The sequence below is a fragment of the Pteropus medius genome, unplaced genomic scaffold, assembly GCF_902729225.1.
Source record: "Pteropus medius unplaced genomic scaffold, Ma_sr-lr_union100, whole genome shotgun sequence".
In the NCBI taxonomy this organism is placed as follows: Eukaryota; Metazoa; Chordata; class Mammalia; order Chiroptera; family Pteropodidae; genus Pteropus; species Pteropus medius.
Window position 1 is genome coordinate 2,856,887 of NW_024348533.1, and position 142,429 is coordinate 2,999,315.

Below are 142,429 nucleotides of genomic sequence, written 5' to 3' on the forward strand. Positions count from 1 at the left end.
AGGCCCGAGCCTATGCAGTACCCGCACTCGGGCAAACGGCCCCGCCGCCCGCCGCGCGCGGCCGCCCCGCCCAGCCGCCCGGACCCTGAGGCGGCGCCGCCGGGCCAGAGGGGGCGCTGTGGTCGCCGCTACCTTCGCTCTCTGCGCCGGGCTAGGCGAGCCAGGTGCCTGCGTGGAGGCCCGGAGATGCCAGGCTGACCAGGGCCTCCTCCGGGATGACGATGTCCCAACCCCACGCTCTATCTCCCCGGTCTCGAACAGCCCTCCGCTTCCCTCCTTTTGTCACTGTGCCCCGACACCGAGCACCCGCCTCCTAGGCCGTACTACGGCGAGCGCCAAGGGCCAATTTCCGCGCCGCTAGCCCTTTGCTTCCCATTGCTCCCCAGCTCCGACAGGCAGCGCCGGAGGTTAGAGGGCTGCGGCTGGGACCGGGCGATGGTGGAGAACCGGGGAACCCGAGGCGCACGGAGCCGCCCTCTGTCGTTCCACGGGACCATCGCGCCGCAGAGGCCTCCCCACGCCTGAACCGTGCCGCACTCGTCGTGCCCGCCGCGCGCGCCTCCCGGGGCCGTTCCACTGCTCTCCTGCACTTACCTGACCTCGGCGGCCTGCGTCCAGCAGCCCTGGCCCGTGACCCCCAGCGAAGCCTTGATAGCCCCGGACCTGCTACACGCAGTCCCGCCCCCGCTTAAGGCTGCTAATCCCGCCGCGGGAGAAATAGGCCCCGGCGCGCCGCCCCCAAGTGGGTGCGGCCTGGGCGGGAACGGGGAGGGGCGGTCTAGCCCCGGAGGACCCTCCTGTCCTTTTAAACCGCGCCCGCGTAGGCGGGGACGCCGGCCGGGATGCTGCGGCCGGCCGGTGATGTCTTTGATTCTGGCTCCCTTCGCCCTAAGTCTCCTCTCCGACCGAGGCTCGGGGGAGGTGCGGGAGGGACGTTAGGCTGTTGCTCGGGGGAGGTGAGCACCCGATGGACTTGTTGGAGGTAGTCCAGCACGGGGAGAGGCCACCCCTGACCTGAACTAGGCAGGCAGAATGAGGTTTTCTTCCACGCTCCCTTCTTGTGGTCCCTCTCAGCTCGGGAAAGGGGGAGGAGGCAAGGAAGATCGTAGAGAAATGGCTGGAGATAGACCCTGTAAGCCAAGGAAAGACCCAGTGTTCTGTCTGGAGGTGACCCATTCGGTCATTTTTTTCTGCAGCTGCATCATCCTGAGGCTGGACCTCAAGAGTCCAGTTTTCCGTCTGCTTCTGCAGATGCCTTGAGCTAGGCCAGAACAAAGCTGAGATGGAGGGCAAATGGAACAGAATGCCCCGTTACTCAGGTGTGATGGCGTGGGCTGGTCCAAGAGGCCCTGGAAGGAAAAAAGTACGGGTGTCTACAGCACTCCGGGAACCGGCAAGGAAAATGTCTTGCGCAAGACTCGCAAGAACCCAATGGTACCCATAGGTGGTAAGCAGGTACTGTAAGGAACTGTAGACCGAGAGGAAGTGATGACACGTAGAATGAAATAGAGTAGGAACGGGGACGCCAGGGGGACCTGAATGACACTGAACTGAAGATGTGGCGAGGGGCCCGGGCGATGAGTGAACCTTATTGGAGCAGAAGGGATGAGATTAAGGGCCTGAACCTTATTGGAGCAGAAGGGATGAGATGCAGCTTTAAACTCTCGAACCCTGCCTCAACCTACACCTCGGCCTCAAACCAACATCGCCAGCTATTGTTAAAGTCTTAACCATGGGAAAGGAAGGCCCACAGTGGAGTGGGCCTCCGGGTGACCGACCTGCCTTGTTCTCTCCTCAAGCTGCCTGAGCACGGCTCCCGCCCCTACCTACGGCCTCTACTGCTTTGACCAGGGTCAGAGCCAGCGTTCCCAGCTCATGATGAGCACCTTTCGTTGCCCAGGGCTTCACGATTGCAGCTACCTTGCTGCGTCCTGCTGCACCCTCTCTGTAAGTCTCCACCATAAGCCTGCACAGCCTGGCCTTGAAAGCTTCGCAGCGTCATTCCCAGCCCCAGGAGTAACAACTGGTCCTGCCACAGGACGTTTTCCCTCATATCCCCTAACAAGCCACCCCTCCCACCCTCCAAACAGTGGAGATGGAAGTGGCCACTTGACTAAGCAACAGATGTTTTTCAAGAATCTCAGATTCAGTTCAGTTGGAGTGTTGCATATATCTATTTGTGCCACGCCTTAGCCACTCCCTACTCAGTAAACTCTGATTCACTTGTAGTTTGAATTCATTGTCTTATCCCCAAGGCTCTTGGTTTTTGGAGAAATAAGCTAAAGATTAAAGGGACTATTAGCAATCATATTGTCTCATGATTGCCCAACTTTCCTGCAACTGGGGCACCTGTAAAAGTGGAGATTCTCTGGAGTGATACTATTTTGGGGGGGGGAAAGATCTTTCCAACAATTTCCAATTTTCAGTAGGAAAACCTTCCTTTAGATGGCGCCTGCAAAGGTCCTGTCAGCAGAAGTTTCTGCCTTCTATTGTACTCTGTTCACCCTCATTCCCATCTGAGAGCACTTAAAACTCCACTGAACTAGACCATCTCCACTTGGTACTCGGTGCATTTTACAGACAGGAAACAGGCTCAGAGCAGTCTGGTATCACGGAAGGAGCATAATCCCAAAGCTTGTCAGTGATTTGTGTAAGGGAAAAAGGAGGCCTGGGACCTTAGCAAACTGGAAGAGAGGCAACTACTGACTTTTGCATTCATACAGACTAGGAATTCCTAGTCTGTAATCAGCTCTAAAGTGTTGGTTCAGACCCAGACTCCTTCCATCTGTGTCTGTCAATTTCAACACCAGCTACAAGCTGCCAAAAAAAATGAAGACACACCCATTTCTTGAGCCCCCTGACAGTTTGGAGTTTTAAACAGAGGGCTGTATGACCAGACTCAGCTAAATTTCTTGCCCCCACCATGGTCTCTCAGCTGTAAAGCAAAGACTGAACACAGAACAGTACATTGTGGTGACCTTGGCCTCAAGATTCAAAGAACAGCTATGAAGTGGTAAGGACTATGGCACTTCTAAAGACAGTCACTGCTTTTTAACTGTAGGCATTTGTGTCCCCACAAAAAAAAAATAGGTTGAAATCCTAACCCAGTACCTCAGATGCGACCTTATTTGCATCTTTACAGAGGTACTCAAGTTAAAATGAGATCATTAAGGTGAACCCTAAACCAATATGACTGGTGTCCTTATTAAAAGGGGAAATTTTGTCAGAGACAGATACGCATAAAGGTGATATGAAGATGAACTCAGGATGTTCATCTACAAGCCAAAGAACCCCGAAGGCTGCCAGAAGCTCGAAGACTGCAACAGATCCCTCCCAAGTGCCTTCAGAGGGACCATGCCCTGCTGACACCCTGAATTCAGACTTCTAACCTCCGAAACGGTGAGACAATAAATTTCTGTTCTAACCCAGACACTGTGGTACTTTGTTACAACAGCCCTAGGAAACTAATATGGTTGGCAATTACTCAGATCTTTTTAAGCACTATGCAGGTCACAATATTTTGAATGTAGCCAGTTTGCAACCTTGGCCAGAAGGGGAAGAGGTGTGGTCACTGGACATTTATCCCCAATCCACAGAGGGGCACAGCTGAATGAGGGACCACAGTGGGCGCACCACACCGAGGGACCCGGCCGATCCCAAGGAAGGGGGTCTGACACAGGCTACCTTCACCAGCCTCTCTCCAGGCTTAGACAGAGCCTCCACTGAGAACCGCTGGTCTTGCCTCTTCCCTCCCACTTACCCTCTGGGAGCCTTGGTGTCTGAGGCTGTGTGACAGAATCCCTATCTCACAGGCTTGTTCAAGGATCAAGAAGGATCAAGGTTGCAAAAACATTCTGTGAGAGGTTGTCTTTCCTCCTTGGGGGTGCAGGCAGCGGACACAGAGGGCTTGGGACACCCAGTTCCAGCTGGGAGTCCCTGGGTTTACAGGGGAATAGCCTCGCCTTGTCTCAAGGCCAAAGCTGGGAGAGATCTAAGCACAAACTGAGCCCTGACTCCAGCTGGGGCTTCCAGAGAAATGAGAATGATGATAAATAAGTGTAAAAGAGTTAACAACACACCCTTTAAGCCAAGGACAAAAATACATCAGAAAAACAGTCACAATTTTGTAGACTGAGGTGTGAGGTGCTGGGCCGTAGGGCCAGGAGGGAACGGAGGTGAGATGGGTGCAGGTCCCACTCCCAGCCCTGGGAGACAGGGTCAAGTGGACCAGGCTGTGTGGAGAAGGAGCAGCTGCTGGAGGCATTTCCCTCCTGCCCAAAGCAGGTGCTCTACCTCTCTGAGGGAGGGAACGGAGGTGAGATGGGTGCAGGTCCCACTCCCAGCCCTGGGAGACAGGGTCAAATGGACCAGGCTGTGTGGAGAAGGAGCAGCTGCTGGAGGCATTACCTCCTTCCCAAAGCAGGTGCCCGACCCACTCTGTGGCCATGCTTGTGGTAGGCACCTAGCGGGACAGCGGCGTCTGCTTCAGGGACATGAGCACCGAACGCAGGCGGGACACGTCTTTGCACTGCTTGCTGCTCTTGGGGTTGAAGTCGCACAGCTGGGCCACCTTCTCCCACTCTGTGCCCGGGGTGTCCTCCTTGGATTCTTTCACAAAAGCCTCCTCGGATGCCCTGCAGGTGGAGATAGGCAGAGATCTCAGATCTGTCTTCCCCTGCGTCAATGACCCTCTGCCCCCACTGAGCCAGGCGGCTTTACCCAGCCTTCTCTGGGCTGCTTGGTCCAGCGGTCACCTCCCCAGCCCTGTTTCCTCTGACCTCAGGCCCCCAGGAACAGCCTTGGCATCAGAGGAAGCCTGGTTTGGTCCTGCCTCAGGGCCTCTGCACTTGTCGTCACCTCTTCCTGGAATGCTCTTCCCCAGACCTACTCATGTCTTGCTGCTTTTTGTCATTCAGGACTGAGCGCAGACCTTACCCCTTCACAGAAGTCTTCCCTTGCCTCCCAAGTTAGAGTAGCCCTCCCATCTCCCAGCCTAGGCACTCTCTGGTCATTACCTCCATGGAGATTTCCGGCCTGGGCTCCTGACACCTAGAGGCCCATGGGGGAACTAACATGGCACCTCAGCTATTTTCAGTGTTTCCAAAAACTTGGCAGAGACAGGGCTTGACTAACCACCTAACTCACTCGAGTGCCTGGCTCATCATTGCCTCAGTGTTCTGTGCACCCTATAAGTGTCCCCAGAAAAGAGTTGTGGTCAAATATGTAAAGAAAACAGTTAAGGAAGATCTTTAAAGGCAGACTTTCAAAGCCCTCCATGTGCTAATTTGCATCGGTGGAGCAGCGATGGGGACAGACTCCACCATAGCCTAAGCACGTTTGCCGGCACTGCAGTTTTTAGCCCAGAGTGACTGTTCTCTGTGGATCCACAGCCTCTGGACTGCTTGCTCCATTCAAGTCTTTGCTTTTGGTTATAATCAAACCAACCAAATCAGTTTGCACTGACTCCATGGAACCAGCTGTAAGGACTGGATACGGGATGAAGTCAGTCTGCCACACCCTCCTGGTCCTCTGCAGAGAGGTGCTGATGAAAATCTCACCCTTCTGGCCTGTCCGAAGGGCCTATGCTGTCAGCCACAGCACAAGCCTTCCCCGAACAACTGCATGGGGCCGGGGTCCGAGGACAACCAGGCAAGGTCCCCACACTTGCCTAGTTGAAGACGTCAAGCAGATTAAAAGGCAGTTATGACTGTGATAACTATTGCTACAGAAGTCTGGGGCACAGGCACTACAGGACACTTACAAAGCCTGAGGGACGGGGGACAGTGGTAGGAAAGGCTTCCAAAAATTAGCAACTTAACTGGGTAACGAAATAAGGAAAGGGGCCAGCCTAGTCAAAGGCCTGAATTTGGGATGCTGCTGTGAAGGACCAAAATTATGAGGCCAAATAACAAAGGCCCGCAGTTCTTTTGCAGACTAGACCCAAAAGGCTGTGCTCGCCATGCTTAGTGGCCAGTCACTGCTGGAGTCTAGGCTGGGTCTGATACGGGAGGGGCTTCTGGGACTCTCCCAGCCTGTTGTGATGATGTGGGATAGATGGACTCCTTCAGGAGCCAACGGGGAGGACAACATGTGAAAGCCTAGTATTAGCTGTTGTAAAGACCTGACCTCAAAACCCCCATTAACATCTCTCAAGCCTGTTTCCTTACCTGTAAGATGATGATAAAACCACATACCCTATAGGGTTTTATGCAAAACGATCCATGTGAAAACACTACACCCTCCTTTTCAAGAGCAGTGATGAAAGAACTTTACGTGCTTCCAGGAGAAATCTTAGGAATAAGATTTCTGTATTATTAATAGCTGAGGACAAAGTCTCAAATGCCAAGTGACCACCCTACACCCTGCTTGTGATCCTGCTATGGAACAGTCATCACCTCCTCCTTACAGGCCTGGCCCCAGAGAATGGCCATGCAATGTGTAGCCCAGGGCTTGACACACATTAGGGTGGTATTCAGCAATCCACCAGTCTGAGAAAGCAGGTTTGGGGCCCTCGGGTTCCCTTCAGGCCAAGGCCAACACCTGAAGATCATCAAGCAACCTGAAGATGAGCATTGAGGGCAGGTAGAACGCAGACCAGGAGCCAGCTGCTCAACCTCTATCAGTTAAGCCACAGCCAGCCTCAGGCTAGGGTGTGGAGAACCAGTCCAACAACCCCCAGCCTAGGAGTGGGGCTAGTAATGGCAAGGCAGGCCCCCTCCAAGAAGCCCAGGGTTCCTGGCAGATTTCTGTAGAAGGATTAATGGGACTACTGTGTGGGAAACCAAGGCAGGGCCAGGGAACCAGGAAAGGGGAAGGGGGAAGAGGCTATGCCTAGGAGGGCACATGAATGTGGCACATGATGTGCCTCCCTGCCCTGGCTGAGTAGGTTCTTATAGGGGTGGCTGCAGTGCTTAGCTGGGAGGGGCAAACACAAAACCATCAGAGAAGTAAAAGAGCCTTATTTTATTCTGTACAGAGTATATTCAAACAAACCATCAACTGTGAAAACAGCAGGTTCTGGCTTTTCCCGGAGCCTCCAGAAGAAATTGGAGTCTCTGGGAGGCAGTTCCTTCCCCAGAGATGGGAGTGAGAAAGAAGAAAACCTTTTGATTCCACGGGGTTTGGCTAGCCTCATTTGTAGCCACACACCCTTCTTTGCCTTAAACCCTGGTTCCAGCTTCTCAGGTCCAGAAGGAAGCCTCAGCCTCGGCAGATGTAAACCAGTCATTCAACCTCCATCTTATTTTTCTGCAAAGAATCAACAAAGGCTTGCCATTCCGCTGGGTAAAAACGCTTATAGACGTTGATCTTATTCCGAATCTGTTTCGGGGTGTCTTGATAGTAATTCTTCTCATCCCGGGCCATTGCCTAAGAAGAGAGAAGGGCCACTTGAGGACTGGACAAGCGAATGTTCAAATCCTAGCTCTGCCAGTGGTAGGCAAGCCACTTCTTATCCCAGAGGCTCAGATTCCTCACTTCAAAAGCCACTGTATATTTGGAGAAATGGGTGCAGATGGCCTCAGGGACTAGGCAGGAGCTGAGGCCAGCGGAGCAGCTCATGCTCCATCCATAGCCGACTACTGCCATCTGGGCACGGTCATCAAGTATACCCAGATCTTTTGATTTTTAAGAGAAGCAAAAAATATGGACTTTTATTTGAAACCGCCCATGATTAAAATGGCAACTTGTTCAAGTTCTTTAAAAATACCATGCAAGGGAAACAACATATCCATCAGATAGCCACCCAGTCTATCCCATCTATAAGCATTCTGTCAGTGGGATCCATTTCCTAGAGTCTTTCTTCCCACTGTTTCCACTCAGTTTCAGGAAATAGGCCCTAGGCGAGGAGATCAGATCACGAACAGTCCAGGGTGCCTTTGCAGTGGGCCCAGTGTTTCTTCCTGGCAAGCCAGAGCCACTCACCTTGTAGTCCTCCCCATGGTTCTCCACCATGTAGCGTACATAGTCTATGAGGTCCCGAGACAGCGTATTTCCTTTCTTTTCTGGGAGGCTGGCTTCTGCCTCCAGGTCTAAGGTGAGAGAAACCAAAGACAAGGAATGAGGTGTTGCTTCCTACACTATTTGAGCTGCCTAGTCACCTCTTCACCAAATCCCGAACCACAAGAGATGCTACACCAGCCATCTAATGGGCTCTGTCTCTCCATCCCCATATTCAGTAATAGAACCTTCTTCTCCAGACCCTTGGATCCCAGGCTCTGCCTATGCACAATCTTCTATCAGTATGGCAACTACCTGAAAGGCACGTCACCTCTTTGAGCCTCAGATGAGTTAAAAAGTAAAGCACCAAACTAATAATCTTTACTTAGTGCCAGGTCCTGGGGACAGAGATGAAGAAATGTTGCCTGCCCACAGGACAGGGCTCCCTTCCAGCTCTAAAACTCTCAGAACCTCTTTTCTTGAAGTATTACAACAATACAAGATATGGAAATAAATGAGAGCTATAGCAACTAGGGCCTAAGGCCGAGCCCAGGGCCCTCTATGCTCCATGTGAGGGAAAAAGTCAAGATATGAAGCCAATAATGGCTTCGCTTTTAAAATAGCTAGGCAAAAACTCCCTATTTCTCATCTACGAAGAAAACTAGTTCACGGAAACAAGGTGGTCAAATCTTCTCCAGGAGTTAAGTGCTAAAATTGCTTATAGTCAAAATTATCTTTGCCTTGGTTGCCAGGGTTTAAGAGGGGGAAATGGAAAGCTGTTGTTTAATGTGGATAGTTTAGGTTCTGAAGATGCCAGAGTTCTAGAGATCTGCTGCATGACAATGTGAATATGCTGAACACTACCAAACTATAGATTTAAAAATGATTAGGGTAGTAAATTTTATGTAATCTGTTTTTTACCACAATAAAAATTTTTCCCCCTCTTTAATTCCCTCTCCTCCCTCACTTCCACCTCTGACCCATGGATGTTGCCATTTCCCTTTTTAAGAACTGGATCTCTGAAGGCCTCCCCCTCCCAAGTGCTTATGGCGCGCACCTGGGGTATGGTCCGCGGCTCCACCTGGGGCACGAACCCAGAACCTTCTGCATGTAAAACAGATGTACTAACCACTACACTATGGAGCCACCCCCTAAAAATTTTTAAAAGAATTAAAACTTTTTAAAATTAGCTTTGCCTATAATAAGTACATGGTTTCGTGTACACAACCCAATATAGTAATTCTTATAAGAATCACTGATACATGAAAGACAAGAACTCAAGGGATTCTATATCAAATGTCCAGCCATTCAAATCATTTTTGCCTTCAGGAGGTAAAAATCTCAGACAGGGAAGCATTTGAGATCTTGCTTCCCAACAATGTTGTCAGTTTGGCTCCAATAAACTCATAAAAATTAAAAAAAAAAAAAAAAAATCTCAGGTCAGAAAAAAGATGTGTGGAGAATTCTAGAGCATTCCTGCTTCCCTAAAGAATTTACTCTTCTGCTTTAATAGTCACTATAGCTTTAATGCCTGAGACTTAACTGTTTCTTTTCCATCCTCTAGGGACTTGAACACCTCTGACCTCACTAAACTTGAGTGTAGTCATTAGACTGAAACTGTCCCAACTGGGGACACAGTCCTAACTGTGAACCCTGGACCTGCTCACTTCTTCCCTCTCAACCTTGCATTCTCCAAGTATAAAATGAAGACCTGTGAGGACTCTTTCCAGCCCTAACAGTGTAGGATGGTGACCTAGCGGAAATGTGGCCAGCACCCACCATTTAGCACATAGGGTTTCCGCACAAGTTCCTGAGGCCTCTCCACTGCGTCCACCTCCATGGCCTTGACCTGCAGCAAACAGAGCCAATGAGACCAGTAGGCAAAGGAAGGATCCTGGATGAGGAAAAATTCTAGAAGCTCCTGCCCATCCCAACACAACTGCATTACCCATAAGGATCCTGATAGGAGGTCAGGCAGGAATAGATGATAAGAAGATCCAATGCCCTGGAGGCTTCGTGGTTCCCAAGAGACTCAAACAAGCAATTTCTCTTTCTGTGCCTATCTATGAAATTGCCATAATGCCCCTTGCCTGCCTCGCCTCTTGGGTGATAATCGAATGAAACAACTCACATGAAAGCGCTCCATAATTGACAATGAGGGGAAGACTTCGGTTATCTTTTCTATGAAGAGGCATAACCTGACAGAGTTTGGCCGCAGCTTTATATCTGTTCTAGAAACAGTACTACCATTTCCCTCTGGCATAAAGGGATAAAAAGAAACTTGCCTAAAATCAAGTGTGAATTTAAGGACAAGTTCAATCAACAAGCTCACTCAGTAGGTTAACTATTTACTGAACACTAGTCACAGTCACATCCCAAGTACAAGAGATTTAGTACTGAACAAAACATAAAGTCGTTGTCCCCAAGGGGATTGTTTAGGGAATGAGGCACAAACAACAGATGAACAAATAAATATATAAATTACCAGCAAGTATTTACAAGTGCTATGAATGAAAACAAAACTAGAAGAATTTACTGAGTGAGAAAGGGTGCTATTTTTGAAAGAGTGGTCCAGAAAATGACTTATTCCAGGGAAACTAGCACCAAGGAAGCCTCAAGATTGGATGCCTGAGGTGACTGGATGACTGGGGGGAAGTATAAAGAATATTAAGCAAAGATCTCAAACTCTGGGGAGTCCTTCTTAGGAAAGCTACAGGCAGAAAAAAATAAATTCTGAAAAATACTATTGAGTTACTAAAGGACCTAAACAGGTTAATTTCAGAGGGAAAAAAAGAGTTGAGAAGGAAAAGGGAACCCCAGTCCAATGTGTGCTAGGGAGAGAATATGAGGTAGTTCTAAAAGGGACCCTCAACCATAGTGAGTGCAGACTGGCCGAGTGGGCTGTGGGGAGATCGCAAACCCATGAGGGAGGTAATGGGCAGGATCAAGTTCTGAAACCCAGCTCAATACTGCGGGGGCAAGGACCGGGACTCTGTCATATCAATACCTTTCTCTTACGGAGGGGCACCGCCTTGTTGGGGTCCATTGCCAACCCCATCTCAGCCAGGTTCTGCCGCACTGATTTGGCGTGGTCCCAGGCATGTCGAATGTGGGAGCTACGGGCAAAGAGGGAGATCACGGAACTGTCATCTGGCCGGCCAACCCGGCCCGGGCCCCCAGCCTCCTGAACTCCGGTCCCCCTCACCATTCGATTCGCGGCGCTGCCTTCCGTCTAGCATTACGGTTAAGACGCTTTCGGTTAACATTGTAACCGAACTTCTGCCTCCGGGTCTTTCCCTTGGCCTTGGGCATCGCGCTGATCACCACACGGGTAACTCAGAGTCCGTGCTCTCACTCCCACGACCTCGTGTAGCAAACTCCTTCCGGCGAGAATGCGCATGGCTTTTGACAGGCTTTCTGGAAAATGTAGTCGTCCCCATAGATTTACACTGCTGATTACTACGACTCCCAGAATGCAATGAGCTGTGGCGCCTGCGTACAATGCTTAGCAAATTCGTTTTCTCCGCCCCCTTTCGTGACGTAATCAGAAGGCGTAGTTTAAGGTCCCCATTTTCCCTTACTTCTGGTAGCGGAGACATGACGACTCCTGGCCCTGTGACTCCGGGGACACCCTTTGAACCATCACAACCCCCCGTCGTTGAGGGCATTAGCCCCAGTGTCTACAGCACTACGGAAAGTTTCAAGGAAAAGTTCCTTCGCAAGACCCGCGAGAACCCAATGGTACCTCTAGGTAAGCGGGTACTGAAGGAACTGTAGGCCGAAAGGACAGAGATGTCGGGAGGAATGAAATAGGGAAGGACGGAGACGCCAGGAGGGACCGAAATGAGACTGGACCAGAAATATGCCGAAGAGGGGCCGGGGCGATGTGGCTTGAACTTGATTAAAGCAGGAGCAGGGTGGGATTCAGTGACCAGGACTATGTAAGTCCGAGTCCCCTCCCGGGACCATCTTACCCCACCTCGTTCCCTCCATCCCCTGCTGCCGTTCAGAGATTTTGACCGAGGAGGGAAGCCTTAAGCGGGGAGAGACGTCTCAGGGGCTGGACATGCCACTCCCCACCTGCTTTGTCCCCTCCTCAGGCTGCCTGAGCACGGCGGCCGCCCTTACCTACGGCCTCTATTGCTTCCACCGGGGTCAGAGCCAGCGTTCCCAGCTCATGATGCGCACCCGGATCGCCGCCCAGGGCTTCACGATCGTAGCCATCTTGGTGGGTCTGGCTGCGTCCGCTCTGAAGTCTCGACCGTAAGCCTGCGCGGCCTGGCCTTGAAAGCTTCGCGGATATCATTACGAGTCCCAGGCGTAACCACCGGTCCTGCACGGGAAGTATTCCCTCATCTCCCCTGACAAGCCCCCGTGTCAGTGGGGATGGAAGCGGCCAATTGCTAACCGACAGATTTTTTTCAGGAATCTCAGGTTCGGTTCGGTTCGGTTGGAGTGTTGCATAGGTTTATTTGTGCCACACATTCTCTACTCCCTACTTAATAAACTCTGATCCACTTGTAGTTTGATGAATTCATTCTGTCTCATCCCCAAAGTTCTTGGTTTTTGGTTTTAGGAGACAATCTAAAGATGGAAAGGACGATTAGAAATCATATCATCTAATGATTCCTAACTTTCCTGCACCTGGGGTACCGGTTAAAACTAGATTCCCTAGGGTGCAACTATTTGGGGAAAAACATGGATCTTCCCAACAAATTTCAAACTTTCAGTAGAAATTTCTTTCAGATGAGGCCTGCCATGGCCCTGTCAGAGGGCCATGCTCCTCTCCCCACTCCTTCCTGAGAACACTTAAGATTCCACTGATCTAGACCATCTCTGCTTGGTTCTTGGTGCATCTCACAGAACAGAAAACAGGCTCACAGAAGTAGTGTGGTGTAACAGAGCATAGTCCCAAAGCTCGTTAGTGGTTTGTGTACCTAGTGTCTTAGGGTTAAGGAAAAAAGGAGGCCTGAGACCTTAGCAAACTCTAGAAAACAGGTAACCCATGACTTTCACGTTCATGTAAAGCCTCCCAACAGGTGTTCCTGGTCTGTGATAGCGCTAAAGTATTGAGACCCAGATTCGTTCTACGTGTGACTGTCAGTTTCAGCACCAGCTGCAAGCTGCCAAACAGGGCCTGAAGAAGATAAATACACTTTTGAGCACCATAACACAGTCTGGAGTTCTAAATGGAGGAGTGTATGACCAGGGCCAGCTAAGTTTTTTGCCCCCATTATGATCTCTCAGATGTAGGGCAAAGACTGAACGTAGAACAGTACATTGTGGTGACCTTGGCCTCGAGATTCAAAGAACAGCTATGAAGTGGTAAGGACTATGGCACTTCTAAAGACAGTCACTGCTTTTTAACTGTAGGCATTTGTGTCCCCACAAAAAAAAAAAATAGGTTGAAATCCTAACCCAGTACCTCAGATGCGACCTTATTTGCATCTTTACAGAGGTACTCAAGTTAAAATGAGATCATTTAGGTGAACCCTAAACCAATATGACTGGTGTCCTTATTAAAAGGGGAAATTTTGTCAGAGACAGATATGTATAAAGGACAGGTGATGTGAAGATGAACTCAGGATGTAGTGATGCATCTACAAGCCAAAGAACCCCGAAGGCTGCCAGAAGCTTGAAGACTGCAACTGATCCCTCCCAAGTGACTTCAGAGGGACCATGCCCTGCTGACACCCTGAATTCAGACTTCTGACCTCCAAAATGATGAGACAATAAATTTCTGTTCTAACCCAGACACTGTGGTACTTTGTTACAATAGCCCTAGGAAACTAATATGGTTGGCAATTACTCAGATCTTTTTAAGCACTATGCAGGTCACAATATTTTGAATGTAGCCAGTTTGCAACCTCGGCCAGAAGAGGAAGAGGTGTGGTCACTGGACATTTATCCCCAATCCACAGAGGGGCACAGCTGAATGAGGGACTGCAGTGGGTACACCACCCCGAGGGGCCCGGCCGATCCCAAGGAAGGGGGGTCTGACACAGGCTACCTTCACCAGCCTCTCTCCAGGCTTAGACAGAGCCTCCACTGAGAACCGCTGGTCTTGCCTCTTCCCTCCCACTTACCCTCTGGGAGCCTTGGTGTCTGAGGCTGTGTGACAGAATCCCTATCTCACAGGCTTGTTCAAGGATCAGGAAGGATCAAGGTTGCAAAAACATTCTGTGAGAGGTTGTCTTTCCTCCTTGGGGGTGCAGGCAGCGGACACAGAGGGCTTGGGACACCCAGTTCCAGCTGGGAGTCCCTGGGTTTACAGGGGAATAGCCTCGCCTTGTCTCAAGGCCAAAGCTGGGAGAGATCTAAGCACAAACTGAGCCCTGACTCCAGCTGGGGCTTCCAGAGAAATGAGAATGATGATAAATAAGTGTAAAAGAGTTAACAACACACCCTTTAAGCCAAGGACAAAAATACATCAGAAAGACAGTCACAATTTTGTGGACTGAGGTGTGAGGTGCTGGGCCGTAGGGCCAGGAAGGAACGGAGGTGAGACGGGTGCGGGTCCCACTCCCAGCCCTGGGAGACAGGGTCGAATGGAGCAGGCTGTGTGGAGAAGGAGCAGCTGCTGGAGGCATTTCCCTCCTGCCCAAAGCAGGTGCTCCACCTCTGCCCGACCCACTCTCTGTGGCCATGCTTGTGGCAGGCACCTAGCGGGACAGCGGCGTCTGCTTCAGGGACATGAGCACCGAACGCAGGCGGGACACGTCTTTGCACTGCTTGCTGCTCTTGGGGTTGAAGTCGCACAGCTGGGCCACCTTCTCCCACTCTGTGCCCGGGGTGTCCTCCTTGGATTCTTTCACAAAAGCCTCCTCGGATGCCCTGCAGGTGGAGATAGGCAGAGATCTCAGATCTGTCTTCCCCTGCGTCAATGACCCTCTGCCCCCACTGAGCCAGGCGGCTTTGCCCAGCCTTCTCTGGGCTGCTTGGTCCAGCGGTCACCTCCCCAGCCCTGTTTCCTCTGACCTCAGGCCCCCAGGAACAGCCTTGGCGTCAGAGGAAGCCTGGTTTGGTCCTGCCTCAGGGCCTCTGCACTTGTCGTCACCTCTTCCTGGAATGCTCTTCCCCAGACCTACTCATGTCTTGCTGCTTTTTGTCATTCAGGACTGAGCGCAGACCTTACCCCTTCACAGAAGTCTTCCCTTGCCTCCCAAGTTAGAGTAGCCCTCCCATCTCCCAGCCTAGGCACTCTCTGGTCATTACCTCCATGGAGATTTCCGGCCTGGGCTCCTGACACCTAGAGGCCCATGGGGGAACTAACATGGCACCTCAGCTATTTTCAGTGTTTCCAAAAACTTCGCAGAGACAGGGCTTGACTAACCACCTAACTCACTCGAGTGCCTGGCTCATCATTGCCTCAGTGTTCTGTGTACCCTGTAAGTGTCTCCAGAAAAGAGTCGTGGTCAAATATGTAAAGAAAACAGTTAAGGAAGATCTTTAAAGGCAGACTTTCAAAGCCCTCCATGTGCTAATTTGCATCGGTGGAGCAGCGATGGGGACAGACTCCACCATAGCCTAAGCACGTTTGCCAGCACTGCAGTTTTTAGCCCAGAGTGACTGTTCTCTGTGGAGCCACAGCCTCTGGACTGCTTGCTCCATTCAAGGCTTTTCTTTTCTTTGGAATCAAGTTAGGGAAAAATGGGTAGCTTTGTCATCAGAAGTTCTGGCAGACAGTTATAGAAGCCACTGATAAAGAAGATTGGAGAGACAAAGTATAGTAAATACAATTTAGTAGACAAAACCTAAACGTGGGCATCATTAAGAGACATTAAAGCATTCTTAGGTGGGGAGGTCTGAGTCTGTATCCCGTTTGACCAGTGAGGTGCCCTGGAACGCCCCTTTCTCCTTCAAAGCCCCCTTTGCCTCTCATCAGGGCCAGGCCCTTGCTGACTGCGGGGAACTCTCCAGGCAATCCCCATGTGTGGTGCCAAGGATGAAGTGGCCCTGGATCAGGTGTCCTGGCCCTCCCTAGTGAGCTTGCTTTCATACTGTGTGCTCCTTCTTAACCTGTAAAGTAAGGATCAGAGCCTGCACCTTGCTCATCTGTCTGGCCTGAGAATCTGTGAGTGACAGATGTTTGCAGGCTTGGGAAGATGTAGCATGCTGTGTGGCATTGTATGGCCTGTGGGGCTGAGGGAAGCTTTCCTAGGAGCTGTCCTTGTCAGTCAAGAGGCTTCTGCTAACCTAACAGCTCAGAGTGTAGTGCGTGATCCCGCAGCACCAGCATCACCACAGAGCTTGTTGGAATTGTGGAATCGTGGCCTCATCTCAGTCCCACTGAATCAGAATCGCCATGTGAACAAGACCCTGGTGATTCACAGGCATGTGAAAGTCTGGGAAGCGCTGGCTCCACTCTCCTGCTCGAAACCTTCTGTGGCTTCCCACTGCCTTCTGGATAAGTCCGACCTTCTTAGGCTGGCACAGCAGGCATTTTGCAGCTGGCCCCAAGCTGACCTCCTCCCATTTCCACCTCCACAGCTGCAGCCACAGGCAGCTGGGGGTCTCCCATGACACCTTCGCCTCAGCCAACTCTCACCCCTTCAATGCCCATCCCCTCTTCTCACCCCGCCAGGGGTCCACCTCCCCCTTAAGGTCCAACTGATAGTCCCGAATCTCTGAAGCCTGCCTCAGCTCCCCCAGAAGTGCATGGCTCCAAGGGCTTGGTGTGTCCTTCTAGGTTCCTCTTGTCACATGTTCCTGACCATAGCAACTTGGGGGACAAATGGTATGCTGCTTATTCCTATCTGGCAAGGGAAAGTACCCGTAAGAACTGGAGTGTCAGGAGTTGGGCGGAAGGAAAGACGGCAGGCTGTGGCCTCAGGGTGTCCTGGCTCTGAGAGAGGAGGGCTAACCAGACAGCATTGGAGTCCTGCCGAGGGTGCGCCCATCTCCAGGAACAGCACATACTTGTCACTTGCACACCTGAGTGACCTCACACACTCCTTACTGCATTTTTTCCCTTCAGCTTCATAATCCCCATACCCCTAGGTGTTGCTGTCAACCAATCAGGGTGACATGAGAGGGAACCTCTGCCATTTCTTGTCTGGATTAGTCACAGTACCAAGTAGACCCCAAACCAGGAACACATGAGAGAGCCCAGTGGTGGTCTGAGCAGAGTAGGGGTCGCGATCAAACTTGAGGCAGGGGGTCGGGGGTGCTCTAAGAAGGAAGAGTCCATTTGGGCGCAGCAGAAGGGATGAGTTTGTACTGGCATTCTGTTTGCTTTGTCCAACAGACACCTCTTCACCCCACCTCTCACACCCAAGAGGCTGGTTTGCCATTCGCTCCTCCCCCCAGAGATGGCCAGTACATTCTTCTCTTTTCTCTTCCTGGATTTAGCAAAGGTGCCTCCTGAAGAATAGACCTCAGTCAGCATTTGCTGGAGGGATGAAGGTACTGCACTACGCTGGGGATTCACCTCCCACTCTGGTCATCGCCCCCACTGCCACACTCTTAAACCCCGCAGGCAGATGACTCAAGAAACTTCCAGCCACACACAGGGACCTCTCCCTCTCCAGCGCCCCCAGACAGAGGAGCAAAGGAGACCCACGTACACGTAGCCGATGATATCAGCATCTGGCTGCTGGTAGAATGCTTTGTCAGCAATCCTTGAGGGAAAGGGGTTAGGTGGGGGAAAACAGGATGACAAGACAGACAGACAGACAGGAAGAGGTTAAAGAGAAAGAGAGACAGCGTTAGTACCTCCAGTTGGAGAGGTGTTAGGAAGCACAGTTCCAGACGGCTCAGCAACAAATGATCCAGAGCCCAGAGTGGGGATCCTCCACCACCCACCTGAGTGCCTTTTCTAAAACATTTCTCCTCCTGTTCACAAACTTTCAGTGGCTCCCCACCACCCCTGTCTGCCCAACCCTGTCATTCAAGGCCCTAAACAGGTGATCTCTCTCTCGCCACTCCCTGACTCCCTGTTGCCCAAGACACAATGTCCTTTCATATCATTCTTTTCCCTGGTCTAGATTTCCCTTCCCCCTCCCTCTTTCTCCTAATAAACCCCTAATCATCCTCCAAAGCCCAGTCCCCCAGTCACACAGGTCCCTTCCACAGCCTCCCTGCAGAGGGCCCTACTGTTGAGTTCAGCTGGACAGGAATGTTTCTCTCCTCTGGGTTCTTTGAGGATACAGACTGGGTCCTTCTCATCTCTGTCTTCTGGTACCCAGCCTAGAGTCTGGCATGCAGCAGCTTTTTGAATAGAAGTGTGGTGGCTTTCTAGAGCTGGACTTTTCCTTCCTGGCAGGCCTGGTACCTTGAAGAGCATAGCCTCAAAGGCAGGACTCCTGTGTAGCATCTCAGAAATACTCTGAGACCATTTCCATGAAGGTGTTTTTTGGTGGCATCTGCTGTTTTTGACTGCCCAGCATTCATCCCCCTTCTTCCAGGATACCCTGATTGTCCTTTGCAAGATCAGGCTGCCCCCACTTCAGTCCCTGTGGTTTGGATGGGACTGACCCTATGCACAACCCAGATAATGGGACTATGGCCCAGGATGGGTCCATCAGAGAGTCCCCCCACCCCTGGGACAGTCACTGGTCCTAACCCATGCCCGACCAATGAGGGTCAGGTCAAAGACTTATGCTAGAGCTATTGGGAGCAAAGGCTATTTTATTTTCAAGAGAATAGAGCAGAACCCTGGAGCTGCTGGTGGCCACCTTCACCCCCATCCTAGGGGCGTGCACCCAAGAATGAAGGCACCATAGAGGAAAGAAGAGCTGAGATACAGTAAAAGTGGGTGCCAACTGACTTTGTTTCAGCCCCTGAGTCCACTATGCCTGCCATCCTACCCCTGGCTTTTCAGTTATAATTATATAGGCTACTAATTTCCTTTAATGCTGTAGCAACTCTGGGTCAGAGCGCTGTTATTTCTACAAGCAACAGAATCCAGTACCCAGTACCCTTCACTCTGAGCCAGGCTTGTGCACTCTGTGACACTAACCATGGCTACAGAGGGCCCAGGCCTAGCTGTTGCCCACTGGGCCCCAGTACAGTCTGGCTCACATCCCGGGGTCCTTGTTTTTCTCTGTTGTGGTGACAAGGTGAAGTGCACCAGCTCTTTGGAGTTCAGGGCTCTGATCTCCACAGGCAACCAAGAGGAGCAGCCCTGGGCGGTTCAGCTTCTCCTTCATGTTCTTTCTACCAAATCACCCGTTTTCAAGACAATACCACATACCATAGCTCCTCCCACTATTCCCATAGCCTCCTCCTGTCTCCACAACCCCCCTGGTGTCCCCATAGCTCCTCTCACCGGTTGTTGATCTTGTTCTTTTCAACTTGTTCACTCTGGCGCTGGTTCCACTCCTCCAGGTCCTTCTTGGCCTTCTCCCGCCACTCCTGTTCTGTCACCTTGGAGGCAGCATCTGTGACCCCCACAGAAGAATGAATGGCAGCTTTCCAGTAAGGACTGGAGGTCCGACCTGGCTGCTGCTCCTCCCCCTCAGACCCCATCCCCAAACAATTCCCACGTTAAGGCAGTGGGAGACCCATATGCCCTGAGGCTTCCCCACCCCCCACCATGTCCCAAACAGCCAACCCAGCTGGGAGCCCGGGACACGAAGGACCCCAGCCTCAGCCCTGTCCTCACCCAGCTCCTGCAGCCGTTTCCTCTGCTCCTCTCTCCATTTGCGATGCTCTCGGGTTCCTGCGTCAGCCGGTCGGCCTGTGCAATGGCAGCATAGCCGTCAGCTGGGCCATTAGCTTCCTAAGACACAAATACATAGCCGTGCATCAGCCCATCTACCTGCTCCCTGTCTCCGCCACGGACCAGAACACCTCCTCACATTTCAAACAACCTCACTCCCACTCTCTCTTTTGCACTTGCTGCCACAGCAACCCTTCCCCCTGTGTGACCCTGGGCAAGTTCCTCAACTCTCTGTGCCTCACTTTCCTCCCCATAAAGTGGGCTAAATAAGAGTACCCACTCCTTAGGGTTGATAATAAGGATGAAATGAGTTTTAAAAAATGTAAAGAACTTCTAATGCTTCTTGGCACACGGTGAGTCCGTTGTGTTACTATCATTAAAGTCACTCTATTACAGTTTTATTTACCCAGTAACACACAGTTAAAAATTATCTCACTTTATAGTATGTTTACTTGTCCATTGTCTGTCCTCTCCATTAGAATCTCATTTTTGTGATGATGGGGACTTTGTCCTGTTCACTGCTGTGTCCTCAGCGCCCAGCACGGTGCCTGGCACGTAGCAGATACTCAATAAATATTCGCTGAGTGAACAAGCAGCCCTGAGATAGGCAGGAAGGCTGTGGCTAGGATTGTAGTAAAGAACTTGGACTTCTTAGCCAGAGTGTCTGAGTTCAAACCCCACCTCTACCACTTACTGGATATGCATATAGCCCATGCAAGTTGCTTAACCCTACTGGGCTTCAGTTTTCTCATCTGAAATGGAATAATAATAAAACTACTTCTAAGAGCTGTTGTGAGACTTTGGTGCAACCATATTAACAAGACGCATAAAAAGTGCCTGGTGTGGAATGACAGTTCAATGATAGTAGCTAGAATTCTTATTATTCATTCCCATTTTATAGTGAGGAAACTGAGGCCAAGATAGATGGCATGATGTAGTGCAGAGCCAGGGCCAGAGTCCAGGCCTCTTGACTCCCAGCATAGGCTCTGGCCACTTCTCCACACCACCTGCCAGAGCCAGGGACTCTAGTGTTAGGGCTGAGAGTTCAGGCCAGTAAGGATGTGGCTTCCCTTTGGTCTCGCTAAGCCAGAGACCTTCTGCATGGGATGCAGCCCCATTTCCCACCCCTCTGGTGCTCTGCACGCACTCCACACTCCTGTGTGCACACATCCCACACGATTCTGCGGCCTGCCTTCGCTCTCAGCCTACAATTGTCTCCCCTCCCTTCTCCAGCCGATGAAATCTTATTCCATCCTACGAGCTTCCAGCTCAAAAGTCACCAGCTCTGGGATAGTTCCCAATCCTAAGCAGATTTCGCAGCCCTTCTCTTCTGTGCTCTGTCACAGCCTTCACCTTCTACTAAGCATCTCCTGCTGGACCCCAAGCTCCCAGTAGACAGGCCAGGATCTCACTTATAGCCTCCAAATTCCTGTTCCTTCCTTTCATTGTTCTGTGTGCTCCTCCTGCAAGCGCTCATCAAAACTGCCATGAATCCTGGTGTTAATGTTTCTCCCCACACAGTTGCGTCTGACATGCCCTCTGTATAGCATACCCACCACTGTCCTGGGCACACGGTCAGTGCTCAGTAAGCAGTGTCTGCATGGATGGAGGTCAGAAAGTGTTTGGCCAACGGATGTTGGCAGCCAGAAAGAAGGAGTACACAGCATCTCTGGCTGTCTGGGGACAGGGCAGGGCAGGCCCAGGGCAGGGTGGTGCAGCTTGGCATCCAGACCTAGGCCCACCCTTGGGTGGGGCAGTTGAGCAGAGCTTATTTCCCTTTCCCGCACAGCACTACTCTTGAGTTTAGAAAGTCTCACGACATCTGAGGGGCCTTTCCAGGGCTTGAATCTGGAGAACACAAATTGAGCACTGCTGTTGAGTAAGCCCTACTCTGTCCACTTCAGGAAATAACCCAGCCCTGAGGCCCAGCTGTCAGAACCCCTGCCCAATCCTATACAAGACCTGTCTGCAGACAACTACAGTTACTTTTGTGTGTATGTGTTTACCCAGCTGCCATTTTATCTTCTTCATGGCACCTATTCCACTCTGAAAGGACTGGTTTGTTTAGTGTTTACTGTCTGTCTCTTCCCTCCAAGAAAGTGAGCTCCTTGAGGACAGAGACTGCCTATCTGTGTATAGTATCCAGAACAGGGAGGGCCTGGCTATAGGAGGAGTTCAGGAACATTTATTGAATGAATTAACATGTTCAGGCTTGGGGACAGGGATGAACCAGACAGGCCATCAGCCGGGAGCTTGCCAGGGGGAGTCCCTCACAAATGAGGGCCATGGCTGGGGGATGTGTTGTGACACGGGTCAGGTAAAGAGAGGGGACAAGTGAGGGTACACCCATTCTAGACTGGGGAGCAGAGTAAGACAGGAGAAGACGGGGAAGAGCATTCCGGGCCAAGAGCCAGTAGCATAAGGGCCATGTGGGGCTGGTGCCTTTGGGAAACTCTGAATACCGAGATGCCATTGAGTGTGGAGGACACAAGGTAGGAGAGGTGGGCAAGGAAAGTCCTCTGGGCAGGAGTCGTATCCTGTGCATCCTTTAAGGCCCACCATCTCCACAAAGCTTGCCCTAAAATGAAGACTCCCAGTTTATAAAGCTTTAGAACTTGCAGGGAACTTGCAATTAAATGGTTCTCTTTGATCTTTACAACCCTACATGATGGGTTTTATTATCTTTGTTTTATTGGTAGGGAAAGTCTAACACCAAAGTTCCAAGGTCACCCAGCCAGGAACTGGCAGAGCCAGGATTCTAACTGAATTTCTGGCTGTGAACATACTGGCTACATAGTAGCTAATAGGGACCAAAGTCACTTCTGTTTCGATTTGTGCGCCTACTCTTTGCCTCCATGATAAGTCTGCCTTCCTGGGAGTAGAGCCTCTGCCCCTTCCTCCCACAGCCCTACCCATCCCCCATCCCTCATCTCTCCCTCTCACCCATACACATGCCCCCGGGCTCACTCAGTGGCTAGATCAGGAATTTATAATAAGTTTCTCATGCTGCAGAGTGCTTTTCTCCACAGACCTGTGGGGGCAGCAGGATAGGGCCTCTAATCCCCATTCTACGAATGAGATATCCAGCTCAGGACAAAGACTGGACCAAGTTCCTCCAACAAGGAAAAGCTAGACATGAAGCCCAGGCTGTCTGATTCCATCCAGACTCTTCTGCTGGTTCCTGCCCCAGTCTGGGTAGGGGAGCAGCCTTGAGGGGCCGCTTGGAACCCCTGGAGCAGCTGCACATCCAGAGGCACCGCTCAGTGTGTTCCTAGCACATCGTGCCCGGAGGTGGCCGTGCCCCAGGCCTCAGGCCCTAGTTAAGCTGGGTCCACCTCCTCCACCACTTCCCGCCGGTGTCCAGGCCCACTAATGTGTGCTGGCTGGAAGCTGTGTCAGCTGGGATCTACTACCTTACCCTCTGTGCCTTCACACATGCTGTCTCCTCAGGCCGGACCACCCAAATCCCCTTGGGCAGTCTCAAAACCACTTCCAGCACCCCCTCTCTGTGGCACTCCCTGGCTTTAGTGCAGCACCTGGTGCGTAGGCCTGGTTCAAGTCCCAGCTCCTCTCAGCTGTGTCACCAGAGCAAGTTTAATCCCTCTGTGCATCGTCTTCCTCATCTGTAAAATGGGGACAATGACAGAACCTACAAGGTAGGGGTGTTGGGAGGGTGAAATGAGTTGTTACATGTAAAGCTCTTGGGTGGTGCCTGACACACAGTAAAAACCAGATTCTAAGCTCCTCATACTACCCCAGTCCCTGAGCCCCTGCCATCCTGTACTACCATCCCTTCCTCCCAGGTCTCTGTCCTCTGTTAGAAGGGAGCTCCTTGAGGACAAATACACACTGGATTTGCCTCTATATCCACTGCCCCAGCACCATGTGGCACTCAGGGAACAACATTAGCTGACTCAATGAAGGAGCGAGTGGCTGCCTACAAAGTGGTGTGGAGGGCACAGGAACGGCATCAGAGGGACTGGGATTTAAGTCCTTTCCTGCCACTCACAGATGTGGGACCTTTGAGAATCCCTTCCCTGGGCTTCATCGCCTGTTAAATGAGAATTGCAACATCCCACTCAGAGTGTGAAGCAGAGCCCATGTGCAGCAATTGCCACGCAACCCTGTACCAGCAGCAGGTGTGCATACGAGAGGGCTGGCAGGCTATGTGGCTCACTGTTGCCGCATGTCAGCCACACTGCACCACGACCAGGAAACGCAGAGTGATGTTGCCAGCAAAGTCCTGAGAAGCTGTTTGTTGATTCCTCTTCTCCAGCCACTATGGACTTGTTTTCCTGGCCCTGCCTCTGCCGGTGAGCAGTGAGGCGGGGCGTGGGGGCCACAGCAATGCTCCTGTTTAATCACTTGAATGTCTCAGTGAGGAAATTGGGTCAGCTGCCATGAGAGCTGGCAGCCCCAGGAGGACTCACCAAGCGGCTGTAGGAATGTTCTGAACCCCTCCCAAGCTAGAGAGAGAGGGGGTCAGGAATGGCCAGGAGTAAAAGGCAGGAGGCTCCAGTCAGGGACAGGCTTATCTTGCTCCAGCTCCCTGGCATCCCTGTCCTGCAGAACCCCTCTGCTAGATACCACATGAGCACCTGTGTGGGCCATGCTGTCTGAGCCTGTTCTGTGACTCCAGACACAGCCAGGAGGATGAGGCACATCCGCTTTGGGGTTGATCAGCTAAAGCTAAGCTAAGCTGAGCTGTTGATTCCTCTAAGTAGCTCAAAGGGGAATGATGGGGGCGGGCAGGGGAAGGGAGAGAATTTGTGCAGGAGGAGGGAGTGCTCAAGGGGCTTCCTACTCCGGCCCCTGGCAGGCTTGTCCTTAAGCCTTGTTGGGGATCAGGTTCCTGGCTGGACCCCTTAGTAGCCCACAGGCCTCCAAAAAAAAAAAGTAGCAAAAAAACCTCTGTCCTGAACTCTTGAAAGTGTTGGGCAGGCAAGGCTTCTCTTCTTTCTGCAGCACAAGCCAGACCCTGCTCCATGTTCAATTCTAAAGAAGGTCTGCAGGGGCCTGCCACCTGCCACCTGCCACCAGGCCGCTGTGGCCTGCACATTCCAGCAACAAGGATGGGATACAAAAGGTGTCAGATCAGGGGCAGGAGGTCTGGGTGGACCTGGCTTCTGAGTGACTGGCCTCATCTGTGACCCCTCCTATAAGGTTTCTAGGATGCCCCAGATGTGAAACGATTTACAAATAAATGTACCTGGGGTTGTTACTGGCACCAATGAGAGTAAGAGTTCCCAGCGAGACTGGGGAGGAGACCTAAGATTCCTCAGATCCACCACACAAAAGGCCTTGGCCGGAGGGTATGGGAGAAGAAGGCCTTGGATCTTAATCTATAGGAAAGGAAAAATATCCTCCTTATAGTGTTCCAGATACTTCCGCAGTTCCAGGTCCTTCTCCAGCTCCAGGTCTACTTTAAGACACAGACCTTTGAGTGTGTCCGGAGGGTAGGGGCAGCCAGGGTCTCAATGACATACCAAACTGAACAGGAGGAAATGCTGAGTATTTGGGGCTTTCAGGCCCACAGAGACACGAAGTCCTAACGCCCTAGAGGCTGACTTTTCTAGCTTGCAGATAGTTAAGTAATTTTCCAGAAATGGGACTTGGCCCGGTTCCCTGTAGAAGGTACCAGCCCATCTCTCTTACATAAGAAAGTATTGTTTATTCTCACCAGGATTCAGGAGGCCAGCTCCTCCACGGGAGGCAGCTGCAGCCCCAGGGGCAAGGATCTTTGATCCAGTCCTGTGAAAATTAAGGCTCATCCAGTGAAGGTTTTGTTTCATCCTGGGGATGCCATCTGCTGGCCAAGTCCTCTAAGTCTAAGTACTTTTTAAAAATTATAGTTGACATACAGTATTATATGCGTTTTAGGTATACAATGTAGTTATTCAACAGTCAAGAATTTTTTAACCAATTTATGTATATATGAGGGGAGAAGGGTTAGGTGGGTACATAGAGAGGCAGTCTTTAACTAACTAGAAATATCGTTACTAGGTGTTCAGAGTGTGTGTGTGTGTGTGTGTGTGTGTGTGTGGTATAGGACTACTTTAAAGAATTTTTAAACAATGAAAGTGAAAGCCCTTCTCTTATCCCTTCCCAACCCCCACCTCGGAGCTAACCACTGTTAACAGTCGGTACATATCCTTTTAGATATTTTGTGCAAACATATTTCTAAACCAAAGAGTAGGACCATACTGTGCATATTATCCTGAAAGCTGCTTTTCCACTTAGTATATCGCAGGCAACTTTTCAAGTCAATGCAGAAAGCTCTGGCTGCTCTTTTTAACAGCAGCACAGGTTTCCGGTTTAACAACCCAGGTCCCCGCTGCTGGCCACTTATGTTGTTTTTCAGTTGGTCTGCTATTATACATCCTGCAAAGACTCTAGGTGTCCTTGTCCAGCTATTTCTTTAGGGAAAATTCTGAGAAGTGGAATCTCTGGGTCAAAGGCCTGCCCAGTTAAAATGTTCATATGTTAGAGATGGCCACTAAGTCCAGCCTGGAAGGCCAACACGTGCAGGACCCTGTGTTTCCTTCAGTCCATGCCACTGTGGGCCACGTTATCCCTCTCTCCAGAAGTAGGACATCACCACGGGCAGCCTGAGGTCACAGCCCATCGATCCCTCGGGCACCCCCTTATTTTTCATCGCTTTCTCCTACATGACCAAAAAAAAGTCAAAACGTCTATGTTCCCATCCCAATGCATCAGGCACAATGAACAGAAGACTGGAAGCCCTAATCCTACTGATGATGGGGCAATAAGTTCCTGTGATCTCAGTGTCCGTCCCCACCACTGCTAAGGCAGAATCTTGCTTACCTGAAACACATCTCCATTGATCGTGGTCCCCATGTCCTCAGGACCAGCTAGAAAAAGAACAAGGAGACAGCGTTACTCATTGCTAGGCTTATAGCAAGCCTGGAACGGTCCTACATTAGCACCTGAAGCCAACCCCTGTATATGCCTATGTGCGTACTGACCCACCCCCAACACATACTGGATACATGAGTGACTTGGCTCAGTCCTTGATTGTTCACCATGCCTTCTCACAGCTTTTATCACATTTGATTTTCACTACAGCCTTATGATGGAGTTATTATCAACCTATTTTACAGATTCTCAAACTGAGGCACAGAGAGTCTACGTGATCGCTCAAGGTCATCAGTCAGTAATAACTCCTCACCTACCTGAAATGGATTTACCCTCTGCTACAGCTGGGAATGGCCCAAGTGTCTGTAGAGCCTGTGCCTGGTGAGCAGGCTGAGGCGCTGTGGGCTCCGGGCGGGGTCTGTGAGGTCTAAGGAAGAGAGCCCTGCGCGTCTCTGCCTGTCCCTGCAGTGCCTTGAGCAACCGCTCCACCTGGGAGAGCAGGAACTGCAGCCCCCAGCTGGCAGCACCTGGCCTGTTTTTCTCTCCTTCCGCCCCTCCCAGAAGGATTTCATTTTGCTCTCAACAGGACTCCTCCTGGTCCTTGACACCTGATTAGTCACAAATCCTTGTAGTTTCTGCTGCAACAATGACCCTCAAAGTTGCCCTCTGCTTTCTGGTCCCTGCCCGGCCCCAGCCCCAGCTCTCACCCATACAGCTGCCTTGGTCTGTCTGCCCTGCTAGTGGCAAACACCTGGAGGAACCCACCTGTGTCCTTTCTCCTCACCACTGTCCTTCCCAGAAGCCCGCATAGTACCTGTCACTTAGTAAGAGTCAAAAACCATTTGTTGAATAAACAAATGAATAAATACATTAAAGAAAGAGTGACTGGTTTTTGTCCACCCACAGGCCTCCCTGATTGCAGCTTCACTCACTCTTTCAAACCAACTCCAGGGCTAACATTTTGTAAAACATACACTTACCGATGTCACTCCTCTGATTAAAAATATAATAAAAACAAACTAAAAAGAAATCTACTTCCTGTGGACCATAGAGGCCAATAGGGTCTGCTTCTACCTTGGGGACTCAGCAGGTGCTGTTCATTCTGCCTGGGCCCCCTTACACCCCACCCCTACTTTGTAAATATCACGTAAAGCTTAGCTGCTTCAGCCTCTGCTCAAACATTGCCTTACTATCAGCCTTTCCTGATCACCCCAACATTCACCCCTCGGGCACTCCCTCCTCCCTGGCAGTATTTTCTCTATAGCATGTACCACAGCCTGATATGTTTATTTGGTTATGTATTTATCTGTCTTCCCCAGTTGAATGGACTCCTGCATGAGGACAGGGACTTTGTTTTGTCCACTGCTGGGGCCCAGCACCTGTGCCTGGTACATAACAGTGGCCCAATAAATATTTGTCAAATGAGCACAACAAATGTTGGACTACAGACTCGAGAATCTTTATAACCTGGCCCTACCCATTTTTCCTGCCTCACTGTCCACTGGTCCCTTCCATAAACCCTGTTCTGGTTTCTTCCTTCTACAAACACGCCTCTCCAAACTCCATGCTTTTCTTACAACTTCCCTCTCTAAAGAGTGCTCTTTTGGATCCAGTCATTCTCCAAGGCCCAGTTCACAAGTCACCTCCTCTGGGAAGCCCTCCGTTATTGCTCCTGTTTCCTTAGGCACTGATGAAAAGTGTTACCTCTGGTGTATTTCCGGAATACTATACAGCATCCCTGACCCTCTTATGCAATTACTTGTGACCTCCCAGGAGTCATGTACTTTCTTATCAGGCTCAGGAATCTATTTAGCTCCTGAGGGCTCCTGCACAGAATGGATGAGTGCAGTAAATGTGGGCTAAATGCAAGTCGAATTGCTCTTTTGGGGCCCACTGTTAACTGCAAAGCCTGTCTGAGGCCTCTCAGAAACTGCAGTACCTTCTAGCAAAAAGCCACATGAGGCTACACGAGACGACCACAGAGAGACAAGTATCTCTTTACCAGCCAGACAGAGCTGTGAGCAGCAGCGACAGTGTTTTCAGTCTGGAGATTGAAGGGAGAGACATTTAATCCATGGAAATAATATCAAGTCGGTATAAATTATAATTGACTCTGTTTTCAGAGTCAGTGATTCTGACCAGCTATGTCAACAGTCATTCCTTCTTCAGAGAGGGCTTGCCTGGGTGGCCTGGGGCCCTAAATCAGATGTGCTGATGGAGTTTCAGTGGTAGCATCTTCTCCTGGGGCATCTTCTCCACCAAGGCCTTACATTACCAGAGTCCATTCATAAGATGCTGGTCTGTGCACTTGACCTCTCTGGACCGGAAGTTGTACCACCCCACTCCACCCTGACCAGCCCCAGGCTCAGGCTCATGCTGGCCTCAGAAAGTCTCTTGGCCCCAGTCTGTCAGTCCCATGAGCGTTCCTCTGGAGATAAAGTTTCAGCCTCTTTGAGAACCCACACACACCCACTTACAGGATTACAAGTATCTGTTCCCACAGTAATTTCTGATCCATCCATTGCATGTTTGTAATCACACGTTTGCAGTAAGAGGCTGGCAGAACAGGAGCGCAGCAGATACGAGTCCCAGGCATAACCCCTGTATGTTGCTTCCTTCAGATTCCTGACCCCTTTTGAACAGGGCAGACAGGGTCCAGAACATTCCTGGGAGCTTACTGGGGCCCAGCTGGGAAAACAGGCTTGCCAGGAACTGACTAGGCAAGACAGGGGCAGTGCCCGGCTGAGCGCTCAGCAATTTGGGTGTGAAAAAGTAAACCTTCTGGGTCCTACCCAAGGTGATGAATGGAAACAGTGTTCATTGTTCAGGCTGGCCCCAGCCCCAGCCCCAGAGGAGAGACTCAGTGTGGCTCAGGCTCAGGCCTGCACCAGATACCTCTTTCCCCAGGGACACTTGGGGCCCAATGTCAGGGCACTCAGCGCAAGGGCATCGTCTAAGAGACAAGACTCAGATGTACAGACTGGTGGCAGTGGCAGAAGCCAGCTTCCGCCCAGCACCCAGCAGGCCAAGGCACATGTTCCCCATCCATCCCAGCTTCTGGCACTCAGCGCCGCTGGAGGGCAATGCTTGCTCAGCACTACCTAGTCCTGGGAGGGAAGATCAATGCCTTTCTGCCTGGCCACCAGTTGAGTCACCATTCCAGACCCCCTGACCCACTCAGGGGGTCAGCCAAACATTTGCAGCTGCGGCTGGTGTGAATCCAAGAGACGCTCAGAGGGCTACGTCCCTGCTTCTCTCCCTGCCACCTCCGGCATGTGGCCAATCCGTGCCCCACCCCTGCCAGAGAGGGAACCTCCATCCAGGCTGTGAGCCCCTGGAGTCGCAGTGTCTTGAGAGAGGCCACAACCTGCTCAAGTCCCAGCCACCTCCGGCTGCCCTCAGCCTGACTTCTACTTGCTTCTCTCTCAGGGGGCTGTGACATCGGCTCTTTTGAGCCGGGCATCCCCCAGGCCAAGCCAGGCTGGGGAAGCTGGTGGTCTCAAGGAGGAGGTGTGGACAAATGAATACTGGTGAGGGAACATGGGAAGGCATCTCCTGGAATGTGTGAGGAATGAGCTGAGTTGCTAGGAGCTGCTGCTTCAGACCTCTACTGCTGGCTTGGTTGGGTCACAAAAGACTCTCCCCTCAACTTATCACATCCCAGGAGACTGCCACAGACCAAGTCCCAGGTCTGTCACTCGCGGCTGTGTGACTTTGGGCAAGATACTCAAGCTCTCTGGGCCTCCAGGTTCTTACATGTTACAAAAGGCTTGTTATATTTCTCATAGCAAGGGGCTTACAGAGACATTTCAAGCCTCCCAGAAACTGCCTTATTCGTGTCTGTATCTCCAGTGGGCCTGGCAAACAGTATGTGCTCACTACATTGAATGAATCAAACAGTATGTGCTCACTAAACATTGAATGAATCAAACATGACTATAACGAACCTTATTTATAAATGCTTTAAAAAGATTTGTAAGCTACAACTTATTCCAACAGGCCCATAAATCCTCACCAAAATAACGTTTACAGGAAACAAGGGCTGTTTTGGATGCACCCACGAAAGTGATATCTACTTTGCTACTAAATATTTTAAGAAATTTTTCTTTCATGCCAGAACCAGAACAGGGACACCATTTATAAATGTGCTGTCACAAAGACGAGGCTCAGAAACCTGAGTACGAAGTTAACCACACAGCGCCAGACCACCTTTGGAAAACTGGGGAGGGCAGGACCATACCTGACTAAAGCCCTTTGTACCCGACCCCCACCCTAGTGTCTAACTCAGAGCCAGGCACATAGGAGACAGTCTGATTAGGTGAAAAGGGTTTACAGTCTGACAGAAACAGGTCTAAATCGTCTTAGCTGTGCCATTCACTAGTTGTTTTAATACTGTGCTTTTTGAGCCTCTATTTTGCAGTCTCTGAGATGGGTTGAATAACACGTGTAACGTTATTAAATGTAAGTAAAGTGTCTAGCTCAGTGACTGCAGGATGGCAGGTAGTCCCCAGAGAAGGTTTGTGAGTTCTTGGAGCACCCAGTGCCTCCTGCTTTCCTAGCTGTAGGAGGGGGCTAAGTCTGAAGGGCAGAGAGATCTGCTGTTCTGCCCACACCTTCAGGGCTTAGCTGTGAGAGGAGACAGCCAGATCACCCGGAGGCTCAGGGGAGACACTCAGGGCTGGGCTGTGCTGGATTCCACAGACGGCAGTGGTGGAGCTGGCCTGGGGATGAAATACCATGACGAATTTTTGTCCCCGGAGCCACCAGATCCACAGCTCCCGGCGGAGCCTCAGATGAGGATTTCAAGAAGAACCCCCCCCCAACACACACACTTTCCCAGTCCTCCCCACATACACACACAGCCCCAGGCCTGCTTCTGGCTGGTGGGGAGCAGGCCCTTTTCATTCTACCGCGGGGCTTGGAGGCCCAGTCTGCACTGGCCCGGTACCCTGGTGCGAGCCCCAGACCCCCCAGTTCCCAGACCGCTGCGCTGACTCACCCCCACTCGCGGGTCCAGGCTGCGCGAGGGCCGCCTGGCCGCCGGCAGGTGCCCCGAAGCCCTCGTCATTCTCTATGCCCGCGATCTCACTCTCCTGCTGGGCCAGGAAGGCAGCCGCCGGGTCCTCCTCGGCAGCCTCGGGGGCCCCGCTCTCCGACGACGAGAAGAAGCCAAAGTCATCAGCCATTTTCCCCGCGTGTCTCCCGGAGCGTCCGCCTGGCGCTCGGCTCTGCCCGGCGCGTGCTCCGCACTGCGCCCGGCGGTCGCGACACTGTCACCGGAGTGCCCAGGGAGCCGACCTCGGCGGGGACTGGCTCGGCGCAGCGGGCCCGCACTTCCTCTTCGCCACCGGGCCCGGCTCGCCTGTCACTGCGGTGCGGGCGGGAGGAGCTGGGACGGGAATGCGGTGATGTCACCGGCCGAGGGAGGGGGCCCGCAGGACGGCCGGAGGTCGCCTCGCAGCGGCCACAGGAGGGCGGCAGCAAGACGGCGGCGAAGCCCGAGGGACCCGGAGGCCGGGACAGCGCTCCCACTCCCTGCCAGAGCGCTCATTTCCAGGACACCAGGACTCCACACAGTTCCGACCCATCTAGAGGCGAAGCGGACTGGACAAAGGGGCCATAGCCTGCCTGCACAGGGCCACCGCGGAAAGACAGCCCGGGCCTTGGGAGCACCGAGGGGTTGGTCGCCGCGCAGACTGTGCTCCTGATCCACTCTGCAAAGTTTCTTCACCTAAACTGAGCAGATATTATGAATCTAATTATTATGACTGTTGTCCTCTTTACAGAGGAGGAACTGAGGCTAGGAGAGGTGACACTAAGTCTCACCACTTCATTGCATCTTTCCCGCAAGTCCAGAGCCTTTCCCACCAGGCAGCATTGCTTCAGTGTATTCCTTATAAATTTCTCATTTAGGGTAACTTCCGCTCAGACCACAGGAGTCTGTAGGACCTGACCGCACGTCTACTTACAGGCTGGGCTCTTTAAACGTCGTTAAGTATGAACTGGCCTGAGAAAGGCAGAAAATTTATTCAGGCAGCCTGCCACTCCACCCAGTGGCCCTCAGAAAGACAGTTGGAATGCCTCCTTCCTGCTGGCTCTGCGCCGAGCACTGAGGCAATAAAATATAGTAAAACCCAGCCTTGGCCAAGGGGAGGTTGCACTCCATGGGTTCAACAGATGGCAAATAGCCAGTCACAGCCCATGTGCAAGGTGCTCTGACATTTAGACACAGGGCACTGGGAAATCCAGAGGACTGCCATCGGATTTGGGATTGGGGATTTTCTCTTTTTGATCTGAGACTTGAAGATCGAAGAGGAACTGGGAGAAAGAAAGGAAAGATACACCCACAGCTTTGGGTAGCGGTTCCCTTAGTGGGTGGGAGGTGGAAGTAGAGTTGGGGCGAAGGCTTATTTCAGTTATGCTCAGTAATACCTCGAAGTAGGTTTCACTCTTGTGATGAGAATATTATTAGTAGTGTAAACAAGAAAGAAAGAAATTTCAGGCCCTGCTCAGCCTGGTCCAAGCACACCATCCCACCATCATCTCACACTTCTTTCTCGTTTTCCCAACCCCAGGCTGAGGTGCTGAAAAGACCTGGAATGTTTGCTAGTTAACAAACTGGCCATAAATGTCAACTCCAGGTTTTGTGGAGCCAGGACTAGTGAACATGCTATGCGCCCATTGTCACCTCCACGGGGTGTTCTGTTTTGATCTCCTTTTCAAACTGTTTATTGTTAGTGTAAAGAAATGCAACTTAAATTGATGTATTGGCTTTGTATCCTACTACTTTATTAAATTCATGTATTATTTCTAAGTTTTTTTTGTGGAAGCCTAGGGTTTTCTACATAGAAGATCATATTGTCACATGCAGATTATTATTCGGCCAAAGGTTGAAGGGCAGCTCCTATGTATATTTCTGGAATTCTTGTTCTGCCTAGCTCCCTCCCCTCCAGTACTCTGCCCTGTAAATCCCAGCCCCTTCAACCTCCCCAAACTCCTCTCTGTCTCTTTGACTCTTAAGACCCCTGGGCTCTGTTTAGATTCTCCTTCCTACTCAGTAGTTTAGACATTGCTTCAAGTAGAAAGTTTACTTGTTTGTTTCTCTTCTCTCGGGAATTACGGTTCTGTGCTGTCTAGTAATGTCTTAAAATAATTATATCACATATTTTGTCCGGTTTTCTAGTTGTTTATGGTGGGAGAGTAATTTTGAACCCTGTTGCTCCTTCATGGTCAGTAGAAAAATCTCCTCTTAATCTTTTTTTTTTTTCCTTAAAAGAATATTTGTTCGTAGAGGGTAAATATTGCTTACAAAAAGCAGAGTTAATCTTCATCAGAGGATGTGCTTCTGTGAGAGTTAATGGAGTTGCTGAAACTGGACAGAGACTTTTTTTGAGCAAAATTTCTCAACAGGGGCTGGAGGAAGGCTCACCAGCTGACACATCTCCAATGGAGGTGGTATTCAGAGATTCCTAGCACCCTTGGTGCATCCTGGCCAGTGCTGTTTGGGGCACAGGGTCCCTGGGGGACATGGAAGAAGGATGCTTCCACCATAGTTGTTGATCTGGGGCTTTCACAATTTTCCTGGGATGTCTGTCACTCTCTGTGAACTACCTATTTCTGCCTAGAAGATTCAGGCCCTCAGAGGCCACACAAATGCTAGAGACATCCAACAAAAGGATCTGCCTACCCCTGGATTCTCTCCTTATGCCCAAACATGAAGCTGACATTTTCTTCTCTGAAATCTGCCCAATGCCTTTCTTGTTCTCTCGACTTTGAGCATCTGTACTGCCCACAAAGATAGCCCCGCTTTTTCCTGGGCCTGGGCTCTGCATAGAAGCTGGCTTTACGGGCCATGTTCAGGAGATGGGTCTGCCCTTTGCCTTTTATGCAGGGTGAAAGCCAGTGAAGCAAACCTTGAATCACAATTCTAAATTAGCATTTTGAGGAGCCTTTCCCTGGTGTGGTGTGAACTGGAGTATTCCTTCATGTTCATTTCTGTTAATCCCCTGTACTGGGCAGGTAGCTGGTCTCTCTGGTACTGGAGGTCTATATCCTACTTCTTAAAGTTCTGGTTTGGGGTCTCTTGGGACCTCACTCTTTTCATGTGTGGTGAAATTTAACTGTGGGGTGCTTCCTAGCTCACTGGCTTTAAGAAAAAAAGGATGTTTCTTAAATTTTTTTTTGCCATATTCCCTCCCCCCCTTTTTTTCTTGCAATTTGTTGTTATTGTTCAAAAAACCCTATTGTGTTGGTAGTTTCTCTTGACGTGGATATTTTGGGTCGAGTTCCTGTGGCGGCATTCAGCAGCATGCTCTTTGGAACGTTTATTATTTCCTATAAATTGGCAGTCAGATCTAGAGGAGTGCTTCTCAACCGGAGTTGATTTTGCCTTCCAGGGATCATTTGGCAACATTTAGAGAGCTTTTTGTATTGTCAAAACTTGCAGGGGTGCTATGAGCATCTAATGGGTAAAGACCAGGGGTGCTGCTAAACATCTTACAATGCACAGGACAGCCCCTCATAAAAAAATAACTATTCAGCCCAAAATTTTTGTAATGCCCAAGTTGAGAAAACCTGGTCTAGGGGCTTTATTAGATTCCAGAGGAATTTTTTTGCAAGAATGTTTCATACATGCCGTTGAGAAATTCCCGTCGCATCATGTCAGATATCACATTATGTGACACGAACATTGATCAGCAGGTTTAGGTGCTATCAGCCTGGTCCATCGATATTAAAATTCCAGATCAGCTTTTTACCTCAGATTTTAGCAGCCTTTATAAAGTTTATCTAAATCAATAACTTTATTTAGGGTTGAAAATTTGTGGTGATTCTCCTTCAGTATTTCTGCATTAGCTGTAAATTCTTAAAGAACTTTCACTCATTATCAGTTTGATTATTCAAAGGTAGAGGTAATATAAATGCTTAATTGTTTCTCTTAATTTACCAGCCTTTAGAAAAATGAATTGATGTCTGGCGATCTCCAAAAGTGAATAATAACCTATTTACTTGTGGGTTGTTTTCTTTTTGGTATCATAATGAAGTCCTGGGTTTATACGTATTTAATGGGTTTCAATTTATTGTAAGCATTATACTTTTTAAGCACCTTTATTTAGATAAAATTGACATGCAATTAACTTCACATATGTATATACCTAGGAAACCCTAACCACAAAAAAAAATGAATATATCCAATACCTTGAAAACTTTCTTTGTGCCCTTTGTAATCTCTCTTTTCCTTACCTCTCTGCGACCTTGCAATCCCCAGGCAACCACTGATGCACTTTATGTATCATCTTGAGTCTTATATAAATAGAATCATACAGTATTCACTCTTTTTTGTCTGGCTTCTTTTACTCAGCATACTTCTTTTGAGATTCTTCCATGTTGTTCCACGTATCAATAGTTCATTCCTTTTTACAGTGCTGAGTACCAGGAGTAAGTTTAACTTTTATTTTTATCATTAAAAATTTTTTTTTTATTTTTAAAAAGAGTTTTGAATTTACAGAAAGAGAGTTCAGAGAGTTTCCACATAGCCCATTCCCAGTTTCCCCCATTCACTGATTAAAGAAATAGAATTTGTAGTTAAAAACCTTCCTACACAAGAATGCTCACTTTTGCCATTTCTATTTAACATTGTGCTGGAACTTCTAATCAGAGCAATTAGGCAAGGAGACAAAATAAAAGGCATCCAAGTTGGAAAAGAAGTAAAACCATCTCTATTCATAGGTGAAGATGAGGATTTACATACAGAAAATCCTCAAGAACACACACACACACACAAAAACTATAAGAGCTAATAAATGATTTTGACAAATTTTTAGGATTTAAGATCAACACACAAAAATCAGTTCTATTCCATACGCTAGCAACAAAAAAATCAAAAAATGCAATTAAGGAAACAATTTTGTTTAAAATAGCATCAAAAAATACTTATGAATAAACTTAACAAAAGAAGTCTAAGACTTGTATACTGAAAACTACAAAACATTGCTGAAAGAAATTAAAGAAGACCTACATAAATAAAAAGACATTCAGTGGTTATAGATTAAATTGGTCAAAATTAAAAATTTAATATTATTAAGATGCCAGTGCAGTCCAAAGTGGTCTACAGATTCAATGCAACCTCTATCAAAATCTCAATGATCATTTTTGCAGAAATGGAAAGGTTTATTCTAAAATTCATATAGAATCTCAAGGAACCATGAATAGCCAAAATAATCTTGAAAAAGAAAAAACAAAATTGAAGGACTTACATTTCTCAATTTCAAAACTTACTACAAAGCTACAGTAATCAAGAGTGTGGTATTGACGTAATGATAGACATAGATCGACTGAATAGTATTGAGAGTCCAGGAATAAATCCGTATACCTACAGTTAGGTGACTTTTGAAAAGGGTGCTAAGGCCATTCAATGAAGAAGAATAGCCTCTTCAACAAATATTTCTGGGACAACTCGATATACGTATGCCAAAGAATGACAATGGACACTTGCATCACGCCACATACAAAAATTAAATCAAAATACACCAAAACCTTAAATGTAAGGGTTAAAACTATAAAACTCTTAAAACATTAGAGTAAATCCTCACAACCTTGGTTTTGGCAATCAATTCTTAGAGATGACACCAAAGCACAAGTAACAAAAGAAAAAAAATAATAGAAAAATTGGAATTCATCAAAATTCGAAACTTTTGTGCATCAAAGGACACTACGAAGAAAGCAAAAAGACAACCTATAAAATGGGGAAAAAAATCTGCAAATTATGTATCTCATAAAGGTCCAGCATCTAGAATATATAATGAATTTTCTAAAATTCAACAACCAAAAGACAAACAATCCAATTTTAAAAAATGAGCAAAGGACTTGAATGGACATTTCTCCAAAAAAGATACACAAATGGCCAGCAATCACATGAACAGATGTTCAACATTATTAGTCATTAGGGAAATGCATATTGAAACCACAATGAGATGCCACTTTACATCCACTAGAATGGCTATAATTTTTTTAAAAAAGGAAAATAAGTGTTGGCCAGAATATTGTGAAATGAGAACCCTCACACCTTGCTGGTGGAATGTAAAATAGTGCAGCCTTTGTAAAAGATAGTTTGATGGTTCTCCAAAGTGTTAAACATAGAATTACCACTTGACCCAGAAATTCTACTCCTAGGTACATAGCCAAAAGAATTGAAAACAGATATTGTAACGAAAAGTTGTCCACGAATGTTCATAGTAGCACTATTAACAATAGCCCAAATGTGAAAACAATTCAAATGTTCACCAACTGATGAATGGATAAAAACTATGGTATGTAGGAACAATAGAATACTATTCAGCCACAAAAAGAAATGAAGCAGTGATACATGCTACAATGTAGATGAACCTTTAAAACATTATGCCAAGCGAAAGAAGCCAGACAAAAGGGACACCCATGGTATGATTACATGTATATTAATTATCCAGAATAGGCAAATTCATAGAAACAGATGTACATTAGTGGTTGCCAGAGGTTGGAAGAGGGAGAAATGGGGAATGACTGCTAATGGGTATGGGGTTTCCTTTTGGGGTGCTGGAAATGTTTTGGAACTAGTGGTAATGGTTGCACAACATTGTACTAAATGCCACTGAATTGTACACTATAACTTTTGTTATGTGAATTTTACCACAGTTTTTAAAGATTCGATCAATATAACTCACCGTTTTAACAAACCAAAAGAGGAGAACCACGTGACCATCTCAATGCAGAAACACCTTTGACTAAATCCAACATTGATTCCTAATAAAAACTCTCAGCAAACTAAGAATTGAAAAGAACTGCCTCAACCTAATAAAAGACAGCTCTAAAAAACCTTCAGCTAACATTAAACTTAATGGTGAAAGACTGAAAACTTTTTCTCTAAAGTCAAGAATAACTTCTATTCAACATTGTTTTCAAGGTTCTAGGCAGTATAATAAAAGGGGGAGAGAGAGAGAGTAGAGAGAGAGAGAGAGAGAGAAGAGAAGGAGTCAAGATTTAAAAGGAAAAAGTAAAACTATCTTTATATACACACAATTGTCTTATATAGAAAATGGATTCTACAGAAAAGGTACTAGAATATGTGTGTTTAGAAAGGTCACAGGAGACAGGATGAAGATACAATATGAATTGTATTTTTACTTACTAGCAATGGCCAAGGGAAAAATAAAATTTTAAATGCCATTTGTAATAGCATCAAAAATATAAAAATATAGAGATAAATCTAACAAATGATATGAAAGACCCATACACTAAAAATTACGAAATATTGTTTAGATAAGTTAAAGAAGATCTAAATAAGTGGAGAGACATTCCTCGTTCATGGATTAGAAGACCCAATATTAAGATATAAATTATCCTCATATACATCTGTAGAATCAATGCAATCACAATAAAAATTCTGGCAGGAACTAAAATAGCCATGACAATTTTAGTGAAGAACAAAGCTGGAGGGCTAACATCTGATTTTGAGATTTACCATACAGTTACAGTAAGCAAGACAGTGTGGTATTGGCATCAAGGTAAACAAACAGATCAACAGAAAAAAATAGAGTCTGGAAAAAGACTTACACATATATAGCAACTGATTTCTAATAAAGTTGCAGAGGCAAATCAGTGGAGAAGAGATAGTCGTTTCACTTTTTGATGCTTAAACTTTCCCATCTTTGGCTTCTTGTAACAATTTGATAGCTTCTTTGCTTTCTGGTACAGCAAGATGTACCTGACTCATCCTACACATTTTCATCTCGGACTGGAATCAGTCATTTCTTCAAAGAGTTCTATAATCTTTTAATGGGAAATTATACTTAGAAACCATTGCCTGGGCCCCTCTGTAGTTATTTCTTACAGATCTCTTCAGTCAACAGAACCAGAAACTATATTTCCTGTTTGAAAGAGAAAAATACATTGTGTTCTTACTAATATTTCTAATTCAAAATTAATATTATCATATCTTCAATTAATCTCTTTGATTTTAGATTTTTATATATTTTTTATTTCACTGAAAATTGTGGTCTAATGCATTACTTAATTATTATTTTTTGTCCTATCTATATCTAGCTACATGTATATGTAGTTTAAAAATAACAAAATCAATATTATTACAGACACAGTGATAATTGAATATCATTTAAGATTTCTTTGCTGTTCTTTCTGCTTTTACACTATAACCTGTAGGGAATATGTAGGCAAATTACTGTGCTTAAATTCACTTGAAAATTATTTTCTCTGTGGTTGAGTCGCTGACTTGATATAGTGTCATAGCCTAGGTTCAATAGAAAACAGGCAGAATCAAAAGCTTACATGTTTATACTTTACTGGAAAGTGCAATGCCAAGGAATCAGACATGACAGAACAGGGGAGTGAGGCAGGGGAAGAGGAAGGGCAAGTACTAGGAGCTGGCTACTGCTTGGTAGGAAGTGCATTGCTCTATCCCGTGGGTCTGGAATGAGACCTTGGAGAGGTCAGATGAATGACTGCAGCTCAAGACAGCCCATCATGGGGCAGGAAGTGAATTTTTATTGGTGGATCCCATCTCTTATTGGTCAGGGTTTTGCCTCATGGGGCATTATTAATTCCCCTGCACTTCTAGGTTATGTGTGCGTGGGCATTGTGCTGGTCCCTGGTGTCTCATACTTTAGTAACAAGAGGCACACTGTAGCATGGGAGGCAGGAGACTTGTGGTATGCGCATTAGGTGAGGTGCTGTTGGGTTGTGTCTGGGTAAGTTGGTCATCATGGTGGTGGCTGGACTGAATCCAGGTAGAGTTGGTCACCATAGAAATGGCTGAGGTAAAACAAGTAGCCAAGGGCCTTGGAGACAGATGTGACTGCCAGAATTGGTGGTGAAACATAAGAGATGTTTGACACAGTACACCCCATGTACCACTCGATGCTGCTCATTTCTTCCTATTATATCTGGACTCCTACCTCAATATGAATTCACTAGTATGGGAACAAAATGCCCTCACTCCTTCCAAGAGGGGAGGTACAAGTCCAATCATTCATTCAACAAAATCCCCTTGCATTTGGTAGCCAGCCACAACCTCAGTAAACGCTTCAGGAGCAAGAGTTAGTGAAACAAGCTATATAGGTCTCTGTGGCTGCAGCTGGCCCCAAGCCTGAAAGTGGTAATCATATCATCTCCTTCCTCCACCATTCATTCTAGATTGTCTTGCTCTTGGCTAATACTTTTATTGGCCTGATTGATTTCCAGTTTAGTGACCTAAACTTTTCATTACTGAAGGGTCTGATCTTTTAGTTACCTTGCCCTCATCATGTTATAGTTGTTACAATTGCTTATTTTCTGTTATCACTGGGTGTGGAAGCAGCAAGAGATGTCCCAGTGAAGCCCCAGGGCTCCAGACAGACTCCTCCTGACTCTTGTATAGAAAAGCAACCCTGGCCCCTGGTAATTAGGAGCATTACCTTGCCAGTGTGATAATGCCTCTACCTCCAGGCATAATAGCCCAAAGTGTCCGGATGGTAATCACAGCACCCAGTTCAGTGGAACTCATGCCATGTCCCTTGGGACACATGCTTTCCCTCCTCTGATCCATACAGAGTCTAAAATTGTGGGGACAATTTAAATGCATCTGGGTTATTTAAACCATCTGTAAATAGGTCAACTGCTCTCCCTCCCTTGCCCATCCTGTTAACCGAGGTGTTGTTTGAACTTGTTCACAGTTCACAAATCATGTAATTTTTTTATGAACATAGGGGTTTTAAAAGAACAATAAACTATCTCTGCTTTAAAGGACAACTGTTACCGGCATTCTTTTCTCCATCGTCCAAAACTGAGGTGGTTCTTTTATCTTCTGATTTGAGATGCTCTAATTAAAGACCATTCTTCTCTATCCCACAGGCCTTTGTTTCGTTTCCTGTTCTCATAGGTCTACCTACATTCATGAAGCCTTTGCCCTTAGGATCTGGCTGGGACCAATATTTATAGATCTTGTATTTTAGCCTAATGAAGTTCTTAGCCCTGGGGACTCAGTGGTGGCCCAGGCCAACATGGCCATTTTTACCCTCATGAAATGTAGAGCTGGGAATTCAACAATAAGCAGGTAAACAAGATAATATCATCCAGTGATAAGTGCTTTGAAGAAAGCTTAACATGTTTAGGTCTTCTCTGAGGATGCAGGACATGCATGATGAAATCTGAATGTCAAAAGGGTCAGCCATATGAGGGCTCAAGGAAAGGCTCCTGGCAGAAGGTACTGCAAGTGCAAAGTCCCTGAGGTACAAATGAGAATAATGAGGTGGAGGCTTGAGAATAATGAGTTCCCAGTAATGAGGTCAGAGAAGCAGTAGGGCCAGATCACGTAGGGCCTTGTAGGTCATGGTATGGAGCTTGCATTCTATTCTGAGGACAATGAGAAGCCAATAGAGGGTTTTGGGCCAGGGAATGATAGGATCTGATTTACTTTTTAAAAATGATTGTGTCCCCGCCATGACCTTGTGAGGGAGGAACTATTACTCTGTTTACAATTGAGAGGTAATCAAACGGAGGTTTAGAGAGGGTTACCTTGCCAAAGTACACAGTCAATGGTGGCATCAGAGTTTGTACTCAGGTCTCCCTGAAGAGCAGAGAGGAATGTGTAACTTATGTAAGGCAAAACTTTGCCTTCAACCCTTAATTTGTTTCATCAGTCCAAGTACGTCCAGCAGAAGCCTGAGGCTCTATAACATACTATTGGGTGCTGGTATTACCTTTCTCATCCCTTCTCTTACTTTTTGGATGAATCTAGATGTGTCACCTTAATTCTTGTTGGTTCCACTTAACCTATAATGACTAATTTGATTTGGTAGGAGGCCAAACAAAAACTGTTGCTGATATCTCAATGGTCTGCTTTACTCAGCAATCAAGATGCCATGGCTTTAACTCATAGGAAATATTTTATGTTCCAACTACTCAGAAATCGAGGGCTTGTTCTAGGATTCCATGACTCAGTAGGACAGAATTTGTCTTTTGCTAAGAACAAAATGGTAAGGTGTCAGCAAAATCTGATTACTAGGATTAGAGAAACAGATATTCATTAGATTCTCTGTGACATCTCTCAGTCACAAATCCCAGTGTGTTATAAGCATAGAATTGGGACTCAGAAACCTCTCCCATACACACACATCCTTCCAGAGAGTGATGAAATTAATTTTCTATTAAACTGTGTCTTCTTAGAGAGAAACGCTGTGTCCTGTTTACTTTTGCAGCATCTTATCCAGAGCCATTCAATAAATATTCGTTGAATGAATTCCTAAAATCCATAGATGGATATAATTAATACATCTATTAAAAAGGTCTTTGGAATGCTCTAGAACTGCATTTCCAACACAAAATCCACTCTTCACGTGTGGCAATTGAGTACTTCAAAAGTGGCTAATCCAAAAAGAGGTGTGGGGTTAAGTGTAAAACACATATCAGATTTTTGAAGACAATACAAAAAAAAAAAACCCCATATTTGGGATAGACTGTGTTAAATCAAATATATTACTAAAGTTAATTTCACCTGTTAAATGTGGCTCGTAGAGTGTTTTAAATTCTGCATGTGGCTCACATTATATTTTGATCGGCTAGCACTGCTCTAAAAGGCAAAATAAAGGCCAAGGAAAAACACTTCTTAAAGGAGAGGGCAAGGTGATAATTAATGACACTTCCACACTCTTCACCTTGAATTTATAAAAAAAAAAAAAAAAAAAAAAAAAAAAAAATCTTATGTTTTTTCCAAGGCCAGCCTCTTCCAGGGCAAAGGAGACCATGACAGTCAGAGGGGCAGACTGGTCACTCACAAGCTGGCTTGCTCTTGTGGCTATTTTCCTAAAAACTGAGTTATCACCATTTTAAAATGGGAGATTACACATGCAGACCCAAATTTTAGGCGCTCTCTAAAAATGAGAAGTTCTGGCTATACCGGTCTTACACCAAAGCCATCAGCTGCAGCTAAAAGCAGAAATCACCTTTGTTTGGACAGGGAAGGGACTCTCCAGTTTGCCATTTTGTATGCCCCACACTGAGGCACATTCCTATGGTGGAGTTAAAAAAAAAAAAAAAGTGAAATATTTCTCGGAACTATGTCTTTATTCAAAGAAAACAGAAATGTAGACCAAGAATGTGTATGTCTCTTTCAGGAAATGAAAAACATCCAATGGTGTTTAATATAACTACAAAGTATGTCTGTCGAGGGAGTACATCTTAAATCAGAATTGTGCAACAAATCCAGAGGGCATCTGACTTGGCCATCCCTCATCTAGTTTGTCTGAATCCAACATTACGTGAGATGTTGGACAGTATGTCTCCTCCGAGCTTTGAGTCGATATAATAAATTCTCTAAAGTCATAGCTATTGACTTCCAATTTTACCTTAAAGGTGTAAGAAAAATTCCAAGACATTTTTGAGAAGTTTGTGCAGACCTGGTAAGAACTGACACACGCCTGAAAGGAAGAAGTAGCCACAACCAAAGTCCTTCCATCTTTTAATGTACTTTTCACAGGACTTAGCTTTCAAAGCACCTTTTCTTGTCTCACCCGGTCAACCTGTGAAGCGGGCAGGGGTGGGATTCTGCAGAAGGGGAGGACACGGGGCGGGGGAGGGCTTTGTCAGGAGTCACATCGGGAGTTTGCACGAGATCCTGACTCCTCTGCCTACCCGACTCCTCTGCCTACCCAAGGCTTTCTGGACAGTGGTCAGAAGAGGCAGATGGCAGGAGAAAAGAAGTGGAAATGCACAAGGGAGATCTGAAGAGAAGTGGCAAGTTGGAAGGGACAAGGAAAGCACAGAGATTGAGGGGTGGGGTTAAGACTGAGCAAAGGTTGAGGGTCTGCATCCGAGGAGAACGCACTGAGACCACAAGTCACGGTCTACTGGGGAACCTCATGCCACCAATGGCAAAACTGAGCCCAGAGAGGAGGTGGTTTCCCCAAGGATGTCCAGCACTTTGCAAAGTTGGCACTTGCACCAGAACCTGTCTCCTGATCCCATTCCGGGATCATCCTTCTGTCAGTCACAAGGAAGAGAGACGCAAGGCCTGAGGCAGCAGCAGAGTCACTCGCACGGGAGTGGACGGAAAGCTTCGCCATTAAACATCAAAGACCTAGGTAGCTGAGTCCAAACAATCCTAGCGAGCGACTTCCCATCAGCGATTTTCCCGCGGCCACAGCCTTCCACAGCTTCCGGCTCGAAGGCGGTGTCAGAAATGCACAACTAGTATTCGGGGACTTTTGGAATCTCCCGAGAGATGGTCAGGAGCGTTTGGAAATGTTAAGGCAGGAATGAAACGTCAAACGGCCGACATTTCGGAACTGCTACAATTTCCTATGAAATGTTGAAGAATATCAGAGATTACGGGGAAATGGTTAGGAGGCGGCCGAAATCTGCCGAGTGGCATTCAGGAATTTCCGGAGTTTGTCGAGCATATTCGGGACTTCTCGGCTCTTGGCAATCTCTTTAGAGGTCTTAGGTCCGTAGCGGATCCGTTCTTCGCCGAAATCGTGAGGGCGACTGGTACCGACAGCCCCTCGGCAATTTCCGGAAGCGTTCGGGATCGGTTCGAAAGTGGCGCCCTCTGGCGGCAGAAACTCTCACTACAGTTACCAGCCCCGGCTGGGCCAGTACGCGCAGACGCAGTTGCGCGCCGGCTGCCGTTCCGACCGGACGTGGTGACTGCTGAGATCAGTTCCGGCGGGTGACGGTGCGGACGGGTCAGAAGCGTAGAGGCGGCGGCAAAATGGCGGCGCCTGAGGAGCGGGATCTAACCCAGGAGCAGACAGAGAAGCTGCTGCAGTTTCAGGTAGCAGCGAGTACACTCGGTGCAGCACGTGCTGCCGCGGGCTGGGAAGGGGGCCTCTACAGGAGCCCAGAACCCTCCTGAGATTAGGCCCGAAGTTCTCAGACCAGCAGGCGGCCCCCTCCCCCCAAGACGCCAACTGCCCTGCTGCCCCCGACCCCCGAACCTCTGTCGGTCCTCGGCCTTGGCTGCTGCCAGACCCGCTTCTGCTCTCGCCCCTCAGCGGGTCAGCTTCCCTGGTGTCCCTTAGCGGCGCCCGTCCTCAGCCATCTTTCCCAGGTCGGACCCTCTCCGCCCAACGACTCTGGATCTACCCGGGACGCTTAATCTCCACTGCGGAGTTGTTCGTTTCGGGTGCTTGGAAAATCTCCTATGAGCATCTCATGCCATTTCCACAAATATTTATTGAGGGCCTCTTGGGTGCCAGGTCTTGTGTTGGGCGCTTTGGTGGGGGAAGGGCAGGCCTGGCCCCCGCCCTAAAGGTGTGGGAGGACACCAAGTAGGGAAACAAATGAATGCAACATTATAAATGTCATCAGTGGCTTCTGACGGGGTTTACTACCCTGGGCTTATTCCTGGAGTCATGTGCTTGACTCTGCTTGAGGAGAGTGGTAACTTGCAGAAATCTGCCTCCTTTTAGTGGATGTGAGGTTAAGAACTTTTCACACTGAGCGCTTTTCTCTGAGTTCGAGAATCCAGGTGGAGAGGACCACTAGGATGGGTAATCTTGGCTGTTAACCTGATGGATACCAATTTTCTTCTAAAATATGTATCTTAAAAATGTGTATTCTTAAAAATGTGTACTTCCTAAGGACATTCTGGAGATCAATTGTGTTTATGGGTTTCTGAAAGGCTTTGTAAACTAAAATGGTCCCAAACAGTATTGCTGCTTATTAATCATTATTTAACTTAGGAGAGAATTAAAGGTAATGGTACACTTATTTCCTAATGTAAAATGTGCTAAATGTTTATTAATTTCAGCAATTTACCAAGAACCTTAGCACTCAGGCACTGCTAGTTAGACTACCATTTGAGTATGATGTTGTAAGCACTTTGCTAAACACTTAGCATACTTATCGCATTTAATACAACACTAAGCTTTATACTATTACAATCGCTATTTCACAAATGAGAGGTCTGAGGCTTAAGAAGAAACATGTTTAGGTTGCACAGCTGGTAAGGGGTGGTGTCAGATTTAAAGCCAGGTCCATCTTTACAGAACCTTTTCTTAGCTCTTGACTTGTGTGCTGTACAACCTGTGTAAGTATCAGTGTTCAACTGAGTGGAATGCAAATGCTGTCATATTGTCTTTTTTTTTTTTTTAGCAAGTTCTCACTTTTCTGTAATCACTGTGATTAGATTTCACTGTAATTAATTTTGAAGTGCTTTTTTTTAAATTTAGTAGTGGCACCTGAAATTTATAGGATATTGTATGTTTTAATTATACATTAATTTTAAAAACTTGAGCAGTGCGTTGGAAGTGTGTAAATGGAAAAATACAGAAGTAGTTGACATTTGATTGCAGTAACTTTGGCAGACCATTTCACCCCCTACAAATCTTCAGGAATAAGCCCTCATGTTAAAATGTAATGAGGTGATGTGAGTTATAACATGATGTACTTAGTCTGCTTCTGGAAGATCATAAATGTGTTAGCATTTCTGAGGTAAAATGCCTAGGAACTTCTGTTTTAGTCTTCATTGGACATCTATGTCAGTAAGAGGTTAGTAGCAGGTTAAAGTTGTATTAAGATTGCTTTATGAAATTATATTTAATAAGGCAAATGTGTTTTACATTTATGTGCTCTTTAAGCAGTTGCTGTATCAGAGTCATCATTCAGATTGCTATTAAACAGTCTTTGAAACTTACTAGGTGTCAAGCGCTATACCGGATATTTGATGTACATTAACTCTTTTCCACCTCTGCATAACACTGTAAGGTGTTAGCACCCATTCAGTTTATTGATAAAGAAATAGGTTCTGAGAGGTCAGGTAATTTGCACAACTACGAAGTGGCTGGAGATTTAGAAATCCATACCCATAACGTCTATAACCTAATGGAGAGGCCAGTGACATACATAAATAATGAGTATTGTGTAGTTATGTTAGTGCTCAGAGTATGATATGGTATAAACAAAGTGCTGGGGGAATTTAGGGAAGGATAGGAATATTGATAAGGGTAGGAGGAGGAGAGAAGAATGGCTTAGTAGTTACCATTAAGTATCTACTAGGCCTTAGGCAAGATGGTAGTTTATTGCCAGTTGTGCTTAATTTTCACTATAGCCTTGCAAAGTGTCAGAGGTGGTATGCCTGCTCCTAGGTGAGGAAGCAGATCTATTTAAGTATTCACTTAAGGTCATTTAACTGTCAAGTAGTGGAGATGGAATTATAGTCAAAAATATAGTGGGTCCGGATCTGGATTTCAAGGATGGGCTTGTTCCACTGTGCTTCGCCACTTTGCAGGAGGAATAGAAGGATTTCAACAAGTGGAGGGCAGGAGGATGTTCAAAGCTGAGGAATCAGCTCAAGGAAGGTATGGACATGGAGTGTGTTTCTTGTGATGGAGTTAGAGAAATGGAAGTGGAAAACACACGGTTTAAATTTTAATCTGTAGGCATGGGAGCTATCACAATTTTTTTCAACCAGGGAGTGACTTACACTAGGTTTCAGGTTTGCTTCACTAACACTATGGAGCATGTGCTTTGAATCTCTGCAGGGGTCAGGACAGAACAGGGTGACACTGCTAGGAGCTGGTTCTCAGTATGTTGCTTCATTTGATATATTGAAGTTAGGGAAAGTAAAATATTTTGGATATCTCATGTTTCCTCTATTTTACTTTTTTGTGACATGTGATTTGATCGCAACTCCCTATGGTATACTTATCATGTTTCTCAGTCAGTTTCATGTCTTCCAAGATTTTTGTACTTATCCTTTTCTCTTATTTATTTTGGAACCATTTGAGTATGAATAACTAATGCAGACATTTGTTTTACGCTGTTTCAATGGGAAAGAATAGGTTTTAAGAAGAGCTAATGCAGGTATGGGGAAGGTTACTTTTATTGACGTCCACTTTCCCAAATTTCCAAATATTGACAGACTCCCTTAGTGTCTTGGTTTGCTGCCTTTAGGTTTGAACACTTGAGAAGGATGACATGAACAGAGAGAAGGGACTAAAGCTATAGCTATCCACGGCCAGTGGAGGAAGACATCATCTCTTTCTGCTTATACTGGAATAAGAAATTTCTTTTCTCTTAAATAAATTTTAAGGTCTGACCCTTGTTCTCTTAAATTATAGAAAATTAGGCCTTAACTCTGGGCTATAGAATCAAACTCATTTTGAAAATTTTCCCTTTTGGCTTCATCTGACTCTTTATTACTTGAAGGAAAAAATACATAGTGTTTTTTGTTCATGTATTTAAAAAAAAATAATAGAGAGATCTGTTTGAATCTTTTGCCAGGGAATTTGGTGTCGTAGAGAAAATATGAGCTTTTAAACTTGAGGCTACCTTGAATTAGCCTTCCTTCACTTAGCTTCTGGTGAGTTCTGCGACCTTGGGCAAATTCTCACTTCTTTGAATCTTTTCTTGTCTATAAATGGGGATGTTATTACCAAATTCACATCTTTTTTATTTTTTTAATCTTTAAAAATTATTTCAATTAGTTTCAAGTACACATCTTTTTTATTTAACTTAAATTTATCAATACACCTGAAACTAATATAATATATGCCAACTGTAATTTTAAAAAATTATTTTAAAACACCAAGTTAATATATGCTTATTGCAAGTCAGCAGCATAAAATTGTATAAAAAGGTAATTAAATCTCATCTTTTCCCCCTCATCCTCATTTCCAGGTTATTGTATATCTTTGGATACTTTTTTCTTCTGCCTATACAGATACACAGATGCTCAATGTATAAGCTCTCTTACCCTAACTTGCTTTTAACTGAACAAATGTCCTCCATTTTCTGAGGTCTATACTCTAATATGCCCAGGTAGTTTTGCTCTCACAAATTGAGTTGTGCTCTTGACAAGAGTCATTTGTGTTTGCTCTCAAACCAATGTGTGCTCGTTATATTTGTCATATGAATATATTACATAAACCAAGAAAATAGGTCAAAAAGAGTTTTTGTTCATCTGAAAAACAAATGCTTTGGAAAGGCTGTAGCAGGCAAGCTGCTAGAGAGTTGCTGTTTACTCAGGTATGGGCAGGATAGGTGTAAAGATATCTTTGAGAGAAATCAGTCAGGTAAGGATTATGCACTTACTGCTTAGCAAGTGTTTGGGGTTGTCAGGAAATCAAATTAGTGTCTTAGGGACATAGTTTATGCCAGAAAGACTTCAAAGAATATCAGTGGGCCCATTCCCTAAAGAAAAAGAATGGCTTTTATCAAAAGATTGCTGCATAAATGTGTATGCTTTATGTTTAAATGAAGTGTTTAATGTATGAAATGTTTTTATTCCTCACTTTAAGTGACTTTAATTAATTGGCTAGTTATAGGTCCCATTCTCATTGGAAAAGAGTTCTCTTTGTCTTATTGCAATAGGATCATATTTTACTTACGAAAGTATAGCATAGTAAGTGGTCATGAAGACAGCCTGGATTTAAATCCTAGCTTCTCTAATTATAGTAAGTCTTCACTTAACACCGAGAAAAGCTTCTGCAACGTTAAGTGAAAAAATATGTAATGAAACCAATTTTGCCATAGGCTAAGTGACAGAAACAAGAGTTAAGTTCCTACAGCTGCTCATCAGTTGTTAAAAGGAAACGAAGTTGGACTGAATAATGTTGAGGATCTGCTGTACTTTGTGACTTTGGAAAAGTCACTTCTCTGCCTTAGTTTCTTCATCTATGCACTGGTAATATTACTTACCTCATGGGGTTGTTTCAGTATTAAATGTTAGTATTCCTAAAGCCCTGGCAAACTTTAAATGCTCGAATATTACACATAATTATTACTGTGTAGTTTTAGTAGACAAGGTAGACAATCAGGCTGTTTTCACTTTTTGATTTCTTACAAATAATGCTGCAGTGAATATCCTTGTACGTATACATCTATCCCATTCCCAAGCATACCTTATGTATTTCGCACCTACTATGTGCTAGTTATAGTTCGAGGCACAGGATACAGCGGCATATTAAACATAATTTCTACCCTTGTGGAGCTCACATTGCAGTGGGAAGAGACCGGGAAGAGTCAGAATAAATAAGTGAATTGTATACTGTGTTAGATGGTGATAAATGCTGTGGAGAAACATAAGTAGGGGATTTTGAGAAGTGTTTGATTTTAAATAGGATCATCAAGGGAAGGTCTCCCAGAAAAAGTGTCATTTGTGTGAAAATTTGAAAGAAGTATGAGGATTCCAGATTGAGGGAATAAAGTGTACAAGAGCGCGAAGGCATGGTCTTCAGGGACCTTGTTCCGCAATGGCCAGGAGGCCAGTGTGTCTAGAACTGAGCGGGAGGAAGGAAGTAGTAGGAGAAAAGGTCAGAGAATTAAAGGCAGGGAGGCAGGGCCAGTTCATAGAAGGCCTTCTAGGCTGTTGTAAGGATTTTGGCTTTAACTCTGAGGTAAGATGGGTAGCCATGAAAGATTTTGAGTAATGACAGAGTTTGTGATTTATTAGGTTCACTCTGGCTATTTTCTTGAGGATAGCCAAGATATGGGAGGGGTAGGGAGACCAATTAGGAAATCTTTGCAGTGGTCCAGGACTGATTAGATCAGGATGAAGGAGGAAGTGGTCATGAGGAGGAGTTGGATTCTGAATATATAGTGGTCCCCCTTTATCCGAGGGGCGTACATTCTGAGACCCGCCCCCCCAGCGGATATCTGAAACCACAGGTAGTACCAAACCCCATGTATACTGTGTTTTTTCCTATATGTACATACCTTTTCACTTGAAGCACTTTATAGCTTCTTTTTGGCATATCTGAATTGCCAGCCTCACTACTCTTGTGCTTTAAGGCCGTTATTAAGTAAAATAAGGGTGACTGGAACACAAGCATACGACAGAGATAGTTTTAAGGCGGCTACTAGATGTCTGACATATACAGCGCGGATACACTGGACAAAGGAATGATTCAGGTCCCGGGTGGGATGAATGGGATAACGCAGCATTTCATCACGCCACTCAGAATGGCACACAATTTAAAATTCATGAATTTGTTCTGGAATTTTCCATATAATATTTTTGGAGGTAACCAAAACTGGGGAAAGTAAAACCCTGGATAAAGGGGTACTACTGTATACACAAAGAAGAAAAGCTCAGAGGGCTAAGATCTGGGACACTTCAGTCTTTAGCATTCTAAGGATATGATGGAGACTAAATGGCAAAGGAAGTAGGAAGAAAACTAGTGTATTGTCCTAGAATTCAAGTGAAGAAATGTGTGGAATGAGAACAGATCTTTTGATTTACATCATGGGGATCATCAGTGACCTTGACTAAGAAGTTTCATTGGAATGGAGGTGAAGTCTTGATTGGAGTGAGTTCAAGAGAATGGCATGAGAAATTGGAGATTTCTGCAGGTTTTGCTCTAAAGAGGAAAGGAATTGGGCACAAGCTGGAGTGGGGAAGAGCAACTGATTTTTTTCTTTTAATTTGGAAGAAATATCAGCATGTTTTTGTATGCCGATGAGGAACATGCACTAGAGAGGGAAAATCCGATGCAGAAGTAGGAAAATTGCTATTGCCATATCCTTGAGTAAATGAGAGGGGAGAGGATCAGGTGTACAGACAGGAGGAACTGGCCTTTGCCAGGAACACAATTAAGTTTATCCATAGTAAAAGAAAAGATGAATGGTGGCACAGATGCAGGTAGGTGGGTTGGTTTGCTGGTTGGAACTTTTAATTATTTTCTCTGTGATATAAGAAACAAGATTATGAACTAAATAAGGATGGGGGGAGGTATTGTTAGAAGTTTGAGGAGAAAAAAGTTATGGTCATCTAGGAAAGTGGGAGTGAATGGACTAGACAACTAGTATAAAGCCCAGGCAGTATTATGGAGCCACTTGAGGTTAGTGATCATAAATTTATTTAAAGTAAGAACACTCAGCCTCCTTCAGCTGTGAGGATACAGGTGCAGAGGTTTGGAATTTTAAGATTGTGGCTTAGCCAAAGGAATATGATTATGATACAGTGGTAAAGGAGTTGAGGATGTGTGCATGGGAGTGATTATAATATTTGATTATAGAATTTGTGATGAGTTAGATGGGAAGTGAGGACATGAGTGGCACTGCAGTAAAGTGATGAGGCAGTAGTAGGATCAGTGGACTGTAGGTCCCGGCAGGGTTAAAGAATTTAGAGACAGGACGTTAGAAAGAGGAAGCTGAAGAGGTGAAAGGATGTGTTGGGGGCGTGTGGAGGGCTTGCAGTTACTGATAATAGTGAGGTCTAGGGTTTGACCCCAGGAGTGCATGGAGGAATGGTAGACAGAGAATTGAGAGACCAGACTGTTAGAACAATTATGCAAATAGTAAGATCACCTGGACACTAATAGGGTTGGCAAGAATGATAGGAAGCCAGGTGCTAAAATTTTAGAGTGAAAGGCAGTGATTGGAAGTGAGCAAATAACTCCCAACAAGGAAGGGATTGTGAGTGGTATACACTGATGAAATTTTGAGATTTGAAAGTGCTTTTGTTTTTGATGTCATTTAAACATTTAGTGAGCATTTACTTTTCCCAAAGTGCTCTAGATCCGCTGTATCATTGATTCATCCCAATAGACAAGTGGTGTAGGTTCCGGTATTGATGAGTAAACTAGGATCGGTGGGTAATTTGCACAGGTTAGTAGGAGCTTAAATTTGAATCCAGAACTCTGGTTTCTTTCCTACCATCTAGCACTCTCTCTCTGGCCCTAAATGTTGATTTGTTTCAACTACAGGTGAGTGAGTGGGGGCAACAGAAAGAGCTATATAGTTAGTTTTAAGAAACAGAGCACAGCAAAGGAAGTCCAGAGCGTGATTCTGATCCCAGACATTGTCACTCGTGGTACTTCTCTTAATCTACTCTACATGAAGGTAGACTTTTTAAGAGGGGAAGATGAGTCTCTGAAAGTGGGAATGATCAAGGAGAACAGTTCTCACTTCCATACCCACAGATACAAGAGAGAAAATACAGGAGAGAGGGCTTCAGGGGAAACCAGGTTTCAGCTAGAACATGAAGGTGAAGGAAATGTTTCTGATATAGCAGGGCTTTTGTTTAATATCTTAATTGTGTGGTTTTCTGGGTCAAAATAAATGCACTTTGTACATTTTAATAGCTGCTGCTAGACTGCTTTCCAGGGACTTTTGGCAGCTCATACTTCCACCAAGAGGATGTGAGAGAGGACCTGTTTCCCCACACCCTTTCCAGTATTGGATGGTATCTTTTTCAATTTTTGTCAATCTGATTAAATTTTAGAAGTTCTCGTTTTAATTTGCATGTCTAGTGGTAGTGGTGGTTGTAGTTTTGGGTTTTGTTTTGCAATCAGTTGAGTTTGAATACCTAACGCAAATGCTTGTTTTAAGCTATTTCAAATAGGAAGGAGTACAGACATATGAGTGAAAGGTTGGCTTATCGGCCTCAATTTTTTTTTTTAACATTTTATTTATTTATTTAACATTTTATTTCTTTTTTTCCTCCACCCCCCTCCTCCCTCCCCTCTGGCAACCACTAGTCCGTTGTCCATGTCCATGAGTCTCTGTCCTGTTCATTTGTTGCTTTTAGGTTTATATCCCACATATAAGTGATATCATGTGACTTTCAACTTTTTCTGTCTGGCTTATTTCACTAAGTATGATTATCTCGAGGTCCATCCATGTTGCAAATGGCAGTATTTTATCTCTTCTTATGGCTGAGTAATATTCCATTGTACCACAGCTTTGTTAACCAGTCATCTCTTGTAGGACACTTTGGTTGCTTCCATGTCCTGGCCACCAAAAATAATGCTGCTATGAACATTGGTGTGCTTATATCTTTTTGGATATGAATTTTCAAGTCTTTGGGGTAAATACCCAGTAGAGGGATTGCTGGATCATATGGTAGATCAATTCTTAGTTTTTTGAGGAACCTCTATACTGTTTTCCATAGTGGCTGTACCAATTTGTGTCCCACCAGCAGTGTAGGAGTGTTCTTTTTTCTCCACATCCTCTCCAACATTTGTTATTACTTGAGCTGTTGATTATAGCTATTGTAACAGGCGTGAGATGGTATCTCATTGTGCTTTTGATTTGCATTTCCCCAGTAGCTAGTGATGTTGAGCATCTTTTCATGTATTTTTTGGCCATTTGTATGTCCTCTAGGGAGAAGTGTCTTGTTCAGGTCCTCTGCCCATGTTTTGATTGGATTGTTTGTTTTTTTGTTATTATTGAGTCATATGAGTTCTTTGTATATTTTGGATATTAGGCCCTTATCAGAGGCATTGCTTGCAAATATATTTTCCCACTTGGATGATTGTCTTTACTTTGTTGATGGTCTTTTTTGCTGAGCAGAAGTTTTTAGTTTGATGTAGTCCCATTCATTTATTTTTGCTTTTACTTCCCTTGCCTTTGAGGTCTTGGCCTCTGTTTTTAAAGAGATAACGTAGATGGATATCCCTTAGTATATGGAAGGTTTGGTTTCTGGCTTAGTTGGTTGCAGAATAGAAAGTGCTGATTTTACAGTGAATCCCATTGTTCCGTAAACTGATTACAAATGAGATTGAGCTTCTTTTGTCTGTTTATGGTTAAGTATTGTGTAAATTGCTTATCATTTGTTCATTATCTGTTGGATTATTTGACATTTTCTTACCAAATTGTAGGAGTTCTTTATATATTTTTAGAAAAGGATATTGGTCATGTATAGCAGATATTTTCTTTTGCAACATCATTTATCTTAATTTTGTTATTTTATTAACACTTGTTTGAAATATTATTTCATCAAATTGGCATTTCCTCCCGACTTGGATTTTCTGTTTTATCTAAAAATGCCTTCCACTTAATGAAGTATACAAATGTTCCTTCTAGTTTCTTCAAAATATTTTATAGCTTTCTTTTTAAAATCAGATCTTTAATCTATGGGGAATTTTATTTTTTGTTATGCATGCGATAAGAACTTAACCTCAGTTTTTTCCAGAAGAGACTATAGGTTAGCTGAATAATCCAGCCCTCCCCCTACCGATTTGAGTAGGGGGAGGGTTGGATTATTTAGCTAACCTATAGTCTCTTCTGGAGAGACTAGATTCTGTTTCATTAACCTGTCTGCTGGTACCATTACTGAACCTAATAACAGTTTCACACTGTTTTGATATCGGATAGGACAGGACTCTTCCCAATTCTTTTTTTAAAAATTATTGGTAATTCTTACAGTTTCTTTCATATATATTTAAACATCATTTTGTGCAGTTGTGGGATCGAGTTGCATAAAATATATTAATTTGGGACTTGTTGACCCCCAGGAACATGGACATCTCCAATCAGATGTCACATGTCCTTTAAAATATTTTTTGTAACTTCATCTAGATTTTGTGTATTTCTTATTAAGCTTTTCCTAGGTATTTTGTAGTTTTGGTTACCCTTGTGAATGGGTTATTTCTTTATTTCTAAATGATTACTAATAAAAAAATTGCTGTTGAACTTTGAACATTTACCTTGAGTTTTTTTGAACCTTCTACCCATTTTCTTACCATGTTTTCTGATCATCACTAATAGTTTCCTAGCTTTGGCTCTTTTTTATGTTTTAAATAACAATTTGATTGAAATATAAGTTGGATACAACCACCACTACTGTGTACTCACAGAGCATGTTCACCACCCCAGAAAGAAACCTGTGCCCATTCTTCTCTCCTTCTAACCCCTTATAACCACTAATCTTTATTCTGTCTCTGTGGATTTGCCTGTTCTGGGTATTTCATGTAAATGGAATTGTATACATTATGGCCTTTTGTGTCTGTCTGCTTTCACTTAGCATAATGATTTCAAGGTTCATCTGTGTTGTAGCCTACATCAGTGCTTGATTCCTTTTTGTAGCTGAATAATATTCCATTGCGTGGATAAACCCACATTTTGTTTATCCATTCATATTTGATGACTATTTGGATCATTTCCATGTTTTGGCTATTATTAATGCTGCTATGAATATTCGTATACAAGTTTTTGTGTGGGCATGTTTTTATTTCTAGGAGTAGAATTATTGGGTCACATGATAACTGTAACTTTTTAAGAAATTGCCAAACTTTTTCCAAAGCAGCCATACCATTTTCCCCACCACTAGTGTCTGAGAGTTCCAATTTCTCCACATCCTCACATTTATTAATCCTCCATCTTCTTGCCATCCTACTAAGTGTAAAGTGTTATCTCATTGTTTTGGTTTGCATTTCCCTAGTGACTGAAATGTTGTTGAACATCTTTTCATGTGGCCATTTGTTTATCTTCGAAGAAATGTCTGTTCAAATCTTTGGCCCATTTTAAAAAAAATTTATTTAAATTAGTTTCAAATATACAGTACCTTGGTTAGACAGTTATATAGTTCATAAAACGATCCCCCCAGTTGCTCCCTCCTTCCCTTGGCCCTCCACCTAGCCATCATATTAATGCTAACTTCTTTTGCCCATTTTTTAATGGGGTTATTTGTCTTTTGTTGTTGGGTTGTGAGAGTTCTTTATGTATTCTGGATACAAGTTTTCTATCAGATCACATACTCCTGTTTGTGTGTTTTCACTTTTTTATTGGTATCTTTTGAAATTTTAAATTTTGATGAAGTCCAATTTATTTGTTGTATCTTTTGTTGCTTATACTTTTGGTGTGATATTTAAGAAACCATGGCCTAATTTGGGGTGACAAAGAATAACTCCTGTTTTCTAAGAGTTTTGCAGTTTTAGGTCTTATACATTAGGTCTGATCCTTTTTAGTTAATGGATATGAAGTAGGGGTCTAGCTTTGTTCTTTTGCATGGGGATATCCAGTTTTCCCAACTTCATTTGTTGAAAAGATTATTCTTTCCCTATTGAATGACCATGGAAAATCAGTTGATCAAAACTAAGAGTTTATTTCTGGACCTCATTTCCATCCGTCTATCTTTATGCCAGTACCACACTGTCTTGACTATTGCAGCTCTGTAATAAGTGTGAAATCAGGAAGTGAGAGTCCCCCAACTTTGTTCTTTTTCAAAATTGTTTTGGCTATTCTGAGTCCTTTTTGTTTTTTAGGATCACCTTGAATTTTAATAGGGATTGTTGTGTACTGTGTAGATTGATATGGGGAGTGCTGCCATCTTAACAATACTGTCTTCCAGTCCATGAATGTGGAAAGTCTTCCCACTTATTTGTCATCTTTAGTTTCTCTCCATGTTTTCTAGTTTTTTGTGTACACGTCTTACACTTCTTTTATTAAATTTATTTCTAAATATTTTTTTGATGGTGATGTAAAAGGAAATACTTTTCAGATTGTTCATGGGTAGTGTATAGAAATATAACTGATTTTTGTATATTGATCTTATATTCTGCAACCTTGTTGAACTCATTATTAGTTCAATTTTCTTTCGGTAGATTAGGATGTTCTATATACAGGATCATATCATCTGAATATAATTGTACTTCTTTTTAATTTGGTTGCCCTTTTATTTCTTGTTTAATTGCTCTAGTATAATGTTGAATAGAAGTGGCAAGAGCGAACATCCTTGTCTTTTCCTGATCTTAGGAGGAAAGCGTTCACTCTTTCATCCTTATTATGTTAGCTGTGAGTGTTTCCCCTGCCCTTTAATTCCCCCCACCCACTCACTTCCACCCCTGACCTATGGATGTTGCCGTTTCCCCTTAAGAACTGGATCTCTGAAGGCTGGGTGTCTCCTCACACATGCTGGGGCATGCCTCCAGGCAGGGGCCTGGCATACTGGCAGTGTGGTTTGTTGCCCCACCTGGGGCACAAACCCAGGACCTTCTGCGTGTAAAGCGGACGTGCTAACCACTACACTATGGAGCCACCCCTGTGAGTGTTTCTTAGGTGCCTTTTTTCAGGATAGAGAAACTCCCTTGTATTCCTAGTTTAAGTTTTTATCAGGAAAGGGTATCTTGGGTTCTTAAAAGAGTTAATGAGACTATCCATGTACAGTGCTTGATACATACCAGGGCTCTGTCAGAAAGGGGGCAGTCCAGGTGAATACTCAACTGTACACATGTTCTTTTACATTTCTCTTTATTTTTCCAGGATATGTTTAATAAAGGGTGGGATTGAGGATTTGCAAAAATGTTGTGGTATTTTTAAAATCGAAATTTTGGAAATAAACACTTATCAAGGAGCCTGAGATATTCTTGAAGGAGTGCAAGTCCTTTTCAAAAAGGATATAGAAAAGATTTTACATATAGGAGACTTGTCTGTCATTATTAAAATGTACAGAATTAGGGAGGGGGGAAATTAAAAAATAAAATGTTAAAAAAATAAATAGAAGTTAAAACTATAATCTTCATATAGAACTAGAAAAATGGCTTCTTTGTAAAATTAATCACAATGCCTAGTATCCTTCATGCTGTCATTTTTTGTTTTTATTTTTGTTGTTCTTCAGACACCTATTGGATTCAGTCTTGACTCCAAACTGAGTCATGCATGAGTTTAGAGCTCTGACGGGTACTTTGGTCATTCCTATATTACAAATGGTGAACCGCACAGAGCATGTGTTCATTAAGTGAGGATCCAAGTACACCAAGGCCCACAGAGGTTAACTAAGAAGAGAAAGTTAGAGAACCATCCAGAAATCTGTAGAAGGGATGTTAAATATGACTTTTTATGGTCACCTTTCCAAACAGATTCAGATTCTGGAGGTGGAATTTTTATTTTTTTAAATAATATACTGTTCAGTGTTCTATGTTTTTATTACTCAAAAGATAGAAGGGCCACTAGTAATTCATAGGTTCTCTTATTAATGAAGCACAGTGTATTTATTCTTTAAGTACATTTCATCTTAAGATTTAAGTATATTTTTTTCTGATATAATATCCTCACAATTTGTGATGATGAAATCTAGTACCCTCAAGACTGGTGGAAAACCAAAGATCTGTGATATGGCCCAATTATTATAATACCATCATCCAGAATAGGAAAAAAACATGAATTTTTTTTTTGTTTCTGATAACAACATAGGAAAATTTCCCATTTCTAAACAGGCCCAAAGAACAATAAAATTTGTAAAGTGAAGTTCAGCGCTTTTTAATTATAACCGATTTTTACTTTCAAAAATATTTATTGTTCAAGCATTTAATATTTATATAGTTTTTATGTGATTATATGAGAAACAAGTCATCCTCGGCTTCTTCAAATTCCTATTGAAATTCTAAAAGAACAACTATATTTTATTTCATTTTACCTCCTCTGATGATAAGCTATTCCGTTTCCCAATAAAATGTTGAAAGCTTCAGTGCAAAAAATAAAAAAGAAAATGTACAGAATTAAATCCGTGGTTTGGGAAGTAAAAGTGTTGACAACTAGACTTTGTAGAGTTTTTTCACTTAATTCAAACTTTGCAAAAATAAAAAATTCAAACTTAGCTTGCAGTTTAGCATCCTTAAACACATTTTCCACAAGCTTAATATTAATACATTTATTAGCTTTGTCCTAGCCTTTTCACATACAAAATGATGACATTCTAATTATTTACTAATAGAGATTCCTCTATAAAGATATATGTTCCCTCACCAGTTACACTGAGTTATAGTATATATAGTAAATGCAGAATAAACATTTGATTCTTTCAGTTATTTGTTTTTAAATAATGAGTTGTTTTCCTAGCATTCTCCAAAAGTAACCAGTGAGATTTTAAAAATTTTGAGTATCGCTACAAACTCATGAATTTAAACACATGTAATGTATTGCAGTTCATTATTATTGTGCTTATTGAGGCTCAGGTTGTTTGTTCCATGTTTAACAATTGCGATTCTCTTTAGGTTGGCTTCTGACAACCTTTCTTTTCTTTCTCTCTTTTTTTTTTTTAAGAAATCCTAATATTTACACAAATTTTTCAGACACAAAAGCTTTTTTTTTTTTTAAATTTCTAAAGGCCTTATATTATTGCTCCTAAGGATGTTTGCCATATTGCCATGGCCACAGTCGCCTTTCATAGCTTTCAGCTTTCTGACAGAAGGTGTTTCAGACTGATCTTGTGCGTTTTCTACCTGGAACTAGAGTCAGCTGTTGTGTCCCCCCCACCCCCAAGAAAACTTGTTCTTTTTGATAAGAAATTATATTTAGATGCCACAGGTCTGGGGGTGTTCGTTGCTGTCGGGTTGATCAACTTTTTAGTTGACAGAACTAGGAAATACATATAATATATACATAGACATATATTTATATTTATTTCACGATAAGTTTGATATTTCCAATTCAAATTTAGCGCATCTTGCCTCAGTCTTTTTTCTCCATACCAGAAAACTTGATTCTTAATGAGACTAACATGATTATTCATTTGCTTTATCACATAAGCAGCACTTAACTGTCTTAACATAACACTCATACTAGTAACAATGATATGATTATTTAAAACAATTTAAGCACCCCTATGTTTTAAAGTCATTCGGAATAGTTTTTCTGTGTTGTTAGGTCACCAGTTCTACATATATTTGATTTTTGCCTCTAATGTTTTGGGATTGCTGCTGCTGCTTTTTGAATTTTGTTTTGAAAAACAATTACATGATTTGAAGTCAGATCTACATATAACAATATACTTAGAGAAATCTAGCTTCTATTCCTTTTCTTTATACCCTGTTCTCTCCCTTCCCCTACAGATAAGCCTTAAAAAAAAAAATCATCCTTCCATTTTTTTTAAATCATACAAAACTGTGTTCTATAAAAATATATATGTTGTGTTGTTCGCCTGGCTTTTGTGATGGAGGCATTCTTCCATTTTTTTTAATGTAGATAATATGTATATACATATTTGTGACCCCATCTTTTTAAAAAAGATAAATGGTGATATATATATTACTTTTCTTCAACTGATTTTTACACATAATAGCTCTTGGTGATTATTGCATAGCGATATAGGGAATGATTTCTTTCATATTTACAGCTGTATAATCGGATATACCATATGAATATACCATAATTTAGCCTCCTATTGATGGACATTTGGGTTATTTCTCATCTTTTGCTGTAACATAGTATGGCAGTAAATAGCTTTGTTCAGGACTTTTTATTTCTTGCTAGTGTATCTTTGGGATAGATTCCTTGAAAGATTTCTAGGCCAAAGGATTAAATACTTATGTATATGCATATGAATCTGTAACTTTGCTAGATATTGCCAAATTTTCCTCCATGAGGATTGTACCATTTTACATTCTCACTAGCAATGTGTGAGGCCCCAACAGTCTCACCAACAGAATGTGTTGTCAAACTCAGTATAGTTTTAATTTACCTTTTTCTTATGAGTAAGGTTGATCAATTTTTTTATGTATTTAAGGGCCACTTAAGTTTACATTTCTATGAATTGTTCATCTTTTGTTGCCCACTTTTCAATCAGGTTGTTATCCTTTTTATTTATTTTTAAAAACTATATATTGGGAATAGTAATCCTTTGTCTAAGAAATAAGTTGTAAATATTAATTCCAGGTCTTTCACTTTGTATATGTGTTTTTGTTTTTGCCATACAGATGTTTTGGAGGTTTTTATTTATTTTTTTAACTTTTTATATGCTCAAGGTTTTATTTGTGTGTAGGAAAATCTTTTGTTGCTAATAAATTTTCAGTCATAATTAAAGTCTTCCCAACATCCAGGCTATGGGAGAAGTCATTTGTGTTTTCTTCTAATACTTGTATGGTTGGACACTTAAAACTCAACAGTAAGGCAGCGATCCAGTTAAAAAGTAGGCAAAAGACCTGAACAGATACCTCACCAAAGAAGATACACAGAAGATGGCAAATTAACATGATTCTCAATATCAGATATCATTAGGGAATTGCAAATTAAAACAACAATGAGATACTACCACATATCTGTTAGAATGGCTGTAATCTAACACACCAAATACCGGCAAAGATGTAGAACACTCAAAACTCATCCATTGCTAGTGAGAATACAAAATGATATAGCCACTTTGGAACAGTTAGGCAGTTTTTTACAAAGCTAAACATAGCCTTACCAAAACATATAGTGGCAGATTTTGTTGGCGCATAGGGTGGGGAAGGAACAGAGAAGGTCAGACTTTTGGAAGACTAACGAAGTTTGGTGCCTTGCAGTGTTTCTCTCAAAGAAGGAACAGTAATAACTTCATATCTCCTTACAACTTTTCCGCTTGATTCTGAGTAGTAAAGTCAATTAGGAAAGATTGAATAAGACCAAAGTGGTTTTTCTTTGTTTGATTTTTAGAAGAATTAAATGTGTTAAGTAATAGATATTGGAATAGGAATTTAATGAAAGGTAATTTATTTGAGTCCTGGAAAATAATCTGATTGTAGTATTTAGAACCTTTAAGCAAGTTCAAGCTCATCTCATAACATTTTACAAATGTCTTTTTTCCCCCAGTTTTATTTCTTTTTTTTTAAATTTTTTTAATTTTTCAAATACAGTTGGCCTACAATACTAGTTTCAGGTGTACAACATGGTGATTAGACATTTATATAACTTACAAAGTGATCACCCCAATAAATCTAGTCCCCATCTGACGTTATACATAGTTATTACTTCCCAATTTTTTTAATGTGGCAAAATACACAAAATTTACTATCTTAACCATTAAGTGTACAGTTTAAAGATAATATATTCATAATATTGTGCACTATCACCATCATCAATTTCTATAACTCTTTTCATCTTTGAAACCACACACACACACACGCATGCGCGCGCGCACATACACACACACACTCCTATTAAACAATAAATCCCCATTTCCTCCTCCCTCCAGCAAGTACTGTTCTTTTTTTTTTACCTTTTTACCTTTTTTTTTGTTTTTTGGCTCTACAATTTTGACTGCTATAAATACCTCATATAAGTGGAATCATACAATATATGTCTTTTTGTGCTTGGCTTGTTTCCTGTAGCATAGTGTCATCAAAGTTTATGTATGTTGTAGCATATAACAGAATTACCTTCCTTTCGAAAGCTGTATGATACTCCATTGTACGTATATATCAGATTTTATTTATCCACTCATCTGTCAGTGGACACTTGGGTTGTTGCCACCTTTTGGCTCTTTGAATAATGCTGCTGTGAACATGGTGTACAGATGTCTCTTCAAGACTCTGCTTTCAATTCTTTTGGGTCTATACCTAGAAGTGGAATTGCTGTATTGTATAATAATTCTATTTTTAATTTTTGAGGAACCACCTTATTGTTTTCCATAGCTGTTGCACCATTTTACATTCCTACCAACAGAACACAAGGTTTTCAGTTTCTCTGCATCCTGGCCAGTACTTACTATTTACCTTTTTTTTTTTTTAAATAGTAGCCATCCTAACTGGTGTGAAGTGGCTTCTAGTTTTGATTTGTATTTCCCTAATGATTAGTGGTGGTGAACATTTTTTCGTGTGTTTATTGGTTATTCATGTATCTTTTTTGGAGAAATGTCAAGTTCTTTGACCATTTTCAAATCAGGTTTTTTTGTTGTTGAATTGTGAGAGTTCTGTATATTCTGGATATTAATTCCTTATCATATATATGACTTGTAAATATTTTCTTCCATTCTTTGGGTTGTCTTTTTACTCAGTAGAAAGTGTCTTTTGATGCAGTTTTAAAATTTTTTCATGAAGTCTAATTTGTCTTTCCTTTTGTTGCCCGAGCCTTTGCCTGTGCCTTTGGTGTCATATCCAAGATGGCATTTCCACAATCAGTGTTGGAAAGTCTTTGTCCTATGTTTTCTTTTCTTGTAAGAGTTTTATAGTTTTAGATCTTATATTTAGGTCATGGATGTACTTTGAGTTAATTTTTGTATATGATGTCAGGAAGATGAATAGGAAAAATATACTCCTCCTATGTTTCTCCTTTACTCCCGCACTGCTGCCACACTTGCCAAATGTGTGGGTTTTCCACACATCAAACAATTATCCTAGATTTAATTCAGTTTAATTTTGGCACTATCTACCTAGAGTTAGCATCGCATCCCACAAGTTAAGGGCTCAGTCCCACAAGGAGTCCCTCCTTCAGATGCCAATCCCAAGTCCTAGGTTGTCACTTGTACCATCTATAAATTGAGGTTCCCATGACCCCCTTCTTGTGCTCAATAATTTGGTAGAATGGTTCACAGAAATCAGGGAAACACTTTTGTTTACTGGTATTATCCAAAGAGTATAATAAAGAATAAAGAAGAACCTCCAGATGAAGAGGTACATAGGGCGAGGTCCAGAAGGGTCTTAAGTGCAGGAGCTTCTGTCCCCGTGGAATGGGGATGTGCCACCTTCCTGGCATATAGATGTGTTCACACACTCAGAGTCTCTGAATCTTATATTATTGGGATCTTTATGAAGGTATGTGGTGTGATTGATTTACTAGCTCCATTCCCAGCCCCTCTCCTTTTCCTGGAGAATGGTGGGTGGACCTGAAAAATTCCAAGTTTCTAATCACGCCTTGGTCTGTCCGGTAACCAGCGTATATCCAGGAGCCCACCAAGAGTCACCTCATTAGAACAAAAGACACAGCTGTCATCCAGGAAATTCCAAGAGATTTAAGATCCCTAAGAAATCAGGGTCAAAGACCAAATATTGGAACAAAAGATTCTTATAGTTCTCTTACCACTTAGGAAATCGCAGGGGTTTTAGGAGCTTTGAGTCAAGAACTGGGGTCAAAGACTAAATGTTAGAACAAAAGATTTTCCTATCACTTCTGTTTATAAGGATTTTAGGAGTTCTATGTCAGGAACTGAGGCAGAGGTGTGTGTGTGTGTGTGTGTGTGTGTGTGTGTGTGTGTGTGTAAAATTTCACAGTAAAGATCATACTTCATTTTTTTTGCGTGTGCATACCCAGTTTTCCAGTACCATTTGTTGAAAAGACTGTCCTGGCACCCTTGTCAAAAATCATTTGACCATATATGCAAGGGTTTATCTCTGAGCTCTCTATTCTATTCCATTGGCTTATATATCTTTTTGTGCCAGTACCACACTGTTTTGATTTCTGTAACTTCGTAGTAAATTTTTAAATCAGGAGGTATGAGTCCTCAAGCTTTCTTCTTTTTTAAGATTGTTTTGGCTATCGGGGGTCCCTTAAGATTTCATATGAGTTTTAGGATTAGTTTTTCTATTTCTGCCCTAAAAAGGTCATTGAAATTTTCATAGGATTGCTTTTAATTTGTAGATCACTTTGGGTATTGTTTGACATTTTAACAATATTTAGCCTTAATTCATGAACACTGAATGTCTTTCCATTTATATAGGTCGTCTTTAATTTCTCTCAGCAATGTTTGTACAGGTCTTTCACCTTTTGGGTTAATTCCTAAATATATTATTCTTTTTGAAATTGTAAATAGAATTGTTTACTTAATTTTCTTTTTAGATTGTTCATTGTTAATATAAAGAAATACAACTGAAACTTGTTAACTTCGTATTCTGCTAGTTTGTTGAATGCATGTATTAGTTTTAACAGGGTGTTTTTGTGACTACTTTAGGATTTTCTACATATAAGAAATTATGTTTTGATAGATTTAAAAAGATAGATATCATACAGATATCATCTCTGACCACAAGGGGGTAAAGTTAGAAGTGATTAACAGAAGTAAAACTGAATAATTCACTAGTTTGTATAAGCAGCACACTCTAAGCAACCAGTGGATCAAAGAAGTAATTACAAGGGAAATTAGAAAATACATAGAGACAAGTTCAAATGAAAACATAACATGCCAAAACTTATTGGGACACAGCAAGAAGTGCTAAGGGGGGAAATTTATAGTTATTAACACTTAAATTAAAAAACAAGAAAGATCCTAAATAAGTAATCTAACTTCATAATTTAAGAAACTAGAAAAAGAATAAACTAATCCAGAGATTGCAAAAGGAAGGAAATAGTAAAGATTAGAGCCTAGATAAACAAAGAATAGAAAAGCAATAGAGAAAAATTAGTGAAACCAAAAGTTTATCTTCAAAACCAACAAAATTGACAAAGCTTTAGCTAGGTAAAGAAAAAAAGAGGGTGCAGGTCATTAAAATCGGAAATGAAAATGGAGACATTATTACTGATTCTACAGAAATAAAAAGGGTTGAAAGAGAGTATCGGGAACAGTTACATGTCAACAAATCAGATAACCTACATGAGATGGAAAAATTCCTAAGAACACAAAACCTACTAAGAGTAAATCATGAAGCAACAAAATCTGAATAGACCTATAACTAGTAAGGTGATTGAATCCATAACCAAAAATCCCCAACAAAAAACAAGCCTTAGACCTGATGGCTTCACTAGTGAATTCTACCAGTCATTTGAATGAATTCCAATCCTTCTCAAACTTTTCTAGTAATTGAAGAGAACCCTTCTCTAACTCATTCTGGGAGGCTGGCATTACTCTGATACCAAAGCCAAATAATGACAGTACAAGAAAACTGCAGACCAGTATCCCTTATGAACATCGATGCAAAATTCCTCAACAAAATACTAGCAAACTGAATTCAGCAGTATATTAAAAGGATTACACATCATGACCAAGTGGTATTTATTCTTGCAATGCAAGGATGTTTCAGCATATGAAAATCTATCAGTGTAAATACCACATTAACAAAACGAAGAGAGAAAAATCCACATGATTATCTCAGTCGATGTACAAATATGTTTCCTGTCCACTTGAAACATCACAAGTTTTATGACATTCTCATTTTTAATATTTCCTTCATGTTTCGTGATAATGATAGCTAACTTAAGTATTATATACTTAATCTTTACAACCCAATAGGTTAATCACTATTTTTATTTACATTTTATCAATAAAGAAACTGAACAGAAAGATGCCTAAGGTTACCAGACTACTCAGTGGTAGAATTAGAATGAAGGATTATTGAAGATTCTGGTATCCTCTCATTTTCTAACAAAGCTCAACCACTTGTTCTACCTACTCTTTAATTGCTTGGATAAGAATAGTGTGAATTTCTTTTGGAAATGTTCATCCATGTGTTGTTTTAATGTATATTCAAATAGATGCACAACATCTATGCTTTGTACTGTCATAGCATCCAATCACTTAATCAGCTATTTAAGAATATGCTGTGTGGGTATGGTTATCTTTTGATTCATATGGAGCATTTAGTTTGACCTCCAGTGATGGTCTAAACTTGTGGTTCCGAAACTAATTCTATAGGAAAACTCTTCATTGGCTAGTAAGAGTATTCTTTTTAAAAAGGCCTTCTTCTCCTGTGTACAGTTGTGAAGTTAAATTTTCTTTTAAAGTAAAGGCAAGATTTCAAAACCTTTAAAAGATGTACTGGAGATTTCCAAAAAGGAGATTTGGAATGCAGCGTTTTCCGGTCTTATTTGACACAAAATCCTTTGTCTGTAGAGCAGAACTATACCAATAAATTGTTGACCCTGGGCATAAAGGAGAACCATTTTATGTACATTTATGAGCTGATATTTAGCTCTGAGAAGGTACAACGAAGAAAGGAGACCAGGGGTACAAAGACAGGACAGTTCTGCCACCCTTGTTGCTCTGAGACTTGAGAAAGCTTGTTCACTCCACTAAGCCTCAGTTTTCTTTTGTGCAGAATGAGCGGTTGAGTTATTGTCCTCAACTTGTCTTTACTCTTTAATGAGAAAATTAGAAAAATTCTAGATATTTTATTTTCAAACAAAAAATTGAAATTTTCTAAATTGAGAATTTATTGAAAACTTCCTTGTTTTCTAACGTGAATTAATTAAATAATAAAACAGCAGTGTGGCATAGGAAGAAACAACCTGGACTTTGGAGGTAGTTCTAGGTTTCAGTCTCAGCTCCACCACTTGTTATTCTGTTGTTATTATTATTATTATTATATATTTTTATTTAATGCCTACAACACCTGGTATTCCTAGGTGATCTCCCATCCAAATACTAACAATGCCCGACCTGCTTAGCTTCCAAGATCAGACGAGATGGGGCGCTTTCAGGGTGGCATGGCCATAGACCACTTGTTGTTCTAGACAAGGATATTCTTAGACAAGGTACATAACCTCTTGAATCCATGGCTTTCTCAGTGGTGAAAATGAGAGCTTTATTACTTACAGTGCCATCACATAGTAATGAGTGCTTGGAAATGGAAGCTGCTGGCATGTAATTTGGAAAATCAGTAATTAAATGTGAATAATAAAGATCTGAGTGTGAATGTCTGAGTGTAAATGTTTTAGTTATAGATCAGAGCCTAGGTGCGATCACTTCACCTCTTAAAGGGACTTCAAAATCCATTTCTCCTGCCATTACCAGAGAGAGCATGCTACTTATTGCATGAAGAAAAACTATGTGTGGTGGGAAGGAGAGAACAAAGTTCCCTGGCGTCAAGTAATAACTGAAAACAAGTTAAAATGTGCATCCTCAACAAACTAGAGCCAACAAGCCAACTGGAATTTAGGGAGTACTTAGATTTCAACTGAGATTTCACACTGGCCTTCTACAGTGTTAGTGTAAACATATGAGGTGTTGAAAGAGAAACACTTCTTAGGAAAGCTAGTGATTAGACTTGGGTAGAATGATGAGATATCCAGTCCCTGTCCAAATAGTCAAATGAGACATCTGGTTAAAACACTGCATCTATTGTTTGTGATATCTTCCTTGAATCATACTTAAGCAAGAGATACATTAGGGATCAAAATATTTCAGAAGCGGGTTGCCAAGTGATGTTGATATCCTCCTGTCTTCTGACTTGAGAGAGAAGTTAGACTAAGGCTGGAGTGGGAGAAGGGTGTAGAATAATTCACCCACTTCTTCCAATCTCCCTTATGCATTTTACTAGTTAGAGATTGATTGTGGTTCAGGGTATTTGCCCTAAAGGTTAATACTGCCCTTTTCCTATTAATGCTATCCGTTACACCTTTGTATAATGAAATCCAGTATTATCCTAAATCCTTGGGAGAGCAATTCGTGGAAGGAGAGTTAGCTCTGAGGGGAAAGATTATCTTGGAGCAAGGGATGTTTCTCAGTAAGACAGACCTGGATGGACCTGCCCAGTAGGAAATTTGTGGTAGCAGTTGAAATTATACACTGGCCTTGAGAGATTAGAGGGAGGAGGAGGTGCCAGAGTCAACCTGTATATCCAGGTACCAAAGTTAACCTTTATATCCATTGCAGGTATTTTGTCCAGTGACAGCTCAAATAACCTCAAATGTTAATAGATATAAATGTAAACCAGAGTTCCGAAGAGCAGGCCAGTTAGAGATTGCAGAGTTAGCTAACCTTTATTGAGCACTTACTGTGTGCACCTGAATTGGTGTGGGGTGCTTCCACAAAATTCTTTTTAAAGAATTGGAATATTTTCAACCAATAATGAGCATGATGGCATTTCTGTCTCATAAGATTGTTGAGGAAAATGTACTGAAGATCCTGACACAAAGAAGGAATAAATGAGTGATAATGAGAACAGTGTTTAAAAACTAGAGAGATAAACACCTTGATTATTGGCATGAGGTAGGTTTCATTCATTTATAAATTCTAATATTTTCTACTGTATGCTAAGGCACTGCACTGGGTCTTGGGGTTATTCAGATAAATGGATTCTCTCCTGAAACAAAAGTTCTGTAAATTACAACCTGTTGTCCTAAAGAAATTAATGTAGGAGGAGCTTGAAACCAGTGACTAAAGTTATTGAATCTCACATTTCCTTGACTTTCCTTGACTTCACCTCTCTTTTCATAAATGCTAACTGCCGAACATTATGTTATTGCCGAGGAAAGAATTGGTAGCAAAGCTAATGCGATGTTTTCAGCCAAAACTGCAATATTCTTTCTAAACAAAGCTGGCATTGCACAACTCATATTGGCATTGAAAGGGGGATGAATATTGAAACATATTTATCTTTTGACTCACATTAAAACCAACTCTATCCAGTGTAAATTGGAATAGTCTTTCGAAGTACATTTTGTCATTATGTATCAAGAACTTCAAAAGTATGTGTATTCCTTGGCATTCCTTGGCCGGTAATTTTAACTGGATCCTAAGGAGAAAAAAAATTCTAAATACAGAGAAACTTTATAAACAGAAATATTCATCAAAGTGCTATTTTAATAGTGGAAGATCAGAAGCAGTATAACATTTATATATAAATTGTTTTAGCCAATTGGAATATTTTGTAATTAAAATGGTTGTAAAGCCTAATGCATGGGGAGTACTTGGTATAATAAGTACTCAAAATCGTATATATCTAAGAGAGAAGAGTCTCACAGAGAAGAGAAAATAAAGCTTCCTAAACCTACACAATATGCAGTGGTATGAGAAGTGGCTCTGGTTAGTGGGAAGGATGGGGCGGAGAGATGGGTCCCCAAGCTGGGAGAGAAAATACCAGAAGAGTCCTACGAAGATCAAAAAGCAAAGGTGAATGGATTCTTCTGAAGATGCTTGCAGTCTAGAAAGGAGAAGCAAAGCCTATAAATCAGTTCCTCCTATAATTAAAAAAAAAAAAAGTTTGAAAAGCAGTTGAATCAAAACCCTAAGCCCTAAATCCTTTTTTTTTGGAGTGTCGGGAGCTAGAAAGAAATATAATAAAATGTAAACCAATTGTATAATAGCATTTGGGACCACAGGGAAACCTCCCCCTTCCTTAATCTTTCTCTAATATTTAAACTTTCTTAACCTAACTTATACTAGGTTTTAAAAAATACAAAAGAAAACATAGGTAGGCAACTCTATCTGGGTTATGAGTGCATCTCTTCTGAGACAGTGAGTGCCAGAGGAGTTCAGCATGTTTTTCCTTTGACCCTTTGGCTGGCTCACTAGCCATCCTGCTGGCTAGCGTTGAGGTCAGGCAACTGGTTCCCATACAGTGCATGTAGCATCATGATATAATAAATAGTGCATCTATCTTTGGCAGTCTGTTTCTAATTTTTAACCCCTGATCTTTTAAAATACTTTCCTTTACCAGAAATAAATTTTTCTCACAAAGATAAACAAAATTATTCCAACAGTTTTTCTCATTTTTAGTAAATGACACTATCATCCCATTTATTTAAGCTTGAGTTTATTTTAATATTTCTCTTCTACCACCACATATATATTTTTTTCTTCCTCTTTGATTCTCCCCGCACCACTTCCACCCCGACCTACAGATGTCGCAGGCGAGGCATCTGCTCCCATGTGCTTGCAGCATGCACCCGGGGTGCACCCAGGGTGCACCCAGGGTCTGGCACACCCAGGGTATGGTCCATGGCTCTACCTGAGGTGCGAACCCAGGACCTTCTGCGTGTAAAGCAGATGTGCTAACCACTACACTGTGGAGCCACACCACCACCACCACCTATTTAATTTATCATCTGATCCTTTTGACTCTACGGTATCTTCTTTCTACCCTCCTCTTTACCTCTTCACTGCTACCATCCTGTTCTAAACCACCAATCTCTTTCCCTTGCATTTCTATAGTCTCCTTGCTAGTGTCTTTCTTTCATGCCCTCTACAATTCTTCACACAGCAACTGGATTGACTGTTTAAAACCGTCTTTAAGCTCTGGGTTGGTGATTCTCAGCCCTGGCTGTAAGTTAGAATAACCTGGAAGCTTCCCCTCCCTCAGAAAATGTACCTGTGCTACACATCTGGAGAATCTGATTAAATGGCATGGGGTGGCGGTGGGGTGACATCTGTGATTCCCCTCTGTTGTGTCTGATATGCAAGGAGGTTGAGAAACACTGCTCTAGAGGAATGTCCTGTCCCACCTATTACCCAGACCTTATCTGCTAACTTGCTAAGCTTGTTCCGTCTCAGAAGTACTCCCTCAAGTTTTTTTTCACTTTTTAAATAAACTTTTTATTTTAGAATACATTTATATTTACAGAAAAGCTGTAAAAATGGTACACAGACTTCCCATATACCCTGCATTCAGTATTCCTTAGTAACATGTGATGTTATTAATTTGGTACATTTGTCACAATTAATGAACCAATCCTGATACTTATCATTAAAGTTCATACTTTATTAAGATTTCCTTAGTTTTAGCAACTATCCTTTTTCCATTCCAGGATCTCATCTAGGACACCACATTTAATAGTCAGGTCTTCTTAGGCTCTTCTTGGCTGTGACAGTTTCTCAGACTTCTTGTTTTTGATAACCTTGGCAGTTTTCAGGCATACTGGTCTTTGTAGAATGCCCCTCAGTTGGGATTTCTCTAATGTTTTTCTCATGACTAATCTGGGGTTATGGGATTTTGGGAGGAAGATCATGGAGGTTAAGTGCCTTTACATCTTATCAAGGGTACAGACCCTCAACATGAGTTATCATTGTTGATGTTGTCTTTGATCACCTGGCTGAGGTAATGTTTGTCAGGTTTCTCCACTAAAAAGTTAATCTTTTTTCCTCCTTTTCCATACTCTTTGGAAGAAAGTAACGGCACAGCCCACACTTCAGGAGTGTAGAGTTATGTTTCACCTTCTTGAAGGCAAAGTATCTACATAATAATTTGGAATTCTTCTGCATAGGATGTTTGTCTGTTCTCCCCCATTTATTTATTTATTCAGTCATGTACTTATATCAGTGTGGACTCAGCGTTTATTTTGTATTTTGTATTATAATCCATTACTACTTTATTTTGTTCTTCAACCTAAACCAGTTTTGGCCCCAGGGAGCTCTTTCAATTGACTTCTGTATGCCTTTGCTATACCTCCTAATATCATGGGGTTTTTTTTGAGCACTTCCTTACTTATTGGCACTACAAGATTCTCCAGGCTCACTTTGTATATTTCCTGCCCCAATCCTGGAATTGGCTATTTCTCCAAGGAACCTAGTTCCTTTTGTTGAAGACTGGTATTAGACACCAAGATCTGGGCATTATGTGTGCTTGCTATGGGACGGGGGGTGGGGTGGGGTTGTTGCTTGTAGACCCGCTCAGCTGACAGCAAGGCCATACATGTGTCTACGGAGCTAACTTGTTCTGTGTGTACCATCTATATTAAGCTAAACTTGTGTTCGTTGATTCAGATGTCTCCAGCTCTAATCCATTACCATGTGGATTGTTCTAGCCTTCTCCCCTTGGTTACCTGTAATTTCTCACTTCAACAGTAAGAAAACTGGCTGTTTACTTAATGGTTCAATTCCAGTATATATATATATATGCAGTGGCTTCTGCATTAACACATGGGAAACAACTTTAACAACTAGAGAATAATGCTTATGTGCAGTTCCTTTTGCCTTTAGTTGTACAGAAACCACTCATTTCCAAAGTTACTTAAGTCAGCACCTTTCCTCCATCACCTTCAGTGAGATTGTTTCATGTATTTGTGATGCAGTTAGATTCTTTGCCACAGTCTGTCTGTGTTCCATCCTGGGATCCTCTGACTTTCTAAATGATTTTTTAAATTTATATACTTTAAGGTTTACTCTGCTGTAAAGTTCTGTGGATTTTAACAAAGGCGTGATGTCATATATCTATTTGTCTCAGTTTTTGCATTTATTGTCCTGTCTGGAATACACTTTCAGTATATTTTTCCGTGGCTGGACTTTTACCTTTCATAAGATAGATCTCTGCTGAAATATTATCACCTTCCTTGAGCCCCAGTCCAAAGGAATCTCCTAGACTAAAATTTTGTTCATTTATTTGCTCTGTGTGTGGTTTGTTTTGGTCAGTCTCCCTCCAATAGGATGCAAACTTAATGAGAGCAAACTTAATGGAAAAAGTGAATATCTGGGTCGGTGAATATTTGTGGGTTCTTGGGGGCTTTTTGTTTGTATTGTGGGTTTTTAAATTTTTTTATTTTTATTAAATTTATTGGGGTGACATTCGTTAATAAAATTATATAGGTCAGTAAATATTTGTTGCTTGATTCTTAGGTGTATCCAGCATTGCTTATTCCTAGAGCATGTTTTTAACACTCAACAGTAGTGATTGAAAGCAGGCTTGTTCAGTTGGGCTTCCAGCTTACCCTGATTGACTACTTACAGAAGGGTTTTGCTTGCAAATTAGTTTAAGTGTTTCAGTATATTGAAGATGTGCAATTATGCTGATTGTTCGCTCCTACAGTGTTTATAACCTTTTTTTAAAAAGTGACTCATAATCTCTTGTGCTACATAGAATTGTACAATACCGTGAATTTTCCAGCCAGGTTGTACATCAGAATCAGCTGAGAAGCTTTAAAAAAAGCACTGATTGCCTGGATCCATTCCTGACCTATTAGTCTCTAGGAAGATTCTACAAATTTGTATTTTTAACAGCCAGCTCACATTAGTCAGAACATTGGGAGTTAGAAAACCTCGGATATTTATGTACAGTAAGATTTGGTGAAAATGGCTGGAGGATTTCAGTGTATAGCTAGAACAATTGAAGCTTATACAAAAAGGTTCTTTTAACTTGGTCTAACTTTTTCTGCAACTTTTTAAGCCTTTACTATGTGCTAAGTACTGGGGAGCATTATATAAGATGAATCACAGACATTGATCTCGAGAAGCCCGTGTCCTCCAGTAAGGCAGTAGAATGAGTGTAATAATTGTAATTGAAGGTGGAATCATAATAGGTACATAACAGAGAGAGAAAACAACTTTAGTATTTAAAGACAGTGGTCATTCACACTCTGAGAAGGTAAGAGTAGAGTCCACTTCTGAAAGAATGTGCAAAGACAACCCAGTCCTCTGCAGTGGGCTGTAAGGAAATTGGAGTTTAAAGAGGAAGCCCTGTTATAACCCAGAAGGCAATTGCCAAACTAGTAAGAGGCCTGGAATGGTTAAGAACTAAAATCCAGACTGTCAGTGCTATAAAGCTAGTGATTCTCTATAATTCCGATCAAGATGGCAGGATAGAATATTGTAGACCAACTGTAATTGAAAAATTAAAAATATATATTTTAAAAACAGGGGTTCTCTTAATAAAGCTCTAGAGTTCTCTTAATAAAGCTCTAGAGTTCTTAAGAGAGCTTTTCAGTTTTAGTATGAATTTTTTTACAGCATTTTAAACATAAAAAAATGTTATCAGCACGGTCTATGTACCACCAGTGTAATTTTGAAAAATAAACCACTGCAGTATTGTGCCAAATGAAATGTATTGGGTAGAGGAAGACAAATATTGCATGATTTCACATACATGTGGAATCTAAAGAACAAAATAACAACAACAAAAGCAGAAAGAAACTCAGAGAAAATTTTGAGGGCTACTAGATGGGAGGAGGGTTGGAGGGATGGCAAAAAAAGGGCAAAAGGATTAAGAGGTACAAATGAATAGTTACAGAATAGACATGGACATGTAGAGTGTGTCATGAGGAAGATGGTTAATAATGTTGTAATAAATATGTAAGAGGGAAGAGCAGTACTAGATTTAGTGGGGTGATCACTTTGTGAGTTATATAGATCTCTAATCACTATGCTATACAACTGAAATGAATATATTACTGTATGCCAACTATAATTGAAAAAAACTCAATGAATTGTACAATGTAAATACGAGCAACTAATTGTCTGTTATATTTCAATAAAGCCAGAAAAAAAAAATAAACTACTGCATACCTAAAGAATTCAAACTCGTTTTTTGTTTGTTTTTTTTAAAGTTCTGGAAAGGATATCTAGTCCAAATTAAATCCCTCACGTTGCACGTAAAAGAAGCTAAAATGTGGAGGTTACACATGTCTAGTCCTTGATCACAGAATCAAGGCAAAAACCTGAAGCACCTGACTCATCCATGCATATTACCGTATTCTTGTCAGGTTGAGATCAGTCTCTTTCTCCTGTTGCTTGCTGGTTGTTAAGAGGAATTTCTTGAGGATAGAGACTATTATTGTATTCATCTCTAAATCCTTTGGATGTAGTAATGAATAGACAATAACAATGGACATTTGTTGCATGAAAGGATGGTTAGATATTTTGGCTTTTTTATTAGATCTTGAAGGAGGACAGGGATTTAGCTCTGTGGAAATTCTAGTCAGATGTACACACAAACTGTTAGATTTGTTAAGTATTGTTGAGTAAGGGAAATAGTTTGAGTAAGGAAAAATAATCTAGAAAACTAGGTTGGGTCCACATTATAGGAACACTTGAATGCCAGGCTAAGGATTTTGGAATTTATTCTTCATTCAACTGAGGAGTTTTGAGCAGAGGAGTAACACACACACGCGCGCGCGCGAAGTTTGAAGGAGGGAGAGAAATTAAGTATTTTGACAATTCACTTGAGATGTTATAAAAGCTTGATTAAAGATGCTGGCCGTGGGAATGGAAATGTGGTTACAGATGTAATACAGAAAACGGTTAGAACTTGATAACTGATGAAGTGTGGAGTTCAAGGGATCGAGTACGCACAGATGAGTTCCAGATGTCATCTTAGCCTGTATATTTGGGAGGGTGGTGGTGTGTTAATACACATGTAGTTTTAATGATACATTTGAAGAACTGGTGTCACATCTAGGTGGAAATATTCAGTAGGCTATTGGAAATGTGCTCCTGAACTGCGGAAGAGATTGCAGGTCCAGAAATTAAATCAGGAGTCATCTGAGTAGAAAGGGTGGTCCAAGGCTGAGGATTAAATGAGATTGCCAGTGAGAGAGGTGAAAAGAGACAAAAACCAAGGACACACCCTTAGGGAACTTCCTAGGTTTAGAGGGACGAAGAGCAGCCAGAGAAGGTGGATGGTTCAGAGACAAGAAACCTCAGAACAGTCCAAGGAGAAGGGAGTAGGGGAAATACTTATGGTAGGGAAACATCTGAATTACAGACTCTTTAATAAAAAGTATACACAGTTCATATTATAAGCTAGGTTATATGCCAATAGGTAGAAAGGTCGTAAGTTAATGAAAGGCTTTATATTTTGCAAGAAATCTACCTTATATCATTATGTATTATAAAGAGAATAGTTGTTTAGCATTGAAAAATATTTTGCTGGACTCAGGGGTTGAAGAAATCTTTAATTTTTTATACTTGACTTTGAGAAGAGAATTGATTTTAATCAGTAGCCTTCTTTTAATTGAAAGCCTTGAAGTTTTAAAAGACATTTTCATTTTTGTTCTGTGGGAGTGATAGCTGCTATAAACGACTAGATAAATTCTGATTAGTGAAGTTTTACCATACTCGAACATCTTCCTTCAACACTTTTTAGTGTATTTCCCCAGAAATATTCTTAAGTATCCTATTAGGGGTAAAAATATCTACATATGTACTATTGGTTTTCCCCTAAGTAACTTTTCGTTTTTATCCTTTTCAGGATCTGACTGGCATAGAATCTATGGATCAATGTCGCCATACCTTGGAACAGCATAACTGGAACATAGAGGTATAATAGGATTTATTCTGAGCTTATTTCTTTTTCCCTGGTTTCATAATGATTCAAAGACATGTATTTTTCCACAGCAGGAATCTTTTCTGTCAGTAAATTTTTAAAAAACTTCCAACTTTTTAAGTCTTTAAATATGTGGAAAAGGGGAAGATTTATGATCAAAGTTATAAAATCATAGAAAAGATAGTGACCATATCTCTCGGGTATAGTGCCCTCTTTTTTTTTTTTTTTTAACTTAATGGCTCTTTGGGAAAACTTGTTTTTTATATATTTGGTTTGTAATCAGATACCTTAATGTGAACCTTCTTATTACATATTTTATAGTTTATTCTTTTGGATTTTCTAGATCGTTGCATCATCTGCAAATCAGTGTTGTTTTTCAATATATGGATCTTATTTTTTTTTTTATTTGATTATTGAATTGGCTAGAACTTCAGATAATAATTTTAATAGCAAACATCTTGTCCTCACTATAATTCTTGTTATGTTTTATTATCAAGTGTGATGTTGATTGTACTGAGATAGATCCACTAGAATGTAAGTTTCATGAGAGCAGAGATTTTGTTTTGTTTTGTGTTGTTTTGTTTTGTTAACTGCTGTATTCCTAGTACCTCATAGGCTCAAATATCTGTTGACTGTCCATTCTTGGCATCTTAATAGTTTATATCAAGAGTGGATATAGAATTTTATCAAACACCCTTTTATGTCTGTTGAAATTACTGTTTTAATTATGGTGTGTTACGTATAGGCTGCTCGATTTCTGAAAATATATTCCAAAGTGATACTTAAGTTTTTCAACACCTATTTTTGAGCAATTAAATTTTAGGTTCTGGCATTATACCAGAGAATAAGGCTAAGTCCCTACTCTCATGGAGCTTAATTCAAGATAATTTCAGTTTGTAATAAATGCTATAAGTAAGGTGAGCGTAGGAAATGTAACAGAGAGGATCTGGGAAGTTACTTTAAATAGGGTGGTCAAGTGAGGACTTTCTGAGGAGGTTATGTTTGAGCTGACACCTGAGTGATGAAAAGGAATGATAAATGTGAAAATTGGGAGAGAAATGATGTTTCCTCTGTATGACATTTTGTGCTGTCTCCTTGTTAGATTTTCATTTCAAGAATATGCTGGCTTTGTAAAATGACTGACTTGATGAAATGAGTTGAGATGTATAAATAGCATAGGTTTGAAAACTTGTTTCTGCCTGTTCTCTATTAACTTTTTCATGTTTTCCCCATAATTCATAATCTATTTGTTTCTTACATCTTTGTATCCGTTCTTAATGTTATCCTCTCTTCTCATTTTTTAAATGTTTATTTTCCTTTATAAAAATGAGATTTGCCAGAGACTGGTTTATTTTATTATTTATTTTGTTTTTATGAAAAGTTCTCATATTTATCAGTTCTCTCTTTTATTAAGAAATTCTGTCTTTAATATATTTTCACGCTTTTATGGGTTTATGTTCTAGCATTTTATTTTCTTCTTTACCCTAAGAGTTACTGAGGAACATATTTAGAATTCCTAGAAGCTTGCTTTTTTTGTTTTTGTTTGTTTTATTTCATATAAGTATCTGTCGGGGTCCTTGTAATTTAATAACTTTCCATTAATATTAAATAATACATATTTTTTATTATATATTTCAAACTTAGAGAAAAATAGAGCGATAAAGGGAACAACCATGTATCTACCACTCAGCTCTTGAAAGCCAGACATTTTGCAATACTAGTTTCAAATTTCAAATTTCTTTTAAGCATATTAGATAAAACCTAAGCCCCATGTAAATTGCTTAAATGTTGTACCCCTTTCTTTTCCATCTTTCCCAGAAGTAACCACAGTTAATGACTAGGTGTTTATCAAGCAATGTGTTTTTTGTGGGGTAAAAGCTTGGTGTCTGTATTCAATCAAGCTTATTAAATGTACAAATAAAATCTGTTTCCTTTTTCCTATTAATGGACTACTTGACATGATGAGCTAGAATATGTTTTGTTTTGTTTTGGTTTTGGTTGACCTCACAGATTGCAAGGACCTTATCAATTTACTATCCCTTTTTTTTTTTTTTTTTAATTTTCTACACCTGCAGCACCTGGTCTTCCTAGATGATCACCCATCCAAGTACTAACCAGGCGCAACCATGCTTAGCTTCTGAGATTAGATGGGATTGGGCTTGTTCAGGGTGGCATGAAACTTCTTGATAATCATACTTGAGATAACCACGTTTGATATTTTAGTGCATCATATGTCCTTTTAGACTTTCTCGGTTCTGTAGCCCAGTTTATTGTGCTGATGATAGGTTGTATACCAACTAGTCCAGTGTTAATAACAGATATGCCGAAGAGAATGCTTGCTTTTTGTGCATGCTGTGGAAAGGCAGTACGTGATGCAGATAAAATACACTAATAAATTCTGTGTCTATTCGGTGCGAGACACTTTTCTAAGTTTTATATAGTTTGTTTTATTTGACACATAAAGACACATGGCTGTTAGAACTTTCTTGTGATATCTTTTGTTAATACCAAATGCTGCTTTTTGCTTTATCTTCTAGTTTGATTTATTAATATTGCCTCCTGCTTTATTTATTTCTTGGTTTACAATTATCTGGTATAATGTTAGCCATCCTTTAATATGAAATGACTTACAGAAATATTAAATGCACGGGTATGTGCATACCCACACAGGCAAAGAATTCTAAAAAACATAAAGAAGAAAATGCTCATCCTTAATCCCATCACTTCATGGATAGCTAGTGTTAAATTTTAGTGTATATACATGATATCACCTTATATGTAGGATATAAACCTAAAAGCAACAAACAAACATGACAAACAGAGACTCATGGACATGGACAATAGACTAGTGCTTACCAGAGAGGAGGGGGAGGAGGGAGGTAGATAGGGTAAAACGGGTCAAATATGTGGTGACAGAAAGAAATATAACTATGTGTGGCGAACATACAATGCAAAATATATATATGACTTACTATTGAATTGTAACAACAAAAGAAAGTCTGTTGAAGGAAACAAACCAATAAGTCAGTGGTGACAAGAAAGGGTTTATTCTAGGGGAAACCTGCACACTGCACACTCTGGGTTTCTCTCTTCTGAATGAATAAACCAAATTTTTACTGATTCTTTTGATAAAATCCCAATTTTTCCCAAAGTACTTTATCTGAATGAGCTCTGCTGTGAGCATAGAGGCAAAGCTGTAAATCACTTGACACCTGGCCACATTTCTTCAAGAATTTATTGTTGTTTCTGTCTTTGTCGTTGTTTTAACAAAGCACTGAACTGTCTTTCCTTAATCAAAACACTGTTAGATACTTTAAAAAAAAAAAAACAAAATTAAAATTAATTTGGTGGATTAGAAAAAAATTTTTTTAGTGTATATTCTTTCAGACTTTTATGTTCATTTATATCGCTATGCAGATTTATATATAATTTTCTTGTCACACAAATGAGATTATTCTGTATTTATAGTTTTTTTCACTTTAGTCTTAGTAATTCATCAAACATATAACATAATTTTAGTTTTAAAAAGTTCAAGCAGGCCTTTGAGCCACTCTTCTCTTGCTCAGGCCTGCTTTCATGTCTGGAAGTGTAATGTTGCTTCTAATAAAGCTATTCTCTTCTGCTGTCAAAATAATAAAAATAAATAAATAAATAAAATGAAAGATTCAAGTAAAGCCAAAGATGAAGTGTGAAAAAATACCACTCATATCACTTCCCTACCACTGTTTTTCAGTCCTACACACATAGTGTAGCAATATTAACAATTTCTTTTGATTTTTTTCAGATATTTTTAATCCAGTCTAAATACATATATATGTATATTTTTCTGCAAATAAACAAGAGGTTATCAAACTTTTGGATATCAGTCTTAAGAATTATTGAGAGCCTCCAAAGGGCTTCTTTTTATATGGGTTATATCTATTGATATTTATTACCATATTGCAAATTAAAATTGATATTTTTTTAGTTTATTAAAAAAAACAAACTGTATGTTAACATAATTGAAAACAGCTGAATTTTTGTACATGCTTCTGCCTTTAATCTGTTGTGATACATAATTTTAGTTGAAGTATGTGAAGAAAATCTGGTTTCACCCACACACGAAGTTGAAAATGGGAGGAGTATTTCAGTAGCCTTTTCAGATAACTGTAGGTATTCTTTGATACTATGGTAGCTTCTTAAAGGTTAATTGCAACACGGAATTTAAAAACCACATCAGGGAACTTTTCATCCTCTTTTATGTTGAAGTCTGTTGGTCTGTTTTAAACTTTGATCTTTTACCAGTGCATGATTTCATAACGTCATGCATTGGTTATTTGGAAAATATTGGTTCACTGAATTAATCTTCCAAATGTTGATGCATTTTACTGTATAATGTGATTTGTTAATAGCACCACCAAACTTATCAGAGAAGCCTTTAAAAGGTATTAGGAAACTGTCAAGCTTACAATGGCAAATACAAGTTTTCTACAATTCTGTAATTTTTGCTTGAAAGCTCTAATTTTATAATTGACGACAAATGCTGTCGGTTGTGGTTTTCAAATAACAGCTTTGTTGATACCAAACAATTCACCCATTTAAAATGTGAAATTTGATAGTTTTTAGTATATTCATAGAGTTGTATGCAGTCATCATCACAGTCAGTTTTAAAACATTACATAATTTTTTTAGAACATATTGAGAACATCACCCCAAAAAGAAACCCCTTAACCCTTTAGCTATTACCCTCCTGCTCCCATCCCTTCTACTCCCCTCTCCCCAGCCTGCCCCTAAGCAACTACTAAGCTTTCTGTCTGGATTTTCTTCTTCTGGACTATTGTATGAATGGAATCATATAGTATGTGGTCTTTTGTGACTGGCTTATTTCACTTAACATGTTTTCAAGGTTTATCCACATCATAGCAGGTATCAGTACTTCATTGTGTGTGTGTGTGTGTGTTGTAGTAAAATATACATAACAAAGTTTACCATTTTAACCATTTTCAGTGTACAATTTAGTGGCATTAAGGACATTTACATTATTGTGCAACCATTACCATTATCTATCTTCAGAACTTTTCATCATCCCAAGCTGAAAGTCTGTTTGAAAATCAAAAGTAATTAAACAATTACTTTCCATTACCCCATCTCTACAGCCTCTGGTAACCACAGTTCTACTTTCTATCTCTCTAAAATCTGACTTTTCCACTTAAGAGTGGAATCGGACAATATTTGTCCTTTCGTGTCTGCCTTATTTCACTTAACATACTGTTTTTAAGATTTATCAATCAGTTAATCAATAAAAGATTTATTCATATCCTAGTATGTTTCAGTACTTTATTCCTTTTTATTGTCAAATAGTTTTCCCTTGTATGAATATATCCGTGTCCTTTCATCAGTCGATAGATGTTTGGGTCGTTTCCACTTTTGGCTATTATCAGTAATGTTGCAGTAAACATCTGTGTATGAGTTTTTGTGTGGACCTGTGTTTTCATTTCTCTCGGGTATATATCTAGGAGTGTGATTTAGGGGTTCATCTTCATTCTTTTGCATGTGGATATCCAGTTGTCCCCGTACAATTTGTTGAAAGACTATTCTTTCCTCATTGAATTGTACCTTAATACTCAAATACATGAACTAACTATAGGACTACTTGGAGTTAGCCACATTGCAAAGTGTAAAGCCAGCTGTGAAGCTTAGAGGGTACATGGGTCCTCCAAAAGACCACCCTCACTTTGAGAGCATCTGCAAGTTCAGGGAGTTTCCAAAAACCACTCTCAAGTTTGGTAATTCACTAGAATAGCTCACTGAAAGCTATTATCCTCACAGTTATGGTTTATTGCAGAGAAAGGATACAGATTAAAATCAACTAAAGGCAGAGATACATTGGGCAGAGTCTTGAGTTCCAGACACAAAGTTCTGTACTCCTCTCATGATATCAGGACACGTTACCCTCCTGGCGTAGATGTGTGACAAGATGCATGAAGTCTTGCCAACCAGTAAAACCCACCTCAGCTTCAGTGTCCAGAGTTTTCATTGAGGCTTTGTTGCATAGGCATTATTGATTTGATTGGTTGCCTGAGATTGAACTCAGTCTTCAGGTTGACTGATAATGCATTACCCAAAGTCCCCACCCTCAATCACGGGGTTTGGTTTTTCTGCTATGGCCAGCCCCACCCTAAGATTTGGTAACAAAGACACTCCTATCAGGTATGATATATCTAACAGAAGTCAAAGGCAAAGACCAGACTTCTCTCAGGTTAAGACCAAATTTTTGTTACACTGGGACAGATATTCATGTTCAGGGGCAAAATGGAGACAGGAGTGAGATTTTTTTTACTGAGTATCATCTGACTACTGGGAATTGTATCAGGATCTTTATGTATGGTCCTCTCATTAAATTTTCAAATCAACCCTGAGCAATATCATTCTTTCACTTTGCACATGGAGAAACTGAGGCTCATAAGCCAAGCAACTCCTCTGAGTGGTGGAGCTAGGATTCAGACCTGAGTTTCTCAACCCCAAAGCCAAGCCCTCCATCGCACAGCCCCCATCAGGACTGCTCCACCGCACAGCCCTAGGGGCACTATCTACATTGTATACTCTCCTTAGGCTTGTACACGTGCCATCTGAACAAAAGCAGTGTGCTTGCTTAAATGGAGCTCCTCTGCTGTGTGAATTCTGGAGCTATCGCCACACGTTGCCTCCCACCATAGCAAGTGAACCATATTGCAGTGAAAGTACACTCCTCAGGTGACCTGTTTCAAAACACCAAGCAACAGTTGCCTCATCCCTTCTTCTGAGTTGATTTGAGCATCACAGAAACTCTTTCTACTCTGTTTTCCTTTTCAGGCTGCTGTACAGGACAGACTGAATGAGCAAGAGGGTGTACCAAGTGTTTTCAACCCGCCTCCATCCCGACCCCTGCAGGTTAATACAGCCGACAACAGGATCTACAGCTATGTTGTCTCAAGACCACAGCCAAGGGCAAGTTACTAATTTCATAGCTGGAATTTCCCCTTTTTTATAAGTCCATTCACTTGGTTTTGTTGACCTCTGTATAATGAGAGCAAAAGAAATATTCAGAATGTAAACCTGTTAGCTAGACTTGGCTCCTTGGTGGATTTTTTGGGTTGATCATTTTTCCTTGATTCCTTAATAAATTGATACAGTAAGTATCTTTTTTTTCTTTTCATTTCTTTGCCAGTTATTTGAAAAATTTTATGTACTGTACACACTAGTTTTATTTGCATATCTAAAAGTGTTTGCTACATGTTTAATAGATCTTCTGCTTTTAAGTTAGAATGTTTACTGAGTTCTTTTTTCTTCATTTTACTTAATTTTAAGTTAATTCTAGGGAAGTACTTAGAGCCTTAGCCATATCTTTGAAATTAGTCTTGAAGGACTAAAGACAAGGAGGTAGTTCACTTAAATTTCAGCAAGCCTTTAGGAATGCTCCAGTGTACCTGGTAGTTTGCTTTTGGGGATCCAGAGATGAATCAAGAGCTGATCCACCCCCTTCACATTGCTGACTGCCTGATTAAAGACGTCACATGTGTGTGTACTGATAATGAGCTCTGGAAAACTTGTTGGAGTTTCTCTTAGAGTTACACTCACCTCTTATACTTGTGTTTAGAACTCCAAGAAAGCACTCCCTTTAACTTTGCAGGAGTTAGAATTTCCTTCATCATGATACCTTTTTATGGGTTACTTGACATTGTTTTAAAAATGGAGTTTGTAAGTTGTCATTTTTGGATATTTTGAAGTAGAAGAGCAGATTCCTAGAGCTATTGTATGGCTCAGGGAGTAGTCCTGTTAATGCCCAGCGTGTCCTCAGTTTGTTTTAGGCTTGATGCTGTTTGGGACCCTAATGAGGCTTCAGAGCTTCCTGGCTATGGACATAGGAAGGGTCTTGGGTTTACACAATATAGTGTCAAAGAAATGCTTGTGAACTGTAGAGCCAGATATATATGCTAGTTAATAACAACAACAGCAGTAATCAACATTGTTAAAATAATAAGTAACATCATTGCTAAGATTAGCAGCAATATAGGGATTTACAATTAGGTTAATATGATTGTCAGTTATATACAGATGTCCAAGGTAGTAATAGTGGTTATCTTTCTTGCTATTTCTATATACCATATTTTAATGTGTAAATCTGAAAAAAAGAAAGAATGAATATTTATGATTTGGGAAGGAAAACTTGCAAATGAATTTGATAACTAACGTAAGTAGCCACAGAAAAAGTGTTGAAGCAGATTTAATACAAAAATTATGTGATAACAGGAAAATATTAGAGTATTAGATTAAATGAGATCAAAGGCAGTTAGTCTTTTTGAAGGATGAGGTGGCCAGGAAGAGGGAACTGTATTGCAAAAAGATCACATGAAAGGACAAAGCAGAGTAAAAATCTGAACCAGCCATTTTGTAAGGTATTAGAGATTGAGCGAATGGTATCTAACTTTGTTTTTGGAATTTCAGGGGCTGCTTGGATGGGGTTATTACTTGATAATGCTTCCATTCCGGTTTACCTATTACACAATACTTGATATATTTAGGTACGTACCTTTGTATTTGTGTTAGTAGCAAGAGGGTAGATAGACTTTGGAGCTGAAACGTAGACTAGAATAAAGTTTATGCACTATCAATTTTGACTTGCCAGTTTGTCATTAGATTGAATGAATACTCTTTTCTAAACAATCTTTTAATATAGTATGAAAATATTTTAAATTATACAACATAATAAAGATGTCACGAAATGGAATTGTTTTCAAGTAGTCTTGCCTCTCATTTTCAGGAATCAATTTACCTGCATATGTTGTTATCCTGCTTTCTCCCACCATCTTTGTCACCTCTACATTCCCTAGTTAATCTTCACACCCTTTCCTTTCTAACCTCCATTATCTGTGAGCTTCACACTCCTTGTAACTTTTATCCTAAACCATCTATAACTTCATCTGACTACTTATAATCCCAACAAATTATTTTACTTTGAGATTACTTTTCTCTAGATATCTCCTACAAGTTTCACCTCTCTAGACACTCCAATACAATTTTCTGTCTGTACTACCAATAGATTGCTGACACTGGATCCCTTCCATATGTGTACTCCTTGCTTCACACCTTAACGTTTCTTCTTGCTTCCTTCATGTACCTTTTAAAGAGCTCAGCTCTGGAAGCTACAGAGGGGCCAGGACTAGAAAATGTCCAAGGGGGCCCAAGTTGCTGGCATATCAGGCTTGGGCTGTCTGGTCTAGAGTTCAGTAGTAGATGAACCCACGCTTAGGCTTTATGGGGAACTGAAACGTCTGTGGGCATCCAGGCAAAGAGATGGAGCTAGGAATGTGTGGTCTGGGTCTTGTATATAGGGCATCATGTACCTCCCGCCTAATATGGGATGGCCTTTGCCTTGCCCTAGGGAGCAGAGACCAGAGGTGAGGACCCAGCAGCTGCAGAAGTGTAAGGATCAGACAGTACCTATACCTTGGCCACTTGGCGTTTTATGAGACTACCTGCTTAATGGCTTCCTTGCTCTAGCAAAGTTCTTAGGGGTCACCAGTTAACCAGTTAGTACTCTTCCCACCCCTATTTTACTTAAGAATGGGCATGTAAAAACCTTAAAAATCATAGTGAAGACTGAGTTGACATCTCTATTTTTTTAAAAAGCTGATTGTCGTAAATTATGTAGGCCATGAAAATGTATCATAATGAGAAATAAAAAAGTTAAAGCCTTTATCCATTCATTTATCAAGGTGAAACTTAGAGTAATAAAATAATCAAAAATAATTTCAGAGAAAGTTATGAAAACATCAATCTTCTAAAGGATTTCTAACCACTCCCTCACATACATAGCTTCTTACATTTGTTTCTAATTTGCTCTGGAATGTTTGTGTTAATCACTTTGATTTGATTATTCTGGAGAAATTCCAGGTGAAATTGTTTACACACGGAATTTGAGGGGATAAGGAATTGGCTCAAGATTTGGTAAGAAAAGTCATAGTTTAGTCACTTTTTCTGTACTGAAAATTCCTCAAGTTATATGAATATTATTTTCCTTGGGAAAAAAATGTGCATGGCATGTGTTATTAATTTTAATACAACTGTATCATCCAAACAATTGTTTAATATTATGTAGCACATTGATTTATCAAGCCTCTGCCCCTTTACCTTCTGTGGAAACTGAAAGGATAAATAGATGGTACTATACAAATATGATAAGATGGACTCTTTGGAAACAGATGTGTGGTAACCTTTTAATGGCTGCCAGGTCTCCAAATCTGCCAGTGTACTCTAGATCAGTTTTATAATTTCCTCCATGGATGACATCAACCATAAATCACCAAGCAGAATTTACTTGCCGCTTTGAAAGGCAAGTAAGTCATGACTGCCAAGTTCAGATTTCAAGTTCCTGTCCGTAATTTGAATAGCTTGGGAATATGCACTAAAACAGAAAGGAGAGGGAGAGGCAAATAGGACAGCCAAGAAGAAACCAAGCTCTGTTCCAGACCAGCGCTGTCCAGTAGAACTTTTTGTGATGATGCACATGATCTATAAGTGCACCATCCAGTGTGGAAGCCATTACCCACATGTGGCTGTTGGGTAGTTAATGTGACTAGAGCCACTGGGGAACTGAAATTTTTATTGCGTTTTATTTAATTATTTTAAATTTAGATAGCCATGTAACTAGTGGCTCCTATATTAGACAGTACCATTCTAGAGAGTCTAGGGACACAGCTTGACCCGTGGTCTTTTTGGATATTGTATCTTCCTTTCCCAGTTCCTCTAACCCTAAATTTTTCTGCAAAAAGCACTCAGGATTTGTTTAGGCCACTGTTGGAATTACAGTCCTAGTAGTTTGAATTCTTGAACAGGCAGTGGAAAAACACTTGGTGCTTTGCAGCTTTTTAGCTAGACTGTACTCTTAGGTTTGATGGCCCACTCCCAGACCATTCACCTCCTTTTGCTGCCATGCCTCTGGCTGTGGTACAGGAATCTTTACAAACTGGTCCACTCTGTATACACGACAGTAAGTCGATTCATATGATATTTATTCCTTCTTCCCCAGGTTTGCTCTTCGTTTTATACGGCCTGACCCTCGCAGCCGGGTCACTGACCCTGTTGGGGACATTGTTTCATTTATGCACTCTTTCGAAGAGAAATATGGGAGGGCACACCCTGTCTTCTACCAGGGAACGTACAGCCAGGTCAGTGCCACAAACCGTACAGACGCCAGTATATTGACATGATTCTATCTGCAAAGGGAAGGATAGCCCAGCACTGATCGTGTCATTGTTTCACTCAGAACCTTTAAATAGCCTCACTGTTTACAGGGGGGGAGAAATCAAGAAAATAAATCAAATGTTTTAGCTGAGTCCTCCTTGATCTAATCCCAGCCTCTTTTTGAGGTCTTTCTTGTGTAACTTGTTTCCCCAGTTCCTGAGGTTCCACCTAAACCGTTTCCTGAACAAACTGTACTTTCCCATCTCTGTGCCTTTGCTTTTACCTTTCCCTCCACCTGCAATGCCATACTCACATTTTGGCTAATTGGAATCTTACCCATCCTTTAACCAGTTCATGTCACTCCCTTCTTATGTCCTTTCCCAATTATTGTGCCCTACCCTGACCCGCCTTGCAATTTAAAATAGTAATCTTTTCTTTTGTGCTTTCATAACTTTGTTTTTAAGTTTATAGCAATTTCACATTCTTCTTTATGTTTTAGTTAGTTGTGTCTGTGCCTTCTCTCAATCCCAGGCTATTAGATCCTTGAAGGTAAAGCCTAAAGTCTCCTTCAATCCCTCACAGAGTTGAATTAAGGGTATAGACTATAGACTCAAGACAGCAGATCTCATTCAACTCAAACCACGCAGACTTTTGACTTGCTACCTCAGGGGGTGAAAATTAAGAGGTCTGTGGGTATTAGGCATATCTTTGCTAGAGAAAAATATGGAAATAACACTGTGAATATAGGCCAAAGGGTGATTCTATTCTCTAGCTTCCAGGATTCCTAAATCTATCTGGAGAAAAAGAAAGATGCTTACTCTTGCTTCCTACTTTGATTCTCTCTTACATCTGCTTTTTCTCATACTCTCCCTCACTGGCTGCTCTTACTCAACTCAGCAAGCATTAAGCACATACTATATGCCAGGCACTGTACTCAGTGCTAGAGATACTGAATGAGAGAGGCACTTCTCATGGACTCTTTGCTGTGATCTTGAGAGAAGACCACCATTGGTCATTCAGGAAATCATAATTGAATTGTAATCTCAGGATTATGCAAATGGAAAAGCATACACAGGAATCTGAGGCACTAGCCTGGTTGTTGAAGATCTTTTAAACCCCATACTCTAGAATGCCTTTGGGTCCCATAGTCCCTCATCCCTGCTTGGTATATGGCCTGGGATCATCTTCACAGTATTTTTTATTTACAAAGATGTTATAGCTGTAAAGTGGCAAAATCCTCACCTTTTTCACATGGTCAGACTCTCCCGTTTTTATCTTCCTTCATACCATAGGAACACCTGACTTCTGTGATTTGTTGGGGACTTTTGTCAGCCTGTCTACTCTCATGTGCTTGATACAATTTAAATCCTTACAACACTAAAACCTTTTTATTAAAGCTTGTTAGCATAGACTTTGTATAGGGATAAAAATGTCAGGGGTATGAAGGTAGGAGCCCAGCACTCTGGTTTCTTGCTCACCTTTTTCTTCATTTCTCCTTTTGTTCCTGTATATATAGCTTTATCCGTTAGGACCCTTAGCCTAATTAAAAGCTCAGGGCACAGTCATCATAATAATTAGCGATCTTCTGTTTCCCACAGGCACTGAACGATGCCAAGCGGGAGCTTCGTTTTCTTTTGGTTTATCTTCATGGAGATGATCACCAGGACTCTGACGAATTCTGTCGGTAAGTGGATTGATTGTTTTCTTTCTCTTTTCTGACCTTATCTGCTGAGACTTCGCAGTGAGCAAGTCCTTCTCGTGTCATTTTCATCTCTCCACAGCAACACCCTCTGTGCCCCTGAAGTTATTTCTCTAATAAACACTAGGATGCTCTTCTGGGCATGCTCCACAAACAGACCTGAGGGCTACAGGGGTAAGTTGTGTTTCATTTACCTCATTGTGATAGTTGGGATGTCTTTGGAATGATCTGGGAAGGCTTGTCATTTATGGTATGATGATTCTGTGCTAGATACTATGCTAAGTTGCTATTTATACATTATCTCATTTAATCCTGTCAGCACTCCTGAGAGATGGGAGTTGTATTACCTCCACTCTATAGTGTAGGAAACAGGTTCAGAGAGTCTAAGCCCAGTCCAGGATCACACAGTTAGCAAGTTTTGGAGCAAGCTCAGGTCTGTCAGACTCTAGCTTGTTCTTTTTAATTTTTAAATTATGGTTGACATTCAATATTATATTCCTTTTAGGTATACAGCATAGTGGTTACACATATATATTACTTATGAAGTGATACTACAATAAGTCTAATACCCATCTGGCACTATACATATTTATTAAAATATAATTGACTATATTCCCTATGCTGTACTTTACATCCTTGTGACTATTTTGTAACTGCCAGTTTGTACTTCTTAAATTCTTTCACCTTCTTCCACCCAGTCCCCCAATCTAGCCCATTCTTTATAGTTAGCCAGAGCCTATTTTATTCTTAAAAACACCCAGTCCTGGCCAGCAGCTTGCCTTTAATCTTAATGGACTTCTTAATTCTTACTAAAGAGTTTATTTTCGTCACCAGTAATTTTAATAGAGTTTCTTGTACAATGAGTTAGTTGTTTGAGGACCTTGCTTGCTGGTACAGATTCAGAAAGTTCAGATCTTTGCTAAAAATAACTGAATTAGAGGTAAGTATTTTTAAGACAACAGTATAAGATATAAAGGCAACCAGTGAAGAATAATGTAGTTACTTTGTAGCTACCTCTATTCAGAAACTTTTGAGTGTATATAAGCATACCAGGCCCATGCTACATCCTGAGAACCAGAGATGCAGCAGATGTTTTGCCTGCATCTTGCAATGAGTCTTTATTCCTAGTTCATTTTTAAACATCTGATAAGTTCCCGCAGCAGGCATTGTGCCATTCTAGTATGGCTTTGAAACAGAAAAGCTTGCTCCTTTTTGTGGGGAAGAAAAAGACATGGTGAAAGAAAGGGGTTTGATAAGGGGAAGAGAAGACAGAAGATAGTGGAGGTCATCACCAGTAGCATAAGTCTGAGACTTGCAGCCTTGTTCCCTTTAAGCTGGACCCCTTCCACAGGGAAAAATTATGCTAAGCAGTAGACAGATTCTTTATAGATTCTTTCCTGCCCATCAAATAGGCATTGTCCTTGAACTCTGCAGCCTTCCCTAGCATCATCATGACAACCACACCCCCATCAGAAAAGCCCGTCCTACTCTATCAAATTACCTGGGAATAAGGACACAAATATATAACAAAAAGAAAAAAAAATTAAGAAACTAAGAGGAAAAAGTTAAGACAGAGAATAAATGACACCTCCCTTCTTTCCCAGCTGGGATTATAGCAGTTCTCTATTACTTATTGTGGAAAATCTTAAGAGTTGATCTGTTTTATCCCAAAGTCTTGCCCTTGATCTGTTGGGTTTTCTTTCCGTCAGTCTCACAGGCTTTACGAGAGAACACATATCCATTCCTGGCCATGATTATGCTGAAGGACCGGAGGATGACTGTGGTGGGACGGCTTGAAGGCCTCATCCAACCTGATGACCTCATTAATCAGCTGACATTTATTATGGATGCAAACCAGACTTACCTGGTGTCAGAACGCCTAGAAAGGTACAGGGGATCTAGAGAGACCAGCTATAGGTTTGGGTGGCTGACTTGGGGCCCCACAGTCATGACTTCTCTCTCTTGGGCAACTTTAAAAGTCATGTCTGTTAGTGTTAAAACATTTATGTACTTTGAAATAAATAATTCTCTATTAGGTCATCTGTTCTTAGAGATGTCAGTCAAAAGAAAGGACTCTGCGCTCAAGAATATATATCATGTCATTTAGAATATTTGAGCCATAATATAAAGAGCTTAAAAGTAACAAATGAGGAATGGATAAAACTCTTTTCCCTATTACATAAGTAATCCACATTAATTGTAGAAAATTTGGAAAACAAGTACAAAGATGAGATTTAAAATCACCCATAATCCTACCACCACTTTTAACATTCTGGTATGTATTTTTTTAAATTATATAGACACATAATTCTATATGCATACACAATTTTTTGGAGAGAAAATAGGAAATGTGCCAAAATGTTGGTGTTTTCTCTTTGGTTAGTAAAACTCTGAATAAAGTATTTCTGCATTTTTAGATTTTCTAAAATGTGCATATATGGTTTATTGGTTTTATGAAAGCAACATATGCAAAAATGTAACCCAAAGGGGTATGCACCTGTAAAATATGATCTAATGATCATTTATAACAGTAATACTGTGCTACTTTTTGTGTTAGATTTGAGGAAAAAAGATAGTTTAATTTGGAAAGTTAAAAAAGGAAGGAAAAGCTTACCATTTCTTTTTTGCCAAATTATACCGGGTTAAAGAGATGGCTTGTTCAGATTCTGCCATGCTCTGTTTTGGATTACTTTATGGTAGGGTAAAATAGTCATCTGCCAAGATTTCAATCTTTTTACCCCCCAGAATTTCCATTTAAGAAAACACAAGAGTTCTGGTCAAGATGGTGGGGAAGATAAACACTGTGCTCATCTCCTGTGATCACATCAAAATTACAACCAAATTATAGAACAGTCAATCTGGAGAACATCTGAAGACCACCTGAACAGAGGTCACATAACTAAGGATATTGTTGAGACTAGAAAAAAAATGAAGTGAAAGCTCTTCTTTAGATCTCATGGGTGATGGGAAGGAAAAAGATAGTGATTAAAACTTGACATTTAAAGCAGATAGACCCCAACACAACTCATCACTAGCTGTATGTTACCATAAGTGTAAAAAATTAAATTTATGCTTTATTTTCACCAAAACCAAATGGAAAGAAAAAAAGAAAGCCTAGAGCTTTGTGAAATTGCTCTTCTCCTTCTGTACTTTTGACCTGCCTGCAGGGAAGAACGAAACCAGACCCAGGTGCTGAGGCAGCAGCAGGATGAGGCGTACCTGGCCTCTCTCAGGGCTGACCAGGAGAAAGAAAGGAAGAAGCGGGAGGAGCGAGAGCGGAAGCGGCGGAAGGAGGAGGAGGTGAAACAGCAAAAGTTGGCGGAGGAGCGGCGGCGACGGGTAACAAACCTGTCTATTCCCATGGCTCCCAGACTGGCCTTTTCTTAAGTGTAAAACGAAAAAACTATAAGATGATGAGATTGTGGGGGGGTTAAATTCTCCTTGCCATTTTTATATTTACTACATTTTCATAAAAATATTTTTAAATTTAAAAAATATTTTTAATTAAAAAAATACAACAGTGAGTAAAAGGCGAAATAGCTCTGCTCATTGAAAAGTAAATAGAGGTAATAAGTGGTTCACAATGCTATTATTAACAGCAGTAATTTTTAAATATTTGTTCTTAGTCCCAGTGTTAGCTCATTTGGTGTTTCATTCATGACCTTGTTTCGTTATGTGTTCCCTCTTGATTATAGCCAGTGTCTTTTAGTCATCCCCTTTATTTCAAAGAGCTAAATGCCTGAACATAGTCAATAAATAATACATGTGATGCAATAGTACTTTGAATTAGGTTGTTTCGGACTCTTCCCAAGAAGTTTTTGTGATATTAATTATTAATTTGTCTTCTGACTGCACAATAGCCCTACGTGATGATTGTATTTCCTCTTTCCCTATTGGAGCCGTAACCTCACCTTTGCTTTATGTCTGTACAGAATTTACAGGAGGAGAAGGAAAGGAAGTTGGAGTGCCTGCCCCCTGAGCCTTCCCCTGATGACCCTGAAAGTGTCAAGATCATTTTCAAATTACCTAATGATTCTCGAGTAGAGAGACGATTCCACTTTTCACAGTCTTTAACAGTAAGGACCACCTGAGTCGTGTGATGTGTATATAGAGTCTGACCTGTAGACTTGGAGGCTTTTAAGGAGTCTCTAGAGTCTCATTGGTGTATCTGCTGCTTTGATGAACTGGAGAGGAAGGGGAGCATGGAGAGAAGAGTGCAGAGAACTATCATAGATGCCTTCAGTTATGGCTACCAACTCAGCAGTAGTAAAGTTTTCTTTCATCACATTTGAGCTCTGCTAAGAAAAAAATGGTTCCTTGCCAAGAAGTCCCACAAGACTTGTCTGTTTGAAAAGGGAGGCTCTGCCATGCTGCTTGGTTTGCATTGGTTTCAGAATCTCAGCGGAACTTCTTGCTCTGTAGAGAAAGATCTGTCTCCGCCGACCTAGGAGTTGCAGAGTTACCCCTCAGAATAGAAGTGTGCGTGCACTTCGCATGCAGTCGTCACTTTCCCTTTCTACCCACTTAGGCCCTTTCTACCCACTTTGTGGGGCTGCCATGTATATCTGGCACCCACAAGTGGTAAATAGTGTTTGTCATTCCATAATGAAGTACTTAAAAGTAGAGATTCTTATTAAAGTCTCACAGAACGAGAATTAAATTCTCATTCTTCCCAGGTGATTAGATGTATTTCCTTGGTCACTTGTCTTCATCTCTAAGCCTCGGTTACTTCATCTGTAAAACAGGTGTAATAGACACTCTGATAGGGTAGTGGTTTTTAGGATTAAGTTCATATATACAGTGTTGAAATTGTGCCTGGCTCATTGTAAGCACTCAAATGCTAACTTATTTTTGGTATTTATAACCGAAAAGAAGTTTCTGTTTATATCGAAAGTTGGTTTTTCAAATTTACAACTACAGTGGATTCTGCTGTTTCCCTGATCACTGGAAATAGGAGTAAATTGCGTAATGGAAATGAGGATGCACTACAGTCAAGTGAGGCTGGGTAGCACATTTATTACCCCTCTTTGTTTAACTGGAGAACGGTGGTCACGTTACAGAATCTTGCAGGGCCTACATAGCCCATCTGTAAAATGGAACTGTAATAACTTCAAACCGAAGATATGTAAGGCACTGTGTTTGGTACTCTAGAGATTATACGAATGACAGATGTGGTTCTGGATTTCATGCAGCTTTTACAGGCCAGAAGGGAATGTAAGACTCAGAGAGCTAAAGCAGAGTGAAAAGCTGTGAGGCATCCTCTTGAGTGAGAAGCAAATAGCTTCCTCATTTTGTTTGTTTATCTCATCTATGCATTTGTTTATATTGGGGAAAGGTACTTACATCTCTAGCCTTGGATTCTTTAATTAGGATAAAATGAGCTTCACACAGCATCTACTGTGCAGTTGGCAGTTCCTAAGTGATGTCCTTTCCCCTGGCATGTGTCCTAACTACTGGTTTGCATATGGATTTTAGCTTACAGCCACATTCACTGATTGCGCTGTAGTATGCCTGAGCTTTATGGAGCTTCTACTCCCCAAAGTCTTGTTATACGTATGAAAAACCTAACCAGAATTTACTCTTGTGAGAGTTTTTGAGGAAAATCTGTTAAAATTGTGGAACAGAATAGGTTTGTGGCCAAAGCCTACTTAATCTCTGAAGGCTTTTAAATAGGTTCTCAGAAAAAGTTATTTAAAAAACGAAACGTAAACCTCATACTGTGAGAGAGTTGATCGTAAATGGGGATGAGGCTCAAAGATGGGAAAGAAGGGTAAAGGAGAAGTATAGAGGCAGTGCTAGCCTTTTTAATTTGACACTCATAGAGTTAATAACATACGACTGAATAATTTCTAGTTTTTTAGTGCTCTTACAGATTCTTGTGTTGTCTTCCAGTAAGCTCTGCCCTTCATAATCTCAAGGACGAATGAATATTTGGTGAAATAGTTTGCACATAGTGCTCAGCTCTTGATAGTGCTAAAATACTAAGATAAAGGGTAAACTAGACAAATCTCCCAGGCCCCGTGAGTGGGCAGAAAAATGGCAGCTGATTTTCTCTTAAACGAAGCATATAAGAGAGAATCTAAATTATATTTAGCCTAGAACTCATTTTTCTATCCATTGCGAATCAAAATGGACCTTCTCTGTGATGCCATCTGTCCCTTAATGATGTTAGCCATTGTCGGTGGTAACCAAAAATACCAGTTTTGTACCACTGTTGAGTACAGTAGTTCCCCCTTATCTGCAGTTTTGGTTACCTGTCATCCACATAATGTGGTCTGAAAATATTAAATGGAAAAGGCCAGAGGTAAACACTTTGTAAGTTTTAAATTTCACACCATTCTGAGTAACATGATGAAATTTTGGTCCATCCCACTTGGGATATGAATCATCCCTTTGTCCAGCATGTCCACGCTGTGCACTCCCCGCCCCACTCTCGGTTGTCAGGTAGGTTATCAGAGAGAGAGACCACATTCACATAACTTTTATTAAGTATATTGTTACAGTTCCATCTTATTATTGTTGTTAATTTCTTACTATGCTTAATTTTAAATTAAACTATCATAGATATGTATATATAGGAAAATAATATATATATAGCGTTTAGTATTATCCACAATTTGAAGCATCCACTGGGGGTCTTGAAGCATACCCCCTACAGAAAACGAGACTGCTGTATTCTCAAGCAGTGATTGAAAGGCAACAAAGTATTGTTTCACCCTTGCTTAAAATCCATGTTGGATTCATACCAGGAATACTTGGTGCAAGTCTGATTGATGCATCTCAAGAGAAGAGAAGGAGAGTGAATGGAAATTACAGAGACAGAGAAAGGAACTGAAAATGATTGATATTGGTAGACTAAAATGTGAGAAGTTTAAAATCATGAATGAATTAGATGGGACCGTGGGTTTACTCCTTAAATTCTGGAGTTGTAGCCCCTTAAATACTCTAAAGAGGTAAGTGTAAGACAAGTGAAGGAAGGACTGCTTCACACAGAGAGCAATAACTTATGAGAAGCGGAACAAAAAGAACATAGAAATTCTCTCAGAAGGTAAGGGTTACATGAATGCCGTGTTCCTCATCTTTGAGATTGAGCTGAAGGAGTTTGGCGTTGCCTTCACAGTGCATCTTTTAGTCAGAAATAGAGTGCTAGGGAAAGAGGGCCGTGGGGCAGATCCCGTGTGCCTTTCTTAACATGCAGCATTTAGAGGCAGGAAGATAAAGGTGGCCTGTTTCATAGGTAGCTCACATTTTAAGTTTTAGGCCTGTGAGTTTTCTGATGTTGCCTTACTTCCGGTTAGGAATTTGTACCTTGTCAGAGCTGTAGCAGAGTGAGGAGGGTGTTCCCTCAGAGGAGCGGTCCATGTGGAAGGTGTCATATCTCCATCAAGTTAAGGAGAGGTTCCCATGGCATAGCCCAATGCAAAGAAGTCACAGCCCGAGTGGCCCGGGTGGGTTGGAATGCTGAAGCCAGACCGAGTGCAGAGGGTGATGAATTGGTCTTTGATATATGTATATGGCGATCTGGTGTATAGATGTAGGTGTGTGGTATGTACCTATCTTCTCCAGCTTCCTCCAGGAGACTGCTTGGCGGCGGCGGCACCTCAGTAGTAGTGAACATACCTGGCACCTAGATTGTGGCTTTTCATAATGCCATTGTCCATTGGGAAAAACCAGGGCTCCTTGAAGAAATGGTAGCTTCCAGGGCTGAGGTGGGGAAAACACAGGAGCATCCTGGAGCATCTTGTGCCAGAAAGCAAGTAATTATTCAAAAAACAGTGGAGACATGTCAGAAAGACACAGACACCAGCTCGAAAGGGCTCCTTCTGTCTCCATCTGGAACAATTTGAACATTATATAAATAATGATTGTAATATTACAACCTGTTGAATAAAGTAGGAAATCATGACTCTATAATAATATAAGTAAATTGAAGTTTGAGAAACAGAATGTCTCCATAGTTTCAAAATACTTCCCCACAAAATACTCATTAGTTACAAAGGGGAAAAGAGCAACTATGGAGGAGAGGCCTGGCAGGCACCACCTTAAACAAGTGATCAAAGTGAGTATTATAGGTAATGGGATCCATTGAAAATGCCCTCACCTGAATAGGATGCATTGAGTGCAGTGCACCTTCGTTTTTGTAATATTCCTACCGAAGAGGCGTAACCGGAATCTAATCCTGACAAACAATTGAAAGACAGTCTACAAAGTAACTGCCCAGTAATCTTAAGACTTGTCAAAGGACAAGTCTTAAGACTTGTGAAAGTCAAGGAAAGACTGAGGATATGCTCCAGTCTAAAAGAGCAGACTTAGGAGATATGACAACTAAATGTAACACAATTCTATACTGGATTTTTTTTTTGCTATAAAGGGCAACTGATGGAAATTAATAGGGCTTAAATAATTATTATGGTAATATATCAATTAAATTTCCTGATTTCGAGGGCAGTATTATGGTTATGGAGATTGTCCTGTTCATAAGACATACATAAGTATTCTGGGATGATGGGACATCAGACTGGCAGCTCACTCTCAGCTGGTTCAGAGGAAATCATATCCAACTTCCAACTTTTCTTCTCAATAAACATTTTTTAGCTTTCTATCAGGTTGTCAAAGAAGAAACATGAATCAGTTCAGAGTAGGACTAGCAAAGGACTGTGTCATAAATCTCTTTAAAGAGCTGCCTTACGAATTTACTCTGTGAAAGACCTCGTAGTAGAATTCCAATGTAGTATAATTACTTCATGTCTCAGTCATCCTGGGGAGATCTGGGAGATACTTGATTTGAGTGAGAGAGAGAGAGAGAGAGAGAGAGAGAGAAGTGTGTGTGTGTTTTCTCACTGCCCTTCTTTTTCTGTGTGACCTCTGCAGGTAATCCACGACTTCTTATTCTCCTTAAAAGAAAGCCCTGAAAAGTTTCAGATTGAAGCTAATTTTCCCCGGCGCGTGCTGCCCTGCATCCCTTCAGAGGAGTGGCCCAACCCCCCCACGCTGCAGGAGGCCGGACTCAGCCACACAGAAGTTCTCTTTGTTCAGGACCTAACAGACGAATGACACTTTTCTTCCTCTCCCCTCCCACCCCAATCCCTAAGAGAAATGGAAAAAACAAAAAACAAAAAAAAGAGAGAAATTCATATTATTATTATTATAATACAATATTTTTTTTAAAAAAACTGCTGCATCCTAAGGAAGGATCAGAAACCATGCTGCCTGCAAGAGTCACCACCACCTGTGCACACGAGGTTAGCAGTGGACGTCCCAGCCGGCAAGCCCACCTTTTCCCTACTGCCTCTGCACCACATACCTTCCAGCGAGAGGAGACTCTTCACCTCCAACCCAGCCGTTGTCCCAGCTGGGGAGGGGACATTCCCACTAGTTCTCATTCATTCTCGCTTTTATGGAAAATAAAAGTGAAAAATCTCCATCAACCAGCTACTGCAGCATCTCCTAAGGACTTGCTTCTCCTGCCTCCGGAGAAGAGGGAAGAGAAGGCACAGCTCAGATGTTCCTTGAACTTCCCACAATTTATGAATAACTTCAATTTTTTCTGTTGCTTTGTATTGACCAAAGGAATGAGGCTGACATAGGTGTATTTTCTTTTTCTTTACTTGATAAAGAGCCAATTCTTAAACCCATGAATTCATGCCCTGTGCTCTTTAGCCCACACGAGTACAATAAAAGTGCCCCGGGCTGGTTTGTGCTTATTTCTGCCATTGCCCCTCTCAAGTTCCCAGAGAGGTCATTCTTTTCGGTCCAATTCTTACTGTCCTTTCTTGCCACCTATGTACCCCACTTGGAGCAGTGGGAGATCTGGGATGGCAGCCCCTGCAAAGGCTGTGATGTGCAGACACACCCATACATGCGCCGTGAGCTCCATGTGCTCTCTGTACACATGACTGCAGCTTTTCCTTGGCAACTGTACCAGGTGGTTATTGCGGGGTCTGAACCAAAGGATAGCAGCTCTTCATTCCTCTTCTGACACATGCATGCTGTTCCTGCCCAGCCCTGGGCTTTCCTGAATTGCCAAGCTTGGTGCCTTTCCAGAGGACTAGCAGGGCCTGTGGTGGAACCAGCAAAACCTTGTGAGAGTGTTCTGCCTCTCTTGGTGGGCACGTGGTGGTAGTGGTGGTCTAAAGATAGAAAGGTAGAGGCCTTGAGGGGAGCAAGATCACTCTCAGCCTGTGTAAACTGTTAGAAGGCCGATTTCAGTTTCTGATGTAGCTACCTGCTGGAGGCAGTTTTTATCTTCTTCCTCTATTGCTATGTTGAAGTAATAGGGTTTTTTAACCTCTGGATGTCTCATCTGTGGTTGAGTTTATAGAAATGGGTAAATGGGTCAGGCCACGTCTTAACAGATGCCAGCTTGAGCTGACAAGCATTCCAAAGTGTTCCATAGCTAGACTGGTGCAGACTCGTCAGAACACTGCAACTTCCTGAAGTTACTAGTTCTTAGCATGCTGTGAGGCCAGAGGTTCCTGTCAAGATAAAGCAAAACTTGCTGGATTTGTGGTCTCCAAAGGCTTCCTCTCTTGCTTAACTAAAACTCAAGGACGTCTTAGGCAGCAGTGACCTGGCTGCCGTTCTCTGCAGTGCAAGGAGCCTCATGGGTGTCACCTCTGGAGCCAGAGAATTTCCCAGTGTGGTCTTGGCACGGGTGTCTAGAGCACCATCTCTAGAAATTTCATTCTGCTTCTGGCTACCTGTTATTCTTACACTTTGTTTCCTGCTGTCCCAAGGCCAGATGAGTGTGAAATCGCTTTCTATTGTCATAAAATGTATCTGGAGTGAATACCAGGATAAACTATGTTCTCCACTCAACCTTGTGTGAAGTCTGCTTCCTGCTGACAACTATGCAAAGAGAAATTTTTCCACTTAACTCACAGCCTCCCTCCCCCAGTGAATTCGCAGCTGTTTCCCTGGCAGTACCACGGGGAATTCAGGACCTTCGCTAGGTTGGGGTGTACTGCGGACCTTGCCCACACCTCTTTGGGAAGTTGTCTACTTTTTTCTTTTATTCCATCTGCATCTTATTCTACAATGTGCACTTTATGCCTCTTGCCTTTTGATAACTTGTTTAGTGAAAGAGGTCAGATGCCAGAATATTTAAAAGTTTCTGTTTTTGTCGGTACAATTCTTGGGACAGCCTACACATTTACTTTAGGTTTCCAGAGGCTTCTCCTGAAGCACATATTCCTTACTAGCCTGTATTGAAATAGCCCTGCTTTACCCAGACCCCATTTCTGTCTCCTTGCTGACCCTAGAGCTGCTGCCTAGGTGCCATCTCCTTTCCTTCCGGAAAGATGCACATTTTGTCAATGCCAGTACAATCTGTATGTTACTCCCAGGGACCTCTGGGAACTTGATGGGACCTGCGAGGGAGAAAATATTGAGCTGGTGATCTGCAAGCATTTGCTCTTGTTTCCAAGTCACTCCTGGGTGATTTCAGCTGTTGTTTCCAAATGGCAAGTCATCAACTAAAGAAAAACACTTGTGTCAAATTTTGTTCTGCACTCCCCAGACTGAAGTTGCAGATTCAGCTGCATGACCGTGGGAAATGACCAAGCGAAGACACCATTGGAGTCAGTTGAATTTCTGCAGCCTCAGTGGGGCCCTTCTAGTCTTTTCTTCCACTTCTGCAGAATTTCCTGCAGCAAATAATTCTTTCTCCTTGCCTCCATTACGATGTTTGGATAAGAGATGGCCAGGGGAGAATATCTCTTGAAACTGAAAAGAACCTAGAATCTTCAGCTGAGCAGTTATTATGAAAATTGCTAATGGTGCCAAGACCAAGGAAAGAATTCCAGAAGATGACTGTGGGAAGGAGCGATAGCCCCCAGAATGCAAAATCAGGGGGGTATCTGGTGCTTGAAGGAGAATTCCCACTTCACAACCAGTTTTTCAGGACTTGTGAGGAACGTGGCAACAGGAAGTCCATCCACAAAGGATGCAGTGCCCCAACTTGGACTGCACCTGAATAGTTACGTGTAATTTACTGAAGAAATCTAGTGTACTTTAAATTTTTTTCATAAAAGTTTACATTGTATTGTAGGTTAACATTAAATGTTTTATAACAAAATTTCATAACAAGTTGTGGGTCTTTCTGTCTAGGAGAGAGGTGGTAGATATTCTACGTGTGAAGGAAAGGTTGGAAAACATTGGGGCGGGAAGAGGGCGTTGCATTGCCAAGAAGCAAGAGAAAATCAAAGAGAAGTTACATCTTCTGTAATGCGTTCCCATGGAAAACAGCAGCTTAGGTGGCATGGTGTGGGAGAAAGCACATGGACCTGGGATCCAATTGGGGCTTGCATGTCAGCTTTTTGACCTCAGAAAAGTTCTTCAGCTTTCCCAAGTATAAGTGTCCCCAACTGTAAATGAAAGTCACACCATCTGCCTCAGGTTAGGTTTGTAGATTAAGTTGAATAAAGGCATGAAGCACCTGACACAGGTGTCATTAAGTGATTGTTTCTTTCTCGTGGGAGTATTTTAAAGGAATATTTTCTTGCAGTAATACTCAGTTTCTTAAGGACTGTCATTTCTCCTGATAGAACAGACTGGTGTCCTTTCAAAGGAGTGACTATAGAAGAGTCCTTTTTGATCTAACGAATTCTAGACTGTCAGAAATGGAACTCGCTTCCTAAGGTCTTCGTGCTGCTATTTTCATTTCTGAGGAAATGTAAACTTCAGTTCTTTTCCTTTCTCTTCCCCATTATCCTGTGCAATGAACTCATTCATCTGAGTTACAGATTCTTGTGACCTTCAGAGTCTGCCTTGTTGCTTATTCAAAGATGTGGGTCATTCACTTTTTAATATACAACTTCAGTGTAAACTAGATTATCTTCTGCTCAGTCTCGTAAGTCTGTATGAAGAGTGTATTCACCTTAGATCAGAATCCACTAAAAGCAAACATTTCATTATTGATAGTGAAGCTTACGTACAAAGCCATCAATTAACATTCAAGGAAGATTCAAACCCTGATGGCAGATATACCTAGTTCCAAAGTCTGCCTGTGGCCATGATTTTGGCTAAGTGACCTCAACTCTAGGCTTCAGTGTTATCTGTAAAATAGAGCTGATTGTAGCATTGCTATTGAAGATGCAGTGAACTGCTACAGAGTGCCTGGGACACAGGTTTTGGGTAAATGATAGCTCCTATTACTGTTTCAAAAACAGTTTTAGTTTGCCCACTAAAGGTTCACCCTAGATGTGACTAATGGGAGGAAAAGAAGGGGAGGGATTTCAGTTGAGGCTTTGCTTAGGGACAGATCATGTAGGACACTTGCCTCTGGCATTGCAGTTAGAACTCCATGTGTACTTTTACCACATGGGGCCGTGAACCCCCATAGTCCCTTCCTCCTGGCCTGTGAGCCCAGCCGACAGTGCCTAGCCTCTCCCACCCCCCACCCCAACCCCTCTCCTGGCTGCTCCTCTTGCTAACTCTCAGAGTGGGGCCCAGAATAACCAGGTTTCTTCCCTTTAAACTGAAACCTGGTTTTCCCCTGAAGATACTACTTTAAAAACTCTTTAAGTAGATGCTGCTCATTTTCCCATGAGTTTTGGCACCAAGAGGCAGGATCTGCATTTCTCTCAGGCCACTTTGATGTACTGTCCTTGACAGTGCTGTCCTTGACAGTCACTCCTTTGAAAGGACACCAGTCTGTTCTATCAGGAGAAATGACAGCACGTGCCATCTGGTTGCTACTGGCCATTCTCCACATGTTGGCAACTGATACTGTCCTCTCCACCAGCAACCAAGGTGACTCACATCATATGTGGTTCGCTGAACCGGTCCTACTGTTCCTGTTTTGACTGTGGCAGCTGAGTGTGATAGAAAGAGGCTTTGGAGTCAAATCTGGCTTTGAAACTGCTCTGCTGCTTGCTGACTGATGAGGGCAAGTTTCATCATCTACAAACATCATGCAATACATCCTTGCAAGGTTCAGTTGCCCTTAAGCGAGCTGACAACCTGTGACGTGCCTGGTGGTGGGTGGATGGGTGCTTAGCAAATGTTCGTTTCCTTCCCCCCATCCCTCCCAGTGATGCCATGCCTTAAGTGAGCATGGTCTTCACTTCTTCATCCCAAGGACCAGCCTCTCTGACCACAAACTTGATTGCTCCAACCTCAGTGTCCCTTCTCTGCCCTCGCCTTTCTGTTCCTCCCTGCTTGTCTTCGTCCTCCCTACCGGAATTATCTTGGCTTCATGCCCCTCTGCTACGAGCCAGTACTCAGGATCACTTCTTGAAGTCAACCATTTGATTTCTTTCCTCTTGCTCCTTTAGCTGCAGCCACCTAACACCTATCACAGTGAGCTGAGCCCTGGTTTGGCACCCACTCCTTTGCTCCACCTCTGGGGGACTCCCTGCTTGGTCTACCACATAGGCACCACGCCTGCATCACCCCCTTTCTCAGGTCTGAGCCCACCTGTGCCTCACACCAAGCCCATTACTACAAGCCTACTTCCTGAGAAAATTGAGGTCTCGTCACAAGACTTCCTTTTTCACCTCAGAATTGTTCTGTGATGTCACCTGCTTCCTCTTTCTCTTGTCTTGTGGGTGTATTTTCTTTTAAAAGATATAATTTACATACAGTAAAATGCCCAAATCTCCACAGCTTGATAAAACTTTGCCTGTGTATACTCCAAAACCAAGATACAGAAAACTTCAACCCAGAAAGTTCCCTCATACATGTTCCTGGTCACTAGCTTCTCAGAGCCACTATTCTGCCCTCTTTTACCACAGAAGTTCTGCCTATTCTTAAGCTGCATATAAATGGACTCGCTATGTATATGTGTATGATTTTATAAATAGTTTTCCTGATTCAAGTTTAATTACTATTCATGAAGAAACAACAAAAAAAATCATAATGCCACACTGTCCAGAGATGGCCATGGTTAATATTCTGATGTAGTTCTTCCCAAACTTTTCATTGCATATAAAAACTTTTTTTTCTACAGAAATGGGATAATATGGTAAATACTATATGATCTCTTTCACAGATTTATATATATATTTTAATGGCTATGCAGCATTACATTAAATGGATATACCATAAATTGATCAAAATCCTCTTGTGACATTTAGATCATTTAACTTTTTTTGTTTGTTTTCTGCATAGCAGGTTGATAAACATCCCTGCAGCTAAATGTGCACATCCACGCTTATTAGGAAAAAAAAAATCCTAAATTTGAAGTTGCTTAGTCAAAAAAGTAATGGAAAGAAAAAAAAAGGAATGGAAAGTTTTACTATTTTAAATGTTTGTGTTATCTCCAAATTGTCCAGAAAATTATACTCATACCAGCAGTGTGCAGTCTCCCAAATCTGCCATCTCCAAAACCTTTACCAACAATTATCCCCTTTTCAATTGCTTAGATCTCTCTATCTTCCATCTAAAAATGTTTGGTGTTTCCTCCCTTACAAAACCTTAATCTTGCCTCACCCACAAGTCACTGCCCTGTCTCCTTCCCTGCCAAGATAGCTTGCACAACCAGGTTCCACCTCCCTCTTAACCTCCTGTTAATTGTACTTTCATCTCCACTGTCAATAAAGTCTTGTCCAGCCTTAAAACTAATAAATATCCTTCCTCCATTCTGGCTCCTCTGGCTTGTCCCATGTGCCCCCGTACCTTTCACTGAGATTTTGTGAGAGCTGCGTAGTCATCTGTGAGCCCCAATTACAATTTTCATTGGCCTCTTGGAAGACCTTTCTGAATTAAGTTCCCAGCTGACACCTGATATACAATAAGCGTACCCCTGTTTCTTTTCCTACAGGTTGGGGGCAGATTATGTGAACTAGGTTAAGGAATGTACACTTTATCCTGAGGGTCTTTAAGCAAGGGAGACATAGCAGATTTGGGTTTCTGAACAGATCTGTCACCTCTGAGGAGACTGGGTGGGAGGGGGCAAGACAGCAGGCAAGACTAAGGTGACATGATGGAGTCATGGATTAGGAGTGGCAAGGGATGGAGCGCTATTTAGAAGGCACATGCCTGAGACTTGGAGGCTGATTAGATATAGAGAAGAAAGGAGAAATTGGGGATGGTACCCAGGTTTCTGACAACTGTTTTAGGAACAAAGACAGTCACTGGTGACCTTGACTGGTGCTATTTCAGAAGTCACAAGGAAAGAAATGGGAGGGGAAGTGGAAAAGTTGGATATACACACCCCTCACAAAATCTGTCAGTGAAAGGTACGGGGAACATTGGACAAGCAGAGGGGCCAGAAGTGAGGAAGAATACTTACTAGTTTTAAGGCTGGACAAGACTTTAGTATGCCTACATACTAAAAACAATGAAATTTTAGAGAAAGGTTGAAGATGCACAGAAAAAGGATCCTAGAGATAGATGTCACTGGGGTGCTGGGAGGGGCAGAGCCTTAGGAGAAGGATAGCAGCAGAAGTCAATGCATTTGTAGGTTCGAAGGCACAGGGTTGAGGGTGTTCCTGTGTGATGGTGTCTGTTCTCTCTGTCAGGTTCCTGGGAGAAGATGGGCCGAGAAGTCTGAGAAGACTGAGAAGGTTTGAAATAGCTGTTTTAGAGATCAGGAGAGAGTGTAGGAAGGCTTTCAGGGCAACTGAGGGTCCAGGTAAGATTGAGACCAGAATAAGTGGTGGAGGTAGGCACCCACTTGTCAGCCACTTGTCACCAGTCTACCTTCCTCACTGCTGCCAATTTCTTTCTGAAAACAGAGGTTACATGCTGTCATTCAGAAGCTCTCAGTGCCCCCTTTGTCCAACTCCCCATCCTAGAAGCCATAGCTTCATTTTTCTCTCTCTCCACATGATCCACATGGATCTCTTGGTTGTCCCAGAGATACACCATGTGCTTTCCTACCTAAAGCTAGTGCCGACAGAGCTAGTGCCTACACCACATGATTCTAGTCTTCCAGAATTGCATATAAGACTGGTTTAACTCTGGCTTTGTTATAACCCAGGTACTGGCCAGGAGAGCAGATAGAGTCACACTTGGCGTGGTGTGCCAATTTAGACACCCAAGCCCCACAACACACCTGATGTTCTCACATAGCTCTTGCCTTTTGGTGCCTTTATCAGAGGGCTTTAGTTGGCAAGCAGCAAACAAGAAACCCACTCTAGCTTATTTAAGAAAAAAACAGTTGTGGTGGAAGATGGGGTAGGTCTCCCAGAATTGAAAACCAGATCTCAGAAAGGGTGGAGTTCAGGTTTCAGAAAGAGTGGGTCCAGACAGCTGTGGGAAGGGTGTTGTCAGAGGCAGACGGCACCTTTGGGATGGCGGAGCATAACCGGTGAGCAGATTGGGGTTTCTGTGCTTAGTGGCACCCCATACAGTGAGGCAGAGCCCTTTTTAAAAATTGCAGAAAAGTTTAAAGAAAAAAATAACCATTATTCACATTCCCACCACCTGAAATGATTAATAGTTTGCATATTTGCTTCCAGCTTTTTTTTCCCTCCGGACATACTTTGGTTAAAATCACATACAATGTTTATACATTTGCAAAAACAATTCCGTTCATGCTCAGCAGATGTGACTGATTTCTGGCTGAGCTGGGCTGGGTGCCGGGCCCCTTAGGCGACAGGCGACTGTTGACCCTCTGTTGTCAGGAGGGCTTTCCAACAGCATGCTCTCTTCTGCAGAGGCTGTTTCTGAGGTGGAAACAACAGCAGAGGCTGGCAGGTTTGTCTCAGCTTGCCAGAACTGCAGAGCCTGTGGGGGCGGGACGTGAGGGGTCATCATCATATGAAAGAATAATAGGAAATGGGACACGTAACAGTTAATTTCACTGTGTTGGGACACTGGAAAGAGAGGGCAGGCCCATGGAAGATCAGCTGGGCCCTGGGACTGGGTCAACTTCCCACACGCTTTCCTTCCCAGCAGCTCACTCACACGTTCATTTATTCAATTATCTATTCGGAAAATACCGATGCCTACTGTGTCCTTGCCCTTTTGTTATGATCTGGGCGTGTGGCGAATGTGATGGCCCTTGGTCTAGTGAAGCAGAGACCTGGGCGACCAGCAGCACTGATCACAACAGGTGAGATGTGTGGGGAAGGGCCAGCTGCGTGGTGTGCTGTGGAAGCCAGAGTAGAGGGAGGGGGCCAGGGAAGTTCACTAAGGTGGGGACATCGGACTTAGGCTTTGGAAATGGAGCCTGCTTACCAGGAGGAGAGAAGTTGTTCAGGGCCAAGGGGGTGGAGTGGATGAAATTCATCTCTGAGCCTCAGGCCTCAGTTTCCTCAGTGGCCTCTATGAGGAAGGCAGTCACAGTTGGACTGCCTGTGAGGGTAACTGCAGCATGGTGGGCACTCATGAAATGCAAGCGGTCATCCAAGCAGAGGGAACACACAACATAACACGGGTGAAAACCACGAGCACCTGCAGGTGGCTGGAGGGGAAGAGGGCGAGGTGGGGGCTGACAAGAGTGAGACTTGCTGGAGATACTGGTTTTTCCACTGCCTCCATCCCCTCCCAAAGGGGAGCCAGAGAAAACAGGGGAGACAAGAGAAAGACAAGCGTGGAAACCCATTTCTTTTGACATCATCCATCTTCCTCTGAAATGACATAGAAGATTTATATTTGGGGCTGAAATCAGTCTGACTTCGTAAGAAAAGGAAAAGGAAAAACAAACCAAACTCTTTCTGGAGGGGCTGGCTGCCAGCCCCGCAAGAACGGAGGACTTCCCCGGCCTCTGGTGCTCAGGAAGCTATAGGTGGCAGTGGGGAAGGGCCCGCCTGGCACCTGGAGTAGGGAGAAGCAGAGAGCTAAGGGAGGCCTCCTCCAGGGCTTTCCAAAACCAGAGTCTCTGACTTGGAGAATGCAGGGGCAGAGAGACTACAGGGCTCTCCTGATTCTTCCATTTTCTACCTAGGCCTCTCAGAGCCTTAGTTCCTCCAAGTGGAAACCGAGAGTAGTACATACACCTCCACTCAGAGTGTTGGAGAGCAGATGAATCTTTCACTACGGTGTATAAGGTCCCTGGGACCCGGCCTCTGTTCTCCTCTCCGACTTCTTCCTGTGCTCTTGCTCAAATGCATCTTTGCCTCTGGGCCTTTGCACATTCTGTTCCCTCCCTTTAGAATGCTTTTCTCCTGGCAGGGGTGGTGGGGAGCATCGTCTTTCACACAAGTATGACGTTAGCTGTAGGGTTTTTTTTTGTAGATGCTCTGTATCAAGTTGAGTAAGATACCCGCTATCCTTTGCTTGCTGAGTTTTTATCATGAATGAATTTGGACAATTTTCTTTTGTATCAATTGATATGCTCATGTGATTTTTCTTTCCTATAGGCTTCCTGAAATACTAAAAAAAAAGCTTAGGAACTTCCTCGCCTGACAATTTTCTCACACTAGGGCCCAGGGAACTCAGTTGCTACCTCCAGTCTCATCTACTGTGTCCCAGTGTGCTCCAGAGAAGGTGGCTTGAGCTGTGTGTAGCCATATGAAAATCCACTCTGAGATTTACAACACACGTTGGCAGAGCCAAGGCTCAGAAAACCCCCGAAATATAGGCTTATTACCTTTGACGTGGGATTCCCCAAACTTATTTCAACACAGAGCCTTGTTTTGTACAAACCTCATCATGCTCCCATGGGACTTTCTATGAAACACATTTAAGGAATCACTCAACTGATTCTGTCCCTAATTTGCATTTGAGCCAAAGGCCAACAGAGAAGTTCTGACTAAGGAAAGCTACAGATCGTGGCATCACAGACACAAAGTCTCAGGTCTTCTGAGCCCCAGACCATGCTGCCTTGACAGGCTAACAGGTCAGCCGACATCCCTGCAGCACCAAAGACCATAGGGATAAGAGGAATACAACATCACCAATCTGATCCCTTTGGTAGCTCCCAGGCCCTTTGTCCCCACTTAGCCTGGGGATGAGGGGTTCCAGTCCACAAAGTCTCAGTGGGGTCAGGTGAGAGTGGGTGGCTGTGTAACACAGGCCAGGCCAAACACGTTGCTGTAGCTCCCTGCCAGTAGCAGAGTTCGGGGATAGGCACACAACCCAAGCTGGTATAACAAGACTCCATTCCAGAAATTGTTAGAATTCCCAGGAAAAATGGTTTTCCCATGGAGAGCAGGCTATAGAAAACTGAGCTGGAGCTGCCAAGAACCACACAGAAAGAGCTCCTTCAAAACAAAGTTGTAAGATGGAGTCTGTGGTTCCCACCAGTTATACTTGAAGAACCTACCTCCAAAATTTAATGACAGACCAGTAAGTGATTATTTCTTCAAGCCAGTTAGATGAAATCCCATCACTTGCCAACAGAATCCTGCCTCATTTGCATGTGGAGCAGAGGAAGTTATCAGTGAATGGGGCTTGGCAGACCTGTCTCCATCAGGAGGTGCCCTTAAGGGTCTACAGCCAACCATCTCCCCTGCCCACCTCCCTCATCCCTGTCCCCTGCTCACTCTGAGACTGACGCCCCCCACCCCCACCAAAAGAACACAGGCACAAAGGCAGCTTGGGCAATACTTGATATACATCATACATTTATTAGTGAATATCCCTCTGAAATCAGCAACAATATTAAAAAAAATAATGATCGCACTACTTGGTCAAGCAGAACTAGCAACTTTCATTTTAAAAAAAGTACAAATCTGTTAAAAATTTCAATCAGTATACACATATATATAATACAACATACTAGTTATGTTAAATGCTACAAACCAATGTGAATCCAATGGAATGGAAAAACCACACATTTAAGCTTTAAGAACCATTTTTTTCTCTATATATTAGCATTTTCTCAAATACATACATGGGAAAAATGAGGTAACTGTAAAATGTGCAAGGAACAGGGTCCCCCCAATTACATATATTTATATATATATGTAGTTACATATATATATAAAACCTTTCTAACACAGAACACAGGTGCTGGGCCCAGCCAGGCTGGGGGATGCTGCCCACTGTCATGCCTAGGCCAGAAGTTGGTAAATAAGAGTAAACAATAACAAGCCCCCACCACAGGAAATCATTGGTAATATGGCATCTATAGCAAGGTCGGCAAATCACAAACATCCTAAATAATTGTTTTATAAATTTTTTTAATGATTTTTTTTTTAATGTTGTTCCCCCCCGCCCCCAGTAGCTGCTGGTTGGAACCACTGCTGCAGCCGACACAATCCGAGCCTGTTCGCCTGCCCCAGGAACTGGAGGGTTTTGAAAACCTTTTGTTGGGTGGGTAAGGGAGGGGTCGGAGAGGATGGTTCTGTGTAAAACACGTGGGGTTTCAACACTGCTATAAATATAGAAACGTCACCTGGAGTTATATACAGTAAGACTTTGGGTTCTCCGTGGGGGTGGGGCCAGGCTGATGGGGCCCCATGGCAGGCTGGGGGAGGTGGGAGCCAGGGCCGCTGCCAGGAGAACGAGGGTGGTTGGAGCATCCCTGAGGCAGCAGGCGCCAGGGGCTGCCTGCTAGGATGTGCCGGCCCCACACGCGGTTCGTTCGGGGCAGCAACCCCAGCTGGGGATAGGACAGGAAAGGGACCAGAAGGGTGAGGGAGGGGGGCCTCTGGAAGTGGGGCCCAGACCCTCCCTGGTCCCTGTCCTCCTGGGACTTCCTTGGAGGAGACCTGCCCAGGCAGGTGGGAGACGGGCCCTGGCTGGAGGGAGAAATGCCCTGAAAAGCGTACGGTCCCGGTAGGCTCTGGGGACGTGTGCAGTACAGTGCATGGCAGTTATCGGCTGAGCACATACCCCCTACCCTCGCCCATGACCGCCAGCCACCCGGCCCAGCCCCAGCCGCGCACATGCATGTGGACCGGGCGGCACCACTGGACCATTTCCTGTCCCCTGGGCACTGGGTCCTAGTTGGTCCCTATACCTCCCATTTAATGAAAAGAAAACAAACTGTTTAAAAATCTACCCCCCAAATCCTGTACGCAATCTTGGGCCAAATGAATAAATAAAAACTGCTGCTCCTCACGTTCATGCAGAAGGACAGAGCAGGGAGATGGGCATGGGCGCCCAGCCCCCATCACTGCCAGAGAGGGGTGGCCACCAGAACACCGGAGGTCCCTCTCCCAGGCGTGACCCGGGCCCTGTCTCCTTTCTGCAAGGGAGGCTGGCTCTGATGCCCTCCAGCCTGGGGGTGGGGCTGGAATGTTGTCCCTGGGGCGAGGGCCAGAGCCACCCCTCACAGCCAGCTGGCTGAGCTGGCTGTGAGTCTGACTGGGGTGAAGGCAGGAGGACCTAGGCCTGGGGTTCAGGAAATGGCCTCATACCACCGTGTGTCCATGCTTGTCAATGCCACCTGGGGCCAAGGGTCTCCACCAGCTGTGCTGGGGAAACAAACCCCTAGCTCCCAGTGCCAGTAGGAAAAAGGAGACGGACCCGAGGGCAAACAGGAGGGAGACAGAATCAGGGATACTCAGGCAGCTCTGTGGCAGGTGGACTGGCAGGCAGGCTGGGGAAGGGGTCTTTGGAGCTTGGCAAATGCAGGGGGCTTATTGCAGGGGCTTCTCTCAGGCCTGACCCTGGCACCAGTTCTGGAGATGCAGGTGGGAATGGCAGAGTAAGACTGGGCCATTCCTTCCCCATCCTCCCTGGGTTGGGGAGGTTTCCAGAGCTTCGGGCAGGGTTCTCCTGGGCAGCTGTGGGCCTCATTCGGCCTCCCTGGGCACCTCGGAGGCGTCAGCCCGGCAAATGGGACACGTCCGGTTGGCCTGGGGAGAGCAGCCGCACTTGAAGCCCCACTGTCATTTGTCTCCTATCCCCTCCAAGTCTGTTCCGCTGCCTGGTGGGGACTTGGTCCCTGGATGATGACAAAGAAGGGAAGCCCCAGCTCACCCGCCTCCCTCACCACACAAGGAACACTGGGGAGCGAGCGGCTTGGGCTGTTACCTTCAACCACTTGTCGACACACTTGGTGTGGAACTCGTGATTGCAGGGGAGGACTCGGAGCAGCTGCCGCGCCTCAAAGTCACTGAAGCAGACGACACACCTGGGAGGAGGGCAGAGTGTCACCTCCATGATGATGGCCGAGGAAAGGCTCATTGCAGAGTACAAGGCCACTCCTCAGGACGGGGCCCCCACGCAGCCCGTCTGTGATCAGAGGGCAGGAGACGGGGGCACGGCACTCACAGTGTCTGCTCGGACTGATGGCTGTCCGGGTTAAATCGGTAGGCCGGAAGCTGCTCAATGTCCGCTTTGGTGAGGCCTCGGGGCTTGGCGTCTCCCAGCCGCTCCGCCAGGCTCAGGAGGGCCTATGTACAGGCAGGAGGGCGAGTCAGCAGTGGCCAAGGCCAGAGGCCCCCCTAGCCCTCACCTCCCAGGATAGGGCTCCATGGGACCTCATAGTTCTCCATCTCCACATCATCCACATCGAGATCCAGGCTGATGGTTGGCCCCACTGCTGTTGGTGACATTGGCAGCATTGAGCTAGGGGAGATAGGTACGGGGGATCAGGGTCAAGGTCAGTAGGGGTGAGGGCACAGAGCTGCTCCAAACTCCCTCCATGAAACAAAGCCCAGAGTTTTGCACTGTTCACACTGGGGCCTCAGTGTTTGTCCAAGGACCTTATAGGAGGGAAGAGCCCAGTTGGTGGGAAGAAAGGAGGGAGGAACTGGGGCGGGGGTGGGGGCTTGAGAGAGAGAAAGAGAGAGAGAAAGAGAATGTGTGTGTGTGTGCGTGTGTGTGCACGCGCATGCGTGTGTCTGCTGGGGGTGCCAGATGGCCTGAGAGTCCCCTGGACACCACCGACTGTGTTTGGGTCTAACCATTGGAGGCCCCAGGAGAATAGAGCAGCATGGTTCTGGGGCAGATGTGCTGTTACTTACAGGAAGTAGGGCAGGAAGCTGGGAAGTGTGTCTCTGGTGGTGGTGGGGGTGGTGGGGGTGGGGGCTGGCGGGGGCAGTGGCTGTTGCAGGCGGTATCTCTGGGTGCTCAGTCTCCTTGGCATCATGTGGGAATAGGGCTGTGGGATGCGGGCAGGGACAGGTTAGCCAACTGGGCCACCTCTCACTGCCCCAGACCCTGGGTTGGGAGGCACTCACCACACCGAAGGACAGTTCCTGGTGCAGGGGATCATGGGGCAGGTAGTGCAGGGGCATGGATGGGGACAGGGCCGGGCCTGGGGCAGAGGTGGAGTAGGTGAAGCTCCCCAAAGGGTGCTGGTCCCCCCGTAGGTCCACATCATTGTCCAGCCGCTGCAGGGGCTGGAAAAGGCAGGGGTGGGTCATTTGGAATCAAAGACAGGGAAGCCCCTGCCCCCAATAGCATCCCCTCCAGCATTGGCTCTACTGCCCAGACTCACCATTCGCGGGTGCTGGGTCTGCAGCGATATGAACTGCCCAAGCGGTGCCATGTGGGCTGGGGTCATGCCTGGAAGAGAACTGGCGGTGGAGTGTGAGATGTAGTGGTCACTGGAGATGAAAATTGGGAGTGAGCCTGGTAGGGCACGGGGAGCTGCTGCATGGTACACGCCTGGATCAGCTGACAAGAGAGGGGGCAGGGGGCTGGAGAATGTTCTTCTGGGCTCTGGGCTGGGGTTGTGCTTGTGATGAGGGCCAGGGGCCATCCTATCCAGCAAGAAGTCCCCACTGAAGCCCTCTGGACAGTCCCATCCCTGGTTTAGGCCACCCAGGCAGGACACTACACTCTTAAGGCGCAATTACCACCCCAAACCCTAAGACAGGCACTGGGTGCAGGGAGGTCCTGACCCCTGAGAAGCTCTCTTACAGCACATGAACACATGCTTTTCTGGGCAGGGCTGCGGCCTGGAGCTGGGTGGCACTCCAACAGCCCAGACGACTGGCGTAGGCTTGGCAGTTCTGCCGTTGGCCTGTGCAGGGCCTTTCAGTGGGGATAGGGATGGGAGAGCATGAGGGTGGGTGGGAGGCAGAGGCCCTCACTCACCGGGGGCGGGAGGCAGCAGAGCGGGTAGTGCTGCCCGCTGAACATCACGGAGCATGCTGGGAGCTGTTGGGCACTGCAGCCAGGGATGTGCTGGCCTGAAGGCAAGGGGAAGCCTTGGGTCGTCACTGTAGTGACTGTGTAGGATAGAGGGACGGGTCCCTGGTGCACCTGTGGGTGGAGAAAGACCCGGGAAATGTAGGGAGGAAGCTTGGCCACCAGGTGAGAAAGTCCCCTCCTTTCTCTAGCTGGGGCCTACCTAGATACAGACCTGGTTGTTCTTGCCTGTCCCAGGCCCCAGAGGGCAAAGATAACCCTCTGGGAACCTGGAAGGGGCTTCTAGCTCTACCACTCATCTACTGTGTGGTCCCAGGGCAGGCCCTTCCCTTCTCTGGGCCTCAATCTACCAGCCTGTAAAGCAGGGCTAATAATGGGCTCTGCCACTTCTGCTTTGCAGACAGGCTTGCCAGAGGCTGGGGGGCAGGGTGGGGGTGTTCTACCTACCTGCTCGTGGAGATCAACCATGAATGGGCTCTGTTGGGAGGCTGGGTGCAGCATTCGGGGGCTCCCGCCGGCAGGAGCCGAAGCTCGGCGCTCCTCTACGGGGAGGTGTGGCGGTCGGGGCGGTGGCTGCTGGGAGGGTAAGCGCTCATCCTGGGCAGGCGGGCGGCCCTCGTGGCCGGGGCTGCACCACAGAGAGGAGGCCCCGGTAGGACTGAGGGGGCCACTCATTCACAGAGCATGGAGAGAAGCCAAGGTCACTACCCACTGGAGAAGGAAGATAGCTCAGGGCCCTGTGCCCACCACCCCTTGCTCCTGTGCTCCAGGCCCAAGCTGACAGCCCTGACACCAGGGGCTCTGGGGTCCGCAGGACTGGGAGGATCCTTCCTACCTTCCCTGGAGCTGGCCCGGGGTGCTGCTGGGTCCTGCAGACAATCGCCACTGACCCACAGGGGCAGAGGGTGGCCACCTAGTCACTGCGAGAGCCCATGGTCGCATCAGGGGTGGCAGAGGGGCGGAGGGGCTGGGCTAGGGCTCACAACCCTAGGAGTCAAACAGACAAAGAAACTGAGGCACAGAACAGTATAGTCACTCACTCCACGAGGGGTCTGGAAGACAGAATCAAATCTCTGCAGTCTGATTCCAGGGCCTGCCGATGTCCACCGTGCCCCTGCTCCCCATGCACATGTGCTGTGGTTCTGGCCCTCTACTTAGCGCTGGGGCTCAGTGCTGAGACAAGGGAGCAGGGAGCCCAGGCCTGTTTTCTGCTCTGTAAAATGGGACTACACTGCCCCTCAGGGTTGTGGTGGTTTCAAAGGGCTGGCCAGCATGCTTCTGGGCCAGGTGACTCCAGTCAGGCAAACTTGGTGTGGGGTCCCTGGGGGAACTCTTGCTTCTTCCCTTCTATCTGACTAGCCCGAGGGGGATTTCAATAAAGTTTGGAGCCCAGTTCTCCTTCCACTATTGCCGGGTAAGAAGTTCTGACCCAGTTCCCGCCCTTGGGCATCCCCGTTCCAAGGCAAGCTAGTTTTGTTTCTTTCCATAACCCATCCCACAGTGCCTTCCTATGAATGACTTCATCTACTCTTCAAAGATAGTACTGTCAACTCCATTTTACAGAAGAGAAAACTGAGGCTCAGAGAGACTGGAACTTGCCCAAGTGTCAAAGCTAGCGGGTGTGCTGACCACAAGCTTCCCACTGGACCCTGCTGCCATTGGGAGGAGTCCAACCCAAGGGCTTTCCCAGGAGGTGATGAAGGAAGCCAGCTACCATGGTTGGTGGGGTGGGTCTGGAATGCGGCCAGGCCCTTGTTCTGGGGGCCCCACACAGCTCTCAAGTGGGAGGTGGGGCTTGCTGAGAAAAAAGGGGAAGCTAGAACCTAAGGGAGGAAGTTGAATGGGAATGGGGTGGGGCAGGTCTCCGTCCTCCCTGGGAGCTGGGGGTCCAGGTGGGAAAAGTTAGGGGGATCGCTCATTAACTCCAGAAGTTGGGATGAGGCCCCCACTACCAGGAAAGCTCTGGAACAAGTCAGGCCCTGCAAAGCTGAAGGATGCTTCAAATAGGACCAGCTCTTTGCTGTTCCTACCACAGGGAGCAACCCTCCGCCCCAGTCCCTTCTCCATCTGATGAAACATCTATGCATCCTTGATGCCCAGCTTTAAGTGTTGCATCCCTGTTGACACAGCCAGGGGGCCAGTGTACTGTCCCCTCAATACCTCGTTCCTTCCTGCCAACAGTGGCAAGAACGTTTCCTTTGTGCTTGTCTTTAAAGCTTTGTCCCTAACTCAAAAAACGAGCGTTAGAGACTCTTCTCCAGCTGACAGGACGGAGCCCCATCAAAGCCAGTCAGGAAGGGGAAGAGTTGGAATTCACACCTCTCCTATCCAGTGCAGGCTCTGGCACTAGGCAGTGGGTGGGCAGGGCCCGGGACCAGCTTATATCCAGCCTAGGGCAGGCCTGATGGTAATGCACGCTGGAGAGGTGACTGCACAGAGCCAAGGCCACAGTCTGGCAGCAGTGAAGTCAGTACTAATTCAGAATTGGGATGACTACAAATCTGGCTTCTTCCTGGGGGAACAGGTGGGGAGAGCAGAAAATCTGGTTCCACTGGACTGTCATTCTCCCTGGACCCCCTTCACTCAGTGCATGACCATCCCAGGCCCATTCCTCACCTGCCCACCATAGGTGACTGGGTTTGTGACCCCTGGTGTGGGCCAAGTGCATATCCTTACACACTTGTGTACAAACCTCCCTGATTCCTGCTGGCAATCCAACCTAGCAAACAAAGGCCAAGAGAGACTCAGAGGAAACCTTCAAATAACTGCAACAGCAGATCCCTTGTCCACCCCAGACCTCCTGGATCAGACTCTTTGGAGGGTTGGGGAAAAAGGGCACCTAGATTTTTATCGAATACTTCAGAAATTTCTATAGCACAGCCAAGTTTGGGAACCTCTGCTGTAAGTGGCCTCAGAGATCCTGAGAACTCAGAGTTCTGCTGAGGAATATTAATAATAACTACAGTACTTCCCATGTGCCATCTCAATGAGTCCTCATAGTGACCCTTGGAAGCAGGGACCCTGAGGCTCAGAGATGGCCAGAGTCTTGGGCATATTATTTCCCTTCTCTGAGCCTCAGCTTCTTCATCTGTCAAATGGGAACAGGCCAAAGACCACCTCCCAGTGGACTGGTGAGGGCTTCTCACAAGCCACAGCAGGAGTGGTCTGTAAAGCTTAGGTATAAATGATCCCTATTAGAGAGTAAAAGAGGCTGCTCTCCACCTCCACCCCCACCCCCAAGCAGAAATCAGGGGCCACTTCAAGCCAGGCAGGAGGCAGCTGAGAGATATGCCTCCCTAGGGGATACCCTAGTTGGCAAGGAAGGGGCCCCTGATTCCTGAAGTCCCACTAGGAACAGAGGTGGCAAAGAAGGAACACACCCACTTCAAAGGTGAGGAAACCGAGACCCAAAGAAAGGAAGTAACTTGCTCTAGGTCACTCTGCCAGAGACAGACAAAACTGGTCCTGACTGTCCCCCTGCACCCAGATTCCCCTAACTCCTGACTCTCTCACTGGCATGAGTAACCCGAAGAACTGCCTAATCCCAACTCTATTCCAGGCCCTAAAGGAGATCAGGAGATCAGTTTTCCCTAAGGTGCCTGTGACTGGTCCTATTGTGGAGAGAAGCGAAGGAGGCTCTTAGAGGTAGCAACTTGCTCAAGGTCAAATAGCAAGAGTAGCCACCTCCTAACTGCTCTGCCTTCCACACTCCTCTGTGCTGTGTTCTCAATGAGGTCTATACGAAGAGTCTTGAGGATCCCATCCCTAAATCCAACCTTGCCTGAAACAGACACGGTGACACTTTGCATCCACGCCCTCCCCCAGGAGGCAGCCAAGTTCTTATTTTCAGTGCCCCAGCAGCTACTCCCACCCAGGTCTCAGAAGCCAGTCCATTCTCCTCACTTGGGCCCAGGGGCTGTTTGCAGGAACAAGGGGCTGTGCTACAGATAAACAAAGCCAGCCTCTGAGAGCATGAGCAGACTCGGCGGGATGAGAAGCCCCTTCCCTACCTCTTCCCACCCCCAGGCCCAGCACTGTCTGGTGGGCAAGTAGAGCTCCCCCACGTGAAGTGCCTGGAGGTGGTTGAGGGGCAGGACCGCCAGCCAGGCCTGGAACTTAGAGTCTTTGGCCAGACCCGACTCCCTGAGTGACCTTGGTCAAGGAAATCTCTCCGTTTCTCTGAGCCTCAGTTACCACAACTGTAAAATGGGGATGGAAATCTCTCCTTCCCAGAGCGCCCAAGTAAAACCAGAAGAGACAAGAAGCAAGAAACCAGATGGTCACATTAGCGGGGTAGGAGACCAGTGTCCCTGAGGGGCAGGCCCCTCCTCAACGCAGGCCAGGTACAGGTTGCGGGGCTCCGGGAAGCTTCCTTAGCCATCTCTCTCCGGGGACTGGATGGGGACGGAAGGCCGATATATGCGGACACACGCCCAGAGGGGGGCCTCCCTCATCCCCTTCTCACTCCTTTATGACACGCTCGGAGAGACGGGAGGGGCGGGAGGCCAGACTGCGGCGTCTGGGCAAGAACGCTGTGACTTTAAGAGCGGAGGATCCCGGACCATGTGCTCGGCGTGAGACAAAAGCAACAACAAAGGAAGTGGCGGCGGCAGGGGGAGGGGGCGGCTCCTTCCTCTCCAACCGCAGCGCTCAGCCTCGGGAGAAGGGAGACTCGTCCTGGCCTTGGGGGGCGCAGGGAGGGGGGTGTCTCTGAGCCTAGAGGTCTCGCCGTCTCCCTCCGGACCGCCCGTGATTAACCCCTGCGGAGCCAGCTATATACAGCCCCCAGTCCCAGGGGAGGGGGGCAGGAGTTTCCAAGGATGCGGAAAATAGGAGTTGGGGGCTGTGGCCCCGACTCACCTTCAGCCGCTGGCCACACGTTGATTCCTTTGTTCCGGAACTAGGACGGCCAACCTGGGCAAGGGGGTAGGGTGGGGGGGGTGCTGCCTGGACCCTTTAAGAGCCCCCGCCCTGCGGAACAATATGCTTCCTTCCCTCCCCCTGGTCCAGGGGCAGTGCGGCTCCTTCCGGGGCCCTCTTTGTCTGCCGGCGTCTGCCTTGCGAGGCCCACGCGCGGTCAGCCTCTTTCGGCCCAGGCCCTCCGGGAGCGGGAGGCGGCGCAGGACGCGGCTGGGTTTGCGCAGCTGCTTGCGGCTGGCCCTTTAAGAACTGTCCGCGGCGCCAGCGGAATGTAACAAACCCCACATTTGATTCACAACATTCGAAGCGGCGGGATCGCGCGCCGGGCGGGAGGGGCCTCGCGGGGGCGCGCCGGGAGGTTCCGGCAAACAGTAGCCGGCAGCTGCCCGCGGCAGCCCCGCCCCGCGCCAAAAGCTCCGCCCTGCGGGGGCCCCGAGAACCAATCACTCGCCACGACTAGGCACATGATTAGTAGGCTGCCATCTTGGAAGGCAGATTTAAAAAAAAAAAAAACTTCGCCCCCACCTTCTCACTTAAAGTGACCGCAGCCATCATAGGCAAGGGGCGGGGCCCCATGGCCTAACCTAAAGATGGGAGACCCCGGGGTGGGCAAGATCAATCAGCTGCAAATAGAACTTGCTATGCAAACTCACGAACCACTCGCACCTGGAAGGCTCAGTTTCCCTGCTTCAGAAATGGGTCCCTCCGGGAAAGCCGCAGCCCGGACTTACTGTGTCATGGTCCCCTCCTTGGAGATGGGGCGCCGCTTGGGGCACTGAAGTGCAATGGGGCCGACCTTCGACCAGGCTGGGACGTCCTCTTAGACCAGCCCGAGTGGTTCGGAAAGCCCTAACAACCCCGGTCCGGCAACCTCCCCGGAGATGACGTCAGCCCCAAGAGCTACTGCACTTAAATGACATCATGGCCTGGCCTCCGCGCTTCTCCTTGTTTATACTACGCGGAGGCTTTAAAAAACTGGGACAGCCTGGATTGCCCAACAGACCAATAGCGGGCAAGCCATGTAAATGAGTTAACGCCTGCCCCGCAGCAGGATTGGCTCTGCGCGCGCTGACGTCACAGAGGCATTTTTTTTAACCACCCCGCCCCCAGCGTGGTGAGGGAAAGGCGCGGGTAACAGTTTGAAGCTTGGGCAGTAGTCGTGTCGCGCTCTAAGTGCTCTCCGCTCTAGGCTGGGCTTCGGAATGCTTCTTGCCTACGGAGATTGGGGAACGGAGCCCAACAAAGTATATTTTTTACTGTACTCCTCCAAACAACAATGAGACAGAGGGATTACTACAACCTGCCCATTTTACAGAGGGGTAAAGAGAATCAGGAGGGGTGCCACTCCAGGTCACACAGCTAGGGAAGTGTGGCTGAACATGTACTTGAACCTAAGCCAAAGTTAAGCTTCTTCCCTTTTGTCTCGAAGTCCCTCTGGGAAGACATACAAAGTAAGGTATTACCTCCATATTGATCAAGCAAAAAAATCAGTAATACCCTAAATATCCAAGAGCTGGGTACAGGCCCAATAAAGAATGGTGTATACATATAATCAGTAACTAGACTCCTGTGTATGAACTGCACGGACATAGGGATACCTCCAAGACAGTCCTAAAAGAGATACCAGTGCAAGATGTTAATATTTCCTAAACCTGTGTGGGGTGGGGGGATGGGGTGGTTAGTGTCATTTTCTATGCTTTGGTATATTTCATAATCCCAAATTTAAAAATAAAAAGTGAAAGCAAGATGCTGAACAGAGTGTAATAGTATGTATCTTTTTTTTTTTTAATTAGATATATACAATACCTGCATAGATTATTTCTGGAAAGATATACAGGAAATTGACAACTGTCCTGGGACAACTGGAAGAGAGCACTGGGTCAGGAGGATAAACTTTTTATTGCATATGCTTTTGTACATTTGCTCTTAAAAAAAAAACCCTATACAATATAACCTACTGAAAAGTCTAAAGAAAGTTACTGTCAAAGAGAATGTTTTTAGTCTTTAAGCCATAAAAACTCTGTTCCCTTAGGGTCTGAAATCCCTCTTCAGGAAAGGTATCCAATAGAAAAATCCATAAGTATGGGGAACTGACATGCTTATTTTGATTAGACCAGCAACAATCTAATACTGCATCATGGGTGAGCAGCCAGCAACACAATGAGTGAAGATGGTACTCAGGGGTTGTCTGCAGATCTCTAGGCATGGGAGATCAGGTTTATGATGCATTCCTACAGATGTTACCTGGAAAGCCAAATTCTCTCCACAACAGTTAACACTCTGTGTGCATGAGAATAAATGGGGATGTACAGGGTGATGGCTTTCTCTAACCATTTCCTTATCATCAATTCTTCCTTCTCCTATATCCCTTCCAACCTTTTATTGTTCTCAATATGCAAAAGCCATTAGGAAATGCTTCCCGCATTCGAAGGTGTCCGCATTGTTAAGACAACCCCCTGCTTGCCTGTGTAGAGGTAGAACCTGCAACGGCTCCCTACTGCCTGGTCTTTAGGGGTATGCTTACCAAGCTTCCCCAGCAAACCTTTCAGGTTCACCTCTCCCCAGCCCTCTCCCACAACCATGATGGAACTCCCTCTGGCCTTCCCTGCCTGCCACCTTCCTGTCTTCCTTCAGCTGGACTGCCTGTCACCTTCCTGTCTTCCTTCAGCTGGATTGCCTGTCAGGGACGCCCTTTCCCTTCCTTTCTAACAATTCATCATTCTTTTCTGCCTTTTGAGGCTCTGCTCCCATCTTACCTCCTACAGGAAGCTGTGAAGTCAGTCACCAGCTTGTACTGAACTCCCTCTTCTGAACTCAGGGCTAGATGCAGCCTGAGCTTCACTTCATGCCATTTCATTTGCACAAAGCCCTGTCACAATCCATCCCTTAATACTCCTCTCCTGGCCTGAGGGAGTTCAGAGTTTTTAAGGGCACTTTCTATCCTCTGGCCTTCACTGGGAGGCAGACACCACCAGCCTTATTTTATGGGTGAGATCTGAGGCTCCAAGAGGTGACCTGACTTGCCCCAGGCCCCACAGTAAGAAAACCTTCCCACTCCACAGTCTTGGAAAGTGATCCTTCAGTCACAATCCAGTTGCGTATTTTGAAGCCACCAAGCCTCTGACTGTACCATTCTCTCTGCCTACAACACCAAACCCTCTACTCACTTCTGGCAAAACCCTGCTCAACCTTTGGGGCTCAGCTCAAAGATGGCATCCCAAGGCCTCCTGACAAGTCTTCTGGCAGCTCTGGCTCCCTCAACCACATCATGACTGCCATCATATTGTGTCAGGACAGCAGAAGGCTAACTCCACAGGACTGCTGCCCACCCCCTCCCCCATCAGGGCTCTCACTGGGTGGTGGATGCCCAAGGATGGGGCCTCTTGGTGTGACTCTCTCCCCTGATGCTAAAGGACCAGGAAGTCCCTGCCCTGTCTTCTGTCATGCATGACCCTCTGGGGCCCTCAGTAATTCCTCACAGCCCCTCAGGGTTACCCCCCAGGGCCAGAGGCCAATAACACATCTCCCCCTGAACTGAAAAACCTTCCTAGGTGCATGCAGAATCACTCTGGAGCAAGAGCAAAGGAGGTTCAATTTTACCAGATTTTCCACAAAGCCAAAAATCTAGACTTGCCTGTGACATCCCCTCAAGTTCACCAAGTTTTATGCTTTGGAACCCCATTGTGGGCATGTGGCCTGCATACCTCCTGCATGCCTCATTCTCATCAGTCCAGTTTCCCTCCAGCCCTTTGAAGGCCAGTTCTGATACTTTTATTGTACAGATGAGCAAAGTGGCTCAGGAAGAGAGTCCCCTTGACACAGATCCCAGAAGTGTGGTCCAGTGGGCTCCAGAACCACAAGTGGGGATGGCTCACCCTTGCCCAAGCATCTGCCATGACATTCTGTGGAGAAATTGGGGTTCTAGTGTTCCCTGCATGGTCTGGGCAAGCCCCATCTTGATCTTTGGGGTCACTGGTCTGCCTAGTGACCTAAGAACTAGGCACCAGCATTTGCCCCATTTCACAGATGAGGAAACTTGGGGGAGAAGGGTTATGACTCACCCACCATCACAGAGCCATTAAGGGGTAAACCTGGGACCACACTCTGATCCCACATTAAGTCTAATTCATGCTGTGTAAATGCCAACACAAGGTCCCCTAGGGTTGTTCAGTAATCAAAAGCACAGATGTCCTGGGGCAGGAGGAGAGAGACCCTAGAGGCTCAGGGACTAGTGGATGGCTCCAGATCACAGGGTAGAGGGATTCGAATCCCAATTGCTCCAGTGCAAAACACTGGATGCTACATCCCAGCTCCCATCCCCAGCCCTCCTCTGCAGGAGATGGGAGGAATTCCACTTAAGCAGGAAGAAAACAGGTCACCTGTTCCTGCTGGGGCCCTGGCCTGCTCCATCCACCCATGTGAAAGCCTAGACAGCTGGCTGCCGCCCTCCCTCCCTCAGGATCAGAAAGTACCCCACTCCTTTCTTCTAAAACCTGTCAAATCCTCCTCTAAAGAGGCAGGGCCTAGTCATATTCCAAGCAGAACAGAGACTGAGGAACCACCCAGGGACACACAGCCTAGTAGAGCCAGCTCAGGACCAAGACCTCCCAGTTCCCAGAGCCTCATATACTAGGGTAGGTGTTGACAGGCCCCATGCCAAGTCCTTTCTGCTCAGGACAGGCCTGAACACATCACCCTGACATCTGAGCCCCAAGCTTTGGCTCCCCTAAAAGCAAGTATCTTTGTGCATATGTGGGAGTGTGGGCGTTTGTGAAGCTGTTCCCGGGTCTAGGGCTCGGGTCTGCAGTACTCTAGCCCCAGCTTTGAAACTGTGGGTCAGTTATTTGGCCTCTCTCCACCTCGGTCTCTTGGGTGTAAAATCAGGACATTGATAATACTGACAGACGACGTTTACTGAGCACTTAGTATGTGCCAGCTCAGTGGTTCATCTCCTATGACCACAGGGAAGGCAGGAATACACTCAAGGTTGAATACAGAGACTCTGAAGCCAGCTTGTGTGGGCTTGGACCTTGGCTTTGTCTAGAAGCTCTGTGACCTTGAAGAAGTCACCTCTGTTGTGGCTCAGTTTGGCAAGCTGTAAAATGGAGGTAAAAGTACCTACCTCAGTGAGTCAATAGAGGCTCTATCTATGCATCTTTGGGGGTGCCTGCCTGACTTTCCGGATCTGGATCTGAGTTTGGATATGAGAGATTTGTGAGTATGGCACTTATAAAGGCTCTGACTTCCTCTTCCCTGCAGCTCTCACTACTGGAACCCCCAGGGTCTGCAGAGGAGGGAGCAGGTATCGTCACCACATCATCTAGAGATGAAAACCGGGGACTACTGGGTTGCGGCATCTAGCAGATCCAGGGTGATGAGTCCAACCAAATTCCCTTCATCTTAAGTGTCTCTTCTACTTAAGATTCTTACCACCACTAGCCTCTGGCCCATACCGCCTTTCCAATCCCCAGTACCACCTCGACTCTGGTTTAGTGGCTCTCAGACAATGGAAGCTGTGTGACCTTGGACAAGACACAGACCCTCTCTGTACCCCCCGGAGATCCAAAATCCTGAACGCAGTAATGACGCCGCTGGGGTGCAGTGGTCTATTCCCCTGGACCCGCAGGGCCCAGTATGCTCTGGCTCCCAAGCGGCTGGCACAAGAAGCGCTGGTAAAATGGGACGCACGAGACGAGTCCAAAGGACTGCAGCTGAGTCCCGGAAGTCTGAGCACAGCTAAAGCTGTGACCCGCCGGGCTTTGCGAACAGGGCATGCGCAGGGCACGCTGGGACTTGAAGTTCCCAGGGGCTCCCCGAACTGGGGCACTTTGATCAAGCGGGCAAACTGCTGACCGCAGTGGCTCTGGCTCCGGGTCCCGAGACAGCGAGCTCCCGCCCTGCGGACGCAAGCAGAGGCCTCGCTGGAAGTCCCTGCGCTACTCTGCCAGCCCGCGGCCGCCCCCTACCGCTCCGTCCTCGCTGGCTCTGCGCCCGGGGCGCACAGCGCAGGGTCCGGGCCGGGCGTTACCTGGGGACGCGGCGGGGCTCCACCCGCACCGGGCGGCCAGCGCGTCGCTCCCGCTGCAGCCCCCCCTCTGGCCCCCGCAGTGGAACCGTCCGCGAACTTCACCACCCAGCGCGCGCGCGGGGCCCACGCTAGATGCGCAGCTTCACCCCTTCTCCCGTGCCTGTATGGAACTGCCTGGACTGCACCAAGCGCACGGGAGAGGGAGGTGAGGGGGGGCGGGCCGCGGTTCGGCCACGCCCACTCAGCGTCCGGCGGCAAAGGGCGGACAAGGGCGAAGCCCGGAGTCTGGCGTCCCAGCCGGCCGCTACTTTCCGCGTGACCTTGCACTAGTGACGTCGTCTCATCGTCTGTAAAATTGGAAAAATAATACGATTTCGTGGCCGTTCAAAGAACCTCTGCTTCTCGGAGAATTTGTGCCTCTTTCCCATTCTGGGATTAGGGATGGAGCAGGGATCCCTATACAGAAAGCAAAGATTCTGGGGTCCGCAGATTTTGGTTCCCCTCTTTAGGCCATTTTCTGAGCCTCGGTCTCCTAGCCTGCGAAATGGGAGCAATAATACCTCCTTGGAGAAGTTGGGAGGCTCCAGTGACTGGAGGCGTGTGCCCATCACCAGAGCTAGCCTGGATCAGAGCATGTTAGATATCTGCTCAGTCTGGCTAACCCGAGTTCCCGAAGATGCCCCTCATTTTTGGGCTTTTTAGGTCCGCAGGAACTGCAACTCCCAGCGTGCCCAGCTCTGGCCGGTTCGCGCCGGGAGTTGTAGTTCCTGAAGACATCTCCTCCTAGAGCGTGACCCACGAGGCCCCCTTTTCTTATCCCAGGAGTTGGCCCCTCTGCCCGTTAGGCACGCTACGTCGAGGCCAACTTATTTTTAAAGCTTTCATTTGTTGAGCTTTAACCACAAGACAAACAGTATTCTAAGTGCTTAACGTGAGTTAACTTAGTTTCCCCTTAAAGTCTAACAACCCAGTGTGGGAATGTTACTATTATACCTTTTATAGATTTGAAAACTGACGCACAGTGAGGTGAAGAGATTTTGCTAGGAAGTGACAGGGCTCTGGGTTTCTACTTAGCGTCTGGCGGCAAAGGGGTGGACAAGGGCGAAGCCCCGAGTCTGGCATCCTAGTCACCCTCTACTTCCCGCGAGACCTTGCACTAGTGGCTCCGTAATAGCTACAAAGGAAGCCTGATGCTGTGTATCTGAATTGCTACCTCATGTGTATGTCTCTCTAGTCACCTGCCCTATGCTAACTGCTTGACTGCATTACCTGGTTAATCTTTGTAACAAACCTGTGATGAGTTCTACTGGTATGCCCATTTTGTAGATGAAGAAGAGCCTGTTTTCTACCTCACTCTGGTTCATCCTTCAACAAACATCTATTTTTTTTCTTCTTCTTCTTGTTTTTTTAAATAAATCCGAACTACATTAAGGCCTAATTTAGGGTATGCTTTACAGATACAAACCTTATGTGTACAGCTTAGTGACTTTTTCATAAATGTATACCTCTGTATAACTAAAACCTTGATCATGATCTAGAACATTTTCATCATTCTGTAAAGTTTTCTCTTGCCCTCTCCCAAGTCAGTCCCCTCCAGACATAGCTATTGATCTGGTTCCCATAACTGTAGATAAGTTTTATGTGTTTAGGACTTAGTGTCAATGGAATGTCTGGCTATGTAAATGCTGCATTCTTTCACTTGGTATCATGCTTTTGAGATCCAACCTATTATGTGTATTAGTGGTCTGTCTTTTTCCCCCAGACCTACTGATATAATTGACGTATAACATTGTGGAAGTTTAAGGTGTGCAATACGATGATTTTATACATTGTACATATTGCAAAATGTTTACTATAATAAGGTTAGTTAACACATTCTTCACCTACATAATTACTATTTTGTTGTTACAGTGAGAACATTAAAGCTCTACTGTCATAGCAACTTTTAAGTATAAACAGATACAACGTTGTTAACTATAGCTACTTAGAACCCCGGAATTTATTCATCTTATAACTGAAAGTTTGCATCTTTAACCAGCATCTCCCCATTTCCCCCAACTCCCAGCCCCATTCTACAATCTGTTTCTATATATTCGACTTTATTTTTTATTTTATTTTATTTTTTTAAGATTCCACAGATAAGCGAGATCATGAAGCATTTGTCTGTCTTTGTATGGCTCATTTCACTTAGCATGATGCCCTCTAGTTCAATCTATGTTGTTGCAAGTGGCAGGATCACTTACTTTTTTATGGCTGAATAATGTCCCACTATATATCACATTCATCCTTTGATGGACACTTAGGTTGTTTCCAAGTCTTGGCTATTGTGAATAATGCTGCAATGAACACGAGAGTGTCTTTTTAAAAATTACTGAATAGTATTCCATTGTATAAATGGACAATAGTTTTTGAAACCTGATCCTTTGAATGAATGACCTGTGAATTTCAGCCACCGTGGTCTTTTGGTTCCCCCAAGAGCCAAGCTCTTTCCAGAGTGGGGTTTTGAGCATACTATTTCCTCTGCCTGGGCTTCCCTTTCCTTCTGCTCTCATTCAGAGTTTCTCTGTATGGGGGCAGGGATGTGCATCCCCCACCCCACCAGTGCCCAGTGCCCAGCACAGTGCCAGGCACAAAGTGACATTCAGTCTGTTGAATGAACATTAAAGTGGCAGCGGGAGGTGGAGGTGGTGGTGGTGGTGGCTCAGGAGGCCATATGGCCCTGGGTTGCATTCCTAGAGGGCTCAGAGGCATCATGTTCCATCTCAGAGCTCCACTACCTGAACTTAAAAACAAACAAACAAAAAAAAAAAGCACAGCTACATGATTATTTTACTTCCTCATATTTTCCTGCTGTGGAGCTAAGGCTCAGAGATGGAGAATGGCCTGCCCTAGGTCACACAGCCAGGAAGGGACAGGGCTGGAATGTGAACCCAGGTATGCCTGGCTGCAGTGTCTGCCCTGTGATGGTGGTGGTAGGGAGTGGTTGGAAAAGCCTGAGAAAAGGCTCTGGGGGTGGGATAGGGGCTATCCCAGAGCAGAGAGAGGACATGGGATCTGGTGCTCTCAGAAGGCAGGCCTAGTGGAAGTGGCCAAGACAGCTTCCAACTCAAAACATGTACAGTTGGGGCCATATTGGTGGTGGCCATGAGACGTGAGCTTCCCATCCCTGACAGTGTGTGAGCCATGGCAGAACAGCCACTTAGAAGGGAGGCTTTAGAGAGAGTGAGTACCCTCAAAAGGGGACAGGGGTCTATGTGGCAGGGAGGAATTTTCTCTTTGGTCCCTAACTTCTTTCTAGAGTGGGAGACTGTGAGTCTCTGTGAGTCACCAGGAAGCTGTTCTTAGGCTGGTCCCTTAGCTGTAGAACAGAGCAGTGGAGGAATTTTGTACTCTGCAAATCCATGTGCAACATGGAGGGATGACTGGGAAGTAGAGGTGGGATTGGAAACTTTCACAGCAAAGAGCCTCCCTCAGCATAAGCTCTCCAGGTGGCCTCTGAAACCATATACTGTGTGTGGAGGGGAGGGTGTTTCCATGTTACAGATGAAGAAGTGGTTGCTCATAGAGGAGTGACTTGCTCAAGGTCATCCAGCTAGTCAGGGTCAAGTGAGGACTTGATTTCAACTTGATCAGTTTCTGAGCATATAGTGGGTACATACACACAGTAGGTTGTCAGCAAAGACAGGAAATGAGAAGTTTTTCTGTTCAATAATTTGAAACACCACACATTTAAGACAGTGGCTGCGAAGGAAGCCTAAGGTGCATCTGAATTGCTATCCCATGTGCATGTCTCTCGATCTGCATTACCTGATTAATCTTTATGACAAACCTCTGAGTTGGGTTTTGCTGTTATGCCCATTCCACAGATGAGGACATTAAGGCTCAGGGACATGAGCTACCTTGCCCAAGCCTACTTGCGGGGAAGTAGTGGGGAAGGGATTAGGACCCTGGTCATCTGAATGCACATCCTGGCCTCCTAGCCCCACTTTCTGTCTAGCCACCCACCACTCTCTGAAGTTGACCTTGAGCCCAGACCTGGATCATCACAGCATGAAACCTCAGTAAGCTTCTCACCTGCTTTGTGGCAAGCAGACAGGTGTCCCTCAATATGGGCAGGGCACCATCTGGCCACACTTGACTCATTCAGATGCTGTCCAAAGGTCTGGGCAGGCCAGGACTCACCCTCTGGGAGGCTGCAACAGTGACTCAGAGCTGTTGGCCTCAGAGGTCAGGGAGGTAGACCTCCTGCTACCAATTAGGCCACCAGCAGTTCCTTCAAATGCTAATAGTCTCTGAAACTTTACTCTGGGTTGGGCACTGTGCTTGGGAATATATATATATATATATATATGTGTGTGTGTGTGTGTGTGTATGTATATATATGTATATATGTATATGTGTGTGTGTATGTATATATATGTATATATGTATATGTGTGTGTGTGTGTATATATACACACACACATATACATATATACATATATATACACATATATACATACACACACACATATATATGTATATATGTATATATGTGTATATATATGTATATATGTATACACACACGCACACACACGCACACACACATATACATATATATACACATATATACATATATACACACATATATGTATATATGTATATATATGTGTATATATATGCATATATGTATACACACATCAAAGACATACACACGCTGCCACAAGACACACACACACACAATAATAATAATAATGTCAATATCATCACACATACATATATATATATATATGAGTATATATATATATGTCCATATATATAATGGACAGATGCTGTACTTAATAGAATCTGTTTTCCTTTTTGCCTTGCCTGCTGGGAGGCTTGGAATCCAATTCATGGCCTACCTCTGACAGTTACCCAAAGCTCAAAACTTAAGGGCAAATATTTAAATATTGTGGACTCCATTCAGGCCTAGATTAATTTTTCTCACTTGTTTTCCCTTCACCCAGGGTTTTTGTTTTGTTTTGTTTTGTTACTTTTTTAAGCTTAGTATTTTTTTTTTTCAATTGTTTTTTATTGTGGTAAAACATACATAACAAAATTTACTATCTTAACCATTTTTAAGTGTACAGGTCAGTGGTATTAAGTAGTTTCACATTGTTGCGCAACCATCACCACCATCCATCTCCACAACTCTTTTCATCTTGCAAAACTGAAACTCTGCCATGAAACAATAATACCCCCTTCACTCCTCCCCTCTGCCCCTGGCAACCACCATTTGACTTTCTGTCTCTGTGAGTTTGTCTACTCTAAATACTTCATGTAAGTGGACTCACACAATCTTTTTGTGACTGGCTTATTTCACTTAGTACAGTGTCCTCAAGGTTTATTCACCTTGTAACATGTGTCAGAATTTCCTTTTTGATGGCTGAATAATATTCCACTATATGTATATACCACATTTTGTTTATCCATTTATCTGTCGATGGACACTTGGGTTGCTTTCACATTTTAGCTGTTGTGAATAATGCTGCTGTGAGCATGGATGTACATGCATGTTCATTTTGATAATCTCTTAAGTTTTGGGAGTAAGAGAACAAATATCTCTGTAAAATTGTCTGGCTTATAGTAACTACCTGATATATATTTACAGAAAGTGAGTCAGGCAAGGCTCCTGCCTGTGAGGAGAGAGCTACTGGGGATTACGAGAAGACAATGGGCTTGTGCCCTGAGAAAGCTGTGGCTTCAGTGCTCTGTGAGCCCAGACGGGTGGTCACGGGTTCTATGCCATATGCCAGGCCCCATGCCAGGAATGGTATCTCCATGATCTGGTTTTATCCTCACAAGAATCCTGTGAAGTAAGTAATATTATTTTCTCCAAGTTAAGAATGCACATGTCACATTCATGCTGCAGGGAGGGGTGGATGAAACCCTCCAGGGAGGTTTCATACCCTCTGAGGGCCTCTACAGAGGGGGTAATAGCAACAGTCTCCAGGCTCAAAGCTGCCCTCACTCTTCTGTGAAAACTTCATGTTTGATTGTTATACCATTTTACTAATTCCCTCGTTTGACCTCACCCTCTCTCACCTCCTCTAGAGGTCCCCTGTCTCTGAGGACTCTTGTATCCAGAGCAGCTTAAGGGCCGGGATGTTGCCCTCCTTGCCTCCTGCCTGCCCCAGGGTGAGCCTGGCTCCCAGGCGTCTGACGGGCTCTCTTTCCTGTGGCCTGCCGTCTCCATCCCAGGATCACTGGTATGTCACCATGGTCCTGCCCTCCTGCACCCTCCCCAGCTGTGGTCAGGCCCCCATCACGGGTGTGGTTTCTGGCAGGGTTAATGATTGCTCAGGGGAGGAGGAGATGGTGCCAAAGTCTGCGGGCAGAGCACTGCAGGCCCCAGACGGTGCCCACCTGTGCTTGCTGGTGCCCATCCGCTGCCCCTGCGGCCCCTTCCGGGGCACAGGTAGGGACCACACAGCTCTGCTGCAGCAGGGCGTGGGAGAGCCTGCCAGGGGTAGAGACCGAGTGAGATCTTTGGAGCCAAGGCGACTTTTGGGGATCCCACCGCAGTCGGCTAGGAGCGTTGAGCTCAGAGAATGAGCACGGGCACTGGGTTGGGCAGCCCCGCAGTGAGTCTCAGCCTTTCTACCAGGCCTCAGTTTCCAATAATACCTCTTCCTGGGGTTCCGATTGCTCCCTTCCTCCCCTCCTAAGGCCATGGGTCATTTGGACTCACTGAACATTCTTCCCAGGATGGAAGGGAGGCAATTCCCCCAGGGAAATGAGTTAACTTGCTTGGGCCCCTTTCACAGGAAGCTCGAGGGGATAGAGTCTCCGTGGCTGAGCTGGAGGCCCAAGAGTTGGAGGATAAAGAGCTGGGCTGGGACTCTGGTTGACTGGGTGGCCTCTGTAACTCTTGTGGGCTTTGATTTCCTCATCTGTAGAATGGGGATGTGACCATGCAGGAAAGAAGCTAGAGAGGCCCCTTAAGTAGAGTTGGGCCTGTGGTCATGACTGACTCTGGTGCCACCTCAGCCAGCACTAGAAAGTGTCTGGTTGGGACTAACAGCTGGATGGTCCCCAGCTCTGGCTCATTCCTAGGCCTGGACACGTGTCTTCGCTTTCGTGTACCAAGTAGAGGCTTGGCTGGAAGCTGGGCTAGGTCTCAGCCTGCGCCTTGAGTCAGGGACTGCTGGGTTGGGTGCTGGCCACAAAGCAGGGGCTCAGGGATCACCAACTGATGGAAACAGACTGTGACCAGTGTGTGGACTCTGGTTCTTGTCCTCAGCCCCTGTCTCAGCAGGGAAACTGAGTCCCAGAATGGGTTATAGCTTGCCTGGGGTGGCACAGCAAGTAAGCGAAATGCTGGAATCTAAACCCAGGACCCTTTGACTCCATATCTGTCTTCCTGAAAATCAGCCTGGGTGATAGGCACTGGAGGGGGCCCCCAGCAGGATCCCGGTGGCCTCGGGGTACACATCCTTGTGCCAGGGCACCCTGGCTGGACTGCTGTCTGTCCTGCGTGTGCAGGCACAGCTCCCATGGGGTCAAGTGGAGCTCAGACCAGAGCTCGTCCAGGGACTCCTGGTCTTAGAGCCAATCTGGGTTTAACCCTCCACCCTTACCCTGGGCATCTCTGAGCTTCTCTGAGCCTCAGTTTCCTCACCTGGACCCTGGAATGACCATTCGTACAGTGGGGAAACATCTGTGAGAAGTACATGTGAAAGCAGAAGTAAAAGTGTGTAGTGAGCTGGAGGTGGCATACGGTGGTGGCTGAACCTGCCTGCTGGGGTCCTGAGGGGGAGAGGGGCCATCTCCCTCTCTGACCCTCCTGGGGGCCCCGTGCCTCCAAATTCTAGAAAGTCTTAGAGCTATGCGCTATTGAGAGCTGTGATTGACACCTCCTCCAGTGGAGGCCGAGGAGCCAGCCCTTCTCGGGCCAGAGGTGGGTGTGCCCGTCCAAGCTGGAGGGGCTTCCCAGGACCTGCATGTCTCATGGGGTGGGGTCCAGAAGCTGCCCTAATTCACCTCTGCGTCCTTTCTAAACTTTCCCCAAGCACCGTTTGAGAATAGGGAAAGAGGAGACGGGGAGGAAGCTGTAATTTCTAGAATGTAGATAGTCCCATTTTTCAGAAGACAAACTGAGAGGCAGAGAGAAGTAAACAGCTCCGGGGTGCGGCTGTGCAGTGACTGGGGGCTGGAGTAACACCACACCTGCTCCCCTCCCGTGTCTGGGGCTGCCTAGCACAGTGTGGCCTGGGATATGGCCTGGCCTGGGCATTGTCAAAGGCAGCTCCATTCCCTTCCTGTCCATTTGAATCTGCTCTGTCTCTTACCTCTGCTGAGGTACCAGGAGCTTAGGGGCCCAGAGAAGGGACACTAATGCCTGAACATGGCTCCACACCTGACCTGGCCTTAGAGGGGATGCATATGCAAATGCTTGGAGGAAGGACAGCATAGAGTGTGGAGCATTCAGTGCCATGGGCCAGAATAGCTTGTGTGGGAAGAGAGACAGACCCAGGACCTGTGAGAACCTGGCCTGCAAGGCAGAGGGGCAGGAAGGGTGCAGTAGCCAGTGGGAACCACGGTGGAGGTTTGAGCTTGAGGGGTGGCTGCTGCCCAGTGAGGTGGGGCAGGTTTATCCTGTGTCCTCCTCAGCTAATACAGAATGTACCGTTTTCTCAGGGGACCAATCCAGAGGATGACGCTATGGCTTGTAGAACTTTGGCCTCATTATGATCAAATGAGTGGGTGTTGTAAACATCTCTGTGAGAAAGAGGAGGCTGAGGCTAGGGAAACCCGGGGCTGAACCAGGCAGTACGGGAAGGAGAGGCAGGATGGCAGCAAGAAAGAGCACTGGGCTGGGTGTCAAAGGGGTGGCCTCCCAGCTCCTCCCCGACTGGCATGGAGGCTTTGGGCAGGAGTGTTAGTTTCCCTGGTACTCAGGCTTAAGGGGCGTTGACAACCATCTCTTCCTTCCAGGGGGATGGTGCGGACCTGATGCAGGGAAAGATTGTGTGTGGGCCGTATGCAAATGTAGTCATCATACTGCTCCTAGTGTGGCTTCTTGAGGCCCCATGACAATAGGAGAGGGGAAGTTGGGAGAATCTTTGATGAGTGATGCGTAGAAGGGGGAAGGGAAGGCTTCAGGGACCCTGCCTAGTGAAGCTCCTAGTTGAGGCTGTTCTTGCCAGCCTCACCCCCAGAGACTCTGCTTTGGGTTCTGATCCTATTACTGACTGGGCTACATCCCCTACCCTCTGGGACAACGGCGTGTTGAGGTAATGGGACAAAGGGCCAGCCATGGCATGTGGCCAGGTCAGCTCCCTGCCCCTTGGGGCGAAGTCCAGGGGGCAGGAGTCTCTCATCTTCTCAACAGCGCTGAGGCGAACTTTGCTGTGGTCAGGAACACACCTCACATACCTGCGGCTGCACGCTTTATCACTAGCTGTCCTGTGGCTGCTGACTCACCTCTGAAGAAGAGGGCATGAGAAAACAAAAGAGGTTGGGTAGAGGTCAGATCCAAGATCACACCACAAAGAGATGCCAGGACTGGCTGTGTCCAGCCAGTGGTGAAGTGCCCTAGGTTTTGCCCACACAGTGAATGCCAGCAGCCTGCCGCCATCACCAGTGCCCAACTCCATTGCATCTCCACTGCCAGCCCCCCCCCCACCGTCATCTCCGCCCCACATCCATCACTGCCACCAGCTCCACCTGCCTTTCCACCCGCATCGTCACAAACGTTACCAGCATGTCCACTCCCACCTCATCACCACCACCATCCCTCCCCCCAAACAAACTGCTGTCCCTGTCCCCAACCTGTCTCCAAACCAGCACCAGGACCACCTTGGTCACTATACTTGACCCCAACTCCATCACGCCAGCACCTCTACAGCATTATTATCTCCATCTCACGGACAATGGCTCATATGATTCTGAGGACTTATTAATTTCTTCTGAGCAACCCGGTCCATCTGCATTTTCCAACTTGGCTGACAGCATGTGGGCTGTCCCCAGCTATCATCTCTAGGAACCTTGGCAAGCCAGCGGTTTTCATAGCCACTTCCCAAGGGTATTGGCTAGAGTCACTCTGTGGATAGTGACTAAAATTGTAGTCCTTGGCTTTATCCACACTCAGCTCACTCTGTCCCTGACCCCTACATTTGGCCTCAGAGCATGAGTGCAGTGATGGGCACAGGGGAGAGATGGGAGCAGTGTCCATGGTGACTTCACTGGCAGTAACAGCCATAAGGTACAGATGACCCTACAAGATGCAGAAGGAAGGGATTTGCATTTGCTGAGCACCTACTGTGTGCCAGGTGCTGATCTGGCACATTCTATTCTCATTCGCCTGCCCCCCATCACTTATTAGTTATCCTTCCCATCTTACAGATGAAGAAACAGGTCATGGAAGGGCAGTCAATGCCTAGCGACGCTCTGCTGCTTCTCACCTCAGTGAACTTGAACTCTTCAAACAGAGAGGGTAGTGCAGTGGTCGAGGGAATGAATTCTGGATCCCAAATGACCTCTGTTCAGAGCGTGGTCTTATCATTGATTCTCTATGTGGCCTCAGGCAAGCCCCTTACTCTCTCAGCCTTGGTTTCTTAGCAGCCACCTGACAGTTGTGGGAATAACAAGATCATGTGTCTAATGTGCTTGGATCAGTGCCTGCTACTGAACTCTGGGGTCAAGTTCAGGGTCAGTCTCAGGCCGGGGCTCTGGAACAGGCTCAACTACCCTGCTAACTGTCTTGGTTTTCCCGACTCCCTGACCTTGGAACATCTGGAAAACGGTCAGAGGGTGATAGGAGCTTGGGGGAGAACCGCTGAGGGGTGGTGGTGGGTGGGCTTGGGTCAGACCCACAGGGATGAGGGCTCGCTTACTGAGGAAGCCCCTTCCTTTCCCAATGTCTCTTCCCCCAGGTCCCTCCAGACGGGATGGCATGGCCATGGCTTTCCTGCCTCTTGCTTCCTGCCTTTGCAGTGTCTGGTGGGTGCTCTTCCTCTCCTACCAGAGCAGCACTAACCTGGGGACCCTTGGGGTTCCCTCCTCAGCAAATACCCAGCTTCATTGACCCAGCCCTGTGCTTGGCTGCCCTGGGAAGGTCTGGGGAGGAATACAGACCCATTGGGTGAGCTGGGCTGAAGTTTGATCAGTGGGCTGGTGTGAGCTCCCACAAGGGCAGGTGGGGGGGTCAGTCTTTACAGTGGTGTCCAGATGTTCCAGTGCTCTGTGCCCCTATAGTGGCAGCCAACGTGGCCCCAACGTTCCTGTCCAACATGACATCAGTGACCCTGCCTGAGGACCTACCAGTGGGTGAGTAACCGTCCCTGTGCTTAGACTGTGCCAAACCCTTGCCCACTAGAGTGTCCCAGAGGCTCCTATGTGGGCTTGCTCCCCATCCTGCAGCTCCAGGGTGTGCCATGGGGCAAAGGTGGCCTGAAGGGAGTTTGTTCCAGTAGTTTGAATCTTTTCAGCATTTGGGTCATGGGCCCTCACACGGCATCAAATAATCCAGATTCACCCATGAGAATGGTCCTTCCATTTCCCATCTTTCAATCTTTCTGGTTTTCGCAAGGAGAAAGTATCCATTTGGTCCCAATACTTCTCTTACACCTCTCACACTGGCTAATCTCTCTCCACCCCTGCCTGTCCTCCCCCAACCCCCGCCCCAGAAGTTAACACCTTTGCTTGGCTCTTACTGCCTTTGTTTGTAGAGTTACCTTCTGTCTATGGCAAATGAGGTGGGTTTTCTATTTATAATAGTGATCTCACACTTGCTTTTAAAATAAGTGTATACGATAAGTGTAGTAAATTGACTAAAAGAAGAAAGAAGAGTCCTAAATAATGAGATGTGGATATGGTAAAGATCATGGCAGCGTACAGGAGTGAATGATGTTTGGGAAACATCATTTTGGACGAAGCCACAGGGACTGGGTACCAAATTCTCAGCAGGCAGGATATGAGCTGGGGAAGCAGAAATGGTAGATGACTATATTTATTGGGGTGTAGAGTCAGCTGTGCATAACAGACCCCCCTCACAGGTGTAAGCAAGGTCAGGGTTTATCATTTTCTCGCATACCTGTCCAGAGTAGTGAGTTCAGGGCTGTCAGAGGCTCTGTTCTCTTCCTCATGCTGTTCTGTGCTCTGTGCTTCTGGTGTCAGGCACTTTCTTCCTTCTGTCTTCAGGCTCTGCCTTCCTTAGGGTGTGGCACTCCTCCATGTGGACCAAGAGGGTCCACACCACACCCCAAGAGGGCCCGTCCCTTTCTTTTAAGGACGGGCTCCGGATTTTTACACACGCTACTTTTGCTCATGTCTGATTGGCCAGAAGTTAGCCGCATGCCCATACCTTGCTGCAATGGTACCTGAGAAATGAGGTCTTTCTTCTACTCTGTCATGTGTCCTGGTCAAAATCCAGGGTTTTTGTTAGTCTGAGAGAAAGGTGGGTGTGAATGCTGGGGGACAGTTTGCAGTCAGCAGAGTCGGAATCGGGATCCCAGTTATCCAAAGCTACCCGATGAAGGAAGAGACTGCATTAAAGAAGGTGGAACCCAGACTCTGCCCTGGGATTCAGAAGCCGGGTCTGGGGACATGAGTAAGGGTAGGGGATGGGCTTTGCAGCCTGGGCATTCCCTGTCCTGTCTCCAGGTGCCGAAGCTTTCTGGTTGGTAGCTAAGGACCAGGACGAGGACCCTCTGACCTACGGAATTAGTGGCTCCAATGCCTACTTTTTCACTGTCATCTCGAGCACTGGAGAAGTGAAGCTGGCCAGCCCACTGGACTATGAGGTAAAGGACAGTAGCCTGCGAAAGCCCCGCGACGGGGACAGGGAGACATGGGGAACCCTGGGAGCCAGCATCCGGTGGGGGGGGGCCCTGTCTGTGCTCTCACCCTGAGTGGGGGCTTACCTTGGGCCCTTTCTCTCCTCCTACTGCAGACACTCTACTTCTTCCCAGTCACCATCTCCGTGAGCGACGGTCACAACAACCCAGTGAGTGGAGGTGGCATGTGGAGGGGAGGGTGGTCCAGCGATTAGGGGACTGGGGCCCACTCCTGACTTTGTCCCCTGCCTCAAACAAGCAGAAAGAGTCCCAGAAAGAGTCTAACAAAAAAAGAATATTTATTTTAATCAAAATTATACTTGTCCACTTTAATTTGTTACACACCATTACCAAGATTTAAATCTTTATTACTAATTCAGTTATATAAGCACATGGTTTATATTATAAATGTAACTGTATTATTAATATACATTTTAACAAAAAAAGAATGCCAAATATCTCCCTATTCTAGCTTCTCTGAGATGATCACTTTCAATTCTTTCGGCTGAATGTGTTGGCACTGATTCTCATTTTTCTAAGTAACAGGTTTACACCACTGCGCCTTATGTGTGTGAAACTTGAGAGTTATGTCTTTATAACATATTCCCTAAGCCCCATCCATTTAAGATAGTCGTTTCAATGACTTGGATATTCAGGAATACATTCTCTCTGTAAACATCCCAAAAATTACAGGTAAAGGTCAAGTCCCTTTGGGCAACCCTCCCAGCCCCCTCCCACCTGAAGCCAGGTCTGGGTACATGAGGAAGGATGGGGAATAGGCTTTGTGGCCCGGGCCTTCCACTGTCACTGTGTTCTTTCATTCCCTTTCGATAGATGTTCGCGTACACATATGCATCTACAAAAGAAAGAGCACAGTTTTTTGCACATTTTTTGAAACCCATATGGGATTCTTTTGTACATACGGTCTTGAACTGCCTCGTCCATTTTACTACCTGCCTTGAACCTCTTTCTGTGTCTGCGCTTCACTGTCCCAGCCTGGAGACAGACCAGACCATGGTGCTTAGCTGGTCTGCTTTGATGGATACTTAGCTTGTCCACAGCTTTACACGATGGCAAACAAAGCTAAAATGAATATTCTTGCGATAAGAAAGGCACATTTTAGATTTTTAAAAAGTGACCTAATGAGGTCTGCAGCTGACACTCAAATGGTTCAGTAAACATGGAAAGAGAGAGAAACCAAACAATGAGCAAATCTGGATGAAGGGTGTGGGGAGTTCTTTGTACTATACTTGCAACTTTTCTGCAATTGTATCAAATAACAGGTTACCCCAAACATCGCCTAATTGTCCACCTGAGAAACTATGCCAATTTGCTCCTTGGCTCAGATGTTCCTCACTTTGTTTCAGGAGCCGACATTTTCTAGGCTTACCTGTGCTTTCTTCCTGCAGGTGCAGAAGGAAATGCAGGTGATCGTGGAGGACAGAAATGACAATGCACCTGTTTTCCAAAACACCGGTTTCTCCACTAATATTAGCGAGGTAACATCTGTCTTAATGGGGTGTGCGTCGGGGGGAGGCAGGCATCCTAGGAGCTCTTCTCAAGAGTAGGAAGGACCCAAGAGAGCCAGCAGGGGATCCGGGACCGGGAAAAGCACCTGCTAGAAGGGGTGGCTGCTGGAACCAGATTCAGGGGGATGTAACCCCATGAACTATAGGCACAGCAACATTTGACCATCAATCAGACTGCACTGGAATTCTTTCAGCTCTGAAAGAAAAAAAAATAGGATTGATTTTCTCACATATCTGAAAAATTTAGAGGTATATTTAGATTCAGGCATGGCTGGATCCAGGTACTCAAACCATGTCATCAAGAAGAGATTTCTCTCCACCTCTCTGCTTCTCTTGTTGCCTTCATTCTGGGATAGGGGGGCACGTCTCCCTTACAGTGATAAAAGTGTCTTCAGCAGCTCCAGGTTCACATCCCACCATTGTGCAGCTTCAACACAGACTGTCTCAGCCAAAAGCTTAGGGCTGACCCAGTGGCCCATTTTGGGTCATGCGCTCATCAGTCTGGAGGGATGGAATGCTCTGATTGGCTAGGTCTGTATTATGGGCTTTCCTCTTTAGTAAGGGGAGGCAGCCCACCTTGAACTGCATGGGCCGGGAGAGGCACCCCAGTGGTCCCTGAGCATCAAACAGTGCCCGCTCCCAAATCTTCATTACTATGTGGCTTCGAAGACCCATGAGTTAGGGCCCCAGGTGAAGCCAAGCAGCCATTTGCCAGGCTCTGATGGAGCACCTACTATGGTCCAGGTGCTATCCTTGGTGCTGAGAATATCTGGTGAACAAGACAGACCTGGTGGACACCCTCAGTAGCTCACATTCTAGTGAAGAGCACAGACACTAATCAAGGAAGCACTAAATAAGCAGGATTATTTTAGACAGTGTTGAACTCCATGAAACTCATAAAAAGGGAAAAGTGAGAGAAGGTGACTGAGGAGGGGACTGCTTTAGGTTGAATGGTTAGCAGAGGCTTCTCTGAGTGACACCTGAGCAGAGACCTACATGGCAAGAGGAAGCTGGCAATAGAATGCTCCAGGAAAAGGATGCTCTAGACCGGGGAACAACAGATGCGAAGGCTCTGAGGTGGGGATGAGCACTGAGTGTTCTAAGTACAGCCAGGAAACCAGCGAGGATAGAGGGTGGAGAGCAAGGAAGTGAGGTCAGAGAGGTGGGCAGTGGCCTGCCCGTGGAGGGTTATGGAAAATGCATAGACTGAATTCTAGGCAAAATAAGGGACCCATTGGAGGGTTTTTAGCACAAGAGCGATTCATGATTTTCAAAGATCTCTTTGGCCTCCATATGGAAAGAGTGAAGTGTGGACAGGCATTGCAGGGCCAGGTCCCAGGAGACAAAGGCCTTCCAAAAGAACCTTCCAGCTCTGCAGGGTGCTGTCTGTAAGCTACAGAGAGCTCACAAAGATGTCTGATCAGGAAAGTGACAGATCCTTGGTTCTAGAATGATCATTCTGCAAATCAGAAGCCAGCTCAAGTGGTGGGGAGGCTGCATGGGGAGAGGAGGAATGGGGGGAACTCTGTTCTATGCCCTTCTCCCCCCCACCACGCCCGGCCGCCTCCAGAGACCCAACCAATGTGTGAAAGAAAAGGAAACATTTGTGAGACACTGGGTTTCAGGCCCTGGAAGGTGCTGTCATATCCCTGTGGGACAGCTGGGGACACTGAAGCTCAGGGCCGGGGACATGACTTACTCGGGCGTGAAGGAGATGGAAAGCTCATAGGTGAAGAGTCCCTCGTTACAGACCCTGCCCATTGGCTCCCTGGTGTTCTCTGTGCTGGCGGTCGACAAAGACACCGGGTCTGCGGGCGCCGTGGTGTACTACATAG

At 44.6% G+C, this 142,429-nt stretch overlaps 7 protein-coding genes, 1 long non-coding RNA gene and 1 pseudogene across 9 annotated transcripts in view; 4 read left to right on the forward strand and 5 right to left on the reverse strand.

The window, feature by feature from the left end:
• The window catches only part of TRRAP (transformation/transcription domain associated protein), a 128,740-nt gene extending 127,994 nt beyond the window's left edge, over window positions 1–746 (reverse strand). The window contains exon 1 of the mRNA XM_039880325.1: window positions 595–746. The gene's annotated coding sequence lies outside the window, so the exon portion shown is untranslated. The remainder of the gene's footprint in view (window positions 1–594) is intronic.
• A 909-nt stretch (window positions 747–1,655) lies between these two features.
• Window positions 1,656–13,693, forward strand: LOC120616544 (uncharacterized). Its single transcript, XR_005656618.1, has 2 exons — window positions 1,656–1,947; window positions 13,480–13,693. It is a non-coding gene; the product is annotated as an uncharacterized LOC120616544 (long non-coding RNA).
• NOP16 (NOP16 nucleolar protein) lies at window positions 6,972–11,344 on the reverse strand. The gene is made up of 5 exons (XM_039880016.1): window positions 11,144–11,344; window positions 10,946–11,054; window positions 9,718–9,787; window positions 7,924–8,030; window positions 6,972–7,368 (listed from the first exon to the last, which is right to left on the reverse strand). Exons 1-5 carry the CDS (start codon window positions 11,248–11,250, stop codon window positions 7,225–7,227), a joined length of 537 nt encoding a protein of 178 aa, XP_039735950.1. The 5' UTR covers window positions 11,251–11,344; the 3' UTR covers window positions 6,972–7,224.
• HIGD2A (HIG1 hypoxia inducible domain family member 2A) lies at window positions 11,475–12,475 on the forward strand. Of its 2 annotated transcripts, none has more exons than XM_039880017.1 (2): window positions 11,475–11,689; window positions 12,098–12,475. In XM_039880017.1, exons 1-2 carry the CDS (start codon window positions 11,536–11,538, stop codon window positions 12,301–12,303), a joined length of 360 nt encoding a protein of 119 aa, XP_039735951.1. In that variant the 5' UTR covers window positions 11,475–11,535; the 3' UTR covers window positions 12,304–12,475. The 2 variants fall into 2 exon arrangements, with proteins under 2 accessions (XP_039735951.1, XP_039735953.1); XM_039880019.1 differs by having other exon boundaries at window positions 11,484–11,689; window positions 12,039–12,475.
• A 624-nt stretch (window positions 13,694–14,317) lies between the features above and the next one.
• On the reverse strand, window positions 14,318–31,882 carry CLTB (clathrin light chain B). Its single transcript, XM_039880015.1, is given in 6 exon segments — window positions 14,318–14,772; window positions 19,208–19,319; window positions 19,544–19,588; window positions 19,591–19,660; window positions 26,426–26,472; window positions 31,476–31,882. Coding segments are annotated over 6 exon segments (633 nt in total). The 5' UTR covers window positions 31,663–31,882; the 3' UTR covers window positions 14,318–14,600.
• Window positions 31,883–45,122: 13,240 nt separating this feature from the next.
• Window positions 45,123–102,876, forward strand: FAF2 (Fas associated factor family member 2). The gene is made up of 11 exons (XM_039880014.1): window positions 45,123–45,272; window positions 77,461–77,529; window positions 84,367–84,501; window positions 85,999–86,075; window positions 88,583–88,721; window positions 90,336–90,421; window positions 90,519–90,610; window positions 92,146–92,323; window positions 93,604–93,775; window positions 94,369–94,512; window positions 99,308–102,876. Exons 1-11 carry the CDS (start codon window positions 45,210–45,212, stop codon window positions 99,488–99,490), a joined length of 1,338 nt encoding a protein of 445 aa, XP_039735948.1. The 5' UTR covers window positions 45,123–45,209; the 3' UTR covers window positions 99,491–102,876.
• LOC120616750 (uncharacterized) lies at window positions 68,164–68,281 on the reverse strand (annotated as a pseudogene).
• Window positions 102,877–110,864: 7,988 nt separating the features above from the next.
• RNF44 (ring finger protein 44) lies at window positions 110,865–120,950 on the reverse strand. Its single transcript, XM_039880020.1, is given in 12 exon segments — window positions 110,865–113,073; window positions 113,252–113,351; window positions 113,492–113,613; window positions 113,701–113,788; window positions 114,187–114,323; window positions 114,403–114,564; window positions 114,663–114,788; window positions 114,791–114,841; window positions 115,265–115,432; window positions 115,766–115,946; window positions 116,154–116,305; window positions 120,179–120,950. Coding segments are annotated over 11 exon segments (1,305 nt in total). The 5' UTR covers window positions 116,261–116,305; window positions 120,179–120,950; the 3' UTR covers window positions 110,865–113,010.
• Window positions 120,951–132,634: 11,684 nt separating this feature from the next.
• Window positions 132,635–142,429, forward strand: part of CDHR2 (cadherin related family member 2) — a 25,303-nt gene continuing 15,508 nt past the window's right edge. Inside the window, exons 1-7 of the mRNA XM_039880021.1 lie at window positions 132,635–132,704; window positions 137,164–137,230; window positions 137,486–137,557; window positions 138,893–139,032; window positions 139,182–139,235; window positions 140,475–140,564; window positions 142,345–142,429. The exon at window positions 142,345–142,429 is cut by the window's right edge and continues 5 nt beyond it. Of these exons, the coding sequence (XP_039735955.1) occupies window positions 137,179–137,230; window positions 137,486–137,557; window positions 138,893–139,032; window positions 139,182–139,235; window positions 140,475–140,564; window positions 142,345–142,429 (493 nt within the window). The 5' untranslated portion in view covers window positions 132,635–132,704; window positions 137,164–137,178. The remainder of the gene's footprint in view (window positions 132,705–137,163; window positions 137,231–137,485; window positions 137,558–138,892; window positions 139,033–139,181; window positions 139,236–140,474; window positions 140,565–142,344) is intronic.

Excerpts from the sequence above, each read along its gene's own strand:
- NOP16 (XM_039880016.1), bottom strand. The coding sequence starts at position 11,250 with ATGCCCAAGGCCAAGGGAAAGACCCGGAGGCAGAAGTTCGGTTACAAT. Across the intron at positions 9,788-10,945 it reads TGCCCCTCCGTAAGAGAAAG|GTCAAGGCCATGGAGGTGGA; the intron begins GTATTGATATGA and ends TGTTTGCTGCAG. Across the intron at positions 7,369-7,923 it reads ACCATGGGGAGGACTACAAG|GCAATGGCCCGGGATGAGAA; the intron begins GTGAGTGGCTCT and ends CTCTCTTCTTAG.
- HIGD2A (XM_039880017.1), top strand. The coding sequence starts at position 11,536 with ATGACGACTCCTGGCCCTGTGACTCCGGGGACACCCTTTGAACCATCA. Across the intron at positions 11,690-12,097 it reads GAACCCAATGGTACCTCTAG|AGCCAGCGTTCCCAGCTCAT; the intron begins GTAAGCGGGTAC and ends CACCGGGGTCAG.
- FAF2 (XM_039880014.1), top strand. The coding sequence starts at position 45,210 with ATGGCGGCGCCTGAGGAGCGGGATCTAACCCAGGAGCAGACAGAGAAG. Across the intron at positions 45,273-77,460 it reads AGAAGCTGCTGCAGTTTCAG|GATCTGACTGGCATAGAATC; the intron begins GTAGCAGCGAGT and ends TATCCTTTTCAG. Across the intron at positions 88,722-90,335 it reads ACCAGGGAACGTACAGCCAG|GCACTGAACGATGCCAAGCG; the intron begins GTCAGTGCCACA and ends TGTTTCCCACAG.